Raw genomic sequence first — 140,691 nt, forward strand, 5'->3', positions numbered from 1 at the left:
TGCCAACATAATTTTAAACTGATTGGATGTATAAGATGCAGCCCTGGAAGTTTCTTATTGGTAGGTGCTATTCTAAGGGCTGTGGAATGTGCTGACTGTTACCTGTAGGGCCAGGAGTCTCCGTTTTTACCTTATAGGGCAGTTTTTATGCTCATGCTTGCTTAATCTATAGTTTCCTGGAAAGGGGGTGGGGAATAGCAGGTGGGGGTCAGGGCTGCCAGGGTATGTCTAGGCATGTCTAAAGCAGCAGCCAAGCATTTTACAGAAGCTAAAAGAGCAATTAGTGGGGGTCTGGAGGGATTGGGGGGTAGCGGGTGAATGAAGAGGGTCCCGGGGTTCTACAAGTCTTCCCACACTTCTCAATTCTTCTCCATATCCCTTTCTAAACATGCTTTCTTTAAGCTTTGGGCTGCCCCTAGCATCTTGTATTTCTTTCTCTAAAGCTTCCTTCTCCCAGCCATGTGGCTGCCAGTCAGCCATGTGTTTGACCCCCATGCAGGCTGTAAACCTGCATGGCTTTCTTTGTTCTGCCCTCCATTCTCCTCCTCAAGGCAGCTGCCAAGACCACCAGCTTACCTGCCCTGAGGAGTTTTCTTTAAAATTCTAATAAAATTGTAAAAGCTTAGTTCAGCTGATTCGGAATTTCTTGAGTCTGAGTGGTCTTTCCTGGCGGTCCTGATCTCCATAACAACTTATGTGATCTACAAAATCAGATTGAGGCTACACCAAATACCACCATTGCATTGAGAAACAACTTTGAAATTAGATCTCTGAATTTTTAAATTTTATTTATTTATTATTTTATGTGTACAAGTACATTGCCTGTGGGTATGTAAGTGCACTCATGTTGTGCAATGCCTGAGGAGGTCAGAAAGGGCGTTGGAGCTCCTGGAACTGGAGTTATGGATGGTTGTTAGCAATCATGTGGGTGCCGGGATTCGAACCAAAGTCCTGTGCAAGAGCAGTCAGTGTTCTTAACCCTGAACCATCTCTTCAGCCCCCAGATCTCTGGATTTTTATGGTAGAAATGGATTAGATCTGTTATAATCTTAAAAATGATGCTATTACTCTTCAGACTTTGTTTACTTCAGTCTATTTAATTTTATCTCCTCCCATTTACAGTCAATCCACACTCAGATGGTCCTGTGACAATCTAACTCCACCTACCTTTGTCCCACTGCTTTTCCTTCAAGGTCTGAAAGTCTACAAGCGTGGGAACTCCAAGCCCCAGACAGCACCCCAATTCACTCACCACCTGTTTCTCCCTGACCTCTTTTGGTTTTACATTTTCTGTCAAATCTCTAGCAAGACCCCAGTCAAGGACTTCCTTTCCCAACTACACCTGGCAATTATACCAGTAAGACTACTGATACACTGTTGGGGTCCCCTAGGTAAGCCCATTGGAGGGGTATCCAAACTTCCACAACTCTACCAGTTCAAAGAAGCTAGAAAGATTGTCATCCAAATGGTCTAAATGGCAGTTAGGGGGTACCTCTTCAAGCGGGGGTAATGAAGAGGACAAGAGATAAAAAACAGGGCAGGCAGTTTAGGGACAGGGGCCTACATATTTGGCCATAAGCCAGAAATGTCCTTGTTCTGTCCTCAGAGGCCAGAAATGACAGAAAAATTTGGGAACTGACCTGACTGGTCCCTAAATGATTTTAGAGTTCACTTCAAAGGGAGGGATGCAACAGTAGGCTTAGGCTATAAAGCAGCTTTGGACCCTGTCTCTCATTTCCTTGGTATCGCCGGAAATGGAAACATCCATTTCATCTCTTTGTCATCTTTTGAAACCTAAATTACCATATAAAAAGATGAAGGTATCTGGGCTTTGTTCTAAGGCCCATAGCCTTGGGTGGGGAGACCCAGCTTCCCAGCTACCTAAAAGATGGGAGTAATATTATCCCCTGAAGGAGATGGTATAGCAGGCATAGTGGCACAGGCCTTTAACCTCAGCACTCGGGAGAGGCAGAGGCAGGTGGATCTCTGTGAGTTCAAGGCCAGCCTGGTCTATATAGTGAGTTCCAGGCCAGCTCCTTCCCAGAATCCCCTTCTCAGGGCAGCTGCTGGCAGAGTATCTGCCATGTCGTTGCCCATTTTCCTGGGTCACTCTAAAAAGTCTAACCCGCCCCTTTTCCTTTTTTCGTTTTGTTTTCCTTTCTTCCAGATGCTGCTGGAGCCTCGCCTTGTTTGCCCTGACACTCTGGGCAAGTCACTCTTCCTCCGAAGCTGCCTCTGCTGCCATGTGGCTGCCTGTCAACCTCCCTTGGGAACAGCTCGGCTTTCTCTCTTCTACCTCCATTTCCTTTCTTGTGGTGGCTGTGAGGTTTACTGCTTTCCTGTCTTGTTTTTCTCTAATACAATTCCCCTCAAACTTCTTATCAAATCTGTTTCTAAATTCTTTTATCAATGAGACTAAGACCCCCCCCCCACAAAGGAATCTTAGTTTCCTCAGTAATACGGTGACTCCACCCCAGCCCAAGTTTGTCTTCCTTATCCTGACATGAGCTTTAAGCTTAAGAAGAGGGCAAGAGCTATGAACAGTGGTCCTGGCCAAGGTGTGGTCCTGCCCTTCATGCTCCAGTCTTTCCTGCACGGTGGTCTGCCAAGGTGTCAGAACTGTGCAATCTCTTCCTGGGAGACAAGCTCCTCCTGTGGCTGATACAGGCCCCAGCCTTTCCCTTCCCCAGCATGAAATTTCTAGGGAAGTTCCAATTCCTTGGGGACCATTGTTTCAATAGATGTGGAGGGGGTGGAGGGCACAAGTGTCTCCCTTTAGAATGTCTTCTCTCCTGCCAGTTCAGCTACACAGACTCACATCAGCCATCCTGGCTTCCCGGCTCCACCAGTTGTGTTGCCTGGTGTCACCCGAGTTCTCTTAGGGTCCCTTGCTCCTGAAGCAGGTAGACAAACCACATAAGACATCTTTATCTGAATTTTGCATAGTTTATACCTTTGCGGGGGAGGAGAGACTTACAAAGAAACAAACACCCAACACCTGGCACCCAGCTCTGCGTGGCTCAGCCCGCTGTTCCGGATCACTTTTTCCCATGGTCTGCCTCATCTCATGTCCCTGCATGCCCACTCACCCCACAGAGTTCTGTGAGGGGTCCATGGGGGTCCTCACAAGGTCCCTCAGCACCCCACAGAATCCAGGGCAGGCTGGCTCACCTGCTCTCTGTTCCCTGGTTCACAGAATGGCGCCAAATCCTTTCATTCCAATCTCTCCCCAGACTAGGCTCCATCCTTCTTCCCAGGGTACCCTGCACTAGCCCATGGCTCTTCAGAAGTCCGGGAGGAATAAATCATTTTCAGGCTACACTCCACCCCTTTCCTCTGCTCTTACAATATTTCTTTCAATCTTCCACAAGGGTCCCTGAGCCTTGGAGGGGGTGACAGATGCAGGGCGATCTCTTTTGCGTCATGGTGAGATAGTGACTTCTTGGGCCTCCCCATTATCTGTCTTTAAGCCGTGGTCATTGATCTATCTCAGTGGTATTTCTTTTACTATAAAGACAAATAGAAGGAAGTAGATACATCTAAACAAGCACACGTGCAAATACAAATGCTTAGAGGATATCCCAGTAGGTGTACTAAATTCATTAGACAGTATACTTGTAATGGCTTCCCCACTAGGGTCTGTAGCCTTTCTTGACACAGGGGGTTGGCCTGGTCTACAGCACCAGATGTGTTTTCTACCCCTAGGAGCAGGCCTTATCCAATTAGAAGTTTGTCAGTTGTGGGTATTTTGGTTGAGCCATTATTGCCCTTGCAGGCATTGCTTGGCATGTCCATAGTGTGCAGCACACAGGGTCCATTGTTGTGTAGAATCATAGGGGACCTTTCTTTCCCAACCATCTGCATAGCACCTTCTGGCACTATGAACGTCATCCATCCAGTGGCATGGAGTTTTTTGGCTTAGTCTCAGCTCCATCTCTTCTCCTCCCGCGCTCACCTCATGCAGTGTCTTCAGCAACATGGCCTTACCGACCATTCTAGTGTACAACTGACATTAGTGGCAATAGCCTTGGTGAATCTGAGGACCTCTAGGATCTCTCTGACCAACAGCTCATAGGGAGGCAACCCAACCCTGGTACTGTAGTTTTTCTTAATAGTTGTATAGTTTGGGAGCCTCTGTTTTTATCTTATCCACCATAAATCTCCCAAGAATCTTACAACTATGGCCGGCCTTTGCTTCTTCAGGTATCTTTCAAATGGGTTTCACATCTGTAAAACACTCGAAGGAAGGTTAACATCATATATTAAATCAATCACAGACAAGGTCTAACACAGTATGGAAAGGTTTTATCCATTCATATTAACTGTTTTCTCCATAGATCCTTGTTAGGTACCATAGCATGGGTACAAGGCATTAATTTGGTTAGCTCTTTACCACCTTTAGTTATCCCTTTGGAGTCATTTCGCACTTGGGGGATTTTCATGGAGTCTCTTTGTATTCTTTTATTCTTGATACACTTACAGGTGTTGGCTCCAGTTGCCTGACCCTGCACTGGGCTATGGAGGCAGGGGGTTTCTCCTGTCCCTGCTGCACCTGTTGGTTCCCTGAGTCAGACAGGCCCTGGGTCTGCCTCCTGACTATAGCCATATCTGTCATCTCTCCATTGACCACACCTGGTTGCTGGGGGAGGCCTTGGTGGGAAAAACGGCCTCCACCCCTAGTATAACCTTTATCAGAAAAGAAATGCACCTTATTTAATCTTTGGGGATTCTTAACCACCTCTGGGACAGTTTTTATCCTTTGAATGCCTTTTGTAAACTGTTGTTCTGGTTTTAAAGAACAGAAACTCCTTAGTATGGAATTTGGTTTTCCATCAATATTTTTCTTTGGGAATTTGGGCTCAACATAAGTCTTGCCACATTTGTCTTCGAGTGACCCGAACAGATCATTTCTCTGTGGGGTCTTTTTTATCTCTCTTGTAGAGCATCTTGTACCTTCTGCTATTCTACAGACACGTTTCACACGTTGGTCAGAGTCACTGAGATCTGCTAAAGCCTCTCTCACTTTACAAAGAGCCTGTCCTATTAAAGAGCTTAGCAAAACCATTAAAGCTCCACACCATTCTCGAGGCCCCAGTTGAATTAAGCTTTCCTTTATATCTCTGAACACAGTCTTTTCTGACACGGTGAACTGGACATCATGTATTGCTTTTCTCATACCTAGTTCTCTCAGTAATGCCTGCCCCTCCTTTAGAGTCCTCCAGCCCCTGCTAGTCATGTTAGTCTCCCCTGATGATGACCATGTATCTTTAATTCCTTCAACCAGCCACCCCATTAAGGACTGCTCCCCCCTGCACTGGCCTAGGTTGAACAGCCTATATCCCAAGGACAGATGGGTGGTTATATAACTCATCTGTGAAGCTTCTGAAGGACTTAGACTGATGTTATTTTCTCCCATGTCCCATAGCATCAGGAGCCACATGGTAAGGGGTGCTTTGATTGCTTGCTTGTAAGTTTTTTCTAGTTTTAACAGTTCCAGAGTGGAGTATTTAGCCTTTCATTTTTAGGTCATTTCCTTTTTCACTATTTGTCTTTTTTCCGGAGTCCTTGGACCTTACACAAGTTAAAATGTCCAGTTTTTTTCTCTCTCAAGTTCTGCAGCAGAATCTCCCCTTTTCAGTGTCCCCTGTCTTGGGCACATCTTTTATTATGCAAAGTAGCCATGCTCACTCTCGGGGTTCTCTGCTTGTGTCCAGGCTTGTAAAAGTCCTCCTAGCCTTTCTATAACCTTTGACAAATCTTCATATACCTGCAATTGGGCTGTTTCCCCACATTTACAACACAACTGTGGCCCATGCTTCTGTGAGATTGGCTCTTTTTTATTTTACATATGTTACATATGTTACAATATGTTACATATTTTAATTTTTTATTTATTATTTTTATTTTATGTATACGCATGTATTGCCTGCATGTAGGTGTCATGCAATGCCCGCGGAGAACAGAAGAGGCTGTTGGATCCCCTGGAACTGGAGTTACGGACAGTTGTTAGCTGCCATGTGGGTGCTGGGATTCGAACCTGGTTCTTCTGCAAGAACAGTTGGTGTTCTTAAATGCTGAGCCATCTCTCCAGCCCCTAGTTACATATTTTATAATCCATTGTATAACCCATGTGACTATCACTAACCCCATTAAATGTATGGGGTTTGACTGCCCTCTCCCCTGGGTTCCTGCCAGCTGCTCCTGGATTTGGGAATCTGAGCCCGGCTGACCCATTGCCACTGCTTCTGCCACAGGAGCAGCACTGCTTCCCCAAACCCACATCCCCAAGGCTGTGGTCTCTTTATCCTGCCGGCTACGCCAATTTGTTGCCCAAGTTCTCTTAGGGTCCCTTGCTTCTGGCGCAGGTAGACAAACCACATAACACATCTTTATCTGACTTTTGCATAGTTTATACCTTGGAGTGGGGGGAGACTGACAAAGAAATGAACCCCTGACACTTGGCACCCAGCTCTGCCTGGCTCGGCCCACTGTTCTGGATCACTTTTGCCCACAGTCTGCCTCATCTCGTGTCCCTGCATGCCCAGTCACCTCACAGAGTTCCGTGAGGGGTCCACAGGGTCCTCGTGAGGTCCCCTGGTGCCCCACGGGGTCCAGGGCAGGCTGGCTCACCTGTTCCCTGCTTCACAGAATGGCATCAAATCCTTCTGTTCCAATTTCTCCCCATACTAGTCTTCATCCTTCTTCCCAGGGTGCCCTGCAGCAGTCCATGGCTCTTCAGAAGACCGGGAGGAATAAATCATTTTCGGGCTACACCTGGGGCAACTTACTGAATAGCCAGCTGCCTGCCTCAGTTTCCCAAGCTGCAATCCATATCCTGTTATCAAATGAGTTATAACATCTGTTACACAGGAAGCCCTTGTGAGACATTATCAGCACTTCAAAAATCCAAGTCCTGCCCCTTCTGGGACATTTGGCACCATCCACAAAGTGTAGAAGCTCAAACCTTGTGCATATCTGAAAATATGGACTTTGCACATATAAGACTTCAAGATCCTGGCATTGTGGCGCATGCCTTTAATCCCAGCACTCAGGAAGCAAAGGCAGGCTGATCTCTATGAGTTCGAGGCCAGCCTAGCCTACATAGCAAATTCCAGGCCAGCTGGGGCTACAGGGAGACCCTGTCTCAAAGAGATAGAAGGAAAAACAAAGTGAAGACCTCAAGACGAGACCAAACTGGATTTAATGTGAGCTGATGCCACTGGATGACCCCGAAGAGAGTATGGGAGAGGAAAGGATATAAACGCACACAAAGAGCCGTCTGGACCAGGTTTGGTGGCGCGTGTCTGTAATCCCAGCAATCCTGAGGTAGAGACTGGAGGATCCGGAGTTCAAGTCTCATCCTCAGCTACCTGGTAAGCTTAAGTCCAGCCTGAGCTACAGGGCTCAAACAAAACAAAAAAGGCAGAGGAGTCAGAGGCCGTGCTGAAACAAGCTGTGCTGTTTCCAGGTTAGGGACTCCTGGGAGCCACCATGGACCAGGAGAGAGGTAGGAGAATTTCCCAGAGGGAAGTACCCTGGATTTTGGACTTTGGGTCCCTTGAACTGTGAGATAAGGTGTTTCTATCTGCGGATTTCAGCCAGTTGTTGGCGGTTTGTTTGGGTGGCTCCAGGTCACTTGGACCTGTGCGCACAGGTGCCCCCTGGCAGCTGGGCTGCATGGCTGGGGAGCTTTAAAACTCTGTTCTGTCATTGCCCGGCACTTCTGTGTCTAAGCACTTATTTTGAGGATGTTACTGCAACAGTGCAAATGTATACAGCCCAGGATGCTCCAGAGTTTTCTACAAATGGTGAAAAATTAGGAAAGAAGTAACAGCCATCAGTGAGCTTGGTCACATATGTGGCAGTGCCTCCACGTTCTGGAACATCAAGCCCTAGCCTATGGGCTTCCAAAGAGGTTAAGTACATGTGAAGAAAAACTCTTTGTTTCAGCCAAGTGCGATCCTGCACTCGGAAGGTAGAGGCAGAAGGATCAGGAGTTCGAGGCCAGCCTGGGCTATGTGAGAGACTCTGTTTCAAGCAAAACAACACCAGCAACAACTCTTCAAAATGTTATGTCAGGTTCCTGTTCTCCCATTAAGTGTTTGTGAGACCTTGTACAAACTATTTCAATTCCCTGTGCCTCAGTTTCTCATCTGCGAAATTGAGGTGTATTTCAATGAGCTATTATTGTGATTTTCTAAAACAAAATAAAACACTCAGAGCTGTTGAGATGGTTCAGCGAGTAAAGGCACTCGCTGCCAAGCTGGATGACTCGTGTTTAATCCCTGGAACTCACAGTGAAAGGAGAGAATCGACTCCCCCAAGTTGTCCTCTGACCTCTGCACAAGTGCCATGGTACATGCACCCCGCCCCATAAAACAAATACGTGGATAAATATTTTAAAAACATACTCTGGAACCAAGCATGGCGGTGCACACCTGCAGTCACAGTATTTGGGAAGCTGAGGCAGGAGGATTTCTGTGAGCTCAAGGCCAGTTTGGGCTACATTGTGAGTTCTAGCTACAAAGTGAGACCCTAACCCAAAAAATAAACAACAGGGCCTGGAGGGATGGCTCAGCGGTTAGGAGCACTGACTGCTCTTGCAGAGGAGCCAGGTTTGATTCCTAGCATCCACATGGCAGCTAACAACCATCTTTAACTCCAGTTCCAGGGACTCCAACACCCTCTTCTGACCTCCTTGGGCACCGCATGACATGGGTGCACTTACATACATGCAGGCAATACACTCATTATAAAAATAATTTAAAAAAATTAAAATAAATGCACGAACAACAAAAATCATTTAGTTAGGCCTGGTATCAGAAGTCTGCAACTTTAGTTACTTGAGAGGCTGAGGCAGGAGGATTGTAAGTTCAAAGCTTGCCTGGACCACAAAGTAAGTTCAAGGCCAGCCTGGGTAACTTAATGAAATCCTTTCTCATAATAAAAATAATAAAAAGAGGGCTGTGCATGTAGCTCAGTGGTAGAATGCTTGTTGAGCATGCATGAGACCTTGGATTTGATATCCAGGACTGCAAAAAATTGTTTAATTTTCTAATATAACTGAAATTTAGACAGAGCTTAATGGAGGGAAGGGTGACTCATCTCCATCCTAAGACTGCCATCTGAGATGGCTCAAGTCAGGTCTGAGGAATCTGCTTCCAAAAGGCCTACTGACATGTGGCCAGGCTGGGGCTGCTGGATGGGAGCTTGGGGAGCTGAGGGTCAGAGGTCTCCTGGATTCTCTACTTGTTGACCACAGGGCATGGTGTCTGGGTTTCAAGGGTAAGTATCCCAAGAGACAGAAAGTGAATAACACTTCCTTATAGTCTGGGTCCATCCTATTGGCTGAGCAGTCACAGAACTCAAGGAGAGGGAACACAGCCCATATCGCTCCCTGATAGAATGTCAAAGAGTTTACAGACATTTGAAAAAAGACTTACTGTCTTTACTGTATGGGTATGAATACTTTGCCTGCACATATGCATGTGCACCACATGTGTGCAGTGAGTGTGGAGGCCAGAAGAGGGTGTCAGATTCTCTGGAACTGGAGCTACAAACAGTTATGAGCTGCCATGTGGGCGCTGGGAACCGACCCTCAGTCCTCTGCAAGAGCAGGAAGTGCCCTTAACTGCTGAGCCACTTCTCCAGCCTTGCAGACACATTTTAGGGTTGCTGTGGGGACTAAATCAAATTATATCTTCAGTCTCAAAGGATCATCTTATGGATCACATACTAAGCATAAGGGAAGGAGCTCCTAGAAGAAGCTTGGCAGGCATGGCTCAGCCATGTGACATCAGCTGGTAGTACAGTAACAGGACAAACTGGCATTGCTGCTGCTTCTTGAAAAAGCTGAACATACTGGTGCCTCAGGGCTTTTGCATGTGTTCTTCCTGTGGCCAGGAATCCTCTTCCCCCAGTGTCTACTGGACCTGTCCCTCACCTACCACAGGTCTGTCTCAAATGTCACCACCTCAGAAAACCCTCCTGGTTCCCTCGCACCTGCTTGCCCTTGCTCTGTTCTGCCTTTCCTTTTCACCAGATACTACATGCTTATTTTCCCTCCCTTCCTTCCTTCCTTTCTTCCTTCCTGCCTCTTTTTTTTTGCATTTGTTTTCTTTTTGGTCTTTTTTGGGACAGGGTTTCCCTATAGTCCCAGCTGAGCTAGAGCTCACTATGTAGACCAGGCCAGCCTTGAACTCACAGAGATCTGCCTGCCTCTGCCTCCTGGGTGCTGGGATTAAAGGCGTGCGCCACCATGCCCAGCACTGCCTTTGTTCTCTTAAAAAATACTTTAAATTGATTTTTGTATATGAGTATTTCCCCTACATGTATGTATGTGTACCACGTGAGTGCAGTGCCCACAGATGCCAGAAGAGGGCATCAGATCCACTGGAACTGGAGTTACAGGTTATACGGATGTCAGAACAGTGCAGGGGTCTTCTGCAAGAGCAGCCAGTGCTCTTAACCACTCAACCATCTTTTCAGGACATCCCACCACCACTCTACCACTTTCTGTAAAATTTTTTGAAAAGGGTCTCATATAGTTCAGGCTGGCCTGGAACATGCTATTTTGAGCTTTTTTTGATCCTCTTGCTTCCATCTCCCAAGTGCCTGTACCCCTAGGCCCAGCCAACCTTTGCTCTTTCTAGACTCTAGGTAATCCCTCATTTTATGGCTGAGGAAACTGAGTCAGGGAATGGGGAATAATTCATTCAAGGTCACACAGCAGCAGCCAAGACTTGAAATTGTCTGGCATCAGGAGGGAAGTGACGCAGCATCCTCCCACCCTCTTGCAGCGAGCGGCATGTCAATCCCTGCCAGTCACCATAAAGCATCCCAGGCAGACACCAAGGAGTTAATCCAGAGAGATGCCTAATATCAGAAGTAGGGCGGGAGGGTAAGGAGAGTCTCAGATGCAAGTAGACCCTAGATTGGAAATCTAGTGTCACTGCATCCTCAGCTGTGTGACCGTGGGCAAAGTTCTGCCCTCTCTGAGCCTTGGCCTTGCCTCTGTGAGATAGAGACTGAAGCCCTGGGTGAGGGGGTCACTTGCTCTCTCAGTCTTCCAGGCTGGGAGGTGTTCTGCAGACTTCTGCTACGTCCTGATAGGATTACCACACTGTACACAGGGGCACTAATTCCTGTTTCAACAGGACCAGCTCTTCTTGCTTGGAGGTTGCACGAGGACAGATTTGGATTACATAACTTCAAATGAGGCTTCAGGGGCAGCTTAGGTGAGGCTAGAGCCAAGCTCACCATCATGATGCCTCACCCTACAGGAGTCCTTCCCACACTCAGTAGATAGGCGCCTGTGATTCCACTTGCACATCTTTCCCTGTTGTTTCTTTTATGTGTACGGTACTGGAGACAGAACCCAGGGCCTTGTGAATGCTGGGCGGGGCCTTCACCACTAAGCTCCATCCCCAGCCTCACCTTGCTTTTTAAAATCTTTTAAAAAGGAAGTTCCTCCTTTACACTAAAAGAGTCCTGAGGGATTATGACATTAGTTCAGGGCAGAGCATTTCACAGGCCCTGCAGGGGCCTAGTGGAGGGATTCTGTGTGTCTGGTCCTTGCTTCCTTTTCCAAGTACATAGAGATCCTGCCCCCCATGTAGGTCCCTTCAGTCCCCTCCCCTGAGTTTTCCCTGAAGCAGAAATGACATTGGGTGGGGGATAATTTGAACAGAATCACCTTTCCCTTCAGAGGGTTCTCCATGACCCCATCTATCTATCTCCCTCGCCCACCCCAGCTGGCCGTGCCTTCCCTCCTCCCTGGACCAACCCAGACGCTTTGTTCCAGACCCAGACTCCAGTGTTTCATAGGCCTTCCTGTCCCCTCCTGCAATCCCTCCAACCATGTCCCTCTCCCATGCTAAGCCACAGCCTAGCATCTTGCCCCATCCAGCAGCACTGGGCCTGGGCCTGGGCCTGCCCAGTTGACGGGCCTCAAGCCTTGGGAGTCCTTCAGAACATTCTCTTTGCTCCCTGACGACAGGACTGAGCCCCACGGTATGTGGCCTGAGAGTGTTACCCACTGATTGGTCCCTGGTTCATTCAGCACCTGCTCTCCATAGACACAGGGAAATTTTGTTTTGTTCTGGGGTTTGTTGTTTTCCCAGGGGTGAGGAGGCTGAGGAGGTCTTATGTGTTTTAGGCTGGCCTGGAACTCACTCTGCAGTCAAGGACTTGAACTCCTGAATTTCCTGCCTCCACCTCTTGAGGGCAAGGCTTACAGGAGTGAGTGCACCACCAGGCCTGGTTCACAGGGAGCATTATAGAATGGTCTCTTCACGTTTAAGTCTCCTATCCCAGTCCATCAGCTACTCTCAGATGGGCAGCTCATCCTGGCATTCAAGGCCCTACTGACTTCCAGGCTCAATTTACCCTGGCAACCTCAGCCTCACTTCCTACACCCAATAGCACCTGCCCCAGGTGTTTGGCACACCACATCTGGGTAGAAAGTTACTCACTGTTTGCCTAAAGTTTGAATTTTACCTGTTGCCAGTCCAGACAACTGAGATGTTTGAAGTTTTAAAAGTTCTTTAGTGCATTCCAAGCAATATCTGGAACATCCTTATAATAAAACATGAGTTAAGAATTTAACCATAGGCCAGATGTGGTGGCATACACCTTTAATTCCAACACAAGGGAGGCAGAGGCAGGCAGATCTCTGTGAGTTCAAGGCCAGCCTGGTCTATATAGTGAGTTCCAGGTCAGCTGGGACTACGGGGAAACCCTGTCTCAAAAAGACCAAAAAGAAAAAAAAAAACAAACAATAAAAAACAACAACAAAAACCAAAAAACAAAACAAAAAGATTTTAACAGTGTGTTCTGTATTTTTTTATACAAAACCTGGCAAGCTAAGTCCTGAACCCCTGTGCAGCACCGGGGGGGCTTCCCAATATAAGACAATTCTAACCCAAGCCCCCAATGTGCCCTTGAAGTCTACCTGGGGAGCCTCCTTCCCAGCCCTCTCCAGTCCGTGGAATTACTGCAGATATGTTCCCAGCTCTTGGCCTAGCAAGAAGGCTCAGCAGGTGAAGTAGCTTGGCTCTAAGGCTGACAACCACAGTCCGATCCCTGGAGCCCCACATGGAAGAAGAGAACCGATTCCCAAGGGTTGTTCTCTGACATGCACTGTGGCATGTGTGTACCCACACAAATAAATAGATAAGTAAATAAATACATGTATTATAAAACAGTCAATTCCCTGCTCTCTCTGGACCAAGGCTCACTCCTATAGCTAATGGAACCATCAGCCTGCCACCTCTAGCCTCTCCTGAGAATCAGGGGTCTGGGCAGGGTCAGGGATTCTCTGCCAAAGCCTGAAGGGAGTGGTAAGGAGATTCTGGTCTTGGGTCATACAGGAGAGTGAAGCATTAGGACAAGGGTCTTTTCTTTCCTCTAGAGCAGTTTCTAAAGTCAGTAATAATGATTCCAGGCAAGGCTAATTGAGAATGCTGAAACCTGGCATAGCCTGCTGGGGACTGGGACAGTCACATGATATTCAAAGTAAAAGGCTGTCTTACCCTGGGAGACCTGGCAGGGGCCGGAACAGTACAGCAAACTGACACTGCACACCTTCTGATCTGTCCCCAGATAAAAGGAGACAGATGGAGACCTGCCCAGAAAGCACAGCGCTGGTGCCAAACAAGAGTGCGCAGGAGAAAGGATGGCCGAGGCAGTATATGCCTGCAATCCCAGTGAACCTAGGCTACATAATGGGTTTAAGATCATCCTGGGCTATCTAGGGAGATCTTGTCTCAAAAAAAGAAAAACAGGCCCACAAGATGACGTGGTGGGAGCGCTGGTGCCAAACAAGAGCGTGCAGGAGAAAGGATGGCCGAGGCAGTACATGCCTGCAGTCCCAGTGAACCTGGGCTACATAATGTGTTTAAGATCATCCTGGGCTATCTGGGGAGATCTTGTCTCAAAAAAAGAAAAACAGGCCCACAAGATGACGTGGTGGATAAAAACAGGAAGTCTGAAGACTGAGCTCAGTCCCCAGGACCCACATTACAGAAGAGAACAGATTCCTCAAGCTGTCCTCTGACAGCCAGACCAGCACTGTAGAACATCCCCAACACACACATGCACACGCAAAAAAATTAATTAATTAAGGACCTGATGACCTCTTCTGACCTCTATGGGCATCATATGACATGGGTGCACTTACATACATGCAGGAAATACACTGAACACAAAAAATAAAATAAAAAGGGCTAGAGAGATGGCTCAGAGATTAGAGCACTGGCTGCTCTTGCAGAAGACCTGGGCTTGAATCCCAGCACCCAAATGGCGGCTAACAATTGTTTACTAACTCAAGTTCCAGGGGATCCAATACTCTTTCCTGTCCTCTGTGGGCATTGCAGGACACAGGTTCACTTACACACTTACAGGTATAATAACACTTATACGCATAAAATAAAAATAAATAAAAATTGAAAATAAAATAATTTATAAAATAAAATATCTTTTTAAATCCAACAAACTAAAACAGGGGTTGGGGAGATGGCTCTAGTCAGTAAAGCATTTGCTGTACTCAAGCATCTGAGTTCGGATCCCCAGCACTCACATAAAAAACCTAGGCCTAGGCTTGGGAGTTGGCTCAGTAGGTAAAGCACTTACCACACAAGTGTGAAGCTCTAAGTCTGGACCTCTAGAACTCATGTAAAGCTGGGTCCCAGTGAGAGACCCTGTCTCAAAAAACAAGGCAGATGGCTCCTGAGGAATGACATTCAAGATCGATTCTGATTCTCCATATGCACATGTACATACTTGTATATGAACTGCCACCATATCTGTGTGCACAAGTGCACACACACACAAGTAAATAAAGTATAGCTGAAAGGTACTCTGTGGTGTCTCGAGAGCCCTTCAGCAGGGACTGTAGGTCAGATGTTAGTCTCATATCCACATTTCCCAGATGTGGTAAGTCCACATTGCAGGACAGCAGCCTTGCTGAGATGTGCGGGCAAGTATTTAGAAGCAAGAGTCAAACATCTACAACTAACCCTCCTATAGTTCTTCAAAAACAAATTAGGAAGTGAGGGAAAGGATAACTCACTAATCAAATTGTCCATCCAATATTTACTGCAGTTTCTCTATGCAGTGAAAAAATTTCCAAACAATAAGCGGGTGGCCACACACTATGAATAAAACATTAGAAACAGAAGGGGTAGGGGCCTGTTAAACTGAACTAAAATTGGCCGAAAACTGCCGCCAAATTGAGTGAGGTGTAACCCAGCTTGGTATGTTAACTGACACTATTACTGTAACAAATAGCCAAGGGCTCAGCCAATCACAGCTGAATGATCAACTAATCACAGGCTGTGAACTGGCCAGACTAGTTGGAATAAGGGAAGCTTCCAACTATAAGGTACGATACCTTTTTTCCGCCAATAAATACAGCCTGCCCAGTTGGAGGACTCTGAGGTTTCTATGGTTCAGGGTTCTGCCTAATTTGTGAATTCTTTCTTGGTGCCAATGAAACTTTTAAAATTTTATTTTGGGCTAGGTGTTGTGGCTCATGCCTTTAATCCCAGCACTTGGGGGGCAGAGACATGTGGGTCTCTGTAAATTTGAGGTCAATCTGGTCTACATCATGATTTCCAGACCAGCTGGGGCTACATAGTGAGACCCTATCTCAAAAATAAAACAAAATTTTAAAAGCTACAAACACAGAAACCCACCTAAAATTATATTTAAAATTGTCGTTTAGTCTGAATATGTCTTTGAACAGGCCTTAAGACCTTACTACCTGCCTGCTCTTTCTTTTTTTGCAGGGGATGGGAGGCAGAGTCAGGGTTTTATGTAGCTGAGGCTAGCCTTGAACTCCTGATCCTCCTACCTTTACCTCCCAAGTGCTGGGATTGTAGGCATGCACCCTGCACCTGGCCTACCTGCCCTTTCTCAGGCAGGACCCAAGAGGAAGAGTTCTTGGCCTGTGGTCACAGGAGCAGCAGCACTACTGGCCAGACACATGTCCCTAGCCTTAGGTTTGAGCCCAAAAGCTGGAGGTGGGGTACCTAAATATTGTCACCTTACAGGAGGTGAGCAGCAACCCTGTCCTGGGACATGGGGAGAAATCTTCCCACCCCAAAGAAATTGGACCACAACTTCCCTCAGTCTGCTCTGTTTTACCAACCCTGGGGACCACCTGCCCAGGGTGGTACCTCCCACAGTGGGCTGAGCCCTCCCACATCACTCATCAACCAAGAAAATGTCCCACAGAAACGGTCACAGGCCAATCCAAGGGAGAAAATTCCTTAATTAAGGTTCCCTCTACGCAGGTGTGTAAAATTGACACCTGAAGCTGTCCAGCACACACCCTAACCTCTGAGTCACATCTCCAGTCTCATGACTCAGTCTTTATAGCCCAGTGGTCATAGTAACTGTCCTGACCACATGACCCTCCCAGGCTGACAAGATCTATTGGTTTTGGCATCAACTTCCACCATGATCCACTTTGACATCAGCTCCATATCCTCAGGTCATGAGTGGACATAGCCTGGAGGTCATACAGCTAATCAGGGGCTCACACCAGTATGAGGCCTGGCCTGGCATGTAGCTCCCTTTCCAAGGAAGCTTCCAGATATAATAATAGGAATGAAATCTTTGTGCTTTGGATTTGAAAGGGTGCCAGTGGGCTGCATTATTCCTGTGTAAGAGAAACACTTCAGTAACAAATAAGGACCGTGACCATGGTAACTTCAGGTAGAAAAACAGCAATAAAGAGGCTCATCCAGATAGGATGAGCTGGGCAGTCAACAACCATGTTAAGGAAGGCAGTAATGAGGGCTGGGGAGATGGCTTGGAGGGTAACAGTGCCTGCTATGCATGAAAGTCCAAGCTCGAATCCTCAGTACCCATGTGTCCTAGTTTGTTTCTCCATTGCTGTGACAAAACACTCTGACCAATACCAACTTGGGGAGGAAAGGGTTTATTCAGCTTACATCTCCTGGGTCACAGTTCATCAGGGAGCCCAAAGTAGGAACTCAGGGCAGGAATCTGGAGGCAGGAGCTGGAGCACAGGCCATGGAGGAACGTTGCTCACTGGCTTGCTCCCTTTGCCCAGACTCAGCCTGCTTTCTTATACAACATAGGCCCACATGCCCACAGGTGGCAGTGCCCACAGTGGGCTGGGCCCTCCCACATCACTCAATAATCAAGAAGATGCCCCACAGACGTGGCCACAGGCCAGTCCTATGGAGGCAATTCCTCAATTGAGGCTCCCTCAACCCAGGTGTGTCAAATTGACACTAAAGCTCGGTGGGGGGGTGTTGAATGAAAATGTCCCACATAGGCTCCAAATATTTGGATATTTTGTCCCCAGATGGTGGCACTGTTTTTGGAGGTCTTAGAAGGTGTGGCTATCCTGGAGGAAGCACATCACTGGGGGTGGGCTTAGGGGGTTCTTAAGCCTTGCCGGATCTCCAGTTGCTCTCTTGCTTCCTGTGCCTGCTGGAAGATGTAGAGCTCGGCTTCTGTTCCTCCTCCAGCCACCTCTGCTGCCATACCTCCTTGCCATGATGGACTAATTCCCCTGGAACATAAGCTCAAATAAACTCTTCCTTCTATAAGTTGCTTTGGTCAGTGTTTCTAGAAAGAGAAAAGTGACTAATATACCATGTAAAAACAGAGCGTGGCTGCCCATGCCTGTAACACCAGTATTGGGGGGTTAGAAACAGGAGGATCCTGTGAGCTCCCTGGCTAACTTCAGATTGAGTGATGGATTCTGTGTCAGGAAATAAGACAGAGAGTGATAGAGCCAGACACTGACAATCCTCCTCTGGTCTCTGTATGCACCTGTACACACAGGCACATACCACATGCACACAGCATACCATGTACACACAAAAGGCAGTAATGGGCCGAGGGAAAACTCAAATCCACCCTCTAGCTTCACCTGCTTTTAGTTACTTGTTTTTGGTCAATCATAAAAATCACTAACTCGGGTTGGAGAGTTGGCTCAGTGGTTAAGAGCACTGACTGCTCCTGCAAAAGACCTGGGTTCAGATCCCAGCACCCACATGGCAGCTAACAACTGTCCTAACTCCAGTTCCAGGGGATCTGATGACCTCTTCTCTCCTCCTTGGGCATTTCACAACATGGGTGCACTTAAACACATGCAGGCAATACACTCAATACACATAAAATATAAATAATAAATGAAATTTTTAAAAAATCACTAACTTTGGGCTCACTCAGCTGGTTTCCCCAGTAGTCTTATTGGAGGTAACACCTCTGACCAGTGGGGCACATTAATAACAGTGGCCTAGGTTACTTTTAGGTACATGTAGTGACCCTCCCTACCCCCACCACCAGCCCTTTTGAGACAAGGCCTCATTCTACAGACCAGACCGGCCTCCAACTTGTGAGCCTCCTGCTTCAGCCTCCTAGTGCTGAGATTACAAAGGAGGCATTGCCACACCCAGCCCTGAAATAACACTTAACTGATGTCAGATTCATCCTCATATTCAGTGGTGATCAGTCCCTCCCTTCACACTGTTCACCGTAGATCCTTTTTTTTTAAATTTATTATTTTTATTTTATGTGTATGTATGTATTGCTTGCATGTAGGGAAGTGCACCCTTCATGCAATGCCCTCAGAGGTCAGAAGAGGGTGTGGGATCCCCTAGAACTGGAATTACAGATAGTTGTTAGCTGCCATGTGGGTGCTAGGATCTGAATCTGGGTCTTCTGCCAGAACATTCAGTGTTCTTAACAACTGAGCCATCTCTCCAGCCCCCTAGATCTTTTTTACTTACTATTTTCTTTTATTTCTTTGAGACAGGGTCTCAATGTAGCCCAGGCTGACCTCGAACTCAGTAAGTAGCCACCTTGAAGTCCTTAACTTCCTGCCTCCATCACCTGAGTTCTGGGGTTGCAGGTGCGGACCATCATGCCTGGATATAGTACTCTACTTTCCCCTACTTAATGGCTCAAGTCTCTCCCTCACTCAGCCCCTGGGAACTCCTATTCTCCCTGAGAATCTCAGGTCATCCCTGTCCCTGTCTTGCCTCACTCCCTTGAGTCCCGAGATACCTCACTTCGATTTAGTATCACATCACTAAGCAGGTACCACCCATCTCAGCCTCCATAGCCTTACCCACCCCCCTATCTACACATTTTGTCCCCACCTTCAGGCTCTTTTAGGTTCGCTCTTCCAAAGGAACTTGGAAGCTGGTCTTCCCCTCTCTACCTGGTCAGGATCCCGGTTAATAACTCTTGGGTACCAAGAACTTATCTCATTACTGGATCACACACTTGGCAAGTGTTTATGGAGTACCTAGTGTGTGCTAGGCTCTGTACTCGGCTCCAGGCACGCAGGGAACTGACTGCAAAACAAGGTCCTGACTTGGGGAACACCGGCTTCCCTTTCACTAAGATGGGGGAGGGTTGAGCATGGATGCAGATAACCTTGAGTGAACAGGTGAGATAACTCAAGGGCCGTAAAGAACACTCTAGGGGTCCGAGAGTTGGCAAAGCGGTTGCTCTTCGAGACGACTAGGTTTCACTTCCCAGCACCACCCACATGGTAGCTAACTAGTTCCAGTTGGATAGACGCCCTCTTCTATCTTCTGGGGGCATTGCACGACACGGGTGCACTTACACACAGGTAATACACTCATAGACATAATTTTTTTTGAAAGACCACTCTGCACGTGGCGCGTTGGCGTGACAAGAGCAGGGTCAGAGCAGGCCTGGCTGCACTGGGGACATTTGAACCGTAATCCGGAGCAGACCCTGGCACACATGGGGATTTGCTCAGGCAGGGAAAGGCCGGTTCAAAGGCCGGCGGGGCGGGGCGGGGCTGCGGCCGGAACCTGCTGGCGGGTTCTGCTGGCCGCGCCTCGAGGGCAGGGAAAGGCCGGTTCAAAGGCCGGCGGGGCTGCGGCCGGAACCTGCTGGCGGGTTCTGCTGGCCGCGCCTCGAGGCGCGATCTGACGCCTGGTCTGCAGGACCAGCTCTGTGGGTTCCGAAGTCCGAAGGTCCGGAATTTTATTTTATAGCTTATCAAGATGGGGGCGCCATCTTGCGCCCTTTACGGGGTCAAGCCTAGGCCTGGGGGAGACCAGGCCACACAGCGGCGGCGCGAGAGCAGCCCTCCAGGCCCGGCCGAGGCCCTTACCGGGCCGCACCACCGACCTGTACAGCTCAGCGCACCGAAGGCCTCGTCCGGGCCCCGCAGGCCGGAAGTGGGCGTGGCACCATCTGGTCCCGCCCACCATCGCGCTCCTGACTGGCTCCGCGGCTCGGTCCCGCCCCCGAGGTGATGCGGCCTGGGCGGATCGTTGGGGGAGCGGCCGGCGGTGCCGCGACCGAGCCGGTGCATAGCGGTGCAGCCACCTTCTCCACCGCCGCCATGGGGGCCCAGCTGAGCACGGTAGGCGGCAGGGCCCGATCCCGGCTCCCCGCACCTCCACCCCGCCCCCCGCGCCGCGACCGGGCCGGCGGCTCCACCCGGCTGGGCCCTGTGAACCCGAGACTCTGGGGCCCGAGCCCGGGGCGGACCCTGGGGTGGGGGACGACCTTCCTGGGTGTGCCCCTGACTGTGTGGCCGGGCATGAGGGACGTGTATGCCTGCGTGAGTGGGCGTAACTTGGGAGACAGAAAGTTGGGATGACTGGGTCCGTAGGGGGTGTGAACTGCGTGCTCGAGTGCACACGTGGGGTTGTGTGACTGGGAAGTGTGCGCGTATGTGCCCTAGTGTGCACGTGAAGGGAGCGTGAAAATGTGTGGTTGGAGGAGCCAATAGGTGTGGATGTGAGTACTCGAGCGTATAAATAGTGAACAGGCATGAGCGATCATAGACGATCAGAGGGCTCGGGCGCATCTTCTTGCCACAGAAATGCTGGTAGCTGCCCAGATCCTTCTGTGCTGTCATTTTGATGCTGTCAGAGTTGGCTGGGGACCCGGCAGCCTGTGACAAATTGCTGTGACTCACACCACAGCAGTACTGTCCCTGGAGAGGTACCACTCAGCCTTGGCCACCAGCCCACAGCTTGAGGGAGCTGGGGCCTGTAGGTTCCAACGTCTACCCTCTTGCTATCACTCTGGGTTGGCCCAGGCCCCCTCCCCACCCCCTGAGGCCACCTCCTCTCCCTGATTTCCCAAGAGCACCCTTATGAAGTATGCCCCCCACACACACACCCTGGCCTTGAGATGCCCAGCTCCCTGGGTGTGGGAAGATTAAGCTAGCACCAACCTTGAAGGGAACCCTCCTCCCTGCAAGTTCCAGGCCTGGGGGTGGGGTGGGGGATAGGCTAAAAGCTCGAGTGAGTGTAGCCATCCCAGAATGCCAGGGGCGTTCTGCCCAAGGAGCAGCCTAGCCCAGGGCAAACCTATAGCATCACTCCAGGGTGACATCACCCCAGAATGACATCTGGGCAGTTTCCTCAGAGACTGCCCACTGCCTTCTGCCCTATCCTGCTTTCCAGGCCCTCCTTACCTCCTGGCCCATGTTGATGGGTTTCATGGCATCCCCAGCACCTGGCTGTCCCATGCATCCTTGTTAAGCTGACAGTGGTTTCCTGAGGGCAGCAGAGCCCTGTCTAGTAGTCAGGAGACCACCCACCCTTGGTCTTATCTGTCCAAGGGGTCCTAGGTATTACCCCGTCTTATGAACCCTGCTGGGGTCCCACTTGGCCCCCAATACCTATAGCATACCCAGTCTCCTATCCTGGAGGTCCATTCATTTGTGAGTGGTTGCTGGGCACTTGGTGAACCAGATGTCTTATCTGGACCATGCAGGCCCTGTGGGAGGCCTCCTGCATATACTGGAGGCCCCAGCCCAGATGGTACTTAAGTCTGCCAGCCATCTGGAAAGAACGTCGAGGGCCTGGCCTGCTGTCCTGCCTCTCTGCCTGTCTGTGAGTGTCCAGTGGACCCGACAGACCCATTCCCCCTGTAGAGTGTACAGGCCTTCCCACTGGCTCCTGGCAACTCCAAGCCTTGTTTGTGGCTTAGAACCCACAGGGGGTGGCTCAGCTATCCACCTGTCTGTCCTCTGGGGCTCCTTCCCCCACAGTCTGGATCCCAGCCTGGAGTCCCTCTGCTGCAGGACTTCCTCCACTTCCTCCCACTTAAAAAAAAAGAAAAAAAAAAAAAACAGGACCAGGAGGGCGGTGGTCACTTGGATCCTGGCAGCACAGCAGGCAAGTAGATGGTGGGTGAGTAGCTGGTAGGCAAGTGGGTAGTGGGCAGGTAAGCGAGTGAAGTGGTTGGTTTGTGTGAGCTCAGGTCAGGGAGCTGGCATGTGAGGGGCACCAGGCTTTCTGCCCACCTCCCCTACCTGGCCTGAGCAGAGTAACCTTCAAGGTCCTAGTGGGGAAATGCCAGAGCGGACAGGTGGGAAGGGTGTCCCTGTGGGTGAAGAGCAGGCTGTTGAGTCCCTCAGCTATGATGAGTGAGCTGGGGACTCTCCAGAGACCCTGGTACCCAGTTTGCTTCCACCCCCTCTCTGTGCTGTCAGAAAGAAGAGGCAAAGGTAGGCTCCTTGGTGTGGCAGAGTGTGGCCCACAGGACATCAGGTCAAGGCTTGGGAAGCAGCTTCCCTCAAGGTCTAGAAACTGACTAGAATCGGTGGGACGTTTTGTGTGTGTGTGTGTGTGTGTGTGTGTGTGTGTGTGTGTGTGTCCAGCTGAGGAGCTGAGCAGGGCCTTGTCCCCTGCCATCTGCCTCCTGTTTACTTGGCTACTGCTGGTGGGGGTAGGGTGGTACTGTGGACATGGGGGGCAGAGCCTGTTCATCCCATGCTGGTGAGGACAGTATACCCCACCCCAGCCCTTTTTGAGTCTGGTGAGGCCTCTGACTTGTGGAGACCAAGCCTAAACCTTCTACTGCTCTTGGCCTTGGTGCCCCTTCCCTGTGAGTGGGTCTTTCTTCCCCCGTAGCTGGGGTTTGTTAGCTAGGATGACTTGCCACAGTTGCCTCTTCAGATAGGATTTTTTGTACAGAAAAAGTTGACCTCTTCCCCTCTCAGTGGCCAGAACTGTCTCTGGGCTCAGGCTTGTCACCTGAGCCTGTGTTTCCTCATCTCTGATGGGAGTGGTGGTAGCAGCTGCCCATGCAGCCTGAAGGCTGAGGTAAGAGGGCAGTGCCGGCCAGGGCTGTTGGGAGCAAGTGGGAGGCGGGTCCTGCAGGTTCCTGCTCCTGGAGGCTGGGCTTTCTGAGCATGGTTTGTGTGAGCTCAGGTCAGGGAGCATGCTTCTGAGCATGCTCCAGGGCCAGAGGCAGGCTCCAAGGCCGGTAGGGCCGAGGCTTTGTAAGACAGATAGGATAGGCCAAGTCCTGCCTAGTCCAGGGAGCAGTCTGGGCTTTTGCCTATATTCTGAAAACTTCTATACAAAACAAAAAGTCAGAGAGACATGAGGGGTTTGGGGGAGGAATGTTGTCCCTTCACGAATTCATTCCACAAATATTTGCTGAGCGCCTCCTGTGCCAAGTGCTAGGAAAGTGGTAACCAGACAACCTCAAGTTACCTAGAGATGGAGAGCTGGCCAGTCAGCCCAGAGCCCCTAACACATGGGTGTCTTCCTAGGCTCCACCCTCAACACTGGACAGCACTGGTAGGCTTAGATTGAGTGAGGGTTGCGGGGCAATCCGTGCATAGAACCAAGTCCCAACCCCACCTTGGACTCCCCTGAGTGTCCTTTGTCAAATGGGGACACAGGAACAACTAACTGCACTTTTGTATTGTTACTTTTCTGTTGTGTTAATATACTGTGACCATGGATGGGGCTGAAGAGATGCGCCCCCCCCCCCAGGTAAGGGCACTGGCTGCTCATGCAGGGGACCAGGGTTGGGTTCCCAGCACCTACATGATGGCTAACAACCATCCATAACTCCAGTTCCAGGGGAATCCGATGCCCTCTTCTGGCCTCTGTAGGTATTGCATGACATGGGTGCACTTACATACATGCAGACAAATCACTTATGCACACAAAATAAAAAGAAATCTTTAAAAAAGATACCATGACCAAAAGAGTTTATTTCCAGAGGGCTAAAGTCCAAAGTGTTGGGGAAGGCATGGCTGCTGAGGGATCACATCTTAACCATAAACAGGAAGTGGGGTGAGGGTATACCCTCAAAGCTTGCCCCCGTGATGTATTTTCTTCAGCAAGGCTGTTCCTCTTCTGACAGCCAACTGGGGACCAAGAGTTCAAATGCATGAGCCTAAGGGGAACATTCCTCATTCAAAACACAACAGCAACCCTCTGTAGACGATCAGGAACAAACCCAGGTGCATGGGAGGCCAGGTGTAGTTGAGGGGCCTTCGGCTATAGTAAACCGTCATGTGCCCTGAAACCGTCCTGCTGGGGAAGATAAAATGGGGTGCACCCAGCACAGGTCCAGTTGGTGTACGGTATCATTGAGGCTTATTTCCAGGGCTCCCAAGAGTGGCTATTTATTGCAAATATGCCTCTGTTTACCTCCTTCCCCAAGCTGAGTGCTATATGGATACAGCTCCGCTGCCGTCTGTAGCAGAGGAATTGCCGGAATGGTCAAGGCTGTGAAAAGTCACCAAGGGCCTGGTTAGCCAGCTGGGCATGGCGTCTCAGGGAAGATTTGACCTTTGAGTTGTGCTCTGAAGGATGCATAGCAGTCTGCTGGTTGGATGTGTCCAGAAGCAAGGCATTTGGGGAGAAAGAAAACCACAAAGGCTGAAGTCAGGTGGGCTGATGTGGAGGGGGGCAGGGGAGGGTCTGGGGTCGGAGCGGCAGGACAGGTGCCTTGAGGAGTGGAGCAACCTGTTGGTTTGGGCGGCAGGGCCTTCCTGCAGGGGCAGGATATTGAGATCTGGGCTCTGGGCTATGACCAGGGCAGAGCAGGCACCTGTCCCTGAGGTGGGTCAGGAAGAGCAGAACTGGACTGGACCAGCCAGGAGTCAAATCCTGATTGCATTCACTGTTGCTTTTGTGACCTTAGCCAGTCACTTGCTGACTCTGAGAAAGTGTCTGTCTGGTGGCATGAATATGGTACTCAGGCTGCAGTATAACTTGGGGCAGGTTACCACCTTCTAGCCTGCCCTCTCCTGTAACCGTCACACTTATAGGAAAGGCTGAAGTGGGAATATAGTCTTGTCCTTGGAGCAGTGCCGGCTTGGGGTCGGTGTCTGCTGTTTGCTCTGTGCATAACCTTTTGAAGCCTCATCCACTTTCTTCTCTAGTCTCCCCTTCCTGAGTCCTAGGCTGGGGCTCAAACCTGGGTCTCCCTGACCTAACAGTCCATAGTTGTCAACTCTGTCCTTCAAAGAGCCTCAGGACAGAGGAGGTGCTTGCATGGTGCAGGGCACAGTGGGTAAGGCTCTGACTTGAGCACTATGGGCCTCAGCTGGCCCGTTTTAGGCCCTTGTGTCACATACCAGGGGCCTGTGAGGTGAGGCCTCAGCTGGGAGGGAGACATTTTATTCTAGGCCCAACAAAGGGCCTGTGATTCCCCAGAGAGCTTGAAGCTGCAGGGAGGGTTTCAGAGTGGGAGGGGATGTCAGGCTGGCTGTCCTTCCTGGTGGGGGCCCACACTTCTCAGGTTGCATACCCCACTGGGAACTGGGCCCCCAGCTTAGCTTCCTGCTCCCTGGGAGCGGGGCTTCATCCTGGGTATCACCTTCCTTCTGTAGACAGGACAAGAGGCCAAGCCAGAGTGCTCTCCACAACTGTTGGAGGCTGGGGAGTCCTGACTGGACTTTGAGGGAGGTGGGCAGAGGGGCTGGGCTCTTGATAGAATATGTTACTTTAAGAGATACAGCAGGGTCAGCAAGAGGGCTCAGCGGGTAAAAGTACTTGCCATGCCTTCTGATGAACTGAGTTTGATCCTTAGAGTTCACGGTGGAAGGAGAGAACCAAATCTGGAAAGCTGTCCTTTGACATCCACATGTGAACCGTGATATGTGTGCACATACACAAATACACATACACGCATACACACTAATAATAATAAAGTAAGATTTTAAGAAAAGGCTCCCACCAAGGTTGCAGAGGAGCCTCCATGTGTGCAGAGCACTTGGTTCTGAGCTGCCTTGCTGCCAAGGTGAAAAGGAAAATATTTGATAAGAAGAAAACACAGTCACTTAGCAGGAGAAGTCAGGGGGTCTAGGGAAGGTGAGTGGCCCAGCTTTGAGAGCCATCAGTTTATGGAAACTTTGCTTCCTCATCTCTGTCTGAACCTCGAGGATGCCCCACCCCAACACTTTATTTTGAAATAATTTGAGAGTCATTAAGGATGTTAACATTTGCTCTGTTTGCTTTCTACATATATCCAGTACCCTTCAGAGGCTGGATACGTGTACTTGTGTTAAGCTGTTTGAGAGTGCTTTGTCCCCCCGCCCTCCCCAGTACGTCGGTGTGTCTCCTTATACCAGGAACATCCATTTGCATGACCAGAGTAGAATCAGGCAGGTAACTGGACACATTTATCTACTCCACAGTCCTCCCAGTCACCAGATGTCTTAGCATTGTACTTTGAAGGAGTTGCCTGGCTTGGGATCTACTCTGACACCATTCGTTGCCTTCTGTCGTTCTTTTTTCTTTAGCCAGGGTCTCGTGTAGCCAGATTGACCCTGAACTCCCTATGCAGTCAAAGATGACTTTGATCCTGATCCCCCTGCCTCCGCCTGGGATTACAGACATGCATCACCATGCCCAGTTTATACAGTGCAGGGAGGGAACCCAGGGTGTCGTGCATGCTAAGCAAGCACTCTGTCAACTGAGCTACATCTCCAGCCTTGTTCTATGTCTTTGAAACAGAGTTCTGAAGTCCAAAGGCCGCTGTTACAATGTCATCAGGACTGAGTTCCCTTTGAACATCTGGGGAGGTCCTCATTACAGACTTGTGGGGTACATCATCCTACCCTCCACTTTCTTTTAGAAAGACATTTGTCATAGGACTTAGGGTCCCCTTATAATCCAAGTATTTGCATCTCAAGACCCTTGATGCAATTATATCTGTAAAGCCCCTGTTCCAAATAGGCCCACCACAGGCCGCAGAGATGGGACCTCCTTGCATGGTGCACCGTATGGGTGTCTCCCTCTGTGATGTGCACTGGTTGGGTTGGTATCCTGAAGCTTTTCTTGTTTCTGCCTGAGTCTCACCTGTGGTCTGGGTAGGTGAGGCTGCTAAGGGCCAGACTTGCAGGTGGCAAAGGGCAGCTCTGGCCAGATATCATGGGATTGGTCTGGCCTAGCCCTGGAGTGGGCGTTCCCCCCGACTTGTTTCCAGGCCACACAGCCACCATGATGTGGCTTATGAGCCCCATTTCACAGATTGAGAAACTGACTTGGCAAAACTGAATATGGCCCACAGGGCTGGCCACACAGCGAGGCAGGGTGAGGCCGGGGTTCCCTCTGCCAGGGTGCTCCTCCCATGCAGGGTGTTTTCTGGCCAGAAGATTGAGGTTCCTGTCCTATTAGTCACTTTTGTGACCAAAATATCTGACCAAAATAATTTTAGCAAGAGGAGACATGCTTTGACTTGTGGTTTCAGAGTTTCGGTCCTTCATGGTGGGGAAGCTGCGGCGGTGAGAGTAGGAGCCTGTGGCCAAGGCTGTTCACATAGCGGCTGACCAGGAAGCAGAGGGTGGAGCCAGGGACTGGGTGTAAACTTCAAAAGCCTGTCTGCACCAACCCACTTTTTCTGGCTAGGCCACACCTCTTAAAGGTTTCACAGCATCCCAAAACAGCTGCTACAAGCTTGGGGAACCAGTGCTCAACGTTGGAGTCTGTGGGGACTTTTAGATTTAAATTAACACCTGTGCCAGCTCCTGGGGTCTTGTTAGATGTGCAGACTTGGTAAGGAAAGGCCTCTCAGCCAATAGGAAGTGGCATGGACCTATATCCTAGAGCCTTGTCTGGAAGGTGGTGGACTTGGGTCCCCCAGCTCTGTGACTGTGGGTGAGTCGCTCTACCTTTCTGAGCTGGTAACTCTTCTATAAAGTGGTGGTGAGTTACTACCTGTGTGGCCACCAGTGTGGTGCCGGCATCCAGGTGGCTGCTGGCCTTGGAATCTGAGTGGTAGTCTCAGGACCCTGTAGATCACCTTGTCTGGGCCAGTTCAAAGAGGGGAAGGGACTTGCCCAGGGCCACACAGGAGAAGTACTCAGCACGGTACCTCAGCTGCCCACAGAGCTGAAGGCAGAGCCCAGCATCAGGGAAAGGCTCAGTTTACCCAACCTCACTGGCTTATTCTTGTAGCTCTGAGGGGAGCCAGGAGGAGAAAGTGGCCTTGGGAGAGTCTGAACCTGAGCTGTTGTTTGTGGACTAGGGTGTGGCTCAGATGGTACAGCACCTGCTTAGCATACTTGAAGTGCTTGGGGGGTGGAAGCTTGAGGATGAAGAGTTCAAGGTCAGCCTGGGCTACGTGAGATCCTCTCTCAAGAAAAGGGGAAAAAATAGAACTAGAGCTTGATGTCATTTACTAGGACCAGAGAAACTGACTCAAAGAAGAGACCGTGGATATGCAATGCAGCACTGAGATTAATTTTACTCTGAGCGTCCTAGCAGCTGAAGTGAAAATTAGCATGTGTTCAGATATATAGCTTATTTTATTTTTTTATTTATTTTGGTCTTTTTTAGAGACAGGGTCTTCCTGTAAACCCCAGCTGGCCTGGAACTTGTGACGTAGACCAGGCTGACCTTGAACACTCAGAGATCCTCCTGCCTCTGCCTCCCAAGTGCTGGAATTAAAGGCGTGTGCCATCATGCCCAGCACTCAGATATATAGTTTTCTGGTTTTTTTTGTCTTTTTGAGACAGGGTCTCCCTGTAGCCCCAGCTGACCTTGAACTTGCTGTGTAGACCAGGCTGGCCTCGAACTCACAGAGATCCATCTGCCTCTGCCTCCCGAGTGCTGGGATTAAAGGTGTGCATCACCACCCCCAGCTCAGATACATGATAGGTAGAGAGCGGGTGGGAGCGAGTGGGTGGATGAAGGCACCGAGGCACAGATGGAATTCTCAGCCAGATACAGATTTATTTCGCATGGGGCACCTTTCCCTCGGGGAAGGGAAAGATGTCAGGGAAGGGAAGTCGTCACCCAAAACGGAAAGGCTCCTTCCTGCTCCCGTGCTGACCTTGGGGTCTGCCTTGTTCTTGCAGTTGAGTCGGGTGGTCCTCTCCCCAGTCTGGTTCCTCTACAGCCTGTTCATGAAGCTGTTCCAGCGTTCCTTACCAGCCATCACCCTTGAGAATCCAGACATCAAGTACCCACTACGGCTCATCGACAAGGAGGTGACTGCCCCTCCCTGCCCCCAGCACCCCTTTGGTTCCTTGGTACCTGCTCTGCACCCCACCTATCTTCTGCCTATTTTGCAGCTGGAGAGAGTGAGGCAAGGCCCTGTCCCTTGCTAAGGCCATGGGGAATGGCAGAGGGACCCAGACCCTGGTCTCTATTGCATAAATTCTTTCCCTGAGGAGATGGAAACAAATGCTTGTTCTCTCCTGGTCAGGCACCATGGACAAACTAAAATGCCCTTCTACCAAAGTCTACATCTTGGGGAACCAGTGAGTTTATTGGGCTTAACTTACAGAGCATGGGTGACCCCCCAAAACTGCACTACCAAAACGCCTCACCTCAGTATGCTGCACAGGCGGAGCCCCCACTTCAGTTAACTCACTACTGTCTGTGTACTCAGTACCCCAGTGACCAGGAGACCAGGTGCAGTTAGGGCAGGATTACACACAGCTAGCTGGCAGGCGACCAGAATCTTAGGTGAGGGTCATTGACCCCCCCAGCCCCTCCTTCTGTGAGGGGCGTCTCTTGCAAGTTGCCATGGCCGCTCTGATTAAAATGATGGCTGTCATGCCCAGAGGCTAGTGCTATATGACTCCGACCACACTCCCTGTCCCATGGAAAGTCCCTTTGGGACTTTTGGGTGCATGGCCCCACTTATTTGCCAGGGAAACAGGTGAGAGAAGCTGAGTGCCCTGCCCCTTGGAGATAAGAAATTGTCCCTGCCCCGCCCTACTGTGGTAGGTACAGGCTGGACTCTGTGGGCCTGGTTGTTCACCTCTGACTGCCTTTGTAAAGTATGTCTCTGGTCCTCTGGTCAGGACCAGAGGCACCCTCCTCTCCCTGCCTCTGCTCCCTCCCCTCTCCTCTAGGCCCTCCTCCCTGCTCTATTTCTGGTCTTCCTGGCTGCTGCCAGAGGGTGTGTCAGGAAAACTGACTCAGGGAGCAGAGAATGAGGAGCCTCAGGCCCTGGGCCCTTGGGGTTGACCCTGTACTGTGGCTTAGTAGCAGGGTGAGGGGAGCTGACTGGACTCACGGCTATAAGTCCATGATGTCCCCAGAATGAGAGAAGACAGAAAGGAAGAATACAAAATAAAACCATACACCCTCCTATTGAGACGGCTCCAGCCTCCTGTGAGTCTTATGTGCATGTGGACACACACGTTTTCTTCTTACCAAATGAAATCCATGTTCTTATTTAGTTAGTTGGTTTTATAAGAGTTTTGCCTGCATGAATATAAGTGTATCACGTGTCTACAATGCCCATGGAGGCCAGAACAGGGTGGACCTGGAGTTATGGACATTAGTTAGCCACCATGTGGGTGCTGGGAACCAAACCCAGGTCCTCTGCAAGAGCAGCCAGTGCTTTTAACCGGTGAGCCGTCGCTCCAGTCTGAAATCCTCATTTTTTTTTTTGTTGTTTGTTTTGCTTTTGTGATAGGGTAGCCCCAGTTGGCCTAGAACTTGCTATGTAGACCAGGCTGGCCTCAATCTCACAGACATCCACCTGCCTCCCAGTGCTCAGATTAAAGGTATGTGCCATTGTGTAGGCCCTAAATCCTCATGGTTTGGGAAGGATTTTTTGTTTTTTGTTTTTTGGAGTCAGGTCCTCCCTGTGGTCCCAGCTGACCTGAAACTCTTTAGGTAGACCAGGCTGCCTCTGCCTCCCAAAATCCTCATTTTTAAAAAAAAAAATTTTATTTTTTGTTTTTATCTTGTGTGTATGCATGTATTGCCTGCATGTAGGTAAGTGCACCCGTGTCATGCAATGCCAGCGGAGGACAGAAGAGGCTGTTGGATGCCCTGGAACTGGAGTTATGGACAATTGTTAGCTGCCATGTGGGTGCTGGGATTCGAACACGGGTCTTCTGCAAGAACAGTGTTCTTAACTGCTGAGCCATATCTCCAGCCCAGTCCTCATGTTTTCAAATCCTCTTGTTTATTATCAGTTTATCAGTGGGCTTTTGGTATTGGTTTTTGTTTTGTTTTGATTTGTTTGGCAGTGTTGAAATTCAAACCTAGGGCCTTGGGCAAAGCACAGTGGCTTAGGGGGAGTGAGGGGAAGTACTCTGCACCCAGACACATCTTCAGGTTTCTTAGCCTTAAAAATTTTTTTTTCATATTTTCTTCTTTATTATCACTGCCTTTCAATTCTAGAAGGCAGGAGTTGTGAGTGCTCACGAAGTAGGAGTCCCCCTCCCCCACCTACCCGCCCACTGCAGCATCCCAGCCCCCTGCAGGGCCCCGCCCAAGGTCAGGGAGTATACATGCACACGCACACACACACACACACACACACACACACGTGACTCATGGGGGGGCTCGCGTCCTTGTGTGCAGGTGTACACATTCTTAGATGCCTTTGTTTTTTTTCACATTTTTTTTTTTTATGTATTCCAGGCTAGCCTTAAACTCTATGCAGAGGATTACCTTGAACCTGTAATCCTCCGCCTCTCCCTAGGATCCAAGGCATGTGCCACCATACCCGGCTCAGGTAGTTTGATAACCTGAAGCCTGGTTTTCTTTAATCCTTGTTCAATGAGGATAGGTTTTCTGGATGAACTCAAAGCCTCTTGGTGGACTGGAGAGATGGCTCAGCAGTTAAGAGTACAGACTGCTCTTATAGAAAAGCACCCACATGGTCACTAAGAACCATCTATCACTCCAGTTCCAGGGGATCTGATGCCCTCCTCTAGACTCTGAACACTGCATGTGCATGGTGCGCTTACATACATTAAGGCAAAACATTCATGCACATTAAAAAAGTTGTCTTATTTCAAATCTGGGTTGATGACATTTGGATGACCGTCCGGTGTTTTAGAAGGATGTCACACAAAGGACTCTCCTGTCCCCTTTGAGTGAGCATGCCTCAGGCCTGGAGTTCAGTGTCTGCCCCTCTCTGGTGCTGCTCTATCTGGGTCAGCAGCTGTTGGACCTTGCTTTGTGATCCTGCCAAGCTTACCCTTTGAGAGGCCGCTGAGGACATCAGTACTTCCTCCAAAAATTGCCTGAACAGTGGTGTCTGCCCTTGACCCTCAGGCCTAGTCAACAGTGCTGGACTCCGCCCCCCTGAGGCAGCATCTGCTGTAGTACAAAGGTTCTGGGAGGAAGGGTGGCCCAAGCTTTGTTCTAAGTGGTGCCCAGCTTGTCTTCCCAACATTTCTTTAGCTCCAGTGTCCCGGGATAGGGTTCTCCCCACCAACCAGCTGTCTTGTGCTAAGTTCCTGGTTCGAGGCCTTGCTTCTCAGACTAAGCTGAGATGGGAGAAGCCTGCCGTCCCTATCCAAGTGTTAGCGTTGCCCATCTGTGGGCCCTGGCCATTGTGTGGTTAGCCTGCGTGCCAGGAGCAGGGTTGGCAGTCAGAGCTCTGACCAAAACTCACTGTAACACTCACTGGTTACTAATTAAGACCCACTTATGGGGGATTCAGGGACTGATGTCTGCCCCTTTCTCAGGCTCTTAACTAGCCCCTACCCATCCCTAGAGGAGAAATGGCTGCCACAGCCTAGCTGTTGACCGTGCCCTGGTGCCAATCCGTGGAGGGAGCCTGACTTTGGACTCCTGACCATGGCCAGCCCTGGGACCTCCTGGGCAGTGGAGGCTGCTATGACTCATGGCCCTCCAAAGCCCAGCCTCAGCCACAACCACCCACTTCTTTTTTAAAAAAAAAAATTTATTATTTTTTACTTTATGTGTATGAGTGTATTGCCTGCATGTAGGTAAGTGCACCTGTGTCGTGCAGTGCCAGCGGAGGACAGAGGAGGCTGTCGGATCCCCTGGAACTGGAGTTACGGACAGTTGTTAGCTGCCATGTGGGTGCTGGGATTCGAACCCGGGCCTTCTGCAAGAACAACCAGTGTTCTCAACAGCTGAGCTATCTCTCCAGCCCCAGTAATTTCCATTTTATAAGTGTGTGTGTGTATATATAGAAAAACAGATGTAAACAGTTACTTTTTTTTTTATTCTTTAAGAAACAGATTGCTAACGAGAAGTGAGGTCATTGTTAAGACTATTTCTGACATTTTGGTTCAGGTCTTCTGTAAGAGCAACCAGTGTTCTTAACTGCTGAGCCATCTCTCCAGCCCCACAACCAGTGTTCTTAACCACTGAGCCATCTCCCCGGTCCCCCAACCACCCACTTCTCATAGGCTCCTGGATGCAGTTGACTTCCAGAACCTTCCCTCACTCCCTGGACCTGGGCCCACTTGGCCTTGTGAGTCCCTCCTGCCACCAGGCTGCTGCCACCACCTCCTGGAATGTTCTAAGTCACTTGGTGGTATCCCTTTGGGACCTTGTAATTCATTCGTGCTCTGACCACTCTGCTATGTGGCCCCCTCTCAGCCAGCAAGAGCAGATGCCCACCAGGCATGCTCATCCTCACACGTGGGCAATGGTGAGAACATCATCATCGCTTGGGGACATGGGGAGGGAGGGGTTCTGAGGTCCAGCAGCTCTGCCTCTTTGCAGGTCATCAGCCATGACACACGGCGCTTCCGCTTTGCCCTGCCTTCGCCCCAGCACATCCTGGGCCTCCCCATTGGTAAGTCTGCCCCACCCAGCCCAGGCAAGAGTGGGAGCCTGGCCTTGCAGTGTGGGCCTGTGGCACTGATAGTGATGCCAGCACAGGTGTGGAGACCACACTGAGATGTGTGTGGAGTCCCTGTGATGGGGCTGCGGGGGTGGGGGAGGGTAGTGGGAGCCAGGGCCAGCAGAGTTTGCAAGTGGGACAGGTGTAGGGCCCTGGCAAGTCAAGACCCAGTAGTCCCTTCGGAGACAGTCCCTGACCTAGAGTGACCCCTCACTGTCTTACAGGCCAGCACATCTACCTCTCGACTCGAATCGATGGGAACCTGGTCATTCGGCCCTACACCCCTGTCTCTAGTGATGACGACAAGGGTTTTGTGGACTTGGTTGTCAAGGTGGGCTCCCCAGGACATGGCTTCAGGGGTGAGGTGGGGTGCAGAGAGTTGCTTCCTGCTCAGGCAGCAGAGAAGGGGAGACCTGTTGCTGAATGGGTGTTGACCAGGTGAACCAGGAAGAGAGAGGCCCTCCGGGTGTAAAGGCCCAAGGTTAGAGGGTCTAAGAGCAGACAGCCAAAGTGCAGCGCCAGGGCTTACTGCACACACAGGCAGTGGGAGAGCCCGCGGGGCCAGGCAGAGCCTTTTCCCCATTCTCCAGCTTGCCTTCAAGGCTTGGCCCCTAGGAAGATGGCCCAGCTCTGGCCTGGCCACTGCTGTTCCTCTGTCCCCTTTTCCATAAACCAGTTGTACCCCAGGCTTCCCCTTTTCCAAGACTGTAATCCCACAGGGGCCAGGAAGGAAGTGGCTTTACGAGGGCTGTTTGTGTGACTGCTGGAGCATGCTGTACCAGGTAGGGAGGGCAGGGCCGAACTGCCACACAGCCTCCCTGTGTTGACAGATATGTGCATCTCCTGGCAGGAGGTGGGCACGGAGCAGAGGCTGGTGCAGCACTGACACAGCCCTCCAGCTGGTGGCCCTGTGTGGCAGGCAGATGCCTTGCTTTTTGGGGCATTAAGTAGAAGGCCTGAGTTTTGGTAGGCAAATGGGACCCCAGGTGAAATATTGGGGTGCCTAAGGCTAGGTGGGGACTTCAGGACACCCCTGTGGCTTGCAGGTTTATTTCAAGGACACCCATCCCAAGTTTCCAGCTGGAGGGAAGATGTCCCAGTATCTGGAAAACATGAAGATTGGAGACACCATTGAGTTCCGGGGTCCCAACGGGCTGCTGGTCTACCAGGGCAAAGGTGATTAGGGTAGCGGCCCTTGGAGGCTGGACAGGACTCAGAGAACTGGAGACTGGGGCCACTGGCCCTGAGGCTGCTGTGTCAGGGGGAGCTGGGGAGGGGCAGATGTTTCCCCCAGCCTTGGTCTTCAGCTGTTTAAAAGATCAGTAGCCGGCCCAGGGGCTGCCCCTGGCTGTGCATGGGGCCTAGGTTTCTTCTTAGGCTATCTCGTTTTGCTTACCCAGTGCCCCCAAGTAGCCAGCAAAGGCCTGAGTGTGAATTTCCCACCACTGGCCTCTGTTCTTCTCCACAAGAGGAGGCATTTGTGTAGGGTCCTGGATTCCTACCTTCCCCTCCTTGCCATCACCCCAACTGGCTGGGGCTGTGTGACATTTACCCTGCCCCGGACTCTAGGGGATAAAAGTGCTTCACCTGGAGCAGTGCTGCCTGAGGGCCCTGGCTCTACCTCACCCTCCCTCTTCCCAGGCAAGTTCGCCATTCGTGCTGACAAGAAGTCCAACCCTGTTGTCAGAACAGTGAAGTCTGTGGGCATGATCGCAGGAGGGACAGGTACAGGAGGGACCTGGCTGATGTGGTGGGTCAGGGTGTGGGTGTGGGTGTGGGAGGAAGCATACGGTAGGAGGGAGGTCAGGGGCCCATGCCTGGTGTCTCACACCTCACCTTGCTTGGGCTCCTGGTGTGCTCGAGCAGGTGCTCACCCAGTGTGGGGCCCCCGTTCTGTAGGCATCACCCCGATGCTCCAGGTGATCCGCGCCATCATGAAGGACCCAGATGACCACACTGTGTGCTACTTGCTCTTCGCCAACCAGGTTGGTGGACAGTCTCCCAAAACAGGCAGGTTCAGCTGTAGTGAGGAGGCTCTGGGGCCCGGACAGGCCCTGTACAAGGGTCTACATGGCTCTGCAGAGATGCTGGGGAGGTTGGATGGCTAGAAGGAGGGGCAGGCCAGGCATTCTGACAGTGGCAGGTAGGAGTGGCTACTGAGACAGGGCGCTGGGGTAGCGGGGCACCCTCCTACCCACCAGGCCCTTCTTCCAAACTTGGAGCTCCCATGACCTCCAGCAGAGTCTGGAACTCTGGAGGGGTGGGAGGACATTGGCCTGGGCCTGGGCTGGGAAGAGACGGAGGTGAGATACCCAGGGCGCTAGCCTGAAGGAGCTCCCTGAGCTAGATGGTGTCTGCAGGGTGGAGGCTTTTCTAAGCTCTGTGTAGCCTGAGATGGGTGGCCTGCCCTCTCTGTGCTCTACTTCCTCGGCAGAATAGTCTGGTGAAGCAAGTTGTCACCAGCCTTTCCAGGTTCCATATTTTGTGGCTGAGTATGTGAGATTTATGTGATATCTCTGGAGGAGGCCAAGCTGAGTCCCACCAGCCCCAGCAGTGTAAAGGGACCTGACACCCTGTGGTTCAGGTAATCTTGTCCCCAGGGTGCTTCTGGCCCAGCTCTGTATTACCCATCTGTGCAGCAGCATAGCCCAGCAAGAGAAGCTTGGTTCCCTACACAGCTGAGGGAATACCCTGAGGCCAGCAGAGGTCTTGACTAGGCCCAGCAGAAAGGGCCAGCTGATGCAGGCTGGTTGGTGGAAAGGGAAGGGGGGGTCAAACCCAGGGCCTTGCCCATGCTAAGTTCATGCTATGCCACTGAGCTACAGCCCGGCTGCTACTTGTTTGTTGTTCTTGGTGACAGAACACAGAGCCACCCTAGCCTTTGGTTTTCTGAGGCAGGGTCTTAGCTATGTATCTTAAGTTGGCTGTGAACTCACTCTCCAGTGCAGGCAGGTATTGAACTTGGGGATTCTTCTGTCCCAGCTTCTGAATGCTGAGGTTACAAGGCATGTGCTACCCCACCTGAACATAGACTCTGTTTATTTTTGAAAGAGGGTAGAGAGCTATGTAGTCCTTGCTGGCTTGGAACTCACTCCGTAGACCAGGATGGCATCGCACACACAGAGATCCACCTGCTTCAACCTCCTGAGTGATGGGGTGTGCCACCACCCCGTCACGAACTCCATTTGTAAGAAACCTGTGATTAGCTGCTTTGAGGGGCTCTGTAGGTAAGGTGCTAGAGAGGACGGATGTGCCACTGGGACTCCAGTGAGCTGCAGGGAACCTGAGCACTGCCACGTGGCATGGTGATCCACCCTTGGGCCTGTCGCTGATGAGGTCTGTGGGGCAGTCCCTGTGCCCACCCTCTGACCATGTGGCCTGTGCCCTGCAGTCCGAGAAGGACATCCTGCTGCGGCCTGAGCTGGAGGAACTGAGGAACGAACATTCCACCCGCTTCAAGCTCTGGTACACGGTGGACAAAGCCCCGGAAGGTGAGCACGGGGCCCGGCACGTGTGGGAGCTGCCAGTCCTCTGCGCTGAGCCTTCTGCCAGCCTCATTCAGCACCCACCGTGGCCTGTGCCAGGGCTGTATGGGACCTTGTCTCAGATGAGGCCCCAGAGCTCCGGAAGCAGTGCCCACATCCCACAGCAGAAGCCGCAGAGCCAGGCCCGGGACCACCTCTCTAACCCTTCCCAGCCCTGCACTGCCCACTGGATGGAGGAGGTCCACATTCGGTCCTTGGACCTGGGCTCACTCCGGGGTCAGCCCTTGGGGCAGCTGGTTTGGACCCCATAACAGCCTTTGCCTAATTTTGGGTTTTTCCAATCTGGCCACTTGCCCTGGGCAGGGTGAGTGTTCTGGTTGTCCTCACTCTGCTGTAGGCCAGATTCGTGGTGCTGTGGACCAAGCCCATGCCAGCAGGTCTGTGGAGTCTGCTCCCCCACAGCTATTTGCTCTGTCAGCTCAGGGAGGGCTCTGGTGAGCCTGGCAAGTTTCTCAATATATTGTTTCTTGAGCCTTGGGAGCCTCCTCCCTCTCCCTCCAGGAGGGGGTTTCAGGCCTAAGAAAGAGCTACAGGGCACATGCCAGCCAGCCAGGCCTTCTTAGCTGTGTTCTACAAGCTATGTTATGAGTCAGCAGGGCACTGGGTGTGGGTGTCAGAGTCCCTGCTCTCTTTCTCCTAAAGAAAGGGAGGAGTGAGAGATGGGTTGACGCCCTCCTGAAGCTTCCAATCAGGAAGAGGAAGCTGAAGAGAATGGTGGGGGGGGGGGCTGCTGACCCCTGATGGTGACCTGTGATAACCATCTCCCAGGGCTGGTCCCCTGACAGTAGGGCTAGAACCAGGATTTGGCATAATCTCCTGGTGTTTTTCCCTTGACTTATTACCACCCTGGCCCAAGAGTGAAAACTAGTGGCAGAATTGGAGATGGGAGGAGGAGGGGGCAGCCGGCCTCGGGGCCCAGAGACTAGGCCAGCAGTCCACACAAATGCTAGGTTTCCAAAGCCGCCTTCAGGACATGGATAAACAGTATCATAAAACACCTGGTGAGCCATGCCTCTGTGCTTGTCTACACTGGCCTGGCAGACAGCTTGTTCCCAGACAGTTGTCCCTCTGTCATCTATGCTCTGCCTTGTTCTAGAGGAATCCTAGGAAGCTTGCAGTGACTCATACACTGAGTCAGAGGAGGACAAGCGGGAGCTGGGAGTGAAGAAAACCAAGGGTGGGGCTTAGAATGGAGGCGGGGTGAGGCCTGCACAAAAACATGGACTGTGGTGCACATTTGCCACGCATAGGCCATACAGGTCACCCTGGGTTCTAGAACCCAAGGTCCAAGGGAGTTGTGCCCAGCTGCTTACGCCCATTGGCACCCATGAGCTGGAGGGCCTTGTTCAGTCGCAGTAGATTCTTCCCAGTCTCTGGTCTACTTGGTGGGACTGTTTGTTGTTGTTTTGTTTCGTTTTGAAACAGGCTCTCACTATATAGCCCTGGATGGCCTGGAACTCACTGTATAGACCAGACTCGCCTCAAAGTCACAGAGACCCACTTGCCCCTGCCCCCTGAGTGCTGGGATTAAAGACATGCACCACTGCCCCAAGTAGTCTCCTGGGACTGTATTGGCACCTCCTGCCCCCAGGAACCCATCGAGTAGATACCTAGGTGGTGCCTCCGTGTCAGCCAATGTCCTTTAAAAATTATTACTAATGGGACTGGAGAGATGGCTCAGCGGTTAAGATGGCTGCTTTTGTGAAATACCTGGGTTCAGATCCCAGCACCCACAGGGCAGCTAACAACTGTCCGTAACTTCAGTTCCTGGGGATTCAGCGCCCTCTTCTATCCTCTGGGGGCATTGCCTAATAGAGGTGCACTTACATACATGCAGGCAATACACTCATACACATAAAATAATTATTATTATTATGAGGATACATACAGCACATGTCAGAGGGGACTTGTGGAGACATTTCTCTCCAGCTTTACTTGGGTTCTGGGGATCAAGTGCAGATCTCCAGGCTGGGCTTGCATGGCAAACACTACCTATCACCCTGCCCCCATCATCGCCCAGCCGCCCAGTGTCCTTTTTACCGTGGGCTTCTGTGTTGTTTCTGTTGGTGTCGAGCCTCTCAGGCGGCTCATCTGGGTTACAGGGATAATCCTGGGTGTTGAGGACTGGCAGGACCGAGGGGCCTCCACCAGGTCTGGAGGAGCCCTGAGCCTTGGATAGAGCGAGCCTGAGTGGCGGGTATCAGTGGCCCAGCATCTCTCTGCTCTCCTGACACTTCTTGCCACCTCTCCCTGTTCACCTCCAAAATCAAGCTAGAGGATATGCACCCTGGTCCAGCTCAGGGGCTAGCCTGGGGCAGCATCCACAGGTATCTGGACCAAGATTGTTTCTCTGAGTAGCCTGAGCCAGCAGGTCAGTCCCTAGACCAGAGAACTCTGCAACCTCAGTGTGCTGACTTCCCCCAGGCCCCCACTGCGTTCCTGTTTCTGAAGGATTTTCTGTTTTGACTGGCCTTGAACTCATGTCAGTCCTCCTGCCTCAGCCTCCCAAGTTTTGGGATTACCATGTCTGTCTCATTCATTAAACTGCGTAACAGGTTCCTGCCAGGCATGTCTAGGCACCAGAATACAGCTGTGAACAAGCTCCTGCTTTCTGTGTGTTGACTCCCTGATGGGGGAGGAGTAAGCTTGTAGCTAGGGTGGAGGATGTCACCCTGACCAGCCTAGGCTGGGCAACTTAGAGAGACCAATGTCCCTACTTCATTGTGTGACCTTGAACAATTCTTCTGGGTCCTCTGGGCCTCAGTTTCCACATCTATAAAATGGATTCAATATCCCCTAACCTGGGCTGGGGGTGTGGCTCAGAGGAAGCACACTTGCATAGTGTGACTGAGTTGCATCCTAGCTCTGCAAGAATAAATCACCCTGAGGTGGTTGTGGAGGCTACAAGAAGAAGCAGGTTTTCAAACTGTTAAGTTGGGGTGAGGGAACCAGAAAGGTCTTGTGCTCTGACTGCTGGCTGTCCAGGCTGAAGCCACAGATTGGGTAGCAGGTGTGGGGTCAGAAGCAGGGTGGGTATGGGGGGGTCCACCTTTCCTTTTTGTCTGCTGAAATGGAAGGATGAGGGATGGACAAGGGGCTGCGGGTCAGGTGGGTGGTGGGTCACCCCTCGGCTCACCTGGTCTCTTGCTCCACAGTCTGGGACTACAGCCAGGGCTTCGTGAACGAGGAGATGATCAGGGACCACCTTCCACCCCCCAGGGAGGAGCCACTGATACTGATGTGTGGACCCCCGCCCATGATCCAGTTCGCCTGCTTGCCCAACCTGGAGAGTGTGGGCCACCCCAAGGAGCGCTGCTTCACCTTCTGATGGCCAGTCCTGGCCACTCCTGCCCGCTGCCCATGCGCTCAAATCGCCTGCCCCCCCCTTTCCTCTCTGCCAGTCTCCCTCACCTCTACCATCTGCCCACATCTGCACTGGGGCCTGGGTCCAGCCTGGCCTGCCCGGCCCTGGTCACACAGGCACACTGGCCCCTGAGGGGCTCCTCTGGGAACAGGGCTCTGTGCCATGTGGCCCCTGGCCACCTTCTACATAAGCGCCTGTCTGGCACTAACTAGCCATTACCAGAGATACCCCACAACCACCCGTTATACACACACACACACACACACACATACAGAGCTGCCTGTACCATGCCTACCCCCCCACCCCCATCATGGACCACAGTCAACAGAAAGGGAGGGCTAATGGTCACTATCCTGGGACCCCTGCCTGTCACCGCAACCACCTGCCTTAGGCCATGGCCTGCCCTCGGCTCCTGACACATTAGATAATGGCACCCAAAGGTTCTCTTGGGGGGCATGTCTGGAAGTGACAGACCACCCCCACTTCTGGCCAAGGGCCCCTGGGGCAGCACATGGGCCCTTCCGAGACCCCGTATCTCCCCCAATAGCCTTGGGCGCACTCCAAGTTAGCCCAGCAGTGACCCTTGGGGTCCTGGCTTGGACGGGTCCTGCCTACAGAACCACATCACTACTTTTGTTTATTCCTCCATCCCAAACCTCCCTCTTGCCTGGTCCCCAGCTGGGGGAGGTCCAAACAGTGCCTCCTGTCCGAGAGACAGACCTGGGGGCTGTGCGCTGCCTTGCGTGTCGGCCTCCTGCAGACCGGCTTTTTCAGTCATTTACAAGCAGAAAAGAGTTGAAGTAAAACTTTGCTAATTCTGACCCTTCTGGCTGTGTGGGGTGTTACCAGGATGAGCTGTATGGGCCAGCATGTATTTGATTTTGGATATACATTTGCATTGCCTGTTCAGAGCCTGGGAAGTGGGGAAGTATACAGGGGACCCTGCCCTGTCCTGTCTCCTTGCTGGTTAAAAGGACTACAGAGTGACTGGCATTTCACCTCAGGGCAGCTCTGTGAAAGGTGAAGTGGGGGAGCACTCTGGTCATTGCTTTTCCCTAGGTCACTGCCTCATGTCCGGGGAGGCCCTAAGATGCCCCATCACTGCATTTCCCTGCCCTGCTCCCCAGGTCTTGATTCTGCTGGGAAAGAGGCTAGACAGATCACATTTGTAAGCCGGCCACCTAGAGACATGAAGGGGGAGTGAGGGCTGTTCTTAAGATGAGGAGGTATCTGAGCTACACCAGTGGTCAGGACAGTCAGAACACGCAGCTTCAGAAGAACAAGAACAGGTGGTAGGTGGGGCTGGGAGACGGCTAGGTAAAATGCTTGCTGCACAAGCATTGGGACCCGAGTTCAGATACCCAGCACTGGGAGGCAGGGACAAGAGGATTCCAGGGGTCTGGCCAGGCAGGCTAGCCAGTTGGTGAGCTCCAGGTTCAGTGAGAGGCCCTGTTGAAGAATTGGGTGGAAAGGGGCTAGAGAGATGGCTCAAAAGTTAAGAGAACTGGCTGCACTTGCAGAGGACCCGGGTTCCGTTTCCCCATCCACAAGATGGGCAAGTGATTCTCTGCTCTCCTGGCCTTGAGGCTCATTTAGGGTGCTAGAGTGGCCCCTTTGCTCGGGGATGTGAACTTGGGGTGGGGGAGGCTTCACTTCCTGACACACAGAATTAAGAAAAAAATCAAGTTCCAAGCCATTAAGAACTTGTAAGAAGAAAGGGATTATGGCTGAGTGACACGTAGAGCATCAGCAACATGTGGAAGTTTTCAGAAGAGGGTGCCAGCCAGGCTGGCCAGAGTGACTGGGAACTTCCCACCCTGAATGCTGCTGGACTCTGGCTCCAAGCGAGGCTTCCTAGGAGACTCCGGGCCAGTTGCCAAGCAAGGGGGAACGAAAGACCCACCTGTCCACCAGATCCACCTGAAGGAGATGTTGGGAAGCCAGTAGGGGATGCTGCCTCTGACAGCTTTACTCCGGTCCCCACCCTGTGTGCCGGAGATTCCCAACACCAGAATTCGATGATCTCATTACCCCAATGCACTGCCGTAAAACACGGCGGAAAGAAGCCCCCCCCCCAAAAAAAAAGCACACGCCGGTCATCCCAGCACTTGGGAGGGGGTAAGGGGGGGTGTTTGAAGCCAGCCTCTGCTACAGGGAGACGTTTTAACAACTTTGAACTCTTGGGACTGGAGAGATGGTTCAGCGGTTAAGAGCACTGGCTGCTCTTGCAGAGAAACAAGTTTTGGTTTCCAGCACCCACATGGCAGCTAACAACCGTCCATGACTTCAGTTCCAAGGGAATCCTACGCCCTCTTCTGACCTCTGGGCATTGCATGACACAGGTGCACTTACACACATGCAGACAATACACTCACACAGGGCCTTAACAGAGCCCCTCTGGCCTGTTCATGTTCTGCTCTGCACTGCCCAGCTTGCCCCAGCGCCAAGCAGGAACCTACCCTCTGCCCAGCCACTGGCAACAGGGAAGGGACTTCCAGTTGTGCAATCTGCCCTGTGAATGAGGGCAGTTGTGGCTCAAAGTTAGGGAGACTGGTTCCACTTCCTGGTCCTTTACTACATGGTCTTCCCTCCATGTCATCCAACACAACCACCTGATCCAAGAGCATCACGTTTTGGTGGTGGTGGTGGTGGTGGTGGTGGTGGTGGTGGTGGTGTGTGTGTGTGTGTGTGTTAAGGGTTGAAATCTAGGGTTCTTAGGCTTGTGCTCTGCTGCTGAGCTAGCCTAGTGTGTTTCATGTCACTGATTCTTACGTGGTATCAAATGCCTACCTCAGATCAGGCCCACTGCTGGAAGCAGTGAACAACTACCCCACATGTCACACTAACCCCACTAGGTCACTCCTCCAACCACCCACCTGCATCGGCCTCAAATCACAGCACTGGTCATAAGCCCAGCTGAACAAATTTTCCCCACCAACACGTTTGTACAGTCTACCTGGCTAAGGGTTCAAAAGTCAAAGACATCCTTGACGTGGAACAGTAGGTGACATCATTGGCCTTGGCTGTTTCCAGCCCACGCAAACTGACAAACATAGTTCCATCACGTTTGTGTTTTTAAATATTGTTTTTATTTTATGTGTGCTGTATGTGTGTGTATTGCCTGCATGTAGGTAAGTGCACCCCCTGTCAAGCAATGCCTGTGCGATCACTGTCATGTGGGTGCTGGGATTTGAACCCAGGTCTTCTGCAAGAACAACCAGTGTTCTTAACCGCTGAGCCAGGCCCCGTGTTTCTTACGCTCTACTTAATCAAGGTTCACCAAGTGCCCTTACTAAGTGACGTTGGGCGGACGAGCAGAGCCCCAGCAGCACAGCACACTCCTCCTCATCGTCTCTCTTTAGAGCATACAAGGGGGTCGGGCAGATCGCTTCACCCAGGCATCCCGCAAAGTAGGCGGGTCACCTTAGGGGCAACCTTTACCCGCTCAAAAATTCGTCTCACATTAGCAGTGAGGACTCGGGCGTCACCCCGAATCGTTATTTTCCTTACTCATAAGTTTAAGGCATGAACAGAGTACCCGCCTGCCTTCATAGGTAGTAGATTCAATCCTCCTTACGACTATGGTGAGTATCAAACCGCTCCTCAAGCGGACAGCCTTACTTACATGAAGGTTTTCTTAGTTGTTTTTAACTTCTACGTGCTTTTAATTTCATTTATAAGAGAAGGAAAAAGAAAAAAATCTGCCACGCTCCGACCCGCCATATGCAGATTAGAAGACGGTGCCGCAAAGGCTCAAGGGGAGCGGTCCCGCCCCTTCCGGCTCTCGCTTCATTTGCGCTGTCGCGAGAGTTGGTGGGCCGGGCGCTGGAAGCACCTCGTCGCTCCGTAGCGGCTGAGGGGCGGGCGCGCTGCGCTGGCTTGGTGACTAACATGGCGGACATCTCGCTGGACGAGCTCATCCGGAAGCGCGGAACGACGACCAAGGGGCGGTGAGCGGTCTTTCTTTCCTTTCGGGGCTCGGGGAGGGGATCCGGGGTCGGCGGGGGCAGCTCCGGTGCGATGGGAGCCGCGGCGGCCGGGGAGGGCGGGCGCAGGCCGCTGCTCCGCCCACTGGCTGCGGGGGAGGCCACTACGGGGCGGGGGGATAGGCCGCTGCGGAGCGGGGGTTGGGGGGTAAGGAGAGGCCTTACCCCTGCGACCCCCGCCCCCTGCCCTCCCCACCCCAAAGACTGAAGTTCTGCGGCAGAGGTTGGTTTTCCAGACGGGCGGTGTAGCCTGAGCCGGCTTTGACGTCGCCCTGTAGCCGAGGCTGGTCTCAAACACCCCTTTCCCCACCTCCCAAGTGCTGGGATGACCTGCGTGCGCTTGTTTGTGTTTGGGGAGGCGGGCTTCCTTCCGCCATGTTGCCCAGACTGGTTTCCTCTGGCCTCTGCCTCCCCGGGGCGTCCTGCTAGGCCCGTTTCACAGGTGGGAAGGTGAAGGCAAAGAGTGGGTGCAGTGGCGCGGGGCGCAGGCGCGGCGGAGGTCCTTGTGTGCGCCCCACATTCTGACGCTTCGACAGTGCTAGTTATTTGGGTGTCCCGGAAAGAAGCCGGAATTGGCCAGTAGTTTTCCAGCACACTTTGAGGCTTAATGTGTTAGTAAGCTGCCGGGTGTAGAGGTGCTGGATACCGTTTTCCCGATCATTCCTCTGCCCAGATGGTATTACTTCCTCCCCATATCTGTGCCTAGAGAGCCCGTGGTCTCCCTGCCTGAAGTACATTCTCTCTTTCTTGGCATTAACTGCCACCACATAGTTCCTCAGGTAGCCTTTTCACCTGCCTTTTGCGTCAAAACACGCGAGCAGTGTGTGTTTCCTCAGCTTATCCGTGAATAATCTCGCAGGTTCTCCCTCTGCTCAGTGATGTGGAGTTGTTGCTGGCTCTCCAGCACGTCTGAACCTGTCCAGGCTTCACAGGTCCTGTCTAGGATTGTTCCCGCAGCTCCCGACTGCAGGCAGTCTACATAAACTAATTGGTCTGTCTTGGTGGGTACAGTCTTGTTTGAGCAGGGGGTGGAGATTGGGGATGTGGGAGGATGTGTAGATCTTCGGGGAGAACTGGTTGTGATCAAGGCGGATCCAGTTCCCTGTGAGTGCTACTGTTGGGTTCAGCACCCAGCTAGGCAGTGTCCTGCTCACACTGGTGTCCTGGCAGCTTCAGGATAATGGTGAGAGACTGTTAGCTCTGACATTGCTGTGACCATATCTCAGATGGTCAGCTAAAGGAGGAGATAGCTCATAGTTTCAGTTCACAATGGGCTATCTCTGGCTTTAGACTGGAGGCAGAAAGAATATAATGGTATGGGGGGTGGGGCTTGCCTAAAGGCAGCCAGGAAGCTGGAGAGTTGAGAGGAAGAGAGGGGAAAGGACACATGTGCTCTTCAGGGGCTGGAGAGATGGCTCATCCGTTAAAAGCACTCTCTGCTCTTGCAGAGCACCTGGGTTTGATTCCCAGCACCCACATGGCAGCTAACAAGGTCCCTAACTCCAGTTCCAGGGGAATCTGACTCCCTCTTCTGACCCCCACAGGCATTGCAGGGCACCAGTGCACTTACATACATGCAGGCAATATACTCATACACATAAAATAAAAACATTTTTTAATGTACTCTTCAAAGATTAGCCCCCACCACCACCCATGACCTACTTCCTATCCTTAGGGCCCATCTCCTAGCAGCCCATTTAGCTGTGAACTCATCAATGGATAAAGGTGGTGCATTGTTAAGGTTAGTCCTTCATGATTCAGTCACTTAAAATTAAAAAAAAATTTATGTGTATGTATGGGTGTTTTGCCTGCATGTATATAAGTGCATTATGTGCATGCGAACCCTAGTGGACTCAAAGAGGGTGTCGGATCCCCTGGAACTGGAGTTACGGGTGGTTGTTAGCCTTCCTGTGGGTGCTGGGAACCAAGCCCTGATCCTCTGCTAGAGCAGCCAGTGCTCTCAACCTCTAAAAGACATCACTCCAGCCCTTCCAGTCACTTACAGCACCATTAGCTAGAGACCAGCCTTCAATAGTGAGTTCTCTGGGGATTATTGTAGCTCCAAACAGTAACATTGTTTTAAAGTTTTAAAAGTTTATACTATGTTTCTGGGCTGGAGCAATGGCTCAGCCCTTAAAGGTACTGGTTGCTCTTGCAGAGGACCCTGCACTTGGAGAGGACCTAGGTTTGGTTCGAAGCATCTGCATGGCAGACTAACAATATTCCTTAACTCCAGTTCCAGGAGCTCAGACGCCCTCTTCTGACCTCTGTGGACATCACATGACACGGGTACACTTACACACATGTAGGAAATACACTCATACACATAAAATAAAAATATAAATAAAATATATTTTTTTAAAGTTTGCTGGGCATGGTGGTGCAAGCCTTTAATCCCAGCACTCGGGAGGCAGAGGTATGTGGATCTCTGAGTTCAAGGCCAGCCTGGTCTACAAAATGAGTTCCAGGTCAGCTGGGGCTACAGGGAGACCAGAAAATAAAGTTTTAGCCTGGCGTGGACGTGCATGCCTTTATTCCCAGCACTTGGGAAGCAGAGGCAGGCAGATCTCTGAGTTCAAGGCCAGCCTGGTCTACATGGTAAGTTACATGCAAGCTGGGGCTACAGGGAGACCCTGTCTCAAAAAGACCAAAAAAAAAAAGTTTAAAGTTTATATATTGTTAGAGCAAGTGTGGTGGTGCATGGCCATCTAGGAGGACTGCTACCCAGCCTGAGCTGCATAGACCCTGTCTTGAAACCAAAGTATGTACTGTGTAGTAAGTGTTCAAGTGATGGGAGTTATCATGAATCTTTCCTTACAGAGTTGAAGCATGTAACTACTTGGAGGAAGAGTAGGGACTGCCAAGGGTCAGTCCCACCTCCTCCCCCTTTCCATGTGGAGTTGTGTAAGTTGCTTAAGTGACCCTTATTCACTTATGCATAAAACACAAGTATATATTCCATCAGGGTGCAGTGAACTAATGTATCTGCAGTGCTTCAAAGAGAGCTGAGGGCTCAGGTGCTGCTCTCCTCCCTGTCACTGTAGAGGGCTGAGATACAGAGGTGCATTGATTAATTTTTCAGTGTGAAGATTTTCTTGTGCATTTATGTGAAGAGTGGATTGAGACAGGAGTACAGTCTGGAGGACTAGACTGGAGGACATGCTGTGTAGGGGTTAAAACCTCTAGAAATTCTATTTTATTTGCATAGTCGGCAAAGAAAAGCTAGGTCCAGGGCCCCATATCAAGAAATGTGATAGGTCTGAACAAATTTCTATGCAGAAATGTCATTTCCTACAGTAAATATATACTATTTTCCTTGCTTTCTAACCGAAATCACTCTTCCGGGAACTTTGGTTTTACTGTTGCGTAGGTATCCCAGGAAGAATTCTGTGTTCAGTAACTTGTGTGGCTGGCCCTAGAGCTGCTTTCCTTCTCTTGGGAGAAGCGGCAAACAGAGCCTTTGGGGATGAAAAGATCTCCCAGCAGTGATTTCAGGTATGAAGGGCCCCATCGGGCTCCACCTCCCAGGAGCCCTGGGCACCATCTGTGTGCAAGCCTGCTCCCGTGTTGGCATCTGCCTTTCTTTGTGAGAGGTCTGATTCAGTAGTTGAGGCAGCCCCTCTGAGTCTAGTTCTTGGGAGAGTTGTCTGTTGCTTTCAGCTAGCTAACGCCTTGAGTGTGCTGGCATTGTGCAACGAGCCACCGGGGCCCATCTGAGGAGCAATCTTGGTGCCTTAGTGGGTGGGAAAGAGCTGCGCTCTGACCTGACCGAGGCTCTAGACCTGCTGCTCAAGGTTACTCCTTGTTGAGGAGAGATGAAGGAGATGCAGATTTATTCACCAAGGATGGAAGAGTGTCTGCAGAAGTCAGCAATGTGAGGTGTTCAGAAGTGTCTTAGCACATCTTTATCGCTCTTATTTTGATTAAATATTTAATGTTCGGGGCTGGAGAGATGGCTCGATGGTTAAGAACACTGGCTGTTCTTGCAGAAGATCTAGGTTCGAATCCCAGCACCCACATGGCAGCTAACAACTGTCCATAACTCCAGTTCCAGGGGATCCAACAGCCTCTTCTGTCCTCCGCAGGCATTGTATGACACGGGTGCACGCACCTACATGCAGCCAATACACACATACACATAAAAATAATAAAATATTTAAAAAAAATAAAATAAAATAATAAATAAATATTTAATGTTCATAATGTGTTTGGATCCAGTCCAACCCCCCACTCCCTCTCCAACTCCTCTCCTCCCCATCCTCCCCTTCCAACTTAGCTCCTTTTGTTTTTGGAGACAGGATCTCCCTGTAGCCCCAAGCTGGCCTAGAACTCAATATGTAGACCAGATTGGCCCTGAACTCATAGAGATCCACCTGCCTCTGCCTCCCAGGTGCTGGGATTAAAGGTGTGTGCCACCATACTGGGCTCTCTCCTAATTCCTACTGAGTCCAATTGGTGCTTCCTGTGTGTGCTTGGCTGTGGGACCATCTGCTGGAGCACAGTGAGTTCTCAGGGTCCACATCCCTGAAGGAAAATGACTCTCCCTTTCCCAGTAGCCATCCACTGTCAGTGTTCCTCAGCTGGGGTGGGCCATCTTGAGCCCTCCTTGTCCATGCTGGAGGTTAGGCTGGCTTGAGCTAGAGCTCATTTTGTGTGTGCCATCCCTTGTCACTCTCAGAGTACCTATTTGGAATTGACCCTTAGCAATATTTGAGGTAAACTGTGTTTTCTCTATGTAAAAATTATCTTGGGCAGTAATATGGTTCAGCCAGTAAAGGTGCTTGTCACCAAACCTGAGTTCAGTCCCCGGAACCCACATGGTGACGGAAAGAACCAATTCCTGAAAGTTGTCCTCTGAATGCCACATTCATGCTAGGCATACAAGTCACCCTCCAAAATAATGTTTAAAAAAATGACCCTCAGCCGGGTGTGGTGGCGCACACCTGTAGTCCCAGCACTTGGGAGGCGGAGGCCGGCAGATCTCTGAGTTCAAGGCCAGCCTGGTCTACATAGTGAGTTCCAAGCCAGCTGGGACTACAGGGGGACTGTTTCAAAAAGACCCTCAAAACGCATGACCCCCCCCCATGGATTAAAATCCACTTTATGTAAATCAGAGCTACCATTATGGGCTTGACTCTTTGGACCAGGTATTTGGAGTTGACTTTGGTTCTGTCCTCCACAGGACCAGGAGGAATAGGCATTCCTAGTCTGCAGATCCTCCCTCCGTCCCAGACTCCATTGGAGAACAGGAGAGAGAAGGTTCAGGGGGACATTTGCCCTCTCACTGGCCTGCAGCACCCTCCCAGGATCCTGTGGGATACCTGGGGGGATTTGGAAGCCATTACGGAATTGCCTTGCTGACCTTGTTGGCTGAGGTGAGGCAGCTAAGACTTGCTCAGACCCTCCCAGCTGTTTATCAGAGACAAAGTGCAGGGTGTGCTTGAACTTCTCTGGCGGTGGACCTGAGGCTGCAGGCTGATATTGGCAGGAGGGGAGGCTCCCTGAAGGGAAGGGCTTTTGCTAGGGAGCCCTCAGCAGCTCTTGGGCAGAGGGGAACATAATTGACTCTGTTTTAGAGACCTACCCTGGCAGGAGTGTTTATTTGAAGAATTCCTGATGACTAATGCCTGCCTTGTACCCCGAACTGCTGCCTGCTGGGATGAATAGCTGTCTTTTCATGCAGGAAGAGAAGTGATTATAAAAAGCCTGAACACTGAAGCCCCCTAAAGCTGTTCATTAAAGGAGTTGAAAGAGCTAGTGTACCCAGGGAATGAATGCACCAGATTGTAAAGCGGCTTCTCCCCGCGGGAGCCAGCACCCCTCCCACAAGTGCACCTTCTGTGCTGCTTGAAAACAGTCATGTGCTGTCTTCAGGACAACGAGCGCATATGTGGAGGGTGGTGCTCTGGGTCAGGTAGTAGTGCGGAGCTCTCTCAGTTGGTGTCGCGTTTGTCAGAATGTATTCCTGTCACTAAGTGAGGTATTACTGTAGATAAAAATGCCAGCCCCAATTGTCTTGGTAACATACCACCAAGACAGGTAATATGGTATGTGTGTGACCAGCTGAGCACGTTGTCACTCAGTTGTCCTTCATATACATTCTCACCCTCTGGTCAGTGGAGTGCTCTGTCCCTCGGCAAGACTAGAATCTTTGATTTTTGCTCCACATGGAGACAGTAGTCACTCTTCCTTAACTTTTTTTTTATTATTATTTTGAAAGTGTTACTGGCATAGTAGAACTAAATAGTGAGCATTAAGATGGGGAAGATTGATTTTTTTTTTTTGCAGGTTACAAGTCTTTTAATCCTTTTGTTGGCATTTAAAATAGATAACAGTTGGGGCCTGGAGAGAGACGGGCTCAATGGTTAAGAGCACTAACTGCTCTTCCAGAGGACCTGGGTTCAATTCCCAGCTCCCACATGGCAGCTAACAACTGTCTGTAACTCCAGTTCCATGGGAATCCAACACCTTCTGATTCCATGTGCATTGCACGACACAGTTGCACTTGCACACATGCAGGCAGTACATTCATACACGTAGAATAAAAATAAAATATTTAAAATAAGTAACAAGGAAATTCAAATCTGTACTTCATCTCTGATTATTGAATGATCTCCTTGAGTCTCAGTTCCCTCGTTTATAAGATGTTACAGTATCCCTATTTATAAGTTATGTAGCTTATTTTTTTAATATTTTATATGTTGTTTTTATTTGCTGCGTATGAGTGTATTGCTTGTATGTAGGTAGGTACATCTGTGTTGTGAAATGTCCATAGAGGTCAGAAGAAGATGTTGGATCCCCTGGAACTGGAGTTACAGATGGTTGTTAGCTACCATGTGGGTGCTGGGAACTGAACCTGGGTCCTCTGCAAGAGCAGCCAGTGCTCTTAACCGCTGAGCCACCTCTCCAGCCCCATTGTTACATAGTTTAAAAGAAGTATATGATTGGGACTGGGGTGCCGGCTCAGTGGTAAGTCCTTGCCAGGGAAATGTGAGGACCTGATTTTGAATCCCCAGAACTCACATAAAACCCAGAGGAAGTAGTGTAAGTCTGTAACCCAGTGCTCTTAACTGCAAGGTGGGAGGCAGACAGGAAACACCCACAGCTGCAAACAACAGAGACCACGCCTCAAACAAGGTGGTAAATTGGAAAAACTTATAAATTTTCATTGGCTACTTTTGGGGACAGTGAGGGCCTGGGGACAAATGAAGGGGACCTGGGGGCCTGGAGCATGGGGAACAGGTGTGCTTGTGCTTTCTTACTTTCTGTCTTGGCCAGAACATGCATATTCTTTATCATGCCTCTCGGAGCAGGCATTATCCTCCATAGATTCACAGGAGGTTTGGAAACATCCTCAGAATTACCAACACTGCAAACAGCCAGGTGATTTTCTCTCCCTTTTTGTTTTTGTTTTTGTCTTTTTGAGGCAAGGTCTCCCTGTAGCCCCAGCTGTCCTGGAACTCACTATGTAGACCAGGCTGGCCTGGAACTCTCAGAGATCCACCTGTCTCTGCCTCCCAAGTGCTGGAACTAAAGGCGTGCATTACCACGCCCGGCTCTTTTCTTTTTTTAGATTTTAGTTACTTTTATGTGTATACATATTTGCCTGCATGTAAGTGTACTACATGGGTGCCTGGTGCCTGTGGGGGCCAGAAGAGGGCATCAGATCCCTGGAACTGGTATTAAGTGTGGGTGTTAGCTGTGGTGTGGGTGCAGGGAACTGAACCTAAGTCCTCTGGAAGAGCAGCAAGTGCTCTTAACTTCTGAGCCATCTCTTCAGCCCCCTCACCCCCTTTTTGATAGTATAAGGGTTCATTGCTTACATGATTGATGAAATGGGTAATGTCTTAAAGTAGATGCTATAGAGTCTAGAGTACCACAGGATTCACCTCTGCTCATTTATTTGAAGCAGTCTCAGTGTAGCCCAGCCTCACACTTGGTATGTCCCAAAGATCACTTGAAATTCTGATCCTTCTGCTTCTGTGTCCCGAGTGGTGTCAGGATTACATGGTTAAAGGCACGCATTGCTACACCCGGCCAGGGTATCTATTTTCATTCTCTCATTCACTCATTCTCTCTCTCAGATTTATTTTTGTTTGTGTGCATGTGCACGTGTGTGCAGTGCCCAAAGAAGCAAGAAGGCATTGGATTCCCAGAAACTGGAGTTACGGGCAGTTGGTTGTGAGCTTCCTGACGTGGGTGCTGAGAGCTGCACTCCACTTCTTTGGGAAGAGGAGCAAGTGCTCCTCACAACTCAGCCATCTCTCCAACCCTCATTTCTAATTTTAACAGATTCTGAAATTGGACATTTTTGATACTGCATAGCAACTTTTTTGTTTTGTTTTTGTTTCCTTTGTTACTGTTCTGTTTTGTTTTAAGATTAGTCTTCTTGTGTAGCCCAGACCAGCCTCAGACTCAATAGCAGTCCTCCTGCCTCAGCTTCCTGAGTGCTGGGATCACAGGCATGCAGCACCAGGCCTGGCTGGTATCTCCTGTCTTCGTATCTCCGTTCTGTTGGTCCTTGAGCTCTGAGACCCACATGTTGGCTCCCTAGCCTGGTAAGAAGTATCTGCCTGCTTTAGAGATCCCCTTTGTTAGTCAGGCAGCTTCACCAGGTCTGCCCACCACACTGCAAAGCAAGCATAATAATAGATACCCCTCAAGGTGCTGAAAGGGTTGATTGAGACCATGGATTGGGGAGCAGACATCTTAGCTAGTGATGGAAGTCTCCAGGCTCTCCATAATTTTATGATGCAAAGTTAAAAGCCACAGGGCAAGAAGTCTTTATGGTTTTGTTTATTCAGTTGTGAGCAGTGTTTCTGGAGCCCCAGGACAGGCTCTGTTCCCAGTGTTCACAGCTCTCCTCCATAGGCTGCTGTTGATACCCAGATCATTTACTGTTGCAGTTTGTGTTTGCAGGCTGAGTGCCAGACCAGGAGTTGGAGGCATCCGATCTCGAGTTGGTATCCAGCACAGCCTCCTCAGTCAGCCAACACGCACAGCCACCTTCCAGCAGAGATTTGATGCCCGGCAGAAGATAGGCCTCTCAGATGCCCGGCTCAAGCTGGGAGTCAAAGATGCCCGGGAGAAGCTTTTGCAGAAAGATGCTCGGTTTCGGATCAAGGGGAAAGTGCAGGATGCCAGAGAGATGCTAAACTCTCGAAAACAGCAGAGCATGATGCCCCAGAAGCCCCGCCAGGTGGCCGATGCCCGGGAGAAGATCAGCTTGAAGAGGCGATCCCCTGCAGCCTTTGCAGGCCCACCTGTTGGGACAGTGACTCCTGCTCTCAAGCTCACCAAAACCATCCAGGTAGGATGTAGCTTCTGACCTGGCTTTCCAGAAAACCAGGAAGAGAGGTAGAAGTAGATCGGGAGACTGAGGACGGGCGGGTGTGTTGGGTAAAAATGCAGTCCTTCAAAGTGTTGGCCCAACACTTTCCTGCTTTCTAAGGCCCAGTATATATTAACAATGGCCTGTGGAGACAGCAAAGTATTGTCTCCTGTGTAAAAGCCAAAAAAAACCCCAAAACCGAACTGAAACAAATAGGGAGGAAGAGAGGACAAAGCATACTGGGCACATGTGCCTGGCAGGCACTTAATGCATTTTCTCTTTACTCCCAGAAGATAATGTGTCTAATATTACCCAGCCGATCAGTGGGAGGACCAGCATAGGAGCTCAGTCAGATGTGACTGCTTGTCCGGTGCCCTGGCCACCCACACAACCACCTCTCCAGAAGGCATGGCAGCTGTGTTTAATCTGTGTTAGCATTGTTCACAGGGACAGCAGCAGCAGCAGCAGACATTGGCTGAGCCAAGTTCGTTGAGCCCTACACATGCATTGTTGCATGATTTTTGGGATGGTGATACTTTCCTGCTTATAGTTCCTTTTATCAAAGGTCCAAACTATATGCCAACCATATTTCAAGTTCATTGACCTACTCAGAATGCACATGAACCCTTTGGGATGGATTGTGACCACTGGATGTTTCTAGGTTCCACAGCAAAAGGCTATGGTGCCACTTCATGCCCATCCTGCTGGAATGAGGATCAATGTTGTCAATAACCACCAGGCCAAACAGGTAGAATGGATGAGTGTGTGTGTGCCCACAAGGGATCATGTAAGCCTGCATGTGTTCTTATAAGATCTGCTTGGGTGGATTGAAGACTGGCCTAAGGTTCCCAGTTCAAAGTGTTCCAGGAGGGTTTTCAGTTTGGCAATATGTGAGTCTTAAGAAGAAACTTGTGGCCAGGCGTGATGGCGTACACCTTTAGTCCCAGCACTTGGGAGGTAGAGGCAGGTGGATCTCTGTGAGTTCGAGGCCAGCCTGGTCTCCATAGTGAGTTCCAGGTCAGCTGGGGCTGCAGGGAGACCCTGTCTCAAAAAGACAAAAAAAAAAAGAAATTTGTGGGTCTGGTGGCACACACCTTAAATCCTACTACTCAGAGGCAGAGGCAGGGGCTATCTCGGTTCCAGGGTAGCCTAGTCTATACAGTGAAGCCGCTTCAAAAAGAACTTGCTGGAAATGATGGCTCACACCTGTAACCCCAGCACTTACAGACTGAGGCAGAGTGAAAAATTTGAGGCCTGTCTGGGCTACATAGTAAGACTCTGTTTTTTGTTGTTGTTGTTGTTATTGTTTGTTTTCTTTCGGTTTTTTGAAAGTCTCTCTGTAGCCACAGCTGGCTTGGAACTCACTATGTAGACCAGGCTGATCTTGATCTTCAGAGATCCACCTGCCTCTGCCTCCCAAGTGCTGGGATTCAAGTTGTGCACCACCACACCCGGCTAAGACACCCTGTTTTTTAAAAAAGAAAATAAAAACAACTTCTTAAGCCATGCATGGTGGTGTATTCCTATAATCCCAGCATTCAGGAGACAGAAGCAGGAGGACAGCCTCAGCTACACAGTGGAGACCTTGTCTCAAAAAAAGCCCACTCAGGTCTCAATGTAGTGCATCTGGCTTCCTCTTGACTATGTAGCCAAGGATAACATCGAACACCTGATCCTTCTGCCTCCATTTCCTGGTTTATGTAGTGCTAGACTTTGAACCTGGGGCTTTGTGCATCCTACCAACTGAACTCCATTCTCACAAAAAAAGGAGAAACTTTTTTTTTTTTTGTCTTTTTGAACAGACTGGCCTGGAACTCACTGTGTAGACCAGCTTGGCCTCAGTCTCACAGAGCTCTTCCCTCTGCTTTGATTAAAGGCATGTGCCACCCCGCCCCAGCTCCCAAGAAGAAGCTTAATAAGGAAGGGAAGCATAAGGGACAGGGCAAATTAAATTGTCACTAAACTAAAAGTTACATGTCATTGATGTGGACAATTTAAAGATGAGTCCTTCATGCGTGTGTTAAGATTAACTCTTTCTTAGGTTTTGGTTTTGGTTTTTTGATGTGCTAGGGCTGGAACTCGGGCCTTACATGGGCTAGGCAAGTGTTCTAGTACTGAACCGCTCTTCAGCCCTCCTTCCTGTTTTTTGTTTTATTTTATGTATATGTGTGTTTTGTGTCTTAAGTGTGCTATACATGCAGTGCCTACAGAGGTCAGAAGAGGGCATCAGGTTCCCTGAAACTGGAGTCCCAGAAGGTTGTTAGCCTCCATGTGGGTGCTGGGAACTGAACCCAGGTCCTCTGCAAGAGCAGCTAGTGCTCTTAACTGCTGAGCCATCTCTCTAGCCCCATTTTTTTTTCCTGGTTCTTGCTGTGTCAATGTATTTGATTTAATACATAGGTGGAGTCGAGGTCATGGTCTTAATTTTGTGCCATTCTTCTTTTTCATAACTCAAAACAATTTTTGGATTGTTCATATTTTCATAAATAAAATTTTTAACAACTGGATGACCCACTGATTGAACGTTTTCCTTGTTAGAAACATCATAGAAACTGCTAGGAACATCTTTGGAGCTAAAACTCTTTGGAGGGTTTAGGTTTACTCCTGTGGATTGTACATGGGTTGGACCTTCCAAGCCAGATGATAAGCAGCCGTGTGCTGCACAGTGACAGTGGTCAATGGCAGACTGCATGCAGTGGCATACTCCACAGCCTAGGCATGTGCTGGGTTCTTCTGTCTAGGTGTAAAGTAGTCCGAGTGCACTCTGTCCACAGTGGAGTCCTTTCTCGGAATATATCCTCATTGTTAAGTGACGCATGACTATAAAGTGTTTGAGAGATTCTGGATAAATATATGCTATTTATACTTCCAGCAGTGTGTCAAGCACTTGGGAGGCTGGGGCATGAGGAGTCAGCATTGAGACCAGGTTGGGCGCCATAGATTCTGTTTGCACAAAAAAGGAAACTTCTGAGATGTTTGGAAGTTGTAGCACTTTTTAACTTTATTGGGTTCTGTGGGTAGGTGTCACCTTAGAAGGACTTGAAGCCCCAGCCATCCAGACCAGTCTCCCCAGGTGCCTCCACCCACGTGCCCAGCTCCTTTCTTGATCCCTTGTTCACTCCAAAAGTCATTTTCCTGTTCTTGGTTCAGTGTGTGTCAAGGCCTGCGTGCCATAGTAGGATTTACCCCATCCATCTGACTGTGTTTTCATTCAGTGGTGCTCGGGAATCACTGAGTTACACCTTCAGCCCAGCTTGTATTTCTTTATTCTCAGAACTTGTATGACCTAGATGAAGATGATGACGTGATAGCACCTATTCCTACTAAGCAGATGAAGTTTGCAGCCACGGGCGGCTTTCTCCACCACATGGTATGCAGTTTCCCTTTCTCTACACTCTGCATTGGGTCAGGAGGATGGGAGAGGCTGTGGAGAATAGAGACTCTCGTTGATTTAGATTACAGGTTTTTCAGAGCTGTAACTAGCCAGCTCCTTGATTTTTTTTTTTTTTTTTTAATACATGCCATGGCTGTGGTATCCTGGAATTTGATCAGGTCCCACAGCACGTGAGATGCAGAGTTCCCAGGGGCTGGTTTGAGACACTTGAGGGAAAGTTGAGTGTCTTAGTGTCTTTCTACTGCTATAACAACGCAGCAGGCTGGGTAAACTGTAGACTGTAGGTGTTTACTCAGTTCATGCTCCTGGAGGCCAGGAAATCAAGGGGCTGCATCTGGCAGGGGCCTTGTCACAAAGTCAGAATGTGGAAAGCAGGTGATCATGTGGAAGTCAGAGATGAGCTGAACTCGCCCTTTCCTGTGGAGCCCACTCCTGATCACCTTGCTCCATCTGTGGGAGGGTGTCCTGAAGACCACAGCAGCTCTGAAAAGACCCAACTCTAAGAACTGTTACTGAGGAAGTGAGTTTTAGAGGAGACATTGAAACCATAGCAGTGAGTAGTCCGATAGGAGGGAATCCATTTCTCTACCTTTGCAACAGAACATTCTGTGTACCCCTGGCCCTTGGTGGTTAGCACCTCTTCCCACTCTTGGATTCTGGATTTCTGGGGTGGTAGTTAGCAAGAATAAAGCTCACTTGAGCCATGGCCTTCAGCAGGTGTAGCACATGTGCAGGGAAAGCTGACCAGCAAGAGTGCTGACCAAGTATCCTGCAGAGACTCAGTTTTGGTCACTGGAGTGTGGGGACCAATTTCTTGGTTACTAATGAAGTTCTTAGAGTGGTGTATGAAACTGAATGTTGCCAGTTTGTTTATTTACAAAGGGACCAGGCCTTTCCACCAATTGGACTCTTTGGGTCTGCCTGATCATCAGGTGTTTGTGTTCTTGATGAACCCCAATTGAAAGGACAGTTTTTATAGTGACTGATTGGCGATTTAAAAAGATTTCTTCTCCCTCTCAGTGACAGTATGATTTCACTTGTTTTTTCAGACAAGGAAGCAGGCACAAAGGCACAGGTTAAATGAACCTGTTTAACATTACCTAGCTTATAAGTAATAGATCAAGTTGGGCCAAAATATTGTGGCTCCCAGGGTCACATGGGTAACCACTGCACTGTTCTGGCTCTTGAAACACAGAAGGTGGCAGGAGAAATGTGGAGTCTGGCATGGGAAGGATGTTTCACCTAGACTTGGAGAAGCCTGGTGAATGACCTGCCCCATACGTTGATTTCCCTCTCTGACTGTGACATCCCTCCTTCCTGGTCAGTGCCAACAAACCTTGTCCTAAATGGGCAAGCCCATCTACTTTAGTGTCATGCATCTTTAAGTTTATGTTGTCGAGGGACTATATCCTCAGTTGGCATAGGGATTGCTGATGGTCTGTGCACACCAACTCTGCCATCCTGCCTCCGATGGTCTGGGAGCTGCAGAAGCTATGTCTGTGCACATTGCCACTGCATTTCCAGATCAGAGACCAAAAGTCTAGGCGTTCTCTACCTTTTTGAGTGTCTGCGTCCAGGCAGCTTGTGGTTGTGATCATTCCATTATGGTAGAACCTTATCTAGGAATGAACTTGACCACAAGCTTTCAGCCTCCTGACCAGCTGCAAGTTACAGGGTTTTCTTTTTTAAACTTTTTTTTTTTTTTTTTTTTGGTCTTTTTGAGACAGGGTCTCCCTGTAGCCCCAGCTGTCCTGGAACTCACTATGTAGACCAGGCTGGCCTTGAACTCACAGAGATCCACCTGCCTCTGCCTCCCGAGTGCTGGGATTAAAGGCGTGTGCCACCACGCCCAGCTTACACAATATTTTATGTGTATGAGTGTATTGCCTCCATGCATGTAAGTGTACCCATGTTGCACAGTGCCCACAGAGGTCAGAGAGGGTGTTGGGTCCACTGGAGTTGCAGATGGTTGTTAGTTGCCATGTGGGTGCTGGGAACTGAACCCAGGTCCTCTGCAAGAGCAGTCTGTGCACTTAACTACTGTGCACTTAACATCTTTCCAGTCCCTAATTACAGGGTTTTTGGAAAGTTTGAATGGTATGGGTGAGCCTGTTGGTCCTGAGCAGATTTCTTGGTCAAAGCTTTATGGAAGCTTCTTGCGAAGATGTAGTGCTATGGAAATGGCTCCTGTGTGCTTTCCAGCAGGGTCCTGTCAGTGCAGGCTGTGTGCTTTTCTCACCTCTTGCCCTTCCCTAGAGGATGTCACTGGTGGTTGGCAGCCCCCACCCCTCCTACTACCCAAGAGACTTAGACTGGGTGGGATTGAGGTATTCTTGTATTCAGCTCATTGTTAACCCCTCAGACAGTAGAGTCTGCATCTCTGACTTCTCAAACTTCTTTCTGCCTGTTTGTGCAGACCGGGCTGAGCAGTTCCAAACTCTCCATGTCTAAGGCCCTCCCTCTCACCAAAGTGGTTCAGAATGATGCATACACTGCTCCTGTTCTCCCCTCCTCTGTGCGAACAAAATCCTTGACCAACATGTCCCGGACGCTGGTGAACAAGGAGGAGCCTCCCAAAGAGCTGCCGCCTGCTGAGGTGAGGTGAAAATGATCACCCCAGTAAAGAGTCAGCCTGTGTTGGGTGGTCAGTGGGTCCTCAGAGTACCCCTGGGAGGTGGCATTACCACCCCCCTTTTTGTTTGTTGTTGTTTTTTGGTCTTTTGAGACAGGGTCTTCCTGTAGCCCCAGCTGTCCTAGAACTCACTATGTAGACCAGGCTGGCCTTGAACTCAGAGATCCGCCTGCCTCTGCCTCCCAAGTGCTCCTTTTGAGAATGAACAAGAAAATACCTAGGGACCCTGCTCTCAGAGTGCTTGCTGGGCAGTGGTGGGACACCAAACCTGTAGAGAGATCATCCTATGTAATGATGGGGTTTCTCAGAAGAGAGCTGCTGGGAACCATGAAGAAAAGGCATCCTGTGCCTCTTAGAAATGAGAAAATGTCATCTGAGCCAGCTGGGTCTGGAAGCTTTAATAGTATTCTGTGCAGGCTTGGACCTGAAAGGCCTGTATATTCAGAAAGTAGTGGGGGTATGGTGGCCTCTACTGTCCAGGGTGCCTAGTGTCATGGATGGGCACCTGTATAAGGTTTCTGCTGGGCCTCCCTGGGTGCTTGTCTGTGGAGTGGGTATATGAGAGCATGTCTGCCGTTTGACTCCTCATAATGTTCTTGTCTCTGTGGCAGCCTGTGCTCAGTCCCTTGGAAGGCACCAAGATGACTGTGAATAATCTGCACCCTCGAGTCACTGAGGAGGACATTGTTGTAAGTACCATGGCTGCCAGAACTTTAAATCTGAGACCTCTTCTGTGGTGCAAGTCCCTAAGACCACACACCAGTTTGACGGTTTGCTGGAATTCACAGGACTCATATGGGCCTGCTCAGGGTTGTTATTACCACACAAGGATACAGAGCAAAATCACCAGAAGGCAGAGTCTGAGGGAAAACAGGCACAGTCTCCAAGTAGGTCACACAGGATGAACATTACTCCCCCAAGTTAGGATGGCTCTTGAAACCAGGGGTCCAATAAAGACCCAGTGCTCATGTAGGCATCGTGGGCATAGCATATACCAGAATTTACCATAAACTATTTTACTTACAGTTTAGCGCTGGTGAGCTACTCCATCAGTTAGGAGTATTGGGAACCCTCTTGAAATCCAAGTTTTTAGACACCAGCCAAAGGCCTCAGGTGGGCTCAGCTGGTCCATCCTGGGATAGCAGAGGCGGTCTTTGTGTGGGAAGACTCCATCACTCCATGTGAGCCTTGAGAGCAGGACTTTCAGAGCACAGCAGCCGATCCAGCTCTGGTCACTGTCTCCTGCACAGCTTCTAAACCAGACTCACTTGCCCAGATTGCCTGTCTGATCATGGACTGTCTGTGTCCTAGGGTCCTAGGTGGGTTACCTTTGTACTGTGGCACAGTATTCATGGTTGATGTTTTCGCCTGAGTCTTTGGAGCTCCCTGCCTCCTTTGGGATTCCATCTTGTGAAAGGACTTGAGATGGATCAGCATTGTCTGGTGTGTGACCTCTATAGATTGCTTTTCTGGGCCATTCTGTCCTGCCCACAAGCCATGGGCATAATCATAAGTCAGATGCTTGATAAATGTGAGCCTGGAAGCAGCCAGAACTTCTTTCCAACCCATTATCTTTAGAGATCCTGGAATGCTTTCAACGTCAAGTAAATACACCTGGAGACTGCAGCTGCCCCCCTAGCCAGAGCTCAGGGTCTCGTAGCAGCTCCTCCTGACTGATAGAGACTTGTCCCTGGTCTTGACTGGGAAGCATGTGAGTGCTTTGTGCATGACTTCAGAACTAAGCAGGCTCCCCATCTCAAGCAGATGCAATCTTGCCAGTAGCACACACAGGCTTATCCATTGCACTCCAGAAAGGCTGACCCCTAATTTCCGTAAGTATGGAAGACTTGACCTGGGTAATTCGTGGTAGTGGAGGACTGCTTTCACATTCTTCCTTGTAGTAAAATTCAATCTTTTCTTTTTTTTGGCTTTTTTGAGACAGGGTCTTTCTGTAGCCCCAGGTGACCTGGAACTTGCTATGTAGACTAGGTTGGCCTCTTTCTCACAGAGGTCTGCCTGCCTCTGCCTCCCCAGTGTTGGGATTAAAGGCGTGTGCCACACCTGGCTATTTTTTTTTAATGTTATTTTGTGTATATGAGTGCTTAGCCTGCATGTGTATAAGGGCACCCATGTCATGCAGTGCTCCAGAATCCAGAAGAGAGCATCAGATCCCTTGTAACTGGAGTTACAGACAGTTGTTAGCTGTCCTGTGGGTGGTGGGAACTGAACCCAGGTCCTCTGGAAGAGCAACCAGTGCTCTTTAACTGCTGAGCCATCTCTCCGAACGTACCTCAACCCCAGGTTGGCCTCGCTCAGAGATTCGCCTGCCTCTGCCTCCCAAAGAGTGCTGGGATTAAAGGCATTTTGCCACCACATCACCTTCTTTTTTTTTTTAAGACAGATCTCTCCAGCCCCTTAAAATTAAAATCTTGAGGGAAAAAAAAATGATTTCAGTTGGCCAAGTGTTGTACTAAGTTTTCGTCCCATTTCCCTTCTTGGGAGGTTTGTGTGGGGGCCCTCTTAGGCCCCAGGGCTCACAGACTAACATAAGACGTTTTTAGTTTGGGTTTTGTACCATTTTATGACATTTGGGAGTGGGGGGTGACTTACAGGAAATAGCTTCCCATAATCCATGTGCCATTCAAGCCTGCCAGTAGCCTCCATCAGTGTCCCTCGCCCACGTGCTGTCTCACCCCATGGGCAGGGCGTTCGCCCAGCTGTTCTGGCTCACTCCCATAATGTCCATGCTAGCTCTCCGTATTGCAGCCAGCTCTGCTCCTCTTACCAGGGCGCTTCTCGTCTTGCCCCTGGCTGGCTTACACTTTTCGGAGGAATGAGTAATTTTCGGGCTACACTGAGCATGGTAACTCATACTTGTAATCCCAGAGACCAGGGCAGGATTACCACAAATTCAAGGCCAGTCTGGGCCTCATAGCAAGGTCTAGACTAAAGAAAACACAGCTTAAGAGAAACTTAGAAGTGATCACTCTGCTGAAGAGAGCACCCGCAGTGACTGCTCCTCTCTTCTGGTCTTGGTGTTCAAGTCCTATGCCCTAGGAATCTCCTCCATCAGTCACTGTTAGTCTCACTGAGTAGAATCCAGAATTTGTGGTTCTAACAGACTCCCAAGTGAGGTATTAGCCTTGATCTTTGATGAGCCTGCCTTCCCATTCTATGCCACTCCTCACTGGAATTCCAGAAATTGTTACTTACTGAGGTGGATGTGAAGGACTTGGGCAGTGACTTTGTAAGAGGTCTTGGGGACACAAGGCGTTTAGACCAGCCTTCCTGCCTCACCTACACCCTTATTGCCAAAACAGCTTGTCCCTTAATCTAGTCCTGGTTGATGAGAGCAGGGGCATGGTGGCACACGCCATTAATCCCAGAACTTGAGAGGCAGAGCAGGTGGATCTCTGAGTTGGAGGCCATCCTGATCTACATAGCAAGTTCTAGGCCAGCCAGGGCTATGTAGTGCGGCCCTGTTTCAAACCCCCCTTCCCCTCAGAAAAAAAATACCAGAGCTGGAGCCGTCCTGAAATCTTGGACATGGGCTGCAGTGTAGCCACTGCAGAATCCTTGGAGTGGAAATGGCAGGGAGTCAGGATTTCTCTCCCAATCCCTGTCTGCAGGAGCTCTTCTGTGTGTGTGGAGCCCTTAAGCGGGCTCGACTGGTCCATCCTGGGGTTGCAGAGGTCGTCTTCGTGAAGAAGGATGATGCCATCACTGCATATAAGAAGTACAACAACCGCTGTCTGGACGGTAAGCCAGAGGAGGACACTGCCATTGCTTGCCTCTCTTCCTGCTTTTAAGAAGTTGACTTGAGGGAAGCCTTCCTCTGAGATGGGTGGAAAGACATCTTGGAGCACCACCTTCTGGGTCCTCCTGGGCACCAGGAATGGGCAGTAATGTACAGTCTCTTGCATAGTAGTTCATCTCTTACAGGGTCTTGCTGGGGAAGCCAAGAGCCACAGCCTGTCCCTCCAGGTATAGGCTTGTTGGCTGCTTGGAAACAGATTATTTAGAAGCCTGGAGTCTTAGCTAAATGCTGGCTTCTGGGTGAACTCTACTAGTGAGTAAACTGCTTGCCTTTTCTTCCCTTTTTGTTTTTGTTTCGTTTTTCTTTTTTGGGACCAGGGTCTCACTATGTAGTCCTGACTGCCTGGAACTTGATAGGTAGACCAAGGTTGCCTTAAACTCACAGATATCTCCCACCTGCCTCTGCCTCTTGAGCGATGGGATTGAAGGTGTGTGCCACCACGCCCCATCTGTTTGCTCTTTCTTTCTCAAGCTTACTATTGAGAGGAGGTCTTTCTACCACCCTCTTTTTTCATTCAGTGTGTACTGAGTAGTGCTGTGGAACAGAGCTCTATTAGAATCAGGAAGGCAGAGAATAATATAAACACAGGGACTCATGGCATGCCACAACAACCATAATAGTACATTAAAGGTACCTGCTCCCCACCAGGTATGGTAGTGCACACCTTTAATCCTAGCACTCTGGAGGCAGAGGCAGGTGGATCTCTATGAGTTAAAGGCTAGCCTGGTCTACATAGTGAGTTCCAAGCCAATTCCTTACACAGGGAGTTCCCGGCCAGCTGGGGCTATAGGGACACCCTGTCTCAAAAAAAAAAAAAAAAAAAAAAACAAAAAAAAAAAAAAAAAAAAAAAAAAGGGGTACCTGCTTCCCACAGCACCATAACAGTATACTCATACTGAGATAGTTTTAAGCGCTGCAGGAATTACCAGAATGTGACAGAGATTTGAAGTGAGCACTGCTCTTGGGAAAGTGGTGCTAATCTTGTTCTCGTAGGGTGCTGTGACTCTTCCATTTGGAGATGGGGGCAGGGGAGCTCTGCAAAGTACAATAAGGCAGAGCTCAGTAAATACATTTAATAAGTGCCTGAAGTTGGACATGTGTTTTCAATAGGTTGGACCTTTCTTCTTGAGTGGTTTCAGTGACCCACACATTTGTTACCAGTACCTGGGCTTATGTCTGCTGTTTTCTACCCCCTGTGTGGCTTTTAGTTCCTTCTGAGTTCACTGTGTGCTTGGAGTCACTTCTCACAGGTTTGCAGTGTAGTCATTCACCAGAACCTCGTTCAGAGGAACAGTGGCCTTACTGGGTACAGAAGCATTGTCACACGGCACTGACCTTTTTATGTGCTGTTGCTTTTGCACATCCCGTCTTACATGCAACAGTTCAGCCCCTCATCTTTTCTTTTTTTTTTTTTTTAATGTGTACGAGTGTATTGCCTTCATGTATGTGAGTGCACCGGTGTCATGCAGTGCTGCGGAGGTCAGAAGAGGGCTTTGGATTCCCCTAGAACTGGAGTTAAGAACAATTCATAGCCACCATGTGGGTGCTGGGAATTGAACCTGGGTCCTCTGCAAGAGCAATCAGTGCTCTTAACCACTGAGCCATCTCTCCAGCCCCAACCCCTCATCTTTTTTTTTCAGAGTGATTTTTTTTTTTTAAACAATGGACGTATTTTCAGAATTTTAAAAAATAATTTTTATTTTATTTATTTACTTTTTGGTCTTTTTGAGACAGGGTCTCCCTGTAGCCCCAGCTGACCTGGAACTCGCTATGTAGACCAGGCTGGCCTCAAACTCACAGAGATCTGCCTGTCTCTGCCTCCCAAGTGCTGGGATTAAAGGCATGCACCACTATGCCCAGCTTATTTTTAATTTTTTATTGAGTGTTTATACATTTCATACAGCAGCTCTTTTTGAGACTGGGTCTCCTTGTAGACCAGGCTGGCCTTGAACTCAAAATTGTGAGATCCGTCTGCCTCTGCCTCCCAAGTGCTGGGACTACAGGTGGGTGCCACCATGCCTGGCCCATACAGCAGTTCTTAATCAAATTGAGATCTCGCTCCCCTTTCCTGCCCCTCCCCAGCCCCGCTGAATCTCATGCATTCCATACTTGTTAAATCCCATTCAGTCAAGCATTTGTACCGAGATGTCTCTCGGTGCATATTCATCCACTGGGGTCCAGTCAGCCCATCTAGAGATCTTAAGGTCTGCTCTCCCTCACCCAGCAGTAATCAGTCTCCAACAGTTCCCATGCCAGGGCCCACTGCCCATTTCCCTTGCTCCACTCTGGGCCCTTGTCTGATTGAGTTGTCCTGGGTCTTCTGCTTGATGCCGCCATTGCTGTGGGTTCATATGTGCAAGCTTCCAGTGACCTGAAAGCCTTTGTGCCCTTCGTCCTGTGGACACCAAGTCTGTACAGACACATTCAGATCCTTTTCACATAGTTTTATAGCATTGACATTTTCCTCTGTTGGGTGCTTTCCAAACTTGTTTGGGTGACTTCTCGCTGAGTAGTTTCTCACTTCCATGTCCTTCACCTTCTCCATTGTGAAGCAAGGTTCGTTGCCTCTTTGTTTCTTGTTGGTCTCATTACTGAGATTTCTGTAGTGTCCACATGTGTTAGTCTAATTTCTGTTGCTGTAATGAAATGCTTGAGGCTAGGTTCTTTAAAGAAAAGGTGTTTACTTAGCTCACAGTTCTAGAGTTTCAGAGGCAGCACTAGCATCAGCTTGGCTTGAGGGAGGACTTCACTGTTACTGAACTAGGCCTGTTTGGTCATCACACGGTATCTGGCACACTGAGGTAAGCTTGCTCATAAAGCAGTCAAGCATGGTGATGGCAGAGAAGCCTAAAATCACCTCCGGAAGACTTGAGTGTCAGGTGTTACGGTTAGGGTCAGTGTGCTGAAAGGTTTGGAGAAGAGTAGCTTTGGAGGGAAGGAAAAGTAATGAGTGATCTGTGCTAACATAGTCAGCCTTCACACCACTATAGAGTGCATCTTCAGAAAATGGCCATGGGGCTGGAGAGACATTTTAGCAGCTCTTGCAGAGGACCAGGGTTCGATTCCTAGCACCCACATGGCAGTTAACCACCATCCATAACTCCAGTTCCAGGAGATCCAGCACCCTCTACTGGCCTCCACAGGCATTGCACAACATGGGCGCACTTACACATGCAGCCAATACACTGGTACACATAAAATAAAAATAACAAAATTTTTTTTTCTAAAGAAGAAAACGAGCTGGGCATGGTGGTGCACATCATTAATCCCAGCGCTTAGGAGGCAGAGACAAGCAGATCTCTATGAGTTTGAGTCCAGCCAGGTCTACATAGCAAGTTCAAAAAAAAAAAAAAAGAAAAATCAGCCATATTAGTTGCATCCCCAGACCTACAGTGATAGACAACTTCTGTTTGGTTGTACACTCAGTGTCCCAGGCTGGCTGTGAACTGCAGTCCTGCCTGAACCTCAGTGCTGGGATTGTGCCACTGTGCCTGGCTTCAGAGGTGGAATTTGATCCTTGGTCATGGAGATGGTGGCACTTGTCCTTTTGTGGGAGAAATGGATCACATAACAGAGCCTTTTCTTTCTGGTTTTCCAGGACAGCCAATGAAGTGCAACCTGCACATGAATGGGAATGTCATCACCTCAGACCAGCCCATCCTGCTGTAAGTGCCAGAGGGAGAGACGGGCTGGGACAGGGTTTCTGCTGGCCTGTTCTGCACAGCCAGCTCTTTGCTCTAGGGTGAACTGCAGCCCAGTTTCTCTCATCCTCTTCCATTCCTCTATTGTCATGGAAAAGGAGAACAAAGTGGTTTGTCTTGGTCTTTCCAGGGGTTTGACCCTTAGGGATGACACTACAGTGTCCATTTTCTCCAGAGGAAGTGGAGAGCAGGCCAGTCATGGTCCCTTTTTTAAGAGACCACACCTCTTTGTAACTGAGTGTGGTAAACTGATGCGGGTGCCACTGAGTTTTGTTTCACACACTTGGGCAAACATACCTTACTTGGCACTGAGGGCTGTTTGGGGGCCCGAGATGCATAAATTTTGAGGATGGTAGGATGCAACTTTCTAGAAAGGGGAAGGAGGTTAGACTTGACCAAGGTGGGTGGGATCATGCCAAACAGACTCGGATATTTAGAAAGGCAGAATTTGAACCTAGGTAATAAATGGTGTGGTTAGACAAACTTCTAAAACTGTGGTCCAGGAATAAGTTGTGTTCTAAATATATTTTGGAGGGGCTGGAGAGATAGCTCAGCGGTCAAGAACACTGAATGTGCTGGGTGTGGTGGCGCACACCTTTAATCCCAGCACTTGGGAGGCAGAGGCAGGCGGATCTTTGTGAGTTCGAGGCCAGCCTGGTCTACATAGTGAGTTCCAAGACAGCTGGAGCTACAGGGAGACCCTGTCTCAAAAAGACAAAAAAAACCACTGAATGTTCTTGCAGAAGACCTGGGTTCAAATCCCAGCACCCACATGGGAGCTAAAAACTGTAACTCCAGTTCCAGGGGATCCAACAGCCTCTCTGTCCTCCGAGGGCATTGCATGATACGGGTGCACTTCCATACATGCAGGCAACACACACATACACGTAAAAATATAAAAATAATAAAATTATTTAAAAATTATTTTGGAAAGGGACTGAAGAGATGGCTCAGCAGTTAAGAGCACCTACTGCTATTACAGAGGACCCTAGTTGGGTTCCTGTCATCAGCTTTAGGCAGCTCACAACCACCTATAACTTTAGCTTCAGGGAGATCTGACGCTCCTAAGCTCTGAGGGCACCTACACTAATGGGTACATACCCTTCTCCCATGCCCATAATTACAGATTTTTTTTCCTTTTTTTTTATTTTATGTGTATGCATGTATTGCTTGCATGTAGGTAAGTGCACCCATGTCATGCAATGCCTCAGGAGGATAGAAGAGGCTGTTGGGGGTCCCCTGGAACTGGAGTTACGGACGGTTGTTAGCTGCCATGTGGGTGCTGGGATTCGAACCCGGGTCTTCTGCAAGAACAACCAGTGTTCTTAATTGCTGAGCCATCTCTCCAGCCCCCATCATTACAGATTTTTAAAATAAGTATTTTGAATGGTTTTGTGACTTGATTAATTTGGAAATCACTGGGCTAAATAGTTGATTAATTTAGGTCAGACTTGGAAAGATTTGTTTAATATGCAATTATGTATTACCATCTAGAAGGTACACAGAGCGTTTCCTAAACTTGAAACTACAGAACGTGTCAAATTGCAGCACAGTTTTCTCAGCAGTATATAAGAAAAGCACAGGTTTACTAATAAGATGAAGTGAGGTTCTGGTAATGTAGAGAGCATTATACCCATGCCATACTCTGTGGAGAGACCGGCTCATCTAAAGGGAAACTGACAAGGGTTTGATTCTCCTCTGCCCTCATAGGCGGCTGAGTGACAGCCCTACAGTGAAAAAGGAGAGTGAACTGCCTCGGCGGATGAATTCTGCCTCTTCCAACCCTCCTGCCGAAGTGGACCCCGACACCATTATCAAAGCGCTCTTCAAGTCCTCGGGGGCTTCTGTGACCACACAGCCCACAGAATTCAAAATCAAACTTTGAGCAGAAACAGAGCAGAGGAGGGTGGTTCTGTTTCCCATGGCAAAACTTGTGACCAATGGGCTGTCGGACTGAAGCCCCCTGAACACAGGAAGGGACACCAGGGAGAGCTTCCTCACTGGATGGGACCCGCCTTTGTGTTGTGTTCTCCCCCATGCCCTTCTGTGTGTTCATGTTTCTGTAGTGTGTTTCCTCTCCCCTCTACCCATCACCAAGGTAGGCTTGTGTTTGTCAATGTGCCTCCCCAACCCTTGACCCCAAACTGATTTCTCACCTAGAAAGGGTACACTGGGTTGGCATTCTTGTGACCCCGTGGGATACAGGGCAGGGACTCTTCAGAAGGCATTGCTTTTTCTGGAGCTTTCCTGTTCTATTCAAATTTTTCAGACAAAGCAGGGAATGGGTGCCTGCTGTGCTAGTGGAAACCAGGGCAGCTTGAGAGCAGTGTTAGGTCACTGGCCTCTTGCCTTCTCAGCATGGCCGTCTCCAGACCTGACTGCTGGGATACAGAGCTCTGTGGCGGCCCAGGTAGCATGGCTACTCTGCTAGGAACAGTCCACTGCCAACTCCTGGGTAACCTAGAATGATTTCCGAGTCCATGTTCCTCTGTTGTTGCTGTGCCAAATGCCCCAGCCCAGTTTTCATAGCCTTGTGGGTGCCGCTGCAGGGACTGGCCTGTTAGCCCTGTGGTTCTCACCCAGCATGACATCATCATCGTAGCGTGGTTGGGTGCAGGTTCCAGCACCCAGTCAGTTAGGTCTTTGACAGACTCCACTGCCATGCTGTGGCCCTGTGGGCTAGGGGATTGTTAGGATGGGAGCTGTTGGCTGCCTTCTGGCTCCATCAGGGGTGTTGTGTCCACTATTGTGTGTCCCACAGCACGTACAGAGGAGCATTTTCCTGGTGGGGTCAGAGAGCAGACAGAGCGTTCTTCCCAGGCAAGCTGGTGAACCGTTTTCTGTAACATGCTCTAAGGCAGTTGGGGCAAGCCATAGAACACAGGCTTGCACTGATGGCCAGGCCAGCATGGTTCCTGGTGTCATTGATTAGTCCCCTTGTGTATTGTTGGAACTGAAAAGAGAATTAAATTGAAGCTGCCAGAGCTGGAGCAGGTTCTAGGAGTATTGCAAAAATCAGTTGTGTGTGCTATGAAAGGCACAAAACCCAGTAAAGAGAACTTGAATTAATTAATGCTTCCGCAGAGTTAGATCTGCCCAGTTGGAAGGTTCCAGAGTTAAGCCAAACTTGAGTCCTCCCGCTCTGAGGTTGCCCAGCCAGGGAACCTAGGAAAGGTGTCTGGGGTGATCTACCTTGGTATTTAGACTGCTGCTTGTTTTACTCCTAAATGGTACAAACTTAGTTATCTTTAGCAGCTGGAAGACATTCCTCCAAACTTTACCTTTCCTGGGCCAAGAGAGCACCTGAAGACACTAGGACTTGACTTCTCAATCCCTGGGAACAGTTGGGCACAGCTTGGATCTTGTGTAGCTGAGGGATGGTCAGTGCCCTGCCTGGTTCCCCTGCTGTTCCTGAGCCAGGAGTGCTGTGGGTACCAGAGTCGAACTGAGTCCAGCTGCAGCCTCCTGGACACACAGTACTTTGGTTTTTCAGTGTCATCTGGGGAAACCCTTGTGTCCTCCTCCACTTCCCTACATTGCTCATCTGTATCTTGTTGAGAGGAAGAGGCAGTAAGGGATGGAGGTAACCATGTATTACTTTCCATTTCTAAATAAACCTTTGTTATTCCTATCTCTGAGCTATAATTATTTTTTAAAAAAGATTGTTTGGGGGGGCTGGAGAGATGGCTCAGTGGTTACGAACACTGTTCTTGCGGAAGACCTGGGTTTGATTTCCAGCACCCACATGGCAGCTAACAACTGTCCATAACTCCAGTTCCAGGGGATCCGACAGCTTCTGTCCTCCATGGGCATTGCACGACACAGGTGCACTTACCTACATGCAGGCATAGCACTCATAATTTTTTTTAATTGTTTTTACTATGTTTTGTGTCTGTGCACATACACACTTCATAGTGATATGTGGAGGTCACGGAGGGCAACTTGTTTTTTTTTTTTTTTTGAGATGGTCTCCCTATAGCACCCAGCTGGCCTGGAAGTTCACTAATAGATCAGGCTGGTCTTGCACTCAAAGAGATACGACTGCCTTTGCCTCCCAACTCAGGTTGTCAGGCTTGGCGTGCTGCACGTGTCACTGCCTAATTAGCCATCTTGCCCTCTCCCCTCCCCCCGCCTTTTCTTGAGACCTAGTTTCACAATCTAGCACAGACTGTACACCCCAAACCTGAGTACTGGTATTTATAGGCATGTGTTCCAATTCCCATTTTGTTTTGAGACAGGGTTTCTCACTATGTAGTCCAAACTGGCCTGGACCGTAGCAATCCTGCCTCAGCCTTAATTGCTGGGATTACATACATACCCCACCACACCCAGCTGAGAAAAGCTTACTTTGGCTCACTTTAAGAATTTTTTTTAAATTTTACATTTATTTATTTTGGCAGAAGGGGGCACATATGGAAGGACAAGGACAAGGACACCTTGCAGGAGTCATTTCTCTTCCGGTGGGTTCCAGGGATGAAACACGACATAGTTTTGGCAGCAAGTGCCTTTACCCAAGTGCCTTGCTAGCTCTTGGCTCACAGTTCTGGAGGTCTCAGTCTAAGGTTGCTTGCCCTTGCCCCCGCCCCCCATTCAACTGTTTGCACATCACTCTTCTCGCTCGGACTTCCTTAGTGGCTCCATGTACACTGAGTAATTGTTAAGGGGCTTCCAGTGGTCTGCCAGTCCCTATGGGATTGGCCAGGTCCCTGTCCCCTGATCCTCTGGCTCCAGCCTCAGCCTCCCCAAATCCCCAGCACGTTACTCCTTCACTGATTTATTGGCATGTCACTTTAATGACTGATTTTCAAGTTGTAACGCCCCCCCCACCTCTTTCTTCAGCATGTGCGGTAATGCGTATGCTTATACCATGGTGTGTACATACCATATTCTGCATTTTTGTGTGTTTGAGAACTGAGGAAAGCAGAAACTATGCTCATGCTCTTAACAGCCTTGGGCATCTCAGGTACTTTTTCTTTCTTGTCTTTTGTTTTTATTTCTGTGTATATGAGTGAGTGTATTTCCTGCACGCATATAAGTGCACCCGTGTCATGCAGTGTCCTCAAAGGTCAGAGGAGAGCATCGAATTCCCATGGAACTGGCGTTAACAGTGGTTGTTAGCCATCACATGGGTGTTGGGAATCGAACCCGGGTCCTCTGCAAGAGCAGCCAATGTTTTTAACTGCTGAGCCATCTCTCCAGCGCCTCTTTTTTTTTTTTTTTTTTTTTTTTTCCCCCCTGTCTTTTTGAGACAGGGTCTCCCTGTAGCCCCAGCTGGCCTCTTACGCACTATGTAGAACAGGCTGGCCTCGAACTCCAGAAATCTGCCTGCCTCTGCCTCCCAAGCGCCACCACACCTGGCTTCTTTCATTAAGAGTCTCCTTATGTAATTCTAACTCCCTGAAACTGTAGATCAGCCTGGCCTCAAATTCAGTGAGACTGCCTGTCTCTGTTGGGGATTGAAGGTGTGCACCACCACTCCTGGCCTTTTAAAAAATTTATCATAAGTAGAATTTATGTGTGTGTTTACCTGCATGCATGTGCAGGCGAGGCATTAGAGTTACAGACGGTTGTGATCCACCAGGTGGGTCCTGGGAACCGAGCCGGGTTCCTCTTTTTACCATTGGTTGTTTTTTTTTTTTTTGGTCTTTTTGAGACGGTCTCCCTGTTGCCTCAGCTGTTCTGGAACTCACTATGTCGACCAGGCTAGCCCTGAACCTCAGAGATCTATCTGCCTCTGCCTCACCAAGCGCTGAGATTAAAGGCGTGCACCACAACGCTGGGCTCTACCAGTGGTCTTTAAATCAGGAAAGCTGGGGCTTGGGGCCGGAACTGAGAGGGCGGAGCCCCAGGCAGCGCCGACGTCGTGGAAACCTGTCGCGTGTGTACTGAGCGGAACTACAATTCCCAGCAGTCCCCGTGCTTTCGCGGTCGGCAAGATGGTGGCACGCAGGAGGAAACGCGGCCCCCGCGGCTCCAGGGAAAGTCTCCCGAGCCCGCCCGGCTACTCAGGTGAGCGGCTGTGGCCGCCGGAGGGGAGGTGGGCTTCGGGTGGCGGCGGCCGGGGAGCCGCAGCAGAGCCGCGCAGTCCGAATGGGGGAAGGCCGGGCAGGTCGCGAGGCCTCGGGGCCGCCGCCCGGCGTGGTCGGTGCACACGCGCTGGGGCGTTCCTTTCCAGCTGGCTACCCGACTACCTGGGCGGGATTTGCGCGTTACCACGCGGGCTTGACGAAATATTTTTTTTTTATTTTACGTGTATGCGTGGATGGCCTGCATGTGTGTAAGTAAACCCGTGTCGTCGTGCAGTGCCCGCGGAGGACGGGATGTGGTATCCCCTGGAACTGGAGTTACGGAGAGTTGTTAGCTGCCATGTGGGCACTGGGAATCGAACCCGGCTCCTCTGCGAGAGCGGTCAGTGCGCCTAACTGCTGAGCCATCTCTCCAGCCCCCAACCTGTGAGCCGTGTTTCCGGCCCCAACAGCCCCTGACTTCGTGGAGATTAGTATTTATGAATCAAAGAAGCCCTCAGGTGTAGACATCAGAGGCCCTGAGCAGGTGGAGTCAGTTGACTTGGCGTGAGGAGTGGGGCAGGTCATTGAAGCTTGAGTCAAGGCCTGAAGAATGGGTGGAGGGGAAGCGGACTGATGTGCCAAGCAGAGCAGCCTGTGCAGAAAGAGAAGCCAGAGTGATGGGGGTGAAGGTGTGAGAAGAGGCTGCAGTGACAGTACCCAAGGGGCCCCAGCACGGGAGCTGCGGTCTCACTGTGCTCCCGTGGTCATAGTTACCGGATTACATTGTCTCTAGCCCCCAGCTAGCTTGGGAACCCCACTTGGGCAGAGCTCAGTGCAGCGTGGGTGGATGGGTGTACACGAATGGGCAGGCAGACAGATGGTATTGCCGAGGGATGTGGAGGAAGGAGATGTGTGACCCAGGCACTGGCGTCCACCCAGGGTAACCGGCACTCTCCCTGGCCATTTTCCCTGTTAGCTATTCCAGTCAAATTCTCAGAAAAGCAACTGGCTTCTCATTACCTTTATGTGAGAGAGCACAGAGTTCGAGAAGGCACCCAGTCTGTGTGGCCTCAGAAGCACACCCTTTTTGTCCTGAATGTGCCTCCATACTGCACAGAGGTGAGTGCCTGACAAGGGACCTGTGGGTTCCGGAGCAGGGGCTTCCCAGTGCCCTACCAAATCCTTGGGTGGTGGAGTGGAAACAGAACAAGGCCAGTGGAGGGTTTTGAGTAAGCTTTCTCTCAGAACAGGAAAGTGCCCTCACTACCCCCAGCCCTGCCTCCACCCCCATGGAAGTCTCACTCTCTCCTAGGCTGTTGTAACTTAGGTTCTCAGGCTAGCCTCAAGCCTTCTGTACTTCTGCCTCAGGTTACTGAGGGTTGATTACAAATGTGAGCTGTCGGTCCTACCTGGCTTGCAAGTCTTTTCAAAGATTTTTTTGCTGGTTGGTTGGTTTTTCGTTTTTTTAAAGACAGGTCCAGGGCTGGCCTTGGAACTCCTAGGCTAGATAGCAAGACCCTGTCTCAAAAAAAAAATCAAGCAAAACGAAAATTACATGTAGTTCTTTCTAGACATATCTATTAATTTTTTAAAAAAATATTTTATGTATATGAGTATTTTGCCTGTATGGCTGTCCATTCACCTGAATATGCAGTCCTGGAGGAGGACAGAAGAGGGCTCTGGATCACCTAGAACTGGAGTTACAGGCAATTGTTAGCTGCCATGTGGGTGCGAACACTGGTCCTCTACAAAGAACAGCAAGCGCTCTTAACTGCTGAGCTTTCCAGCCCCTATTTGAGACAGGTTTCTTGTGGCCCAGGCTGACTTCAAACTCACTGTGTAGGCTTGTCTTGAACTCCTGATCCTCCTTCCTCCACCTCCCAACTGCTGGAGTTATAAGCATGTGCCACTACATATAGTTTAAAAAGGGAGTTTAGGACCAGTGAGATGGCTCACTAGATAAAGGTGCTTGCCACCACCTGACAACCTGAGTTCCTTCTCTGGGACCCATATGGTGGAAGGAGAAAATTGACCCATAAAAATTCTTCTCAGGGGGCTAGAGAGATAGTTCAACAATTAAGAACACTGTTCTTACAGAAGACCCGGGTTTGAATCCCAGCGTCCACGTGGCCACTAACAATTGTCCGTAACTCCAGTTCCAGGGGATCCAACAGCGGGCATTGCATGATATGGGTGCACTTACCTACATGCAGGCAATACACTCATACGCATAAAATAAAAAAATTCAGCTGGGCATGGTGGCGCACGCCTGTAGTCCCAGCACTGTAGTCCCAGCACGTGGGAGGCAGAGGCAGGCGATCCCTGTGAGTTCAAGGCCCAGCCTGGTCTGCATAGTGAGTTCTAAGACAGCTGGGGCTACAGGGAGACCCTGCTTCAAAAAGACAAAAAAAATTTCTTCTCTGACCTCCACACATGTAACATGGACTGTTCATACTCACACACATACAGATGTGCGTTTGTTCACTTTGCTGTGTTGGAAGTGGGACTCAGCCTTTCCCTGCAAGGCAGGCACTCTACCACTAAATTACATCTTCAGACTTTAGTATCACATAGATTACAAAAGAGGAATGGAATTGCTTGATTTGGGGTATTTTTCTGACAGGATCTCACTGTGTAGCCCTGGCTGGCCTGGAACTCCCTGTGTAGACCAGGCTGGCCTCAAACTCACAGAGATCTGCCTCCCTCTGCTTCCCAGTGCTCAAACTAAAAGTGTGTGCCACCATGCCCAGTGGGATGAATTGTTGTTTTCAGTGGAGAAATACTAAGGCTGGGGATATCCCTCAGTTGGTGGACTGCTTGCCTAGCATGAAGGAGGCCCTGGGTTCAGTCCCTAGCACCACATATATGGGGCTTGGTGGTCCTAGCACCATATAAATGGGGCTTGGTGGTACACACCTGTAGTACTAGCACTTTGAAAGGTAGAGGCAGGAGGACCAGAAGTGTAAGGCTAGCCTCAGCTACATAATGAATTCAAGGTCCACATGGACTACAGGTTGGAGGGAAGGGCTGAGCTATATAGTCCGTTGTATCTCACAAGGTGTGTGTAATCAGCATGGACCCCAGAAAGTACCCTCAAGGCTTGTACGAAGGATCTCCAACTTGCCACTTCTAACACTGTGGAGTTGGCTCTCTCTGACTCGTAGTAAAGCTTAATTAGTTGTCTGAAGTTAGACATTGGAATGTCCTTGGTTTTCTTCTGTCACAGAGACAAGAATGTCTTTCTGCCTGTTTTCTTGGTGGGAAGATGGGGCTCTCAGGTTCCCTGGGTTGGACAGTCATGAATGAGCTCTAAGTCATTCAGGGTCAAGTCCCCTAGCAATGTCACCTTGCTGTTGGAGGCTCCGAGAAGGCAATTCGGATGCTCACGCCCTGCTTCCCTCTGGGCCATGCCAGGAGTGCCTGTCAAGGTTGCTGGCCCCCTGTGGCAACATCAAGTCTGTGGAGTTGCAGAAGAAGCCAGACCTTGCTGAGGGCTCCAGGGAGCCAAAGTCGAAGTTTTTTCACCCCAAGCCAGTGCCGGTAGGTCTCCAAGCACCAAGTTCCACTAGAGTGGAGGCAGGAGATGGGGGTCGGGTGGGATGGGCTCAGCAGTAGGCCGGTCTCCACTGCGTGTGCTTTGGGAGGCTGTCAGGGTGACAGCCTTCGAGTCTTTCAAATGTGCCACAGTCTATGACTTCCTGCCTAGTGTTCTCTCTTGTCCTCTGTTAAAGCTTAGGGACCAGTTTGCCCAGTGTCCTGCAGAGATTCCCAGAGCTCACTTCCCACTTCTCAGGAAGCAGCTTCCTCCTCAGGCCCAGGAGCCCTGCGCTGCTCTTGTCTCCCCAGGTCCCTTCTTCACACCACAAGGGGGCCTGATCCTGGGTGCAGGCCTTGTCCATCTACTCTGGGCCCAGCCTCCATGACCCGCCTTAGCCTGGAGTGAGCCTCTTTTCACAGAGTGGCTCAGAGCTGGAAGAAAGGCCCCCTGGTGTCCCTCTGCCTAGGAAGAGATGAAGTGTCCCTGCAACAGTTAGCGAGGAGCTTGGCCACCCCTCCCTCAGACTCTGGGATGGTATCCAGAGCAGCACCATCACCTCTGGTCCGGGACAGGTGTGGGGACCTTGTGCTGAGTGTGGAAGGGCTCCACACACTCTGACATCCGCACCCTGCAGGGCTTCCAGGTGGCCTACGTGGTGTTCCAGAAGCCAAGTGGAGTGTCGGCCGCCTTGACCCTGAAGGGCCCTCTGCTGGTCTCCACAGACAGCCACCCCATGAAGAGCGGCGTGCACAGTCAGTACTGCTGGCCCTGTCCAGGGCCTCCTGGGCCTTGGGTTGGTGAGGGAGACTTTCTGGGGGTAGCATCTGAATGCCACAAGCTGTGTCCCCTCTCTGAGAACAGCCCCACCAGCAGCCTGGGGTGGCCTGAGCTGGCAGGGCTATTGTGAGGCATACCAAGCAACAGCCTGAGCTTTTGCCACCAGGAGAGAAGGAAAGGGTCTAGTCTGCTGTCACTAGAATGTTCTTAACACCTGAACCTGGGCCCCAAGTCTCTCAACTCTGAGGCAGTCCTGCCTAAGAAGATCCCCACTTGCCCGGCTGTTCCTGTCTGGCCTGAGCTAGCCGTTCCCTTTGTATTCTCTTCTGTCTGTAGAGATTCCTGGTGTAGAGTTAGTGACTTTATTACATATGTGGCAACTAAAGAATGAGTACAGAGAGCAGGCAGGTCTCGAAGCTCGGCACAGCATTCACAGCACCTGGCAGGGCTTACTGGAGCAGCCTGGTGCAGAGGGCTAGCAGAGGCAACATCTCCAATGGGGACTTCAGGTGTCCAGCACAAATCCCTGGGTTGTTGAGGCAGTCAGCAGAGTTCCTGATTGGGCTTCTCTCCTTGGTGAACTTCGGTTTCTCTTGCCCACTGCAGGCGTTTTTATAATATGGGATAAACAATAGTGACCTCTGTTGGCAATGGTCTGCCTTCCAGCTGCTCAAAGGCAGTGTTTCAATACCCTTGGCGGCTTGCTGGCTTTCCCTCTTCCCATTATAGAGCCAGGTGGCAGCCTGACCCAGGACAGGGTTTGGAAAAAATGAAGGCCTCTCACCCCCAGAGTTAGACTTTAGCAGGCTTAAAGAGCACAGTTTAACCAATACGATTTCCATCACACCCTGTCTGTCCCCTTCTCCCTCAGAGTGGATCAGTGACTATGAAGAGTCTGTGTTTGATCCTGAGGCCCTGAGGGTGGAGGTGGACACATTCATGGAGGCCTACGACCAGAAGATAGCTGAGGTAGGGGTCGGGCCCCGCCTATCACCTGTGCCTGTGCCTTGGGACCACAGTACTGTGCTGTGTAGTGTGCCCTGAGGGAATAGTGGCAGCCTGTCCTTGGTTACCATTTTTCCTTAGTGAACCTAGGCCACTTGGCGGGGTGACATGAACTCTCAGTGGCAGGGAGGGGAGGCAGAGGTCACGTTTGTGCCTTAACACTTACTGTGGGGGCCAAGTAGGTCCACAAGCATTGTGGGTGGCCAGGGAGGTGGCTGTGCAGAAGGCCTCTAGCCGACCAGGGGCGTCCTGCTGCTGCAGAGCCTTGTGTGTCAATAGCCTCCTCCATGCAGGAAGAGACCAAGGCCAAGGAGGAGGAAGGAGTCCCTGACGAAGAGGGCTGGGTGAAGGTGACCCGCCGGGGCCGGCGACCTGTGCTACCTCGGACAGAGGCAGCCAGCCTGCGTGTTCTGGAGAGAGAGAAACGGAAGCGGGCCCGCAAGGAGCTGCTCAACTTCTATGCCTGGCAGCACCGAGAGACCAAGATGGAGCGTAAGGGACACCTGAGGGCAGGCCGCAGGCCTGGGGACGGAGGGCATCCTTAGGCACAGCCTGCATGTGCTGCTGGGTCAGAGCCCCTGCCTGTAGCGTCCTTGCACCCCCTAGAGGCGGGGGCAGACCCTGGGATGTAGGACTCCTCCAGATCCCCTGAGCACCTAGAGCTGGAACCTTCTGGCCTCAGCCAACATCCTGGCTGCAGAGGATGCTGAGGCCCTGTGGGGGAAGGGCAGGGCACATGGAGCTCATGTAATGGGTGGCCTGCTTGAATGTTGCATGTGGGAGCACCCACTCTTGCTGTTGCTGTTGTTGCTGCTGCTAAGCTTCCTGCTTGGACATTTCCCCAGTAGGTCTGCCGAGGCCCTGCCTTGGCCTGGCCTGGGTGGACTCGGCACCCACTCTCAGCCCCTGCCCTTTGCTGGCTCCCTCCCTTGCCTCACAGCCCTTCCCCCACCTCAAGTGCCCCTGCCCTGTCCTCAGACCCTGATTTTACCACCTGATTACGGCTTCTATTGCGTCCCCTCCCTGTGGCTGCAGATGTCACCTCTCTGACTTGGGTCACTTAGTGATCACTCACCCTTTGAATTCTGGAGCCCCCTACTCCTTAGTCCTCCCTCACCAAGTCCTATCTAGGGAAGATGCCCCTGGCCTTTTCCTTTCCGGGGGGACACAGGCCTCAGAGCCCCCACTTTCTCTGGGAGCAGGAGAAGACCCTGGGACCCCGTTTTTCTCTTGGGGCTTCTCCCTGGTGCATATCAAGACTCCTCCCAGGCAGTTCCCACCTCAGCCTGACCCCGGCTTTAGTCAAGTAGCCGATCCATTCCCTTGTAGGATTCTGACTGTGAGCCCAGAGCAGAGTGGGATTGGGAGGGTGGGGGAATGCAGAACTGCCCTGGATGTGGGGGTGATGGGGTGTCCTTTAGTGGGGTGGCAGGCCGTTCCTGCACAGTTGCACTGAATGGCCCTCCCCTGTGTCCCCTCATACCCCCAGACCTGGCACAGCTGCGCAAGAAGTTCGAGGAGGACAAGCAGAGGATTGAACTGATGCGGGCTCAGCGCAAATTCCGACCCTATTGAGCTCTTCTGACCATAGTCAGCAGGCTTCGAGAACACAAGGACGGCTAGGCCTGTTCCCTCAGAGACTCTGCTCTGGGGGAACAGATAGCTCCATCTCTGAGTCCACATGAGCTAGAAATGAAGAGCAGGGAATCCTACAGGAGGACCTGGCCTTCAGGGAGCCGCCCCAAGCCCTGGGGAACTCTGGCTGACCCTCTGTGGTCCCCCCCCCCCCCGAATCCTTTTGGAATGCGAGGATAGAGGAAGAGAGCATTTTCTTTCCACACCAGCGGTGGCTGGGACAGGCTCCAGATGCCTCTGAGCCCAGACACCAGTCCAGAGCCGCCGCCTCAGCCCGCTGCTCTCATAAAACAAGCTCCAGACCCAGGCACTGTCCCTCCTCCATCACAGGTGTTGCAGGCAGATCTCCCATGTAACTCTTCCACAGGATTCTCTGATGCTCATCTTCCTCTGGAAGACCAGTAAGGCCCACCCCCACCACACCTGCTTTGAGCATTGAGGGTCCAGAGGCCTGGTGGAGGTTGGGATGTGAGCACAAGGTCTCTGGAACCCAGGCCAAGGCTACAGTGACACTAAGGTCATGCGCTTGCTCTGTAGGAAGGAGGCGATGCTGCTGGCCACAAGGTGGGGCTTGCTCATGTGGATGTAGTGATTGCCAGGGAGTTCCACAAATGAACCACTAGAGGAGGGCACTGCTCACTTGGGGCTCTCCCTTGGCTTATTGCCTGCCAGTGGTCAAGGGCAACCCGTGACCGGCCCCAGTCTTCCAGTCATAGCAGTGGGAGGTGTCCCAACGCTGTGGCACTAAACTGGGTCTGCCAGCGTCAGGGTTGCTGGTGGTGCTGCCAGAAAAGGCCCCTTGAAGACGACGCAGGTAGCACAGGCAGTGGCCCAACTGCTCCTGTTGGGAGAGCCTGCCACACAGCCAGCCTTTTGTGATGCATCAAGGTGTCTGGAGGCCCCAGAACCAGTGATTCAAAGTGGGTGGTGACTATAAAGTGCCAGCTATGACCAGAACGCAGACAGGGTCATTGTTCCAGCAAAGCCTATGCCTGCCCTAGAACAGTCACACCCACCAGGGTGCTGCTGTGGGAATGCTGGGGGCCTGCGGCTGTTGGAGGGGGTTCCCTGGAGTTGTGCCTGGACCAAGGGGGTATAGGAAGGTAATAAAACTGGAAAGTGCAGCCAACAAAAGGTCTTTCCTGGATTCTGTGTGTCTCACTGGTGGGCAGTGAGTCCTGCTGGCTCCTCAGGGATATGGAGAGGTCCAGAGCAGGGGATGATGGTCCAGCCTGCCACAGCTTCCTGTGCACACTTTCCTCCTTGAGGATGGCTTTCAGTGTGTCCACCGTGAAGACCACAGACTCCTTTTTGGAATCATTTTCTTGTCTCACATCAGAGTGCCCCACTTTGCTCTGGGTAATGAGAAAAAGTTAGGGCGTCTCCTAGGTCTGCCTCCCAGCAGTGCCATTGCCCAGGCCTGGGGCTAACCCTATTTTTCCCACAGCTGGGTGTCTTTGAGCCTGGATTTAACCTGAGGGATTTAGTTCAACTCAAGCTCAGCGTTGACAGCTGACCAGCACAAGCTTAAAATGCTCAGGGGCAGGGCTCAAAGTCCTGCCAAAAGTTGAGAGCTATGAATTGTGGGCTGGGATCTGGAACTGGCTCTTAAAGCCAGGCTTTGCTTTAAAAACAAAAACCTGGAGACTGGAGAGATGGTGCAGGAGTTAAGAGCAGTGGCTGTTCTTGCAGAGGACTTGGGTTCAATTCCCAGCATCCACATGGTGGCTAACAAGCATCCATAACTCCAGTTCCAGGGAATCTGGACTCTTCTGACCTCCATGGGCATTGCACGACACAGGTGCACTTACACACATGCAGGTAATGCACTCATAAAATAAAAAGATATTTATGCCCGGCGTGGTGGTGCAAGCCTTTAATCCCAGCACTTGGGAGGCAGGGGAGGCAAATCTCTGTGAGATTGAGGCCACCCTAGTCTACGTGGGGAGTTACTGGGCTAGCTGGGGCTACAGGGAAACTTGGTTTCAAAAAGACCAAAAAACTCCAATAACCCTCACCCTGAACAGAGTCTGTGAGGTGGCTCAAGGGGGTAAAGACCCTTGCTGCCAAGCCTGACTGACCCTCTGAGTTCAAGGCCAGCCTGGTCCACATAGCGAATTCCAGGCCAGCTGGGGCTACAGGGAGACCCTGTCTCAAAAAGACCATGAAAAGCAGGACAGACGGATCGTGCAAACTGCCCCAAGCTGGCCCCAGGTTCTAGTTTTCCTGCCTTAGCCTCCTGAGCCCTGATGTGAGCCAGCCATTCCCAGCCAGTTCCATAGTTTTAAGTTTAGATTCACTTGACTTAGGATGGGGTTACATTCCCCAAACTCCATGGTAAGTTGAAAACTTAAGTGAATGGATTGACTAAGCCTCTGAATGTCCTAGCTATACAGTCCACTGCAGAGCATGGAGCCTTTCCCTACAGTTTCCCAGCTGCTCAGCATCAGGGAACAGGATCAGGCTAGACCAACTGGGTATTGCTAGCCCAGAAAGTTACTAATTCAAAATCCCCAGATGTAAAGGCTGCAACATCTGTCATCCCATTGACCACTTGGGTTGATCAAATGATGTGGCTGTCTAGGAAAGTGTCCCCTTCCTCAGCTTTCCTGATACATGGACACTTCATCAGTCAAGGGTATACGAGTAACAACCTCCTTCTCAGAACGTCCAAACCCTCTGTCTACTGAAGGCATACTGCTCTCTCACCACAGGAGGTGAGATCGTCCTGGTAAAGCCACCATAAGGCAGGCTCCCCAAGACACCTGTGATTGTGGTGCAGCTGTCACTCCTGCTCCCGGCCCTCCTATCTTTGTTGGTTTTTTGAGACAGGGTCTCCCTGAAGATCCTGCTGGCCTGGAACTTGCTGTGTAGACCTGGCTGGCCTCAGTGAGATCTGCCTGCCTCTGCCTCCTGAGTGCTGGGATTAAAGGCGTGACCACCACGCTCGTTTCTTCCTGCTAAGGACACTTTCCAGGAAAGGCTGCATGGGTAGCAATGTGATCCCACATGGGGAGAACTGGGCAGCTTGTGCCCAGCTCCCCCTGGAGGTTCCTGGTCCCTGAGCCTGACTGAGGACACTGGCTGCAGACTCACTTCATCACGGGACCCTTCAGGCTTCTGGTGAAGTTCACGAACATATCCCTGATCACAAATTCTAAGGTATTCTCCAGCTGCAGAAACAAAATCAGATGAATCCCCACCACAAGGCATCATGCACTCTTGTGCTCACAAAGTCCATCTGTTAGGGCAGGTGGGTCCCACTGGCCACCTGGGTCCCCCACTGCAAGACGGAGCCCACTATCCAACCAGTCACTTCCTCATCAAGGCTTCTGACTCCCATCCCCCAAAACACATTCTTCCCTCATCCCTCAAATAAAGGATGCTTACTACAATTGGGCTAGGGCTGTAGCTCAGGGGCAGAGAGCTTGCCTAATATGTGTTGGGCCCTAATATGTATTTGATCCCCAGTATTTCCTACATACATGCATACATAAACATTGGAGGGGGGATAACTGATTTCACCTCATCTTTTTACTTAAAATCCTTTATTTTATCTGTGTGTTTTGTCTACATGTAAGTCCGCCATTTGGCATGCAGTACCCACAGAAGCCAGAAGAGGGAATTGGATCCCCTGGAACTGGAGTTATGGATGGTTGTTAGCTGCTGTGTGGGTGCTGGGAACTGAACCTGGGTCCTCTGCAAGAGCAGCTGGTGCTCTTAACCACTGAGCCATCTCTCCAGCCCATCTTTTTACTTTTTAAATATGACTTGTAGAAAATTTAAAATTAGGAGGCTTCGGTGAACTAGCTGCTGAGTCCTGGTATTGCTTGGGACCAGGAGTCTCAAGCTTTTCTGTATCACAGCTTTCAGTGTAACTGATGAGAAGCTGTGTGCTGAGGTGATCCATTCCAGAATGTTCCAGTAAAGACTCACTCTATCCAGTCACACCCAGTACTCATACACTGGGAATGGCTTCCGGGAATCACACATCAAACTTTTGCAAGTTAATCATATGCTTTGAGATTATTTAGAACTATTCAGTCTGTTTTCCTACTGTACACTTGATCTTGTTTCATTTTAACTAGCCTCTAAGAAAACCAAGGTCTGATTAAGTACAAGCTAAGCTGATCACATAGCTTTAACCTTATACCACAATCCCTATTGTGACTCTGTAATGCCCCTGACTCAAGAGAGAGGGAGAGAGAGAGAGAGAGAGAGAGAGAGAGAGAGAGAGAGAGAGGGCAGCCAGACCTAGAACCACTACTGACAGCAGTGTCATTAAAAACAATGTTATCATGTGGGCATAGGTTCCTGGTGTCTGTGGTTTCTATGCTGTTCTGGGTCAGTAGGGTCAGAAAACCCATACACTCTAGTTAAAGACTCTTGGAGACAGTGTTCCTCATTCAGTGCCCATACCTTGACTGGCATGCTGTTCAGGAAATATGAGACCCTCTGTTCAGGACAGAAGAGTTCTGAGAGAAAACAACTCCCCAGAACAGACTGGGCTCCCCCTTGGATAAAGGACTCTAGAAGGTAGTTTTTCTTTTATGCGCACTGCCTCAGCCGCAATACAGCATGTGGTGAATGAACAGCTCCTCTAGAGGATGGAGGATGTGACTCAGTGGAGCAGCACCAGCCCAGCATGCTCAAGCCTGGCTTGGATACCCCTCCCCCTCCAAAAAATAAAACATTTCTCTAAACACACCACACCCACCCCTCCCCATAAAAAATGCACTCCTAGCCAGGCACGGTAGCACATGCCTTTAATCTCGGCACTCAGGAGGCAAAGGCAGGTGGAGCTCTATAAGTTCAAGGTTAGCTCGATCTTCACAGCAAGTTCCAGGCCAGCCAGTGCTACATAGTGCGACCCTGACTCACACCCAGCCAGTGCTACATAGTGCGACCCTGACTCTCTCTCTCTCTCTCACACACACCCATGCACACACTCCTGGGGCTGGGGGCATAGCTCAGTTGGTAGAGTGAGTTTGATCCCCAGGCTCCATGTTTAAAAAAAAAAAAAAATCAGCGCTGCCGTGTTGTTTATAATCCAAGTGCTGGAGATGCAGAGGTGGGGGTGGGGTGGGGGGTCCCTGAGACTCACTGGCCAGCCAGCTTAGCCAACTTGGAAGGTGTGAGACCACTTGAGACACCATCTCAAAAACTAAAAAGTGGAAAGTGCTTGAGAAGCAACACCCAAGGTAGCCCTCTGATTTCCATACGTAGGTGCGCCACACACATAGGTGTGTACATATGTGCGCCTGCACATGTGTACACAGTGCACCTGAACACATCTATACATATACATACATGTGTACCTGCAAACACACATGTGTACACACACACTCCTTTTCTACTTCTTGGACTAAAACCATTACGGGTATTTTCTCAAGAACAGGGATTCCCATATCCCTCATGAGGCTTCCACAGTCTCTCCCAAGAGCTAGCCCCCCCCCGCCCCCCCCCATCAGAGAGCAGTAGCCATGACAAGGCACAGAGGGTGGCCTCACAGGGAAGGCACACTGCGCAGCATGGATTTGCATATATTAAAACAAGCGTCTCCTGGAGGAGGGGAGGGAGGCTCTGAAAGCCTGAGTAGCTTGGGCACAGACAACAGCTGACAAGAGATGGCACCAGGACACAGTCAGGTGGGGACAGCAGCCTTGGCCTCTGGCCTCTCTTTAACACTCCTTTTCCAGAACTGGGGCTGTCTGCCTCAAGGGTAGAATCCCTGGACTTAATTTTCAATTGGTCCAAGGCAAGGATTAGGGGCCATCAGCTCCATTCTATGCCTGCACAGGTCTGAGTGTCTGTGGCAGTTTCCTACCAGATGACAAGTGACTAGACCACAGGATCCTTTGTGGGCTGGCCGTGCTGTCTGGGTGTGTGTCTCCTGTCAGCCAGCTCCTCCCTCTCTTCCGTCACACTTCTTTTAGCTTCTTTCAGCAAAGTCTACACACTAAACTGCCAGCTCCCATGACCTTTTACATACAGAAACAAAGTTGACCTTGACTCATATCAAAGTGCCTGCACCCCGGCTCCAGGCTCACCCCAGGGACCTCCTCCAGGGGAGAACTATTCTCTCTAGTTCCACAGATTCATTTGCCCCATTCTGGGGTTCCCGTATAGAATTGTGCTTAGCTGTTGGCTTCCCTCAGCTTCCACCAGCGAGGGTTTATGTAAACCCAACGCAAAGCCCCAAAATCAGGGTCTGTGTCTATGTAGTACATGTGTGAAAAGACACGCAGGGGAGAAAGAATTAGGTGTGGGGGTATAGCTCAGTGGTACATCTCTTGCCTGGCATTCATAAGGCCCTGTGTTCAATTCCCAGCCCCACCCTGTGTGTGTGTGTGTGTGTGTGTGTGTGTGTGTGTGTGTGTGTTGCTGGGGATGAAATACGAACCCTCATGCATCACTAGTGGGAATATAAGAGGCTATGTAGCCTCTGTGGAAAACAGCTGAGCAGTTTCTCAGACTTAGAGCTACTATGGGCTCTGGCAAACCCACTCTGGCATATCCAAGAATTGAAAGCAAGGACTCAGACACCTGTGTCTCCACATTACGACACATTTTTCTCAGGTTAGAAAATGTGAAACCACCCAGATGTCCGTCAACAGAGGAGCGGATATAGAAAATGTGTTGTGGGGCTGATGGGAAGGCTCAGCAGGTAAGGGCGCGTGCCGCCAACGCTGACCACCTCAGTTTGAGTCCCCCAGCACCCACATGGTAGAAGGAGAGACTGTCTCAACTTGTCCTCTGACTTCCACACGTGCTTATGAGGACAAATAAATAAATGTAAAAAGAAACGCACTGTCTACTCAGCAGAACAGCATTCAGTATTAAAAGGGAGCAAACTTTGGATGTGCATTCCCGCATGAGTGGGTCTGGAAAACATGATGCTAAGGGAAAGAAACCAGGCACGGAGGGTCAGATGCTGTGCAATTCTACCTGCATGAGACGCCTAATAGTCATAGAGACAGAACAGTAAGTCAGAGGTCACTGGAGGATGGGGAATGGGGACTTTGCATTTAATGGGTTCATTTACTGGGGATGATGTAAAGTTTTGGGTGTGGATGTTGGTGATGGCTATACAATACTGAACGAATTTAATGCCACCAAACTATGTACTTACAAGCAGTTAAAATGGTAAATGTATTTTGTGTGTGTCTCTCTATATAAATACATATTTTTCCTTTTTTTTTTTTTTTTTTTTTTTTTTTTGAAGATCTCCCTGTAGCCCATAGCCCCAGCTGGCCTGGAACTCACTATGTAGACCAGGCTGGCCTTGAACTCACAGAGATCCGCCTTGCCTCTGCCTCCCAAGTGCTGCGATTAAAGGCATGCGCCACCATGCCTGGCTTTGTTTTTTATTTTATGTTTGGGTGTGTTGCCTGCATGTAGGTAAGTGCACCTGTGTTGTGCAATGCCCATGGAAGAGGATGTTGGATCCCCTGGAACTAGAGTCATGGACAGTTGTTAGCTGCCATGTGGGTGCTGGGATTTGAACCCGGGTCTTCTCAAGAACACTCACTGTTCTTAAGCACTGAGCCATCTCTCCAGCCCCTTATTATTTTTATTTTATGTGTATGAGTGTACTGTCTGCGTGTATGTAAGTGCACCCGTGTTGTGCAATGCCCGGGGAGGTCAGAAGAGACCCTGGAACTGGAGTTACAGACAGTTGTTAGCTGCCATGTGGGTGCTGGGAACTGAACCCAGGTCCTCTGCAAGAGCAGCCAGTGCTCTTAACCTCTGAGCCATCTCTCTCCAGCCCCTTTCTTTTTTAAACAACTCAAAAAAAGAGAGGGACCACCAACAAACCATGAAGGAGCCCAGAGGACAGCTGCATTTGCCCAGGAAATCCTCCGGTTTCTGTTCAACACCAGACCTGGAGAAAGGACAAAGCAGATGGTCATGGGCTGAGGGAAGGGACTCACCTGGCTTCCCTGGGAAGCCCCAGTCTTTTTAGCCAGGGCTCCTGTCTTCCATCTGGGCTGGTGAACGGCAGCTATCAGTCAGCTCTGGCCTTGTTCTGGGATTCTGTTGGAGCAGAACTTGGCCAAGGTCACCTGACCACAGACCAGCGCAGTCCACACCGTCTCCCCAAGGCCCTGAGGAACGGTGCAGGATGACAGTGGAGACAATGAAGTGCCCCCCCCTCCCCGCCCAGTGTCTCACTAGCCTGTAACTTGCCATGGAAACCAGGCTGGCTTCGAACTCACAAAAGTCCTGTCTCCCGAGTGCTAACACAGAAGGCGTCACCATCACGCCTGGCTGTAACTCTCGTCTCTGAGGAACAAACCGTATTTGGATATTTAAACACCGGGAAGTAGCAAATAACTGATACCATGGCACTCCTTGCTAAAGAGAAAAGATGCTTTAGAGGAGTGAAGCCTGGGGGTCGTTCAGTTCAGGCTAGAACTTGGCCCTGCTGTGACCCAGATGGTGAGTGACTCAGCCCACCTAGGAAGGATGGGCACTTAGCAAGGCCCTCCTGGGCCACATCTATGCTGCCCAGAGAAACCTGTGCATGAGTCGGGAGTGGGGGATGGGGCACATCCTCTGCCATCCTATGGATGCTCTCAAGCCTTGGAAGTTTCCAGGTGCTGGCAAGGGTAGAGGAGCAAACTGTGGAACCAACTACAGGTGTAGGCGTAGGGGGAGGCTTCCAGCAAGTGTGTCTGCTCAAGCTCTTCGCCCACACAGCCACCTAGGAAAAGAGAAGCCAGATTCCAGCTGCATTCTGCAATGGGCTGGGTCCCTGATGGACTAAATATTTAAATGAAAATACTAAGGCTTCAGATGCCAGAATCAAGCAAGAATTTTCAATGATTCAAATTCCAGAAGCCACAAAAAAAGACATGTCCAATTGCAGGAACAAAGTTCTGCCTTGCAAGAAAGCAGAGGGCCCATCCTAAGCCAAGTAGCTCTAATGACAACTTGGGGAGAGGTGTTTACAACTCAGTGTCCCCAACACAGAAAAATTCTTAAAACTGAGCTAGGACCAAGGACTACATAGAGACGAGGGCAGATATCTGCCCTGTGCCTGCCACTTCTAGTTCTAGAACCTTCAAACCAAATGAGTTCCCTTTCTTTTTCTGCAACGTTGGGGATGGAACCCAGGACCTCATGCATGCAGGGCATGAACTCTGTCACTGAGCTATACCCCAACCTTTCAATTTCTATTTTTCTCTTTATTTTCTCTATTTATTTTTCTCTTTTTTAATTTTTAAAAATTATTTTATGCCGGGTGTGGTGGTGCACGCCTGTAGTCCCAGCACTTGGGAGGCAGAGGCAGGTGGATTTCTGTGAGTTTAAGGCCAGCCTGGTCTACATAGTGAGTTCCGGGACAGCTGGGGCTACAGGGAGACCCTGCTTCAAAATGAGCAAAAAAAAATTTTTTTTTCACATGTATTGCCTGCATGTGTGTAAGTGTACCCATGTTGTACAGTGCCCATGGAGGACAAAAAAGGACATCAGATATCCTGGAACTGGAGTTTGGATGGTTGTTAGCTGCCATGTGGGTGTTGGGAATGGAACCCGGGTCCTCTGCAAGAGCAGCCAGTGCTCTTAACTGCTAAGCCATCTCTCTAGCCCTCTAATTTAAAATTTATTTTTATTTTACACGTATGAGTGTTTTCCCTACACGTATGCATGTGCATGCAATGCCCATAGAGGCCAGAAAAAGGTGTCCAATCCCTGAGAACTGGAGTTAAGGACAATCGTTAGCTGCTATGTGGGTGCTGGGAACTGAACCTGGGTCCTCTGCTGAGCCGTCTTTCTAGCTTCCTGTGATCTTTCTTAAACCATATGATTTAGAACCTGCTAAAAAAAACCAAATAATATTAAATTTAAAAAAGCAAAACCAAATGAGTCCCTTTGGAAAGGCCTCAACTCCATAGGGATGTTTGTCGGGGAAGTGGGTAGGGGTGGGCGGCATCAGGCTGCCCCACTGGAAAAGCAATGTGTGACTCTAGATGCTCTCTCAGAAAGAAAGCAATTATGGAAACATTAAGGAAAGCTATTTTCTGTAATTATTAGGTTTTTCCCTCTAATTAGAGATTATGGAACTCTTAGATGATAAATTTAGATGATAAATGGAATGCTTAATTGTTGATAGAGGTTCTAGCCAGACATTTGTGACTCAGGATGCTTAGAGGACCATGTAATTGAGAGATTTTCTGGTTGCTACACTCTCAGATCACCAAGGCCTAATGAATCCAGAGGCCTCTGGGCCACCCTGGGCCGTCACCTGATCTCTCTGCTAGATGGATGGGCCCTCCCAGCCTTTCAGGGTAAGAGTCCACCCAGGCTTCTGTGTTCTTCTAGGTCTGGGCTCTGGCTGCTCAAAAGATGTAAAAATATCTCAGAGAAGGGGTTCTCAGGGTGGGGAAGATGGCTCAGTTGGTAAGGTCCACTTATACTTTTATAAGGACCTGAGTCTGGTCCCCAGCAACATAAAAAGCCAGGCATGGAGGCATGCGCCTGTGATCCCAGTGTTGGGAAAGGGGACGAGGAGCCCTGGGCCTTGTTTCCATCCAGTCCAGCTGAATCCATTCAGTGAGCAACCCTGTCTTAAAAAATAAGTTGGAGAGCAATTGAGGAAAACACCTGACATCAACTCCTGGCCACCACACATATTCGTACATGCTTAGGAGCACAAACACATATGTATACCACATACATACAAAAGGTGGGTTTCTCTTGGGATTAGGGTGGTCCTTTAGACATCAAGGGAGGGGCTAGAGAGACGGCTCAGTGGTTAAGAGCACTTGCTGCTCTTGCAGAGGACCTAGGTTCAATTCCCAGAACCCACATCAGTCAGCTCATCACAATTGCCTGTAACTCCAGCTGCAGGGGGTCCAACAATCTCTTCTGGCCTCCACAGGCACCAGGCAGGCATGTACATGGTGCACATACACACATGTAGGCACTCACACGTACATATTAAAGATATCCAGGGACTCTCACTGCATTGTCTTCTCTGCCTTGAGGCCTTGGTCCCTTCCTCCACTAGCACAATTGCCACCTGCATGGGCCGCCCAGCACCTGTGGTCATTACTTGCTTTTCTGTCCCTAGTAGACAGGGAGGACTTCCTGTGGGTAGGAGCTGGGTCTCACTTGTCTGCGTTTCTCAGACCTAGAGATTTCTCAGACCTAGGGATGCACCGTTCAGTTCCATTCAGAGTCCACAAACACCAAATGGCCAGGAGTCTGTGCTAACCGAGCTTGTTTAATTCCCTGGACATCCACAGGGAGACAGATGTTAACAAAGAGGATCAAGCCCAGACAGCCCCAGCAGGGCTGGACCAGAGGCAAGACTCCACGAAAGTACCCTGTAACCTCTCATACTGGCCTAGACAGCTGGTGGTGACAGGGGTGGTGGTGGTGGGGTACTTCAAGGGTTTGAAATCCCTGAAAAGGTATAAGAAATAAATGTTTTCTAGAAAGCAAAGCAAAGGTCTTAGTGGAGCTCAAGGAGTGACCTGCTCACAGCCAGGAACTATAAACCAAGTCATTTCCATCTCCAGGGCCCCTAACCCAAGCTCAGGATGTCAAGGAGTCAAACCCACTTGGCTCCCCGCTCCCTTTCCTCGCAAGCTGCCAGACAGTTATTCTAGAACTCGACATCACTGTGCTACACTCTTAGACATCAGGGCCTCAGTATACCAAAGGGCCTCACTGTCCCCCTCGAAGATCCTGCCGCCCCCCAGACTTGCTGTCACCCCTCCCCTCTCCTGTGATCCCCCCACACAGAAGACTCCCACTCAGCACCTGAGACATGACCCCACAACCCATGTATCCCCAGGCTTGGGACTGACACCCTCACTCTAGAGACAAAGGAAACTGGCTGCAAAGTGGACATTATCATCTGACGTCTGTCTCACAGGCCAGAAGCCCTTTATGAAATGGGAGACCCTGCTGGGGCCCCCTGGCTTCAAGCTCTTGGGAATAAGACGAAGATGTCCCTCAAGGATACAGCTAGCCACTGTCAGATGGCCCCCTAACTGTGTCAGTGGGGAAAATTCCATCTTAGGACAGGAGTGGAGAGTTCCTAAGGATAGTGGCTTAGCTTCCAGGGGTCCCCAGTAGAAGGATGCTGTCTTAAATTCTAGTGACCTCTAAAACACCTTCATCGAATAATGCCAGAAAAGCAAAGCACAGCCAGTATGGGCTCCCTGCCATCTTACCCATGCCCTGGATAGAAAAAGAGCTTAGACTGGGTTGGATCCACGTGAGCCCAAGCACAGACTGATGCTGGACTCTGCTTGGTCCAGCCCCTGGCCCTGTGGCCCCCAGTAGCCCACTGTTTCCCACCCTTAGCTCATAGCTTTCTGACAGGTCCTCGCTCCAGTGGAACTTCTGTCATCCTGACGCTTGTTTGACCCCTTGAGCAGTGCCCCTGTCAGGGGGGACCATTGATGTGGTGCATGTTTCCCCTTCCCAGGCTGTATTCTGGGAGGGACGCTCCCTACCCACTCTTTTACCCCAGAGTAAGGCTGCATACCCCTACTGGTGAGGGTGGGGACAGACTCAAGACTGACTGGGCAGATGTGCCAAATGTTGAATGGATGGGGGACATTCACCTGGGTTAGAAAGAAGCCTTAGATCTGTCCTCTCTGGCCTCAGTTTCCTCATTTTCAAACAAAGAGGGCCCCTGGGGTCAGTGAGATGGATCAGCAGGTAAAGGTACTTGCCATCAAGACTGACGATCTGAGTTCAGTCCCCAGGACTCAAATGGTGGAAGGAGAAAACTGACTCCTGCAAGTTGACCTCTGACTTCTACATGGGTGCTGGGGTGGTGTGTGCGTGTGTGCGTGTGTGTGTGTGTAATTAAGAACAGAACAGACACCAAAGAGGTCTGTGATGGATTGCTGAAGAGCCTCAGTTGTCAACGACACACCTGGGAAAAGGGAACTTCAATTGAGTCCACTTCCTCCACTGCATGCGCCTGCAGCCATGTTTGTGAGGCATTTTCTCAACTGCTAATTGATGTGGAAGGCCCAGCCCACTGTGGGAGGTGCCACCCCTGGGCAGGTGGTCCTGGGTCGTATTAGAAAGCAAAACGAAGGACTGGAGAAATGGCTCAGAGATTAAAAGCACTAGCTGCTCTTGTAGAGGACCTAGGTTAGGTTCCCAGCACCCACATTAGCTAACTCCGGTTCCAGGGGATCTGATGCACTCTTTTGACCTCCACAGGTATTGCATGATATAGGTGCATTTACATACACACAGGCAAGACACTCATACACATAAAATTAAAATATTTAAAGAAAGAAGTCAGGCTGAGCCCAGGCCAGGGGAGCAAGCCAGTAAGCAGCGTTCCTCCATGATCTGTACTCCAGCTCCTGACTCCAGGTTCCTGCCCTGCTTGCCCTCAGTGAGGAACTATGATCTGGATATGCAGGTCAAACAAACCCTTTCCTCCCCAGGTTGATTTTGGTGTTTACTAGAAAGCAGACTAAGACTTGAAGGCCCACACACAGAACCCCTGGCTCTCTGTGGAGGTCTGCCTTCCCTTCCCCACCTTCCCTTCCCCTCCCCTTCTCTGCCTAACTTCCCACCTAGGAGGCCCAGCTGTCTGAGGCATGGAAGTGAATTCCACTGCCCCTTCCCTGTCTCTGTTGGGACTTGCCAAGGTCACAGAGGCAGATGCCAGTAGGGCCCAGCAGAGCAGGCACAGTGCCCGTGGACATGGGCTGTGGAGCCTCTGGCTGGTTATTGCCTGTGGGGACAGAGAAAGTGCTGCCAGATCTCTCCAGTTTTTAAAAGCAACAAGAAATCTCTGCTTTTACACAAAACCTTTCTTTTTCAAATACAGGCAACCTATTCAGAGACCCTGTGCCAAGTGTTTCTGTTGAACTGCGAAAGCCAGACAAATCTGCTTGTGACTGAATGCAGCCAGGCCTGCGCGGGAGTTTTAGCATCCCGGGAGGAGAGGAGAACAGGGTTTCCTTGGGCAGAGGTTGACGCTGCTTTCCTTTTTTCCTTAGGGGACCTAGACAGAGCTGGGTTCTCCCTCCCTCCTGCACAATACCTCCAGCCAGTATTGTTTTGTTCATGTTGTTGGTTTGAATCTCATTGTATAACCCAGACTAGCCTCAAACGCACTCTTCCTGCCTCAGCCTCCCGGGGTTACAGGCGTGCACCCCACACCTGTTTAAAGCAAGTGTTGGGCTATGGACTGGAATGTTTATGTTTGGACAAGAATGTAAACAAGGCTACACCTCCTGGCTCCCTGCCCATTCTGTGAATCTTGCTGGTTCAATCGACTGTGGCCTTAGATCCTGGCTTTGCTGGGAGTACCCTTTGGCCAGAAGTGGGAGCCTAAGGGCTCAGTGGATAAGAACACTGACTGCTCTTGCAGAGGACCTGGGCTTGGTTCCCAACACCCAAATGGTGAATAATAACTGCCCTAAACTCCAGTTCCAGGGGATCTAACATCCTCTTCAGACGTCCATGGGCATTGTACAACATGGATGCACTTATATACATGCAGGCAATACACTTATACGAATAAAAAATAAAAATAATAAAATACTTAAAAAAAATGAAATGGGTGCCTAAGACCAGCTCCCTCATCTGTACTACTCAGACCAGAAGTCACCTTCGCCCATGAATGGCCGACCTAGACCTCTGTATGTAAAAGATAACCTGTCCCTGACAGGGTGTGCTACCTACAAACCCCAACAGGACTTACTGTCTCCCTCCTGGCCAGCAGGAAGATTCCACAACTTGCCCAGACCCCACAGGCACTCAGGATTTTGACACCTATGTCATTTGGTTCTTTAGAAACTGAAGTCCCATTCACAACCTTGCTCGAGCCTATCAGCTTATGAAGGCAAGAATCTCAAGACCTTGGGGCTGAAGAGATGGCTCAGAGGTTAAGAACACTGGCTGTTGCAGCAGACCCAGGTTCGAATCTCCGCACCCACATGGCACCTAACAGCTCTCCGTAACTCCAGTTCCAGGGACAACCTCTTCTGTCCTCCACAGGCATTGCATAACACAGGTGCACTTACAGGCAATACACGCATACACATAAAATAAAAATAAATAAAATATTTTTAAAAAAAGAATCTCAAGACCTTGTCAGTCAGCTGAGAAAAATAGGGAATCTAAAGGGAAGGAGCCTCCCAGGGCTGCTCAGCTGGTGGGGTTGAGACTCGAACTCTGGTCTTTGTGTCTGATCTGATGCACTTTTCTATCATCTGCTCCAAGTTTTCCCTCGACTGGGAGCAGCTTCTGGGACCACCCTCTAAAGCAGGGCTCCAAGAGTCCTTTCCAGAGCATTCTGTGATTGTCTATTGGTTTGTCTGTCTACCTGCTGTAATAGTTAATCTTGAATAGCAACTTGACAGGATTTAGAATCACCATGGAAACAAACCTCTGGGCAGGTCTATGAGGGAGTTTCTAGATAGGTCAATTGAGGTAGAAAAGCCCACCCTGATTGTGGGCTGTACCATGCCGTGGCTGTGGTCCTAGACCCAATAACGCGAGATGGACTTGAACCAGTGTCCAGTCTACAAAGAGGAGGGTCAACACAGAGGAAACATTTCTTCCATGCTTCCAAGCAAAGTCAGCCATGGTCGAGCAGGACCTTTGACTTATCTTCACACAGGCGGAACTGGTAAAAGAAAGGAGCCAGGGGCTCCTCCCAAGCCCATGTGACCCCTGAGGAAGAGATCATCAAATGACCTTAAGAGTAAAAATAAATTGGTTTATCTGGGCCACTGTATCTCCCAAAAGGAGATACCTTCTTTTTAACTGTTGGCCAGGGTGGCCCAAGGGACTCCCAGATAGTAACCCAGCATAGATCTGGGAAAACAAACAGCAGACCCCAATCTTACCTAAAGGAACACTGACAACTGATTGCTGCTAGAAGAGGAACAGCTGACCTTCCTAAAACAAAGATCTCTAGATAGGCTGACTAGATTCACCAGATGGACAAGTGGTGGGGAACGGCTTGGGGTGCCAACAACACAGCAGACAGTAGCAGGAATAACAGAGTATAAGGGCTCTAGTCGCGGAGGGGAGGCTATGGGAGGGTGCCATCTGGGAAGTGGGTGTATAGGTGAATAAGATGGTTTGGGATGTTCTGTGTGATACACACACACACACACACAAAATCAACAAAAAAATGAATTATATTTGAGGAGGAAGCATAAAAATTTATGTCATGTTAATTAGTAGAGGTGATGAACATTACCATTGAAATCTACCCGATGACCTTATGGACATATACAGGTGCCAAGGATTTGAGTGCAACCCACTATGACTAGTATTAATCAGATACATACAGATTAGAGACACATGCACCAACATCTAAGCATTATTAGCAAAAACAACGAGCCTTTCTGTAAGAAACAGTATATTTTAACTTCAACAGTGAACCTAAACATAACCACTTTTGAAAGAGATGTATCTTTGCTCTGGAAACGGTTACTGAGTATGTTAAAGCTGTAATGAAATGCTTCTTCTAAAAAATTATATATAATGTAGGAAACAGCATATTTTAAAATGAAATGGAGATCTTCTTTAAAGGGCAAAAACTCATTCAATTTTATATCTTACAGGGTTTATACTGAGTTCAATATTGCATAACTGTATTAATTCAACAGCAAACCTAAAAATTTTATAGCCACTTTTGAAAGAGATGTATCTTTACTCTGGAAACTGTTATTCAATTGTCAACTTCAAAACCCAGAACCCAGGTGAGAATTCTCCTTGTGATAGCACATACTTGTCAACTGGAGAAGTAGAGACAGTGAGGCAGAAAATGCTCCTGTCTGAAGTGGCTGGAGCCAGGGCACCTCCAAGGCTAGCTCTTCTGAAAACCTTTTCTAGGTCACTTTCCTCCCTCCCTGACATCTTCACAATTTCTGTATAGACCCAGTAGGGCATGACAGACACCAACTTAGTCCTAAGACACCTGCCAACCTCTCCACAGAGTGTGGCTTTCTGCAATGGCTGTGTGGCCTTGCACGAGGCACTGTCCAGTTGATAGCCTTAGTTTCTCCTCGTATATGGATGTGTGTGAGTCAATGACACTTTGCAGGCACCACACATCAGCTCAGCCCATGCAAGGCCTCTGTGCGTCATTCTACAGTCAGACAGTGACAAGTTGCAGTGACACGGACAGTAAGTCCCTTACCTGTGGCCACTTTTGTGGTTCCTCTCTGCAGGAGGAGCTCCCCACACTCTTTATCCACATGAGTATTGTTCTTCAAGAACCTGGGGGAGACAGAAAGACACTGAAGGCCCCAGTTCGGCCCAAGGATCAGACAGAAAGGAGAGGGGCAGCTAGGTGTTGGCGGTGTGCATGTCTATAGTCTCAGCACTTGAGAGGCTGAAGCAGGAAGATCCTATGTAGTGAGTTCAAGGCCAACCTGAGTTATATCAAAACACAGGCTTTGATAGCCAGCACTACATTGTAAGTTCAAGGCCAGCTTGAGTTATATAGAAACCCTGGCTTCAAAAAAACCAACCAAATGCTGGACATGGTGGCACACGCCTTTAATCCCAGCATTTGGGAGGCAGAGGCAGGTGGATCTCTCTAAGTTCAAGGCCAGCCTGGTCTACAAAGCAAGTTCCAGGCCAGCTGGGGCTACAGGGAGACCCTGTCTCAAAAAGACAAAAACAAAACAAAAAACAAACAAAAGCCAAAACAAATCAAGAGTTAGAGATGTAGCTCAGAGGTAGAATTCTTGCCTAGCATGCAAAAGGCCCTAGATTCAATTCCCAGTACAAGGAGGGAAAGAGAAAAGGAAGAGAGACAGGGAAGGAAGAAGGCAGAGAGGAAGTTATCCATGAAGGATGCAGATGTGGCCCATGTATCAATGGTATGTTTACAGCATCAGTGTGTTTGTCTGTGACTGTGTGTGTGTGTTGGGACGGGGGGCGGGGGGAATGCCCATTCCTTTAAACTATAAATATTTGCAGAGCCCTGTCCTGCTATGCACACTGCCAGATGCTGGAAGTACATGTATGACCAGGGCAGTCCCAGTCCTTGCCCATGATTGTAGAGCTCAAAGACTAAGGAGACAAGACCTCATGGTTGCTTCCAGAATGGGGGACACCAGTCAGCTGCAGTTCTGAGTGGGAGAGAGAGGGAGAACTGCGGGTAAAAGGTAAAAGCAAGCATGGATGATGGCACACATCCTTTAATCCCAGCAATTAGGAGTCAGAGGCAGGCGGATCTCTGGGAGTTCCAGGCCAACCTGGTCTATGTAGCGAATGTAGGCCAAGCAGGGCTACTTAGACTCAGTAGGAGGAGGAAAATGTTGGCCCCCAAAGGGAAAAAAAGTAGGAGAAAGTGTACTTGAAGGGAGAGGAAAAGTCCGTTTCCCACAAAGCATGGGAGAGAGGGTTGGTCCAACCGAGGGCTGAGCAAAGGTTGAAAAAGTCCCCACTGGGGCTTCTGAGGGCTGCTCTGGAGGTCTGGTGCTCAGTGCCACCCGGGGAAGCAAAACTGGACAGAAGCAATGAGAAGGGGGAAGGAGAAGGGGAGGAAGGGGAGGAAGAGGAGAGAGAAGGAGGGGGAGGGGAGGGAAAGGGGGAAGGAGAAGGGGAGGAAGAGGAGGAAGAGGAGAGAGAAGGAGGGGGAGGGGAGGGAAAGGGGGAAGAGGAAGGGGAGGAAGGGGAGGAAGAGGAGAGAGGAGAGAGAGGAGGGAGGAGGAAAAAGGTGGGGGGGGGAGAAAGAAGAGAGAGAGGCGGGGAGGGGGGAAGGAAGGGGGAGGGGTAAGGGGAAGGGCTTCTCTCAGCCTCAGAGGGTTCCTGGCAGTGCACTGCAGTCCCCTGTCCTGCTGCTGCCACTCACCATCACAGCAGCTCCTCCAGGCTGTACACCCTCAGGGGCTTCTGGGAGGCCTCCACCTGCAGCGTGTTCTCTCTGGTTCTCCGCTGGTAGGTTGGTATGTTCTCCATCTCCTACGGATTCATCCAAAGCTGGTGGGAGGGCAGCCCCAGATGAGGAGTCCCAGCTCTTCCCCTGACCCCATCCTCTGCCCTCAGCGCCCCTCTAAGGGATCAGTGAGCACATGCCAGACTAGGGACAGCTGGAGGGGCCGGGTGGGATGATGGAGGAGGGGACATCTCTGTTACCTGCTAAGTGCTTTGCAGAGGTGTGATTCTAGGGTACCACATCTGGGGCCACTGAGGACAGGCAATTTCACTGAGTTCATTCAAGGTCCTCATTGTCATTACAGGTAGAGGGAGGCAAGGTGGGCAGAGGGAGTCTAGGGTTCTACTTTGCCACACCCCACTCTCACTTCTGCGACTGCAAGAGGACGAGCAGGCTGTGGAGTTTTTCAGTTCACTGCTCCACTCAGCCTCAGCCAGGAGGAAGCCCTGGGGCTCTGCTTGAACAGCCAGTGGCATAATACAACCAGGAGGGCAAAAGCCAGCACAGTCTGTAAGGAGCGGGGAGCTCACTGGGCTGTGGCCCAGAACTTCCACAAGCCACGGTCCTTTCCTTATCCACCTGCTGTTTCACAATCTACTGGACCCACCCGCAGAGTCCAGGCCACACATGGGACTTCAGAAGATTCCCTACACTTGTCCCTGGCACACCTAGGGGCACGAGCACAGGGCACTGCCCTCTCTAGAGGACCCCAGGCTAACTTATCCACCTTTTGCCACCTCCTCCTACCTCCCTACTGTCTACCACAGAGATGGGGCTGAGGGCAGCCCCTGGGGTGGGGTGGGGGGTTCCCATGACAGCCTGTATGAAGTCCCTTCTTACATTAGTGTCCAGGATAAATGGTGTCACATCCAGCAAGATGAGTTTATCCATGAGCTCAGATAAGAGAACTGCAAGAAAACACCAAAGGGAAGAGTCAGCGGGGGGACACAGGCCCCTTCCCTGGTGACCTTGGCATTTCCAGAAACATCTTTTAGGCCGGGGATAGGGTGCTGACCAAGAGACCACAACAAGCATGGCATTCGTCCGTGTGCCTCTCCTGGATCCGGGAGTCTTGAAGATGGCAGAGGAGGAATGCAGAAACTCTACCAGACTAACACCAGGTCTCTTCACAATGATGCTGATGACTCTGATTCCTGTGAGGAACTGAGGCACCACCAACTAAGGAGGTGCTGGCTGCCAAGTCTTGAAAAGGGGCCGTTCCTGTCCCACCTCCCTCTTGTCCCCACTCCTGGGGCCCCCAGATGATCAGAGAACAGCCAGTTACCTCACCATGCTGGCCACAGTTCCACCTGCAAGACATAAAAGCAGACGCTGACATCCGGTGATCCCATGTCAGCTCTCAACACCCACACCCTCCCGAAGTGCTTTCCCAAGAGCTCCCCTGGCTCTACAGTCTGGGGTCCAGGTCCCTCTCTCATTATGCGCTGGGCCTCTGCGTCTCAAATTAAGAGCCCCTCCCTGGGCCACAATGGCCACTTTATCAGACATCACTCACAAGATTACCCCCTCCCTTACCAAACTGGTGGACAGTCACTTTCAGGTCACATGTTTCTGAGACCAGAGGGCATAGTCCCCTAAGGCGAATGTTCGCAGATTTTCTTATCACTCCTCAGAGGAACAGGGGAAAGTACCACTGTGCCAACTTCTCTTCCTCCCTACAATCCTCCACAGAACTCAATCAGGTGTTGACCAAAGCTACTCACCAAAACTGTGGCCCACGAAGGAGACCTTAGTCAAGTTAAAGGCTGAAAACACAGAAGCAGGTTTGCATGGGGCAGCCTTACCCTGCCCGTTTTCCTGGGCCCCTGGGCTTGAGAAGTCCCTCCAAGCACCTGTGCCACAATCCCCCCTCCTCAGAAAAGACCAGCACGGGCGCAGCTCAACTGCACGAGAACCCCACTGAAGGAAGCAAGCTCTTTTCAGACCTCAGGCACCAGCGCTGCCTCCTGGACACCAGATCCCACTTCTAGGATGAGAGGGGATGCCACAGAGCCCCCTCCCTCCATTACACTCACTTTGCCTCTTGCTCACCTGCCACCACCCTTCTGATCTCAAAGTTTTGGTGGTGATAAGGGAACCCAGGGCTATAATGGGAGGAGAGCCCATGACCCCCAAAACCCATGGCCACATAATGGAAGTCTACAGCAGAAAGAGGAGGAAGAGATGGGGTGAGCATAGGCACTTCTCACTGCCCTCCAGCCCACAGCCCCACCTTCCGGGAGAAGAGGGATGAGCCTATCGAAAGAGTTGGCATTGTCCAGCCAGCCATGCAGGCAGAGAACGGGGGGTTCTTCTGGGAGCCCCAGGCTTTGAGAGTGATGTGACGCCCCCCCCCCCCAGAGCAGGAGGGGGAGAAGGGGGGGTTTTTTTGGGGGCCCCGGGGTTTGAGAGGGATGTGCCGCCCCCCCCCCCCAGAGCACAGCCAGCTTCAGCTCTGAGGACATACCTGCGAACATTCCCTGCATTGGTAAAACATGGAGCCAGCATTTTCTGAACCCCTCTCTGTGGGTGCTCTGTTATACACAGGCATTGGCACTAACCTATGTCCCAGCCCTGGACAGACTGACAGACATCCTGAGGAGGGAAAGATAACTGGGTCCCCTGGGTGAGGGAGATCTGAGGAGGCTTTTCAGGATGTATCCCATTGGTACTGGGGCAGAACTTGAAAGAGTGGGTTCAGGGCTGGCTGGCTTGAACCATGCCATCTGATAACTATATAACTTGGGGCGAGTTTCTAAAACCTCTCAAGTCTCAGTTTCCTTTTATGTAAAATTGAACAGTGTACAGTGCCCTTTAACTGTGGGGGATGTACTCCAAGACCCTCCGTGGCGGTACAGAACCCCTATAATACATGCCAGTCATACCTTTCTCTATCCACATCTATGATAAAGTTTAATTTATCAATTAGGCAAGGTAGGCGATTAACAATTATTAATAAAATACAATTATAACAGTCTGTAATTGGCTGGTGTCCTGGTTTGTTTCTTCATTGCTGTGACAAAATACTCTGACCACTACCAAATTGGGGAGGAAAGGGTTTATTTGTCTTACATATCCTGGGTCACAGTTCATCCGGGAGCCCAAGGCAGGAACTCAGGGCAGGAACCTGGAGGCAGGAGCTGGAGCACAGGCCATGGAATAATGCTGCTTACTGGCTTGTTCCCCTGGCCCCTGCTCAGCTTGCTTTCTTATCCAACACAGGCCCACCTGCCCAGGGGTGGCACCACCCACAGTGTACTGGGCCCTCCCACATCACTCAACAATCAAGAAAATGCCCCACAGACATCGCCATAGGCCAGTCCAATGGAGGCAATTCCCCAATTGAGGCTCCCTCAACCCAGGTGTGTCAAGTTGACAGTAAAGCATTCAGCACAGCTGGTTATAGTGCACACCTGTCATCCCATAACTCAGGAGGTACAGACAGGAGGATCAGAAATGCAACATCAGCCTTGGCTACATAGCAAGTTGAAGGCCAGCCTGGGATACATGAGACCACAAACCAACAAAACAAATATACTATGATGAAAATGTCTGAGGTGGTCTGTCAGGTGAGAACCGGATATGGAATTCTAGCACTGAGGAGGCAGAGGCAGGAGAATCGCGGCAAGGTCAGGGCAGGCTGGTCTACAGATGGCTCCAGGCCATCTAAAGCTTCATACAAACAGACCAGTGAGAGATCACAGAGGTATGGAGCAAGATGGCCAGAGATTTTATGACATGTCTCAGAATAGTGGGTAACTTAAAACTGGTCTTGGCATTAAATATTTTGGACCCTCGAAAACAACTCTTGGAAATCCAAACTGGAGGGTCAGCCAACGTGTTCTAAGGCTCCTGAGCTTGAGCCGGCACCCAGCAGTCACACAGCTCCCACACCCAGCCTTTCACCACACGGAGCCTAGGGAGGTGGTGAACATGGAGGAGGCTCACTCTGGGAAGCATGGAGAGAGGATTTAGGGCTCAGACTAGGAGGACTCCGCGACCCCAGCAGGGAGAGGGGAGGAGGTCTACTCAGGTCATATGTGGACCAGAGCTGACCTTCAAGCTGCAGGCTCTACACCACCCCAAATAGGCATGCACACACTCCCGTAATCTAGGGGCTATCAGGACGCTAGGCGACCATCCATGGCAGCGTCTGGAGCCCGCACCCTCCCTCCGGTCTGGCTCTGCTGAACCCCAGGACAGAAAGCTGGGACACCCAGAAGAGGGGCACGGTGAGTGTCCCCTGCACAGGAGTAAGGGGGTAGCCACATGGAAGTTCGTACAGGGCCTCCCCCATCCCACTCGGGTCTGACGGGCCCCGGGGGGCATTTTCACCCATTGCTCTGGGTCCTTGGGGCAGTCGCTCCAAGCACAGGAGGTCCCGGGAACAGGAGGGTCTCAGGAACTCAGGTCCCGCCCTTTGCCTTTGCCCAATGACTGTCCCTCCAGGCCCCCCGGCCCCGCCCACCCGCGGTCCCCAGGACTTCTGGGTCGCAGGCTGGAGTCCCAAGCACTACAGCTGGGGAGCAGCAAAGCTCCGGGGGACACACCCTACACCGCACCAGGGGTGGGCAAGACCCTGGGAGCCCCCAGCGAGGAGAGCACCCCGCAGATCCTCAGCAGTGACCCGCACAAACCAGCTTTGATCATGGGCTGCATGGGGGGAAGGAACAAATCAATGTATAAATTGAAGGGTGTGGAGGAAACGGTCCCCAGGTGAAGAAGGATTCTAAACCATCAGCATGGAGATGATGAAGAGCCCCCAGGCGGCTCACACCTGTAATCTAGCACCCAGGAGGCTGGGGCAGGCATATGGGTGTTGGAGGCCAGCCCGGGCCACACTGCAAGACTCCGTGCCCCAGATACTTTCTGCTGCTGAGATGAAAACACTGACCAAAAGCAAGTTGGGGAGGAAAAGGTTTGTTTGGCTTATACACACCAATCACAGTTCATCATGGAAGGCAATCAAGGAAGGAACTCGGCAGGAACCCGGAGGCAGGAGCTGAAGCACTGACCATGGAGGAACGCAGCTTACTGACTTGCTCCCCTGGCCTGTGCTCAGCCTGCTTTCTTTTTTAATATATTTTGTGTGTAGGAGTATATTGACTGCATGTATGTAAGTGCACTCGTGCCATGCAATGCCTGCAGAGGTCAGATGAGGGTACTGGATTCCCCTGGAACTAGAGTTATAGCGGGTTGTTAGCTGCCATGTGGGTGCTGGGAATGGAACCTGGGTCCTCTGCAAGAGCAGCCAGTGCTCTTAACCGCTGAGCCATCTCTCCAGATCTGTTTAAACCCACACATAAAACACCCCATCATGCACTAAATCTTTTTTTTTTTTTTTGGTATTTTTGAGACAGGCTCTCCCTGTAGTGGGGCTGGCTTGGAACTCACTATGTGGACTAGGCTGGCTTTGAACCCAGAGATCCACCTGCCTCTGCCTCCCAAGTGCTGGAATTAAAGGCGTGCACCACCATGCCCAGCATGCGCTAAATCTTTTTTTTTAATTTAAAAAAATTTTTTATTTTATATGTATTTGTGTATTGCCTCAATGTAGGTAAGTGCACCCATGTCATGCAATGCCCGTGGAGGTCAGAAGAGGCTGTTGGATCCCCTGGGACTGGAATTATGGACAGTTATTAGCTGCCATGTGGGTGCTGGGATTCAAACCTGGGTCTTCTGCAAGAACAACCAGTGTTCTTAACCTCTGAGCCATCTCTCCAGCCCCACACTAAATCTTAAAAGAAGAAAAACTCACCTTTTGCATCTGGAAGTGCTGAGTAGCAAGCATTTACTGTTCATTTACTACCATTTGCTAGTTGAACTCCTGGAGGGAAGGAGTGGGATGTGATTCCCCAAGGCTTGCTGTCCAGTGGGTGAAGCACAGACCTGGGCACTGAGGAGGAAGACAACGGGCCACGTCAGGTAAGTGGAGGCTGGGAAGCGTAGGCCAGGGTGGATGAGGCTGGAGAATGACAGATTGTGACAGGACTTGAATTTGGACCTTACTGAGTGGTGGGGCTCTGGGGAGGTTAAGAGCTGGGGACGATGGTGGACTCATGGTGTAGTTGAGGATGACTTTGCACTTCTGGTCCTCCCGCCTCCACCTCCTGAATCCGGGAATTACAGTCATGCTCCACCATACCTGGTTTATGCAGTGCACACTCTACCAACTAAACTCCACTCCAAGCACAAGCAGTGGTCTCCATGAGTTCAGGAAATGCTTTGACCCCTGTGGACAAGGATCTTTACCATAGGTCCTTAGGTGGAAGGGGCATTTGGAACATGAAGCCAGCCAGGCAGGTTGGTATCTTCCCCATTTTTCCCTGGGACACATTGCCACAGGCAATGCCATATCCAGACCTGGCCACCAGTCCCCAGCCTGACTTCTGGATTGGGACCCTTTGGCTTCATACTCCCTTGGTTCAACCAGCCTCTTTAACAGACATGGCCCCTGCTGGCTCCTGTCTGTCCCTCGGGCTTGTGGCCTCAGCTGCCCTCCTGCACTCAGCCCCATCCTTGTATTCACAAAACACTCACTATCCCATCTCTCCTGCCTGCCTCTCCCCTCTCTAGTCCTGTGGCACCCCTCCCCCACCCCTGGCTGGGTGCTTATGAACGATGCCCACCCCACCCCCATGTATTATCCCGCTGCCACAGCGCCAGCTGATTTTACTTCTCTATGTGGGAATCAGGATGCTTTTTACTGCCAGCTGGAGGGTGGTCTCTCTCCCGCCGCAGTGTTGGGTGAAACTGGGGGCCCTTTTTTCTCCATTATACTATGCATACTATAGATACGCTATATTTGGCTGCAGAAATCCTGGGCTGCCCATTCTCTGTACCTGCCTCCTGTTTTCTTTCTTTTTTAAAAAAATATTTATTATTTTATGTGTATGAATGCTTTGCCTGCATGTGTGAAAATGCACCCGTGTTGTACAATGCCCAGAACAGGCAGAGCATTGGATCCTCTGGAGCTAGAGTTATCGACGGTTGTTAGCCGCCATGTGGGTGCTGGTAATTGAACCCAGGTCCTCTGCAAGAGCAGCCAGTGCTCTTAACCGCTGAACCGTCTCTCCAGCCCCCTGACCCCTCTTTTCATACATCTGAGCCTTTCCTTCCACCAAGAACACTGTTCCCCTTGGCCTTTACCATGAAAATCATACCCTTCTTTCAAGGCTGGGTTCAAAAATCATCTGCCCCAGAAGCCCTCTTAGGTCCCAGGTGGAACTTGTCTCCTTGTCTTTGTTAATAAATGCTGCTGCCTGCCTCTCACCCGACATGGGTCTGGCTGTCTCTTTGAATGCATGCCAGCTCCTTTTAAAACGGTTTCCCCCTTAGCTTCTACCAGAGGGCTTTGCACACACAGGAGGGACTCAATCAATGACTGACTATTGAGTCGGACTAAGAACTGCTAAGGGCAGGCTGCCCCAGGCTCTCTCTAGGGGTTCACACGAGAAGCATCAGCAGTGGGGGAGGGGAATGCGTGAGTAATTTTTAAGGTCTGTGTTCTTACCCCTCGCTTATGCTTTCTCAGATTAAAATAGTAGCTCCATCCAGAGAGGTGGAAGGGATTAATAGGAGCTCACATCCCTCCAGCTGTGAGAGACAGAAGTGTTCCCCAGGAGTTCCCTCCTTCATCAGCAACAGGAAGCCCCCAGCTAAGTCTGTGAAATAAAAACCACCCCTGACACTAAACACAGCTTGGGATCCTGGATTGGATCCTGGAACAGGAAAAGAACATTGGTGGAAAAACTGGGAGACTCTAAATAAAGCTTGGAGTCTAGTTAACAGCAATAGACCAGTGTTTATTTCTAGCTTTACACCATGGTTTGTAAGATGCTGACGGTGCAGGAAATCAGATGGAGGCTATAAAAAAAATTGGGGCCTTTCATTGCAGTTTTTCTGTAAATCTAAAACTATACCAAAATTTAAGTTTATTTTTGTAACAAAAAAAATCAGATAAGAGCCTGGTGTAAGTTCATATAATAATCCCAGTAGTCTAGAGGCTGGCCAGGAAGATCTCAAGTTCAAGACCAGGGTAAGAACCTGTATTAAAATAAATAAACACAGCTGGGTGGGCATGGCAGTGTGTGCCTTTAATCCCAGCACTCGGGAGGCAGGTGAATCTCTGTGAGTTCAAGGCTTGCCTGTTCTACACAGTGAGTTCCAGACCATCCAGAGCTACAGGGAGACCCTGTCTCAAAAAGCCCCCGCCCCCAAATAAAATAAACACAAGAATAAACCAGATATAGTGGTGCACACCTATGATCCTAGCCTTAGGGAGGACAAGGCAGCTCCCAAATAAATAGTTTTTAAAAATAAGTATCATAGCTGGGCGTGGTGGCACACGCCTTTAATTTCAGCACTCAGGAGGCAGAGGCAAGCAGATCTTTGTGAGTTCAAGGCCAGCCTGGTCTACATAGTGAGTTCCAGGACAGCTGGGGCTATAAGGAGACTCTGTCTCAAAAAGACAAGAAAAAAAAAAAAAGAAGTATCATGAGATACAATTTCCCATCTGTTGAACCGACATAAATTCAAAAGTTGGGTGCCTCCTTTTGTTTCAAGGCCATGAGGAAGGAGGCAGACCCGTCCAGTACAGGTGGGATTCAGAACAGTTTGGCCATATGGAAACATCTAGCAAAGTTAGCTTTTGCTCTGGGTGTGCACCCCTGGGGAGTTCATCCTTGCATGTGTTGCCTGTGGTTACCCTTGCAGGTGTTTTACGTAAAGAAGAAGAAAGAATTGGGCCTGGAGAGATGGCTCAGCCATCAAGAGCACTGGCTGCTCTGCAGAGAGCATGGTTCGGTTCCCAGCACCCATATGGCAGCTAACAACTGTCCATAACTCCAGTTCTAGGGGATCCGACACCCTCTTGTGACCACTTATACACATAAATTTTAAAAATAACAAAATATTTTTAAAAATAAAACTTATTTTTATTTTATGTGTATAAGTGTTTTGCCTGCATGTCTGTAAATGCACCATGTGCGTGCAGTGCCCGTGGAGGTGAGAAGAGGGTGTTGGATTCCTGGGAATGGAGTTTGGGACCATTGTTAGCTGCCATGTTGGTGCTGGGAACTACACTCAGGTTTCCTGCAAGATCAGGAAAGGCTCTTAACTGCTGAGTCATCTCTCAGCCCCTTATGGTACTTCTTAGATTTTAAAGTATATGTACCTCTGTGAATACTACATGTGTGCAGTACCTGCAGAGGCCAGAAGAAGGCATCTCACCCTGGGAACTGGAGTTACAGGGGTAGTGAGCTGCCTGGTGTGGGTGTTGGGAACGGTAAATATTTTTAACCACTGAGCTATTGTTCCAGTCCCTTGTGGTATTTTTATTTTTTATTTATTTATTTTTTGGTCTTTTTGAGACAGAGTCTCCCTGTAGCCCCAGCTGTCCTGGAACTCACTATGTAGACCAGGCTGACCTTGAACTTACAGAGATCCGCCTGCCTCTGCCTCCTGAGTGCCCGGCCCTTTTTTTAAAATTTTTCAATTTATTTTTATTTTATGTGTATGCATGTATTGCCTGTGTGTAGGTAAGTGCTGGCCCTTTTTTTTAAATTTTTCAATGCGTGTATTGCCTGTGTGTAGGTAAGTGCACCCGTGTCCTGCAGTGCCCGCGGAGGACAGAAGAGGCTTTCAGATCCCCTGGAACTGGAGTTACGGACAGTTGTTAGTTGCCATGTGGGTGCTGGGATTCAAACCCGGGTCTTCTGCAAGAACAACCAATGTTCTTAATTGCTGAGCCACCTCTCCAGCCCCTAAAACACTTTCTTTACATTTGTTTATTTTGTGTGGGGTGGGACATGCACTTCTTCATATGTGGAGGTCAGAGAACAATGTGCAGGAATTGGTTTTCTCTTTCCACCTTGTGGGTTCCAGAGACTGAGCTCAAGTCATCAGGCTTAACCTTCTGGGCCATCTTGCCAGCCCAGGCCATGATTTTTCAGAACTGTTTAAATTAGGCAGATGAATTCTTTCTCTGTGACATGAATTGTATTTTCTTTTCCCCACATGGGGATGAATTTAAATCATCTTCAGAAAGGCGTTTATCACCGTGTTCTGATGTAGAAGGTTTTGTAGCCATATGTTCCTAGAACAGTAATTGCTCATAAAGGGAGCTTGGGCACTTCCTTGTTAACTGAGCTGAGGAAAGGATAAATGATGTGTGAAAACCCGATTACCACATGTGTATGAGTGCCTCGCTTGCATGTAGGTAGGTGTACCGTGTCATGCAATGCCCACACAGAGACCAGAAGAGGGTGTCAAACTGGAGTGCAGTTACGGATGGTTGTTAGCTGCCTTTCAGGTGCTGAGAATTGAACCTGGGTCCTCTGCAAGAGCAGTCAGTGCTTTTAACTGCTGAGCTATCTCTCCAGCCCACACAAGTGCTTTGTGTGTTTGTGGGGCTCTGGCTCTGGGTCTTGGTGGACTGTTGACAGTATAGTCAGTGTCAGTGGGGAAGTCCTCTGTGGATCTCAGTTATAAAACTGGTAGGTCAGAAAACTGGTAGGTCCCTATGCCATATAACTGCACATCTGTTCTCGGGGACCCTGAGAATTGTGCCCTTCATGGCTTGGCCATCTAATCCCCATCCCACACTTGTCTCCAAGCAAACACCCTGCATGGCGGACAGGAGTGACAGTCAGCTTTGAGGCTTCGTCACTAAGCAGACCCAGTGCAGTGTGAGCATAGATTAAGAAGCCTGGTGGTGGGGCTAGAGATGATGGCTCAGTGGTTAAGTGCACTGGCTGTTCTTGCAGAGGACCTGGGTTTGAATTTCAGCACCCACATGGTGGCACTGACAACCGTCTGGTCTGTAACTCCAGTTCCAGGGAATCCAACACTGTCTTCTGACCTCCGCAGCACTGCACAGCATGGGTGCACTTACACACATGCAGGCAGTACACTTGTACCCAGAAAATAAAAATAGCTGGGCATGGTAGCGCATGCCTTTAGTCCCAGCACTAGGGATGCAGAGGCAGGTGGATCTCTGTGAGTTCAAGGCCAGCCTGGTCTACATAGTGAGTTCCACGACAGCTAGGGCTACAGGGAGACCCTGTCTCAAAAAGACAAAAAAATAAAATAAAAAAAATAAAATTTTAAAAAAGAAGGCTAGTGGTGAGTTAGTACACACTAACTAGCCAGAGCTAGTGGAGACAGTGGCTAGTGACTAGCTCAGCCTGATGTGACCAATAGTTGGTGAGCAGGGCAATCCCTATAGCCCAAATCTACAGAGGACCTGCATGTCTGGAGGTCAGGGATGGATAAAAATGCTTAGTCACCGTAGTGCGATTAGTCCTAGCTCCAGTCAGTACTGTGCCATACACTACGACAACTTGCCAGTGCAGCTGGTGCTATGAAAACCATCTGCTGACAGGCTGCCTGGGGCTGGTAAGATAATCTTTGGCACTGGGACACTGAGCCAGACAATCTCGCCACATCCTGTGTTCTTCAGGACACGTTACTGGGCAGCTTGTTCTTGTCTTACTGGCTGGAGGCAAAACGGTTTGAGTAAAAGCCTCCCTTCCTGCCCCACCATGTCCTGGAGTAATGTCTGACCTATTTCTTTGGAGCCTGTATTACTTTTTTCATTGAGGGTCCAGTCCGTCCTGGCAGGGAAGGCATGGTGGCAGGGGCATGAGGCATCTGGGCACAGGTTAAGTATCTCTCTCAGTATTTTACATTTATTATTTATTTATTTGTTTATTTTTGTGTATGGGAAGGGGCATAGTATATGTGTGGAGGTCAGAGGAGAGATTTCAGGAGTTGATTCTCTCCACTACGTGGGTCCGAGAATTAAGTCAGGTTATCAGGCATGGCAGCGTCTTTATCTGCTGAGCCACCGCACTAGCCCATCACTTTCCTTTTTTTTTAATTAAAAAAATTATTATTCTTAGCCAGGCATGGTGGCACAGGCCTTTAATCCCAGCAGTCGGGAGGCGGAGGTAGGCGGATCTCCGTGAGTTCAAGGCCAGCCTGGTCTACACAGTGAGTTCCAGGACAGCTGGGGCTACAGGGAGACCCTGTCTCAAGAAGACCAAAAAAAAAAAAAAATTATTATTCTTATTTTATGTGTTTGGGTGTATTGCCTTGCGTGTAGGTAAAGTGCACTGGTGTCATGCAATGCCCAAGGAGGTCAGAAGAGGGCATTGGATCCCCTGGAGCTGGAGTTATAGATGGTTGTTGGCTGCCATGTGGGTGCTGGGAACTGAACCCAGGTCCTCTGCAAGAGCAGCCAGTGCTTTAACCTCTGAGCCAGCTCTCCAGCCCCACTTTCTTTTTTAATGTAGTCTGGGGCACTGACTCATGGCATGGTGCTGTCCATATTCAGGGTAGGTCTTACCACCTCAGTTTTATCTAGAAAATCCCTCACAGAAACACTCAGGAGTGTGTTTTTCACGGTCATTCTAAATCAAGCCAAGTTGACAATAATGGTGGACCGTCACAACATCACCCTTGTCCACCTGACACTGAAGCACATCACTTCGTCATGAGTCCACCCAAACGACATCTCACGTTCATCTCATTAAACAACATGTATTCAGTCAAAATGTCTAAACGTCCCCATTGTCTTTAACAGTTCTAACACTGATTAAAAACATAGCCACCTGTGGTGGTGCACACCTTTAAACCCAGTGCTTGGGAGGCAGAGGCAGGCCGAGCTCTGCCAGCCTGGTTTACGTAGGAAGTTGCCAGCTGGGGCTTCAGGGAGACCTTATCTCTAAAAGACCAAAAAAGTAAAGTGTCTTCTAAGATTTAAGGCAATCTTCTAACCATGAGCTTCTATAAAATAAAAGACAAATTATATTGTTCCAATATATAATGGCATAGAATAAACATTCCCTTTAACAGGGAACAGCAGGGGATCATAATCCATCAGGGCAAACACCAAATTCTGCTGCTCATATTTGACATTTGAGTCTTGTGATAGACTCATCTGGGCTCCAAAAGGCCTGGGTAGCCTCCCCACCTCTCCAGCTCTGCCCCTCACAGCACACATAGCCTCTCTCTTGGGCCTACCGCACTCTATGCCCGCAGCTTTTCTCTGTGAACATCCCATGGCCCCTACATTTCCAACATCCTGGGGCCTCCATCGAAACTTAAGCTTCATCTTCTCAGCTTCACACGGCCCTCTTGGGACTTCCTTGCAGGGACTCCGACTCTGCCACACGCTGTCTGGCCCTATCAGCTTTCTAGAATCATGGCACAAGACTCCATGACAGCCCCCAATCTTACATCTTTCATGCCTTCCAAAATAGTATCATGCGGACAATGCTATGAAGTCCCACTGCTCGCTTGGATGCAGCCTGGCCCCTTGGGCCACAGTGTGCAGCCTCTGTGTGTGGATCCTGGGGATCCTTTTCCTAGGGCTGTTGTTTTTGAACAGGGAACCCCTTCAAGTGTGGTCTCAATTTAGACTCTTTTCAAATGAATGTGTATTTCTGTAAGATGGAGCCTTTACCAGATGGGGTCTTGGCTTCAGGTACCTTTCCTATTGCAGGGCTGAGGACCAGGAATGACCTCTAGCCCAGTTACCAATAAAGCTCTTCCTCCACCCCTCCCCACAAGCCTCATGAACTAGGCCTCCACTGAGTGTTGCTTTCTGGATTCTGGTCTTTCAAACTCTCACTAGAGTATCCTGTAAGCTCTGCACAGCACTCTGGGGCTTTTCTAGTCCTAAACTCCAAACTCTTCCACATTCCTTCTGCAAACCAATTCCAAAGACCTAAGAACCTCATGGTCAGGTTTATCGTAGCAATGGCCCCAATTCTTGGTGTTAGATAAAAACATGGCAGGGGTTAGGATCGCCTTGAAACAGAAACAGAGAGGACTCTGGCAAAGTGAGAGCTTAATGGGTTGGTGGGGCTGGGCCTCAACTCAGGTGTGAGGAAGAACCAGCAATCTAATGGCTGCAGCAGGGTGGCTTATAAAGGGACAGAATGCAGAAAAAGAGAATATTTTTCTGCTGTTTGGGGCTGTTTTTGAGGCTGTTCAGAAAGGGCGTGGGGTGTGTACCTGGTGAAACTTATCAGTGAAAACATCTACTGTAGAACAGTTTTCTACAATTACAGGGTTCCAGGAACCCACTGCAGCTAAGGGCTTGGGAAACCTGTGTGGGGGTGGCTTATAAAGGGACAGAATGCAGAGAAAGAGAATATTTTTCTGCTGTTTGGGGCTGTTTTTGAGGCTGTTCAGAAAGGGCGTGGGGTCTGTACCTGGTGAAACTTATCAGTGAAAACATCTACTGTAGAACACGTTTTCTACAATTACAGGGTTCCAGGAACCCACTGCAGCTAAGGGCTTGGGAAACCTGTGTGTCAGCCTGTGGAGCAGCTCTGGGGATCACAATGCATTGGGTCATTAATTCCAGGAGCTGCTTTTGTCAGCTTGCATGTGACTGGGAGTTGGCTGACTCAGTTCCTTCTAGGGGCCTTATGGTTTCTAGGTCTGGGGTTGCCTGGATCTGAGCCCTATCATTCCAGCCTTTTTGTTTTTTTTTTGTCTTTTTGAGACAGGATCTCCCTGTAGCCCCAGCTATTCTGGAACTCACTATGTAGACCAGGCTGGCCTTGAACTCACAGAGATCTGCCTGCCTCTGCCTCCCAAGTGCTGGGATTAAAGGCGTGCACCACCATGCCCGGCTGTTCCAGTCTTTTATGTTGTAGGATCAGGGGTGTTTCTTGTCTGGCTACTTCCTGCTGGGTAAAAGGGGAGGGGGTTTGGTGAAGCTGGATCTGGAAGGGCTCCTCTCAGCCTGTTGTTTCCTGGTATCTGTTGGTATTAGAGCATTCCCAATCCATCATGCTTGGCAGTTTTTTATATCCGACTGGGGGAAAAGTAAGCAAAAGTTGGTAAAGCCTGGAAGGGCTCCTCTCAGCCTGTTGTTCCTGGTATCTGTTGGTGTTAGAGCATTCCCAATCCATCATGTTTGGCAGTTTTTTATATCCGACTGGGGGAAAAGTAAGCAAAAGTTGGTAAAGCTAGTGTGTAGTCATGGAGGGGAGAGGATTGTTGGAGTGGCAGATTGCTTCAGCAGATTGCTCAGGAGGAAAGGCCTACCACACAAATGCTCAGAGGGCTGCCATTTCCCCCGTAGTGGGAGAAGTCTCTACCCATCTGAGAAAGTATCAACCAAGACTAGTAGGTACCTGAACTTTTTGAAAGCTGGCATATGAGTAAAGTCTAGTTGCCAACCAACCCCGGGGAGAGCTCCTCTATGTTGGTGGGGTTGAAAGGAGGGAGGTGGGTGGCCCCCACCCTGAGGGGAGACAGTGGTGCAGATGGGGCAGGAGCAGGTGACTTCTCTGAGAAGGGGAAGGAGTTTAGGGTAAAAAATGAGGGGTTCAAGAAATTTATAAAGTGGGCGAGCCCCAATATGAAAGATGTTATGTAGGTGCGTCAGGATGGATGAGACCTGTCCTTCTGGTAGGCAATACCTGTCCCCAAGAATCATCCATCTGGGCTGGAGAGATGGTTCACTGGTTAAAAACACTGGTTGTTTCTGCAGAAGACTCGGGTTCGAATCCCAGCACCCACATGGAAGCTAACAACTGTCTATAACTCCAGTTCCAGAGGATCCAACAGCCTCTTCTGACCTCCTCGGGCATTGCATGACATGGGTGCACTTACCTACATGCAGGCAATATACGCATACACATAAAATAAAAATAATAAATAAAATATTTAAAAGAATCATCCATTCTCCTGAGGTTGCGGTAGCCCCTTTATCTGAAAGAGATTTATGCTGTTGAGGGGTATAGGGAGACATGAACCCTGATGGAGCTAAGAAAGACAGGTTAGCAGCATGCTATTGGCGTTTGCTGGTATCCCTAGCCGCTTGGTTGGCTAGGTCATTGCCTCTGGCAATAGGATCAATGAGAGGTTGGTGCCCCCTACAATGGACTACAGCTGCCTTGGCAGGAAGATAAGATGCCTCCAATAATTTAAGGATTAGTGGATCATGCATAATGGGGGTCCCCTTTGTGGTAAGTAGACTTCTTTCTCTCCAGACAGAGGCATGATGATGAAGTATATGGAAGGCATATTTAGAATCTATGAACATACTGATTTTTTTATTTTTGGCCAATGTTAAGGTGAGTGCTATGAGTTCTGCCTTCTGTGAGGTGGTGCCAGGAGGTAAAGGTCTGGACTCAATAATGCCTGTGAGGGACACGATAGCATATCCTGCTCTGCGGGATCCAGTAGGGGTCAGGGTGGAGCTGCTGTCCACAAACCAGGTTAGATCCAAATCAGGTAGGAGCTGGAGAGAAACCAAGGGGTCCCGATAGGTGAGTTCCTGGAGGGTCTCCAGACATGAATGAGTGAGGGGTGTGGCAGAAGGGAGGGGCGAGGCAGGGTTAAGGGGAGGGTGGGAGTCTAAAGTGACAGGGATTTTCAGGGAAGGTGGTATCAAAGAGTTGAAGCTTAGATGGAGTGAGTGCTAAGAGAGGAGTGGGTGAGGAGGTCCTTAAGACAGTGGGGGCAAAGAACAGAAACTGGCTGACGCAGGGTGAGTTTAAGACCTTCCTGAAGTGCCAAGCAGGGTCACTGGACCCTCACCTGAGTATCCAGCCACTCTTCCCAGCCAGCTAGTCCAGCCTTGGAAGACAAAAGAAAAATGAGGAAGAACCCAACAGAGGGATGCTTTTGGAAGCCCTTGTCAAGAAACTCCAATGGGCTCTCATATGAACATCTGAAAATTGCCCTGTTCTGACTTTTTTCTAGTTCCCTGTCTAGAACTTGTAATGCTAATTACTCTTGCCTTTACTTCTCCTTCACATCTCCTATTTATAATTTAAGGGCTTTCCCCTCCCCTTAGAGACAAGAGTTATGCAATTTGGGAGTCTTTTAGATAGACCCACTGAAGGGGCACACCAGTCGCCTCACCCTGTGTCCCTGTTCAGCATGGAAGAAGCCAGAGCAGTTAGTGTCCCTATTCCCTATTGGCAAGTTGGGTAACCCCTTCAGAGGATGGCGTGATAAGAATAGGAGGTAGGAATTGGCTAGGCAGTTAGGGTAAAAAGACCCCAAAGAAAAGTAGCCAGTTTCTTGGCTAAAGGTCAAAATGTCCTTGGGCCTGTTAGCAACATACTCTGTTCCAAGGCCAAAAATGTCAAAAGTATTTGGGAGCTTGTATCTAATCCTTAAAAGATTTTAGGGTTATCTCTTCAGAGGGGGGAATGTTGGAGGGGAGGGAGTGCGCATGGATTTGATCAAAACACCTTATATGCATGTATGAAATTCTCTCAATAAAGTCTTTGTAAAAATTAAAAAAAAAAAAAAAAAGACCTTCTTGAGCCAGGAGGGCTGCAGCTGCACGGAGACAAGGCTGCCCTCACTTGACGGTGGGGTCTAGTTGTTTTGAGAGATAGGCCACGGGAACAAAGGTGGGTCCCTTCATTTGTCCGAGGACCCCCAGAGCCAGTCCCTTATTTTCAGTTACGTATAAGAGAAATGGGGATCCTAGATCAGGGAGGCCTAAAGCCGCTGTCTCTAGAAGGGCCTTCCTGATGGCATGGAAGCTGCTGTGATTGGTCCCAGGGGCTCTACAGGTTCAGAAGGGTCCCCTTTGTTTTAGAGAAATGGGGTTTTCCATCTACCCCCACCACGGAGATCTGTGAGAGAAAAACCTTACCAGTTTAGGAGGGAAGGACAGACCGTGAAATAGACTTAGCAGCTACTGTAGCCACTACCCTGGGCTCCTCCATAGTGATGGTTATAGTTGAGATGGGGGCTGAGGAACCAGGGCCCCATCAGTCTTCAGCTGCCAGGCCCAGAAGATCAGTGAAAAGACTCCTGCAAAGTGGGTGGGGTTGGGGAGGAGACCTGCCTACCTTGATGTGGCAAAGAAGGACAATCGATCCTCAGATGACTTCTCTGTCCACATTGAAAGCAGGGTTGCAGTGGTGGTCATGGGTTGGGGCATTGTTTGGCCCAGTGTCTATCCACATCTGAAGCAGGGTCCTGGTGGCTAACGCTGTGTCACAGTGGAGCCGGAGATTTTCTTTGGAGGAGCCCTTAGAGCTGTGGCCAGGAGCTGGTATTTTTGTTTAGACAGGGCAAATTTGTCCACCCTAGCCTGTTCCTCCCAGTTATTAAAAACTTTAAATTACATTTCTAAACAGATCTCCCTAGGGGGTATCTGGGCCCCTTTGTAGCCATCTAAGTTTCTTCCTAATATCAGGGGCAGATTGTGAGATGAAATGATGGTTAAGCATACACCTGCCGTCTCTAGACCCTGGATCATATCTGGTGTGCTGTACCAGGCCCTCAGTTAGGTCTAGCCAGAAACTGTGCTGGGTTTTCAGAGGGGTTTTGGGTTCTACAATTTTATGGGAGGTTTCCTCTAATCCTGCAAAAAGACAAGTAGATCATAAAATCATGAGCCTTTCTCCCTTCTCTTCCATCCTGATAGGTCCACCCTGGGTCCTGGCTGGGGACAGTGAGAGTCCCAGCAGGATAATCCTCATCAGTGACATGGAATGAAGCAGGCTGGGTCTGTGGAGAAGGATCCTCATTTTTCTCTATTTGGGACATATTGTTAAGAGAGAAAGGGGGGTGGACCCTGACAACTTCTTCTACCCTGGCTACTGTCAGCACAGGCCTGAGAGCTGCCCAGCAAGGGGTAGGCATGGCTGAGTGGGTCCCCAGGCCCCGGTGCCCACATGGGCCTCATGGGCCCAGAGCTGCGCACCGCCCCTCACTCGCTACCCTCCCTCACCTGCTGGTTGGTCAGGTGGGCACCAGAGACCCCGAGGGGCTGAGGCTGGTGACCATTTGAGGTGTGGGAGGCATGAGGGGTGGGGGACTACCTATTCCTTGCAGCAGCTGTGGGAGGCTGCAGAGGCGGCCACCTGTTGAGTACAGGAGGAAGGAGTGGGGCAGGAGGGGTAGAGGAATTGCTGTCAGAGGGAGGGTTCTTGCAGAGGGAGCACAGAGGGAGGGGCGGGTGCAAAGAGCAAAGGATACAGGGGAGTTCAGACCATTTGCCATTACATTGGAAGAAGTTATCTAAATCTCTTAAGATATTGAAGTCTAAGGTTCCTGTCTCTGGCCACACAGAACCATTGTCTAACTTGTACTGTGGCCAGGCAGTGGTGCAGAGAAATTTGAGGCGTTTAGGTCTGACAGAAAGGATTGGGGGTTTTAAAGATTTCAGAAGGCAAGCAAGGGGGCTGAGTCCAGCAGGTTTAGAATTGAGGTTGCCCTTTTTTTAAATTAGAGGGATGAGGAAGAGAATGAAAGCGGTGGTTAGTGTGAGGAGATAACGGAGGAAACGAGAGCTAAAGAAGGGAAGGAGAGGCTGGGGGCGAGACTGAGAGGACGAGGCCAAGAGAGGAAAGAGGCGTGAGAGGACAGGCGTGCCACATCGCCGTCCGGGGCTGATGTCCAGGGATCGTCCCTCCAGGGAGTGGGTCCCGAAATGAGCGTGTCCCAACATCCCTATGGGCAGCATCCTGCGACCGGGGAGGGGAAAACGTGGGATCTCCTGACGTGCCCGCATGATTTAGTGAGGAACAGGAGATCCAATGACTGTATGGCACCGAGAAGGAGAGAGGGAGGGAGAGAGGGAGGGAGAGGGAGGACGGGAAAAGATTTGAGAGCACTGAACAGATGGTCAATCCGCCAGGTGGTCTTAGGCAGGCAGAGCAACGGTGCTGGACACTCAGCGGTCAGGGAGGCCTGTGCTGCCTGCCCAGTGCCCAAAGTTTTAAGTCCGGGAGTGACTGACGGTCATGATGAAAAGGAAAGGGCCGAATGGTAGGGAGATAGAGGGTGGCCGCTGAGTGAGAGAGAGAGGGAGGGAGGGAGGGGGAGAGGGGGGGGGAGAGAGAGAGAGAGAGAGAACGAGAACCTGATGGACGAATTGATGATGAGTGCAGGAGCTAGTATCCTGCGGCTGGTCCGCCAAATCACGGCACAGGCACCATATATTGGTAAAAAGGTGGCAGGGGTCAGGATCACCAAGAAACAGAAACAGAGAGGACTCTGGCAAAGCAAGAGTTTAATGGGTTGGTGGGAAGAACCAGCAATCTAATGGCTGCGGGGGGTGGGGTGGGGCGCTTATAAAGGGACAGAATGCGGAAGAAGAGAATATTTTTCTGCTGTTTGGGGCTGTTTTTGAGGCTGTTCAGAAAGGGCGTGGGGTCTGTACCTGGTGAAACTTATCAGTGAAAACATCTACTGTAGAACAGTTTTCTACAATTACAGGGTTCCAGGAACCCACTGCAGCTAAGGGCTTGGGAAACCTGTGTGTCAGCCTGTGGAGCAGCTCTGGGGGATCACAATGCATTGGGTCATTAATTCCAGGAGCTGCTTTTGTCAGCTTGCAGGTGGCTGGGAGTTGGCTGACTCAGTTCCTTAGTTCCTTATGGTTTCTGGGTCTGGGATTGCCTGGATCTGAACCCTATCACTTGGTACCAATATTCTATACTCCTTAGTTCTTTTCCTCATTGCTATGACAAATAGCCATCAAAAGAAACTCCGGGAAGAGTTTGTTAGAGGGTATGGTCCATCATGGCAAGGAGTTCAGTGACAGGGGTTTAGGGCAACTTGAGCGCATTGCATCCCTGTCAGGAGGCAGAATGGGGTGAATGATGATGGTGCTCGGTCTGCTCTGTCCTTTTTTCCTGGTCTCTGTGTAGCCCCTGCTGGCCTGGAGCTTGCTATGTAGACAGGCTGGTTTCAGCCTCACAGAGCTCTGCCGGTCTCTGCCTCTGGAGTGCTGGGGTTAAAAGCTTGCACCATCATGCCTGGCTGCTTTCCCCTTTCTGTTCATGTTGGAACTTCAACCCGGGAATGCTTCTGCCTATATTTAGGGTGGGGCTTCCCACATCAGTTAACTTAGTCTGGAAAAATATCCATCATAAACAGGCCCCAAAATGCATTTCAATGGTGATTCTGAGTCCAGTCTAGTTGCCAGTAAAGATTAACCATCCTAGAGTCCTAAGGTGACTGATGGATGGAATGAAATGCAGGGCTCTCTATTTCTTCAAAACAATCCTGCTAAAAATCCATGGTTTTCTCCTGGGGTTTGTTCCTCAGGACAAGGCTTTCACATCCTTTCAGTCATTCCTTTAAAATAGCTGCAAAGTAGTGGGGCATGGTGGCATACTCCTGTGATCCCAGTACTCTAGAGGCAGAAGCAGGAGGATTTCCACAAGCCCAGGGCCAGCCCAGTCTACATAGTAAGACCCTGTCTCAAAAACAAGCAAATAAAAAAGTCGCAACAGCCGGGCATGGTGGTGCACACCTTTAGTCCCAGCACTCGGGAGGCAGAGGCAGGCAGATCTCTGTGAGTTCAAGGCCAGCTAGGTCTACATAGTGAGTTCCAGGACAGCTGGGGCTACAGGGAGACCCTGTCTCAAAAATATTGATTACAAAAAAATAAGTCACAACAAAGTGTTCATCCATCCAACAAGAAGATCTTGACTCCATGAAACCAACTTTTTTTTTTTTTTTTGTCTTTTTTTGAGACAGGGTCTCCCTGTAGCCCCAGCTGTCCTGGAACTCACTATGTAGACCAGGCTGGCCTCGAACTCACAGAGATCTGCCTGCCTCTGCCTCCCGAGTGCTGGGATTAAACGCATGCGCCACCACACCTGGCAATGAAACCAACTTTGCTCACACATTTGAGTGACCTTCACAGTGTACAATCGCCAAGGTCAGAGGCCCACTATGGTCAACTGTACCACACATATCAGGGATGTACAAGGGGAGCCCTTGAGGAGGCCCTTTACCACAGATGCAGAACCCTTTGAGCAGTCCAGCCTCTGTGCGGCCCAGTGCACAGATAAGCCCCTACTAGCATGGCCATGCCATTCCACCCATGCTGCAGTTACAGGGAAGCCTTGCTCTCTCCCTAGTCTAGAACATCCAGTCAGAGAGAGGTGGTGTAGGTCAGGTGTCCCCAGACACTCATGATTTCAGATTCTTTCTAGGAACTTTTCCTGAGCAGGTAGTTTTTGAAAGGGGAGCTAGACTAGAGAATAGCCATGGAGCCTGTTGCCGGGGAGTGTGGGATAGGAGGAAGGAGAAGGGCAGAGATGAGCAAGAAGCAGGAGGCGGGATCGCTGGATGTGGAGTGGCTGGGGGAGGGGAAGAGGTGGCATGAAGATGGCATCAGGGGCTGTGTGCTCAAGATGAGGATGAGAGATGCTGTGAGTAGGATGCTGGAGTAAGACCCATTGCCTCACAGCACTGTGGCGTGGAATTTAGCACCATTGAAACTGAGTTGAGAATGTTGATATAAAACACAGCTCTCAGGTCTGGAGCGATGGCTCCACAGTTAAGAGTTCTGACTGCTCTTGCAAGGACCAGGTTCCCAGCACCCACATGGTGGCTAACAACTTTCTGTAACTCCAGTCCCAGGGGATCTGGCACTCTTCTGACCTTCCCATGGGCACTACAGGACATGGGTGCACTTACACACATGTAGGCAACACACTCATACACATAAAGAAAAATTAAAAAAAAATCACAGCTCCCACTTTGAAGGGAATAAGAGGTCATTTATTCAGAACCAAATATGCGTGACGATGGCCCAAGAGTGTGAATTCAGGTTGTTTGGAACAACATGTTCCAATGTGGCAATGACTTAATAAACTTTTTAAAAAATTATTTTCATTTTATGTGTATGAGTGTATTGCCTGCATGTATATGAATGCACCCATGTTGTGCAATGCCCACAGAGGTCTGAAGAGGGCTTTGGATTCCCCTGGAACTGGAGTTATCGATGGTTGTTAGCCACCATGTGGGTGCTGGGAATTGAACCTGGGTCCCCTGCAAGAGCAGCCAGTGCTCTTAATCACTAAGCCATCTCTCCAGCCCCATGACTTAATAAACTTTATAAAAGTTCTTGGATTTATTTTTATTTTATGTATATGCACATTTTAAAATAATTTTTAAAAATTTTATTTATTTTTATTTTATGTGTACGCGTGTATTGCCTGCATTTAGGTGAGTGCACCAGTGTTGTGCAATGCCCATGGAGGTCAGAAGAGGCTGTCAGACCCCCTAGGACTGGAGTTACGGACAGTTGTTAGCTGCCATGTGGGTGCTGGGATTCAAACCCGAGTCTTTTGCAAGAACAACTAGTGTTCTTAACTGCTGAGCCATCTCTCCAGCCTTGTGTATGCATGGTTTACCTGCATGTATGTGTACCGTGTGCATGCAATGCCCATGGAGGCCAGAAGAGGGCATCACATACCCCTGGAACTGTACTTACAGACAGCTGTTGGCTGCCATTTGGGTGCTGGGAATTAAACCTGGGTTCTCTACAAGAGCAGCCAGTGCTCTTTAACCACTGAACCATCTCTCCAGCCACTTCATAAATTTTTTGTTGTTGTTTTTTGAGGGTTTTTTTTCGTCTTTTTGAGACAGGGTCTCCCTGCAGCCACAACTGTCCTGGAACTTGCTATGTAGACCAGGCTGACCTTGATCTCACAGAGATCTGCCTGCCTCTGCCTCCCGAGTGCTAGGATTAATAGACGTGCACCACCACCCTGCTTCATAAAGTTTTTATAGTTTTCCTAGAGAACAAAAAGAAGTCAGAAATCAAGGCATTTACTAAATACATTGGTGGAAACATCAGGTTGGTGAGTTACAGCAAAGTGGGGAAATTTCTATTAAAGTCTCAAATGCTATCTGAGGATATTCTTAGCTTTTGGGTTGGTGGAAGCTAGTGATCTCCTAAGAATTCATTCCAAAGATTTTACCTAATAGTCAAAAGGAAGTTAGATCAGGCATAGAGGTGGGTGTGAATGCCATGCAGGGACTGAAGAAGGCCCCAGATAATTTAGCTTTTTTTGATCTGCAATATTCCAACTCTCCACCACCATGAAGTTCTAACCAATCTGCTTTGTTGAGGTGTAGCCTTCTTTCTGAGAACTTCAGATCACAAGAGGTGGGGCTTCTAAGGTATGATTGGGTCAGGGGGGCCCCACCCTCCTCAGGAGATTATGCCATTATCAGCAGAGTGGGTTAGTTACTGGGCAAGTGCGTTCCTTATAAAAGGAGAGATTTGGCTTTTTTTATTTCCTGAGTGTGTGCTTGTCCTATTCCCCCTGGTCATGGGGTGCTACAGCAGGAAGGTTCTGGAGTGTGCTGGTACCATGTGTGCAGACGGCCCAGATTCCAGAACCCTGGGCCAAGAAAACTGTCACTCATAAGTTACTCAGTCTCATATGCTCTTATAGAGGCAGAAAAGGGACCAAGCCACGTAGGTTACAAAGAAATGCTTTTGAACATTTTACCAGAGTCAGAGCCCTTGTAAACAGGAGGGGCTTCACCAAGGGACAACCTTCTTTGTGGTCCAAATATTCTCTCTCAACAAGTCCTTCAATATGTTTCTTAGTAACAGACCTGGACTTGGTAAGAATTGAGCCTTCAACTGTTGAGTTACCTCTGCTACTGAGACATCTCGCTGCATCTTTCCAGATCTCATTATCCGCACAATAGCGGCTTCTAGCTCATGTTTGCTGTCGTTGTCCTCCACTTTCTACCTTGTTTCTTTCCTTTGGGGGTCAGATTCGCCTTGTTTGGCGGCAACTGTTCGAATCATGACTCCTTGTAGTTTGGATGGGAACTGATCACTAACTGTAAATATGTGACCATTTTCTATTTCCTTTGACTTGGGTTCTTTTGTGAGGACCCGCTGTGTTGGTATTCCACAGGCAAGGGATTGTGGGGCTCCAACAAGAGACGGGCACACAGTAGAAACAAATACACAGTCCCCCATCTTCTCTTGTTCAGGTGGGAGCGAGATGCCACAGCAGAGAAGCGCTTGCCACCGAGCAGCACGTGCAGTTCCCAGGTAGGAGCGTTTTGTTATTAATTTGTCTTCAAGTTCATTGATTCTTTTGTGATCTTCAGTTCATTGTTAATTCTATTTAATGAATTTTATTTTTTTAATTTTATGTGTATGAGTGTATTGCCTTCATGTATGTGAGTGCACCTGTGTTGTTCAATGCCGCAGAGGTCAGAAGAGGGCTTTGGATTCCCCTGGAACTGGAGTTAAGGACAGTTCATAGATGCCGGGGGAATCGAACCGGGGTCCTCTGCAAGAGCAGTCAATGCTCTTAACCACTGAGCCATCTCTCCAGCCCTATTTAATGAATTTTAAGTCTCAGATATGGCTCTTCAGTTATAGAGTTTCCATTTGGGACAGGTCTATAATCCCAGCACTCAGGAGACTCAGGAAGAAAGGTTGTAAATTCAAGGCCAGTCTTGGCTGTGTATTGAGAACCTGTTTCAACCAAAAAAAAAATTATGAGGCATTTGGGCGCTGTATTCTTCTGGGGGGCACTTTCTCTGGAGTGATCCCCAAGCTCTACCTGCTTTGATTTGCCTGTATTCAAGGAAACAAGAAAAGGCATAGAAAATCAAAAAAGAATGAAATGGGTTTTTCTTTTTGAGAATGGGTCTTACCCTATAGCCCAGGCTAGCCTCAAATCCTGCTTCAGCCTTCTAAGTACTGAGATTGTGCCACTATACCTAGTTTAAAATATTTAATAGTTATTTTTTTATGGTATGAGTATATGGCCTGCATGTATGTAAGGCACCTTGTCATTCAGTGCCCATGGAGGCCAGAAGAGGGAGTCTGATTCCCCTGGAACCAGAGCTATTGATGGTTGTTAACTGCCATGTGGGTGCTGGGAACTAGAACCCAGGTCCTTTGAAAGTGTAGTCAGTGCTCTTAACCTCTGAGCTAGCTCCCTAGCCTCCACACCTGATTTAAATATGTGCTTTAAATATTTTTATTTACTGACAAAGGTTAAGGCAAAAGGATTATAAATTCAAGGTCAGCTGGACAAAATAGTGAGACCCTGACACAAAACAAAACAAAATTGTTAACTTCAGCATATGTTTCTCTCTGTCTCTCTCTGTCTCTCTCTATCTCTCTTTGTCTCTCTCTCTCTCTGTCTGTCTCTGTCTCTCTCTCTCTCTGTCTCTGTCTGGCACACACACACACAAACACTCATACATACAAACAGGATCTTACTTTGTAGCCTAGGCTGGTCTGGAACTGACTGTGTAGCCCAGCCTGGTCTTGAACTTGCAGCAACCCTCTGCCTCAGCCTCCTATATTAGCTACCACGCCTGGCTAATTTCTTTGCTTTTGATCACGCTTTACTCTTTGTTTGAATATGGAAGGTTTAGTGTGCTGTTGTTATGGTGAATGATATATAAGTCAGGATTCTGCTATCCTCTCAAATACTTCCGATTTCTCTGAGTTCTCCCTCCCTCCCTCCCTCCCCTCTTTCTGTTTCAGGGATTGATTCCATGGCCTCCTGGATCTTGGGCAAACACTGAGCTAGTCCCCCCTTTTTTTCTTTTTCTTTTGAGACAGGGTTTCAGTAAGTTGTCCAGGCTCGTTTTGAACTTGCAATCCTCTTACCTTAGCCTCTGGAGTTGCTAGGATTACAGACCTGCACCCCCAGGTCCCACTGAATTGACTGCTTTAGCAGACAGTTTACTTCTCTGCAAATTGAATCTCCTTTGCAGTAGGATGGAACTTAAACTCCCTTCTCCCAGTACGGGGAATCAAACCCAGAGCCGCACACACGTTAGGCAAAAAGCTCTGTCATTGGGCTACATCCTCAGCTGAATTTACTTTTGACCTTCACTGAAATGCCTGGAGTCTGCCCCACAGTCAGCAGGCAGACATTAGAGCCTGGATGTACTTCGAGTTTGGTTTTTTTCTCTCCACCTCTCACCAGAATTTCTCCCCTTCAGCGTTATTTCCTTGCCACAACCTCTGTTCTGTAGCTGCTATAGTGAAACTGTGCTTCTACCTAGGCTTTCCAGGTTTTAGCTGGCCATCTATTTACTCTGTGTGTGTGTGTGTGTGTGTGTGTGTGTGTGTGTGTGTGTGCGCGCGCGCGCGTGCGCGCCATGGTTTGAGAGGAGAAGTCAGAGAGCAGCCTGTGTGAATTGGCTCTCTCCCTCCATGGTGTGGATAGGGAGATCAAACTCAGGTCAGCGGGCTTGGCAGCATGTGCCTTTACCCTCTGAGCCATCTCACTGACCCTAGGCTAAAACTCCTTTTAAGAAGAGGGGAATTGGGGCTGGAGAGATGGCTCAGCGGTTAAGAGCACTGGCTGCTCTTGCAGAGGACCTGGGTTTGATTCCCAGCACCCGCACAGTAACTAACACCTGTCTGTAACTCCAGTTCCAGGGAATCAGATGCCTTCTTCTGACTGCCCCAGGCATTGCATGACATGGGTGCACCCACCTACATGCAGGCATTACACTCATACTCATAAAATAAAAATAATAAATTAAAAAAAAAGAAGAGGGAATTTGGACTGGGTGTGGTGAAGCAGGCCTTAGGAAATTTACCTAGTCCCTTTCTTTCAAGTGTCAACCTCATTCAACATCTGCCTAATCTGGTTCTTTGGCGCCTTCAGGCTGTTTGCTGGTTTTTTTCCTTTATTTTATCCAGAACTTACAGTTGTCCGTGGGCAGCTGGTTCCGTAGCAGCCACTGGAGCAGTACTGGAAGTGGAATGTACCGTGTGATCATCCACAGTGCGCAGCTGCGTAGCTCATCAGGGGTGGGGCTAGCGTGTGATGCTGAGGTGCCAAGGAGAGTATTCCCAGCTCTCCACCTGCGTGGTGGGAATGTAGGTGTTTCCAGGGCAGGAGGACAGCGATGCTCAGGCTCCTGGAAGGCAGGGATGAAGAGGTTTCAAGAAGGAGTGGGTGGGGCTGGGGAGATGGCTCAATGGTTAAGTGTGAATTAGCCGGCCGTGGTGGGGCACGCCTTTAATCCCAGCACTCGGGAGGCAGAGGCTGGTGGATCTCTGTGAGTTCAAGGCCAGCCTGGACTACATAGTGAGTTCCAGGATAGCTGGGGCTACAGGGAGACCCTGTCTCAAAAAGACAAAAAGAAAAAAAAAAAAAGCATGAAGCGTGAACTTCCCTTTCAGAAGACGAATTCGATTCCCAGCACCCATGTCAGGCGGCTCACAACTGCCTGTAACTCCAGCTCTAGGGGAACCCCACTCCTCTAGCCTCTGTGGGCACCTGAACTCACACGGTCAGCCACACACATATAAATATAATTAAACATAATAAAATAAATCTTTTTTAAAAGAGTAGAGTCAAAAGCCAGTAGAGTCAAAAGCTGCAGTAGGGGCTGGAGAGTTGACTCAGTGGTTAAGAGCACTGGCTGTCCTTACAGAGGCCCAGGGTTCGATTTCCAACACCCACATGGCGGCTAACAACCGTTTGTAACTCCAGTTCCAGGGGATCCGATGCCTTCTTCTGACCTCCAAGGGCATTGCCTGACATGGGTGCACCCACCTACATACAGGCAATACACTCAAACATATAAAATGAAAATAATAAATAAAATGTATTTTTTTAAAAAAGTTGAAGTGAAAACTGCAAACGGCCAGCGCACCGGTGCTCAGGGCAGCCGGGGTTAGAGGGGCGGCGCACCGGTGCTCAGGGCAGCCGGGGTTAGAGGGGTGGCGCACCGGTGCTCCAGGCAGCCGGGGTTAGAGGTGAGGCGAGGGCAGACTCTGGATACAGCGCTCTGAGGAGCCAGTGGTCAGTGGGGACACACTTATAATCCCAGCACTCAGAGGCAGGGCAGAAGGACCAAGGGCTCAAGGTCTAATATGTTGATGATTCTAGGCCAGCCTGGGCTACGTGAGACCCTGTCTCCAACCAACCAACCAGCAAACCAAAATTTACCAACCAACTAATTAACCATCTTGTGAGAAGGCAAAAGGGCAGCTTGCTCACTGGTGTAGGCTGGAAGGGCTGTTGGAGGAACTACCAAGGGGTGAGCACGAGGCTGTTGAATGGAATTGATGAGGGGGAGGTCCTGGGGAAACACTGGACCTTCTGGAATGGAATGTGTGGGTTTCAAGTGCCAACTTAACAGCCAGGCATTCAGAGAAGCTGGGCTCTATGTGCAGGATGGAGGGTTAGGGAGGTGGGGTAGCAGTATGGGATGGAGACAGAGCTCTGAGAGGACCAGATACCAGCCAGGACGCTAGCAGGGGTAGTGACTACCTCCTCTTGTACATGGATGGCAGCTCTGTGTCTCTGTGTATCTCCATCTGTCAATCATCTACCATCTATCACCTCTCCTACCACTTATCTAGCCATCACTGTGTAAGTTGTCTGTCTTTCAGATATCTGTCCACTCATCTGTTTCATTTGTTTTAATGTTTTATTATTTTTACTTTATGTGTATGTGTGTATGGCCTGCATGTATGTAAGGACACCCGTGTCATGCAATGCCCGTGGAGGTCAGAAGAGGGCATTGGATTCCCAGAATTGGAAATACAAATGGTTTTTAGTTGCCATGTGGGTGCTGGGAATCAAACCTGGGTCGTCTGCAAGAGCAGCCAATGCTCTTAGCCTCGGAGTCATCTCTCTAGCCCCCTCATTTTGTTTTTTGAGATTGGGTCTTGCTATATAGTCCTGGCTGGCCTGATAGTCACTGTGTAGCCCAGACTGGCCTTGAACTTTCAGCGATCCTTCTGCTTCAGCCCCCTGAGTGTTGGGCTTATAGGTGTGCACCACCATGTCCAGCATCTATGTGTGTAACTGTCTATCTCTTTCTACATACCTACTATCCACCTCACATGGCTGTGCCCTACAGCAAGACAGTCTGTCCCAGGCTCCTCCGGGCTCTTGGGGGTGGTTAACGTTCCTTGGTGTTTCTTGCTTGTAGATGTATGGTCCATCTTCCCCTTGTCTTTAGCTCACGATGAAAGCAAAATCCCCCTCTTCTTTCTTCCAGTGGGATCTCATGCAGCTAGACTGGCCTTGAACTCACTAGTCAAAGGATGGTCCTGAACGTCTGGTCCTCCTGCCTCCACATCATGAGTGCTAGGATTACAGGTGTGGCCAGAACCCAGCTTCCATTTGTACTTTTTTTTTTTTTGAAATTTGTGAGACAGGGTCTCCCTGTAGCCCCAGCTGTCCTGGAACTCACTATGTAGACCAGGCTGGCCTCGAACTCACAGAGATCCACCTGCCTCTGCCTCCTGAGTGCTGGGATTACAGGTGTGCGCCATCATGCTTGGCCATTCGTACTTTTTTTTTTTTAATTTGTACTTTGAGAACTGTCTGTTTAGTTTACTTGTCCATTTAGTGATTGGATTATTTGGATCTTTGGTGTTTAATTTTTTGAGTTCTTTATCTATTTTGGACATTAACCCTCTTCAGTTGAATGACTGGCGAAAATTTTCAGCTTTGGTCACATTTCTTGGCCCAGCTTTGTGTCAGGTTGTAGGCTGTCTCTTCACGTTCCTTCTCTGCCTGTCTTTAATTTATTATTTATTTTTATTTTATTTGTACAAGTGCTTTGCCTGCATGTGTGTAAATGCACCTGTGCTGTGCAATGCCCACGGAGGTCAGAAGAGGGCATTGAATTCCCTGGAATTGGAGTTATGGATGGCTGTTAACTGCCTTGTGGGTGTTGGGAATTGATCCCAGGTCCTCTGCAAGAGCAACCAGTGATCTTAACCACTGAGCCATCTCTCTAGCCCCTCTCTGCCTATCTTGATCCTAACTCCAACAGACTTTGCTTCAACCAGGAGATGGGGGTGGGGTGGGGGTGGGGTCAGGCCAGTTAAGTCAATCACTGCTGGAGAGCTTTAGTTGTCAGCTTGATACACTTGGATAGAGGGAGCCTTAATTGGGGAATTTCCTCTGTTGGACTGGCCTGTGGCCATGTCTGTGGGGCATCTTTGCTTGATGTGTGGGTGGTGCCACCTGTGGGCAGGTGGGCCTATGCTGTATAAGAAAGCAGGGTGAGCAGGGGCCACGGGAGCAAGCCAGTAAGCAGCGTTCCTCCGTGGCCTGTGCTCCAGCTCCTGCCTCCAGGTTCCTGCCCTGAGTTCCAACCTTATACTCCCTTTGTGATGAACTGTGACCCAGGAGAGGTTAGCTGAATAAACCCTTTCCTCCCTGTGCTGGATGCTTTAGTGTCAACTTGACACACCTGGGTTGAGGGAGCCTCAATTGGGGAATTGCCTCTATTGGACTGGCCTACCTTGGGCTCCCTGATGAACTGCAACCTGGGAGATGTAAGCTGAATAAACCCTTTCCTCCCCAAGTTGGTAGTGGTCAGAGTGTTTTGTCACAACAATGGAGAAACAGACTAGAACAATCACTTACTACCTGATCACATAGACTGTGTGAAATAATAAATCTCACTGTTGTTTTAACCCACTAGCTTTGTGCAGAGTTCTGTCTTAACACAGCAGAGCATTAAGAGCTTGTAAGGCAGGGACTGGTGAGATGACTCAGTGAGTAGGGTGCTTGCAGCCAAGTCTAATGACCTGAGTTTGAGCTCCAGAACCCAAGTTGTTCTCTGACCTCCACACTCAGGCCAGGGTTCAAGCGCACACACACATCACATGCCCCATACAAATAAATAAATGTTAAAAAAAAAAAAAAGGCTCCTAAGACAAACAGCCCTGTCTCGTCACAGACCTGACGTCATGGGAAGAAAAGGGGAGGCAGGGTTGGCTATTCTGGATAAAAATATTTCAGAGACATTACCTCACACTTCATGGATCTTCATTCCAAGAAAACAGCAGGAAGCTTTGTAAAAAGTAAAGGAAATTTAGGCCTGGGATGTAACTCAGTTGGTAGAATGCCTCCCTGGTATGCATGAAGCCCTGGGTTTGAGCCCAGTATTTGGGAAATGAGGGCAGGGGGATCAGAAGTTCAAGGTCATCCTGGGCTATATAGGGAGTTTGTGGCAAGCCTGGGCTATGCGAGAGCCTATCTCAAAAACAAAAATGAATCAAAGGCTTAGGAATGTGATTCAGTGATCGAGTGCTGTCTAGCACCTGCAAGCCCCTAGGTTCAGTTCCCAACACTGTTTCCCACCCCCCAAATTAAAAGGGGAGTGAATATCAGGCACAGTCGTGTACCCTGTTAGTCCCAGCCACTCAGGAAGCTAAGGCAGGAGGATTATTTAAGGCCTAGAGTTGGAGGCTAGCCTCAACAACATAGTGAGATACTGTCTCTTTAAAACCAAGCAAGCAAACGAGCAAGGACTTCCGCCTGGCTCTCGGTGTTTCTGTTACTCCTTTATTCCTGGTTCCCGAACCACGGAGTGAGAACTGTGCAAACTTCAGCACAAGTCATTACGCTGATAAATGTGTCTCATTGCTCCACTGCCCCTGTAGGCTTGTCATCTGCATGCAGCCTCTGTGTCTCAACTCCTCAGCAAACCAGCTCTTCATGGCTTATTAGACAGCAGCAGCAACACAGACTAGGATCTCTAACTCCCCGTGAGTGGAGGTTTTCCTTTTCTCTTTTAAATATTTAATTTATTTATTATTTTTTTATGTGTATTGCCTACACGTAGGTAGGTGCACCTGTATTGTGCAATGCCTCCGGAGATCAGAAGAGGAATTTGGGTTCCTTGGAACTAGAGTTACAGTTGTTAGCTGCCATGTGGGTGCTAGGAATCAAACCCCAGCCATCTGCAAGAGTAGCCAGTGCTCTTAACCACTGAGCCACCTCTCTAGCCCCTACTCTTATTTTTTTAAAAAGATTTACTTTTATGTGTATGAATGTTTTGTCTGCATGTATGTAGGTGCATCCATGTTGTGTAATGCCAGCAGAGGCCAGAAGAGGGTGTCGGATCCCCTGGAACTGGAGTTATGGATGGTTGTTAGCCACTATGTGTGTGTTGGGAATTGAATCCAGGTCCTCTGTAAGAGCTGCCAGTGCTCTTAACCACTGAGCTATTTCTCTAGCCCCCTCTTTTTATGTTTTTATTTATTGTTTTTATTTCTTATGTGTATGAGTGTATTTCCTGCATGTATTTAAATGCACCTGTGTTGTGCAATGCCCGCAGAAGTCAAAAGAGGCATCAGATGCCCCTGGAACTGGAATTAACAGTTGTTAGCCATCATGTGGGTGCTGGGAATTGAACCTGGGTCCTCTGCAAGAGCTCTTTATTGCTGAGCCATGTCTCCAGCCCCCTATGTTTTCATTTTTATTTGTGTATGTGTTGGCCTGTGTGAGTGTATGTATATGTAGATGCCTGTGGAGGTCAGAAGATGACATTGGATCCCCTGGAGCTGAAGTTATAGGCATTTGGAAGGCAACCGACATGGATGCTGGGAACTGAACTGGAGTCTTCTGCAGTACATATTTTTGACTGCTGAGCCATCTGTCTAGCCTGGGTTTTTCTTTTTGATCATGATAGGGCTAAGCATCTCCTAGACCATGCTACTGTGCTTCTTTACACAGCCTCTCTCACCGCGGCCCCAGACTCAGCATTGCTGGCCTGTGTTCTTGGAGGTGTCTGTCAGTTTCCCAGCTCCTATGATGGGTGTGGGCGCTCCTGCACATGGCGTATGCTGGCAAGTTAACAAGTAAGTCCTGGTGATTATGGCCCCTGACTCACTGCACCCATTTCCTGTCTCAGAGAAAGACTCCAGAGGTTCCCAGGATGCCTACTTCTTCCCCCATAGAAAGCCAAAGTCCTGCCTGTCTCTCAAGGGCCTGTGGGGTCCTGCCAGGCCCCAACCTTCTTGTGCCCAGTGCAGGCCCACCATAGGCCTCTGCATTCCAGTCTTTTCCTGCAGGCCCTTCCTCAAATGCCACCCTCGCAGACCAGTTTTTCTGACTTTGTAGGATTAGCATCTGCTCACCCTTAGCAGCCACATTCAGCGTTCCCTCCCCAGCTTTCTGGGCATCTAAGGGACTTACGGCTTCCTGCTCCCTGCCTGTTTGTTCATCGTGTCTCTTTCGAATGTCAGCTCTCCCAGGGCAAGGGCTGTGTTTTCTTCACAGTTGGACCTCCAGCCTGAAATCACGTCTGGTGTAAGCAGGTGCTCAGTAAATATTTGTTGAATGAATAAATGTATGAATTTTCCGAACATGTCATACCTCCTCACACTCCTGTGCCTCGGCATATGGTATTTCTTCAGTCTGGAAGCTGAAAAGCCTGTTGGATGTTACCTTTGGGTTTCTGTCGTTACCTCAGAAAGAGCATGCCTGACTCACGGAATTCCTCGGGGGGAGGCTGCCCCCTCCCATCCATATAGACGCAAGGATGAGCCCTTACATTTACATTTGGGACTCTGTCCCTAGGCCACACCAGTCACTAGGGTGGGCCACCTGACCCATGCATGGGTCAAGGTCTCGATCCAGGAATTAGGAGTTAAGTTTTATATTCCTGCCTTAGTCTGGGCTTGTCTGAAAAAAGTTCCTTTAAAAAAATTATTATTATTATTATTGGTCTTTTTGAGACAAGGTCTCCCTATAGCCCCAGCTGGCCTGGGACTCACTCTGTAGACCAGGCTGGCCTTGAACTCACAGAGATCTGCCTGCCTCTGCCTCTCAAAGGCCCTGGACTACCATGCCCTGCTTTTTTGTTGTTATGATCATTAGCTACATAACAGAAAGAAAAAGCGTACAGAGGGCAGAGCATGAAAGTGTCTGTCTGAGCTTGGGGTGTATGGTAGAGGCAGTCCGTGATCCTTCAGCTGTCCAAAGCAGAACTCTCAGCTCCCAGTGGAGCTCTGTCCTGGGAATTGCCCTTCAATGAAAGGAACTACCTTGCTCAGGGTTCTGTATGTCCTACGAGGTCAGCCCACAGCAGTTGACCAGTGCATACAGGACTACACAGGATCAGCCCTTGCCCTTGGTGACTCCTAAGGGTCACCCCAGTTCCAGAGTGCCCTGTGCAGTCCCTTACTGCCTGTGATGTGTGTGTGGTCGTCCCGTGTCCCATGTCGTGGTCCCCCTGTGACCTCAAGGGTTGTTTCCTGAACCTAACAAGGTTTCTCATGTCCACCTCCCAGACCCAGATTGTTTCTTGAAGAACCGACCTCAGACCAGAGATGTACAGTTGCTCCAAGTGGATGGGAGAGTGAAAAGCAGAGCCCTCACCTTGCCTCCCCAGTAATGAGCCCCAGGGCACGTCCGTGCCATGGCTGGTCCTAGGTAAATCAACCTTTGCTTAGTGAAAGGCAGCTTGAAGGAGGACCAGCCTGATGGCTTCGGCCTAGACACATTGGGGTAGGTCAAGCTCCCCCGCAAGGCCCTCAGCTCCCCACAGCTCCATGGTACCCTCAACTGTCCTAGAGCTGAGGTGAGGGTCCCCTGCCATGGTCAGACCCCAGGAGAGGGTTAATCCAGCTCTGACCAGCTGTCAGAGAGTCCCACGCTGGTATGCCAGCTGCTCGGGGTGTTTCCACCTGGCACCTGTCCCTCCTTCCTAAGACCTTTTCTCCTCTTAGCGAGAGCACAGTCAGGTTCCCATTTGGAGCTCGGAAAAGTCTCCAGGCTGAAGGCAGCATAAATGCTCTGAGGTCCATAGATGGGCCCCAATAAAACATTCCATGAAAAGGCCTCACGCTGCCAGCTGCCACCGAGGGAACCGAGGGAACCGAGGGAACCGAGGTGAGCACTTGAACCGCACGCAGCCAGGGCCACCTCAAGTTGCCTGCGCTCCTGCTTGCTCCAGGGTGCTGCAGGGTCCCCTGTGGGGAAAGCTATGTGCCTTCCTGCCTCTTGGCATTCTAGGGTGATGGTTGCGGGATAGTGGTAGAAGGGGGGCAACCCACTGTGCTGCAGCCGGGCAGCGGGGCGGGGGGTGTCATCACTCTGAGAGTGACCTGGGTGGTGTGGACACTACGGGAGACATCAGGCGCTATGGGTCTCTACCTGGGGTGGGGGTGGGGGTTGCGGTGGGGTGGGGTGGGGTTATCCAGCACCCTCCTCCCCAGGCCCAGCCAGTCCCTGCCCACAGCTGCTATTTGCCTACCCAGTGTCTTCCTGTCAGTTGATTTTGTCTTAATTTGAAGAGAAAGGCAAAGAAAGGCTCTGCTTTCTCTCCTGTCTGAGGAAATAGAGTGCAACGCATGCAGGCTTGGGTGTGCTACGTTCAGGCAATACTTCGGGGTCAGAGAATCTTCAGGAACATTTCTCGTTTTCAGGGTGTGATTCTGGCATCTGGTGAGGATCTGTGGGCTACAGAATCAAACTGTGGAACCCTGGGAGCAAGTTGGAGACAGACGGTTAATCAGTCTTTATAGATGCCCCTTCCCTCCCCCCTTTTTTGAGACAGGGTCTCAAAGACCAGCCCTGGCTGGTCTTGAATTCACAGACATTCACCTGCCTCCGCCTCCTGAGTGCTGGGATGAAAGGCCAGAGCCACACAAGATTAGTGCTTTATTTTAAAAAAAAATTTATTATTTATTATTTTTATTTTATGTTGTATGAGTGTTATGCCTGCGTGTAGGTAAGTGCACCCGTCTGGAGTTACAGACAGTTGTTAGCTGGGGTGCTGGGATTCAAACCTGGGTCTTCTGCAAGAACAACCAGTGTTCTTAACCACTGAGCCATCTCTCCAGCCCCAAGATTAGTGCTTTTATGGTGAAAATGGATGGTTATGGAGAGAGTGGGCACTGATAAAGGGACTAGTTCCACACCTTTCTTCCTGCTCTGTTTTCTGCCACTCTGTGGCTCAGCAAGAAGGCTCTTGCCAGGCACTACCCCTGGAGCTTGGGTGTCCCATCCTCCAGCCAGGGAGCCAAATAAACCATTGTTTATAAAGTACCTGCTCAGTGATATTCATGTTGTGCAAGGAGGTCAGAAGAGGATCCCCTGGAACTGGAGTTATGGACGGTTGTTGACCACCATGTGGGGACTGGGAATCAAACCTGGGTCCTTTGCAAGAGCAGCCAGTGCTCTTAACTGCTGAGCCAGCTCTGGAGCCCACAAATATAGTTTTAAAAACAGCACCATGTTAGCCTCACAGCAAACAAGCGAAGACAAAAACAAAAGAACAACCCCACAGTATTATCATGTCATTATTCCTTCAGTATCATATTTTTTATACCGATTTATTTATTTTGTGTGTGTGTGCTCCCACACTCATTCATGCATGCACACACCAGCTCAGGCTACATGAGATGAGACCCTGTTGCAAGCAGTTAAGAGCACTGGCTGCTCTTGAAGAGGACCCAGGTTCTGTTCCCAACACCCACATGGCAGCTGACAACCATCTGTAATTCCAGTTCCAGGGGATCTGATGCCCTCTTCTGACCTCCATGGGCATTGCATGACACAGGTACACTTACCTACCCACATGAAGGCAATACACTCATATATATAAAATAAAATAAAAATAATAAATAGAATTAAAAAAACAAAAGCAAAAAGTGTCTAGAGCTAGATGTGGTGGCATACGCCTTTGGTTCCAGCACTCCAGAGGCAGAAACAGGTAGATCTTTGTGAGTTCTAGGCAAGCCTGGTCTACATATCAAGTTCCAGGCCAGCCAGGGCTACACAGTGAAATCTAGTCTCAAAAGGGAAAAAATAGAGCCCCAATCCATTCATAAAGGCTGTGCTTTGATGACCTGTCTCATATGATCATGTGTATAATGGTGAATGTTAACTGTCAACTTGACAGACTGTGGAGTCACTTGGGAGACATACATCTGGGAGATTACCTTGGTTGTGTTAACTGAGGTAGGAAGGTCTGCCCACTGTGGGTGGTACCATTCCCTGGCTGAGATCCCGGACTGTGTAAGAGGAGAAAACACTGAGCAGCAGCAAACACTCTCTGCTTTCTGCAGTGGATACAGTGTGACCAGGGAGCCTCTTGGTCATGCCTCCCTACCATGATGGACTGTAGCCCTCTGGAACTATAAGCTAAAATAAATGCTTTCTCCCTTAAGTTGCTTTTAACAGGGTATTTTATCTCAGCACTGAGACAATAACTAAAACACCCAGGCTGGTCTCTTAACTCTTTTGTAAAATTTTTTTAAAATTTATTTTTATTTTATGTGTATGAGTGTCTTGCCTGAATGTAAGTGCACTCATGTCGTGTGAAGCCCGTGAAGATCAGAAGAGGCTGTCAGATCCCCTGGAACTGGAGTGATGAATGGTTGTTAGCCGCCAGTAGGTGCTGAGAACTGAACCTGAGTCCTCTGCAAAAGCAGCCAGTGGTCTTAACCACTGAGCCATCTCTCCAGCCCCATGGTCACTTTTTAAAAATTTTTTATTGAATTTTTGTGTATTTCATACATCGTCTTTATACCCTGTACCTGTTTGTCTCTCCACTGCTGTGACAAAACACTCTGACCAATACCAACTTGGGGAGGAAAGGATTTATTCAGTTTACATCTCCTGGGTCACAGTTCATCAGGGAGCCCAAAGTAGGAACTCATGGCAGGAACATGGAGGCAGGAGCTGGAGCACAGGCCATGAAGAAATGCTGCTTATTGACTTGCTCCCTGGTCCCTGCTCAGCCTGCTTTCTTATGTAACACAGGCCCACCTGCCCAGGGATGGCACCACCCACAGTGGGCTGGGCCCTCCCACATCACTCAACAATCAAGAAGATGCCCCTCAGACATAGCCACAGGCCAGTCCAATAGAGGCAATTCCCCAATCGAGGCTCCCTCAACCCATGTAAGTTGACACTAAAGCATCCAGCACATATCCTCTTCCCTCTTTCCCTTTGGCATCCTCCCATAGCCCTCCCCACTGGAGTTCATAAAGTCTGTCATTTGTATTAAGGCCTATTATATAAAGTTACTGTCCCGGATGTCCTTCAGTGCAAGTTCATCCACTGGGGTTTAGTCAGCCTATCTAGAGTCTCTCCCTTCAAGAAGATCTGCTCTTCCTCAGCCAGCAATAATCAGATGCCAATAATTCTCTGACCAAGATTGGGACGTGTTCATTTCCACAGCTCTGTGCTGGGTTTTTGCCTTCCTACATTTGCATGGGTCTTGCGACACCATTGCTGTAGGTTTGTATGAGAAGACTCCCAGGAGCCTGTAGGACTATTTCCATATGGTCATGTACCTCCTCCCTGGCTCTTAGAATCTTTCTGCCATTTGTGGCCTTTTGTGTTCCTGGCCGTCTGTTGATGAGGGAGCTTCATTGATGAGAACTGAAAGATGCGCTAGTGTTCTCTTCATCCCTTGTTCTATGTTCTGTGAGTCTTAGGTGTGGAGGTTGAATCCTAGATGTGCCGCTTAGGCTTGGGAAATTCACAGAGAATCTCTGTGTGTGACCAGTGGTGCAACTCTGTAATTATTTCTGTCTGTTGAAATAGAAACTACTTTGGAGGATGGTGACTGGGACCCATGGTCTCTCAGCTCTTGGACTTAAATGACCCTTATCTCTCTACATCCTGAGTGGCTGGGACCATATCTGGCTTTGTTATCACACTAATAAGAATAGGTTGGAGGGAAAGAAGCTAAGCTAAGTGCTGAGAGTGTCACCTGCTCATTCACAACTTGAACCGCATTCATTCATGATGGCTGGGGCACAGCTCAGTGTAGAGCACTGCTTAGGGGCACAAGGCCCCAGGCTCTGCCTCCACCAGCACATTAGCCTCTGACCTCCATACACACCACACACACACCACACACACACACCACACACATACAACACATACACACACACACCACACACACCACACACCACACACACATACACCACACACACATATACACCACACACACATACACACACCACACACCACACACACACACCACACACACACATACACACACCACACACACACACATACACCCACCCCACACACAAACAAAACACACACACACACCACACACACATACAACACATATACATATACACCACACATACCACACACCACACACACATACACCACACACACATATACACCACACACATACACACACCACACACACACACACCCCACACACACCCCACACTATGGTATACTTGACAACTAGCTTTTCTGCAAACTTCCAGTTAAGATCTTTTCTGCCTTGTCTTTGGATGCCATCAAAACTTTACATAAACCAGGATTATCTTTAAATTTTGTCTTTTCTCTCATCTAGTAATGCTTCTTGTGGCTTTGATCACCACCAACACCCAGCAGGCCCCATGGCTCTGCTCTGCCTGCAGCCTCATCCTGAACCCCTTCCACGTGTGCCCAGCAGCTGTCTGAACACCCCCGTTCCCACATCTTTCTCATGCTTGACACGTCCCAGTGCATAGACCTCGGCCACCTGCAGGCCTGCTCATATCTCAGGCTTTCCCTCTTAGTCAAGGGCAGCACTGTCCCCTAAATACTTAGACCAAGCAGCTGAGTCCTCTTTTTATTTCCCTGTTAATTAAAAAAATTTTTTTTTTCTTTTCTTTTTGAGACAGGGTCTCCCTGTAGCTCCAGCTGTCCTAGGACTCACTATGTAGACCAGGCTGGCCTCGAACTCACAAAGATCTGCCTGCCTCTGCCTCCCAAGTGCTGGGAGGCACCTAATGTTTTGGTTTTTAAAAACATTTTATGTATTATATTTATGTGTATGAATGTATTGCCTGCATGTGTGCAAGTGTGCCTGTGTCATGCAATGCCCTCAGAGGTTAGAAGAAGGCATTGGATTCCCTGGAACTGGAGCTACAGATAGTTGTTAGTCACCATGTGGGTGCTGGGAATCAAACCCAGGTCCTCTGTAAGAGCAGCCAGTGTTCTTAACTGCTGAGCCATCACTCCAGCTCTGAGCCCCTCATCTCTTATCTGGAACACTGCCATCAGGCCTCAACATGCCACTGTGCATCTCTCTTAATCGCTCTCTTCAAATCTATTTTCAACACAGCAGCCAGCAAAGCCTTGCTCCAAACTCTGCCCTGGCTCCTCCCCTCGGAATGCTGGCATCCCTCCAGCAGTTCCTAGTCACATGGAGCAAACTACATGGCCTCAGTTCCTCGATGACCTTACATGTTGTCCTTATTCTTGGTAATCGTCCTCCTGGAACAGGCTTGGAAGATTCTGCCCCTGGTGCTTGCACTGGACTCTCTGGGCCAGGCATTGTTTCCTCCCAGTGGTCATGTGTCAGGCTCTACCTCATCCTCTGAGTCTTTACTTAAATGTTATCTCATCAGCCTGGCCCAGCCGCTCACCACAGTTCAACTACAGCCCCTCTGACATTCTAGATCCTCTCATTTTTATTTCTTTCATGATCACTTTTTACCATATTGATGGGCTGTGATCTGATGGTTCAGTTTAGGTGATTCAAATTCATGATGCTGTGATGGTGAACCCATAGGCCCATTCTGTTTTTCTCTAGATTATACACAGAACTTAACACTTTATGATAAAACAGGTTTGGTGTTAGGGAACTTCACCGAGTGGCAGGCCAATGAAGTGTTCTGTGCATGGTTAAGTGGGCTGGCTAAGCATTGTGGGTGTCTCCAGTGCATTAAATTGTTTTCATTACATTAAAATTTAT

The 140,691-nt window shown here is 49.9% G+C and overlaps 4 protein-coding genes and 1 non-coding gene across 7 annotated transcripts; 3 read left to right on the forward strand and 2 right to left on the reverse strand.

Annotated features, from left to right (window-relative positions):
• Window positions 1–20,238: 20,238 nt before the first annotated feature.
• Window positions 20,239–41,541, forward strand: LOC103743445 (NADH-cytochrome b5 reductase 3). 2 transcript variants are annotated; one of them, XM_029569141.1, is made up of 10 exons: window positions 20,287–20,392; window positions 24,454–24,681; window positions 29,099–29,230; window positions 33,699–33,771; window positions 34,044–34,150; window positions 34,866–34,995; window positions 35,461–35,544; window positions 35,719–35,804; window positions 37,211–37,310; window positions 40,520–41,541. In XM_029569141.1, exons 3-10 carry the CDS (start codon window positions 29,147–29,149, stop codon window positions 40,690–40,692), a joined length of 837 nt encoding a protein of 278 aa, XP_029425001.1. In that variant the 5' UTR covers window positions 20,287–20,392; window positions 24,454–24,681; window positions 29,099–29,146; the 3' UTR covers window positions 40,693–41,541. The 2 variants fall into 2 exon arrangements, with proteins under 2 accessions (XP_008842979.2, XP_029425001.1); XM_008844757.3 differs by lacking the exon at window positions 24,454–24,681 and having other exon boundaries at window positions 20,239–20,392.
• Window positions 41,542–44,105: 2,564 nt separating this feature from the next.
• Window positions 44,106–44,255, reverse strand: LOC115072338. Its single transcript, XR_003851384.1, has one exon. It is a non-coding gene; the product is annotated as a U12 minor spliceosomal RNA (small nuclear RNA).
• A 261-nt stretch (window positions 44,256–44,516) lies between these two features.
• Window positions 44,517–71,220, forward strand: Poldip3 (DNA polymerase delta interacting protein 3). Of its 2 annotated transcripts, XM_008844760.3 has the most exons (9): window positions 44,518–44,678; window positions 53,634–54,024; window positions 54,707–54,793; window positions 57,320–57,415; window positions 59,856–60,035; window positions 60,683–60,760; window positions 63,701–63,830; window positions 67,487–67,553; window positions 69,300–71,220. In XM_008844760.3, exons 1-9 carry the CDS (start codon window positions 44,620–44,622, stop codon window positions 69,472–69,474), a joined length of 1,263 nt encoding a protein of 420 aa, XP_008842982.1. In that variant the 5' UTR covers window positions 44,518–44,619; the 3' UTR covers window positions 69,475–71,220. The 2 variants fall into 2 exon arrangements, with proteins under 2 accessions (XP_029424992.1, XP_008842982.1); XM_029569132.1 differs by lacking the exon at window positions 54,707–54,793 and having other exon boundaries at window positions 44,517–44,678.
• A 2,238-nt stretch (window positions 71,221–73,458) lies between these two features.
• Rrp7a (ribosomal RNA processing 7 homolog A) lies at window positions 73,459–80,642 on the forward strand. Its single transcript, XM_008844761.3, has 7 exons — window positions 73,459–73,598; window positions 74,574–74,716; window positions 77,012–77,137; window positions 77,770–77,887; window positions 78,784–78,881; window positions 79,211–79,409; window positions 80,407–80,642. Exons 1-7 carry the CDS (start codon window positions 73,526–73,528, stop codon window positions 80,490–80,492), a joined length of 843 nt encoding a protein of 280 aa, XP_008842983.1. The 5' UTR covers window positions 73,459–73,525; the 3' UTR covers window positions 80,493–80,642.
• Window positions 80,643–80,727: 85 nt separating this feature from the next.
• Serhl2 (serine hydrolase like 2) lies at window positions 80,728–101,918 on the reverse strand. Its single transcript, XM_029569107.1, is given in 12 exon segments — window positions 80,728–81,187; window positions 81,715–81,907; window positions 83,657–83,725; window positions 88,403–88,437; window positions 97,705–97,784; window positions 99,370–99,479; window positions 100,294–100,361; window positions 101,178–101,219; window positions 101,506–101,613; window positions 101,687–101,755; window positions 101,758–101,799; window positions 101,885–101,918. Coding segments are annotated over 12 exon segments (984 nt in total). The 3' UTR covers window positions 80,728–81,053.
• Between the last annotated feature and the right edge of the window lie 38,773 nt (window positions 101,919–140,691).

The sequence above is a fragment of the Nannospalax galili genome, unplaced genomic scaffold, assembly GCF_000622305.1.
Source record: "Nannospalax galili isolate Female #2095 unplaced genomic scaffold, S.galili_v1.0 scaffold180, whole genome shotgun sequence".
Classification (NCBI taxonomy): domain Eukaryota; kingdom Metazoa; phylum Chordata; class Mammalia; order Rodentia; family Spalacidae; genus Nannospalax; species Nannospalax galili.

Coding starts and splice junctions, on each gene's coding strand:
- LOC103743445 (XM_008844757.3), top strand. CDS start 20,282: ATGCGGCCTGGGCGGATCGTTGGGGGAGCGGCCGGCGGTGCCGCGACC. Junction 29,231..33,698: donor TACGGCTCATCGACAAGGAG/GTGACTGCCCCT, acceptor GCCTCTTTGCAG/GTCATCAGCCATGACACACG. Junction 35,805..37,210: donor ACTTGCTCTTCGCCAACCAG/GTTGGTGGACAG, acceptor TGTGCCCTGCAG/TCCGAGAAGGACATCCTGCT.
- Poldip3 (XM_008844760.3), top strand. CDS start 44,620: ATGGCGGACATCTCGCTGGACGAGCTCATCCGGAAGCGCGGAACGACG. Junction 54,025..54,706: donor AGCTCACCAAAACCATCCAG/GTAGGATGTAGC, acceptor GGATGTTTCTAG/GTTCCACAGCAAAAGGCTAT. Junction 63,831..67,486: donor CAACAACCGCTGTCTGGACG/GTAAGCCAGAGG, acceptor CTGGTTTTCCAG/GACAGCCAATGAAGTGCAAC.
- Rrp7a (XM_008844761.3), top strand. CDS start 73,526: ATGGTGGCACGCAGGAGGAAACGCGGCCCCCGCGGCTCCAGGGAAAGT. Junction 77,138..77,769: donor TTCACCCCAAGCCAGTGCCG/GTAGGTCTCCAA, acceptor CGCACCCTGCAG/GGCTTCCAGGTGGCCTACGT. Junction 77,888..78,783: donor CATGAAGAGCGGCGTGCACA/GTCAGTACTGCT, acceptor CTTCTCCCTCAG/AGTGGATCAGTGACTATGAA.